This window comes from Lithobates pipiens, unplaced genomic scaffold (assembly GCF_037356315.1).
Source record: "Lithobates pipiens isolate NorthernLeopardFrog02 unplaced genomic scaffold, aLitPip1_a1.2 Scaffold_3, whole genome shotgun sequence".
Lineage (NCBI taxonomy): Eukaryota > Metazoa > Chordata > Amphibia > Anura > Ranidae > Lithobates > Lithobates pipiens.
In genome coordinates this window covers 152,203,090-152,347,268 of record NW_027507790.1, presented here as the reverse complement: position 1 = coordinate 152,347,268, position 144,179 = coordinate 152,203,090, and the positions used below count along the sequence as shown (strand labels likewise).

The following is a 144,179-nucleotide window of genomic DNA, read 5'->3' as shown; positions in this document are numbered from 1 at the left end:
ACACGCATTTCCTTTTTTTAATATGGGTACGGGGTTCCCCTTAATATGCGTACAAGACCCGAAGGGGCTGATAATGGGCAGGGAGGGCTACCCATGCCATTTTTCTCAATGATTTTCAACCATATTGCAGGAACCAGATATAACATTAAAACCGCAAGCAGTTTTCAATGATGTTATTTCAGTTTAATGTCATTTTGTGCAGGGACTGTTCTAAACACGGGAAACACGTGGCACTTCACAGGCATACTACAGACACCCCCCAGGCACCATATTTAAAGGAATATTTCACTTTTTTTCACTTTAATTGTCATTAAAATCAGTGCTCCCGCCAAAACGGCCATTTTTAAAAACATTTTAGGCATTGACCCATGTCCCCTGGGGCAGGAGCCAGGTCCCCAAACCCTTTTTAGGACAGTATCTTGCATATTAGCCGTTAAAATTAGCACTTTTAATTTTGAACGTTCGAGTCCCATAGACTTCAATGGGGTTCTAAAGTTCGTACGAACCGGGGGGTGTTCGGCTCATCCCTAATGGCGAGACTGAGGAATCGTATTTGTGGATGACATCGGGGGTCCTATACCAAAACATAAGATTTTTATTGCTGTTTCTCTTTGCGTGACACACTTAGAGGATTTAAAGGTAGAGGACCAAATCCTATCCCATGTCTGCAGGGAGATAGGTCTGTCCAACAACTGAGACCATCTACTCATATACAGATGTGTAAGTTCGTTTAAAGGAGTCGACTCGGAGGATTCGGTGAATAGAGGAAATTAAATTAAGTTGATGGGGACCTTGAGCGCAGAGGTGCTCAAAAGCTGTGGGAGTGTCAAGGATTAAAGTCGGAGACTTAGAGCTAAAGAAGTGTCTGACCTGTAGGTAGAAGTAAAACGAGTGTTTGGGGATGTCATATTTTTCTCGCAAGGTCTCAAAGGCATGGAGCCTACGTGAAACAGGGTGTACCAGGTTTCTGAGTTGGAAAAGAGGGGGGATCTAGCCACGGGGAAATCCTACCCATAGACAATCCATCAGGGATAGTAGGATTAAATTCGTGATGGGGGGGGCAGGCCGAGGAGAGGGAGTACTTTTTGCCACAAGTCCAAAGTGAAGGACATTGGGGCCGTACATTGACATCTAAGGTTAGGGTGTAGTGGGGATGGGGCGCCCCAGATCAGGGAGCATGGGTGAACCGGATACAGGACCCCCTTCTCAATAGCAGCCCACCGACTCATGGCATTAAGAGAGGACTAGGTAGCAATAATTCGTAAATGGGTAGCATGATAATATTTCACAATATCCGGAGCTCCCAACCCCCCCTCCCCCGACCCATAGGCGCAAACACCACTGAGCTGGCAAAGTGATGGGACCTGTCAGCCCATATAAATTTTAGGAAGCGTCGGCGGAGAAGTTTAAGCTGTGGGGTTGGGATGGCAACTGGCAGTGTCTCAAAGTGGTAGAGCAGTCTGGGCAAGACTGACATTTTAAGAACGTTGATCCTGCCCAGCAGGGATAAAGGGTATTTAGACCAGGTCAGTAGTGAATTATTTATATCCTGAAACAGAGCAGGAAAATTCGCACAGAACAGGTGGGAGTAAGAAGGAGTCAGAAAAACCCCCAGGTATTTGAGTGAATCACTGCACCATCCATAGGGATAAGATTCTTTCAGTCTAGAGAGTTGTGTGGTGGGGATGTTTATGGGGAGGGCCTCAGTCTTGGAGGTGTTAACCTTGTACCCAGAAGGATGTTAGTAGCTTGTGCAATGAGGGGAGGGAAATCTGTGGATTGGTAATAGTTAGCAAGATGTCGTCAGCAAAAAGTGATAATTTATACTCTCCCTGTCGCATCACCACGCCATGGATATCTGGATGAGAGCGTACGGCCTCGGCCAGGGGTTCCAGACATAAAATAAATATTAGCGGAGATAGAGGACACCCCTGCCGAGTACCATTCAACAGAGGGAAGCGAGGCGACAGAAAGGACGACATCTGTACCTGGGCAGTACAAAGCTTCAAGTGCCCTCAAAAAGGGGCCCCTAAACCCATATACTTTGAGCGTGGCGAACATATAAGGCCAGCTAAGCCTATCAAAGGCCTTTTGGGCGTCTAAGCTAAGTAGAAGTGCTGGTTTGTTGGTCCTATCCAGAAGGTCGACCAGGTTGATCGTGCGGCGGGTGTTGTCTCTGGCGTGTCTGCCAGGAACAAACCCCACCTGATCTCTGTGAATAAGTTTAGGGGCAAGAACCGATAGCCGGGAGGCAAGAATTTTCGTAAATAACTTGTAGTCAGAATTCAAAGGGCTATAGGCCTATAATTGTCTGGGATGGATGGATCCTTACCCGGCTTGGGGATCACTGAGATGAAGGAGTGTGAAAAATGTGGATGGGGAGGGGTGCCCTTTAGTAGAGTATCAAATAAAGTGAGCATGTGTGGTTTCAAAATGTCTAGATAGGTTTTATAGTAGAAACAGGGGAGACCATCAGGGCCAGGTGACTTATGCGATGGAAGTTCCCGCACTACATCAGAAAGCTCCTCTGCCGATACCGTCTTATTAAGGGCCTCTAAATCACTCAACGACAGTTTAGGGAGTTTAAGATTGGAGAAAAAAGCTTTAAATTTCTCTTGAGTAAAGTGAAAATGGTTTTCTGGGGAAAGACAGTTGTAGAGTTTATGGTAAAATTTGCCAAAGATGTTTGAAATTTCACGAGGGCAATAGGTCCTAGATCCGTCAGGCCGGGAGAGAAACTCAGGAAAAGAATTGAACGCGCGTGGACGTAGTTTGTTAACTAACATTTTATGAGGTTTATTGGAAAATTCGTAGAATTTCTGCCTCATCCAAAGCAGCGATTTGGCTGCCCGGTTGAGTTGCGCTGTTTTAATCTGTTCCCTAAGGAGAGTGACCCTCCGGAGCCTTTCCACCTTGGGGGCGCCCAGGAGCTTCCGCTCAGCCGAGAGAAGAGCAGAGGTTAGTGATCGGATAAGTTCGGACCTATCTCTCTTCAATCTAGAGCTCTCTGCAATACAGGCGCCTCTAAAAATGGCCTTATGGGCCTCCCACAGGGTGGAATAATCCAAGACCGACCCTGTGTTCAGTTGGAAAAATTCCGTAAGGCTCTTTGCAAGGGCAGAGCGGGAGCTTTCAGAATGTAAGAGGTGGCTGTTAAGCCTCCAGTGACAGGATCTAGGATAGGAGTGAGCAAGAGATCTAGGGTAATGGGGGCATGATCAGACCAGAGTCGACCACGTGTGAGATGAGAGGAGCAGAAATAAGAAAGTGATCGAGCCGCGAATACATTTTATGAACTGGAGAATAAAAGGTGAATTGCTGAACCATGGGGTGTTTGATCCTCCATGAGTCGAAAAGCCAATGGGACCTAATAAGCTGACAGAATGAGGTGGCTTGGGAAGCCATCCTCCTGGAGGGTGTGGATGAGAACAGAGTTTTTCTATCTCTGGAGGGAGACATGACCAAGTTAAAGTCCCCTCCGACTATCATAAAAGGCTGGGATGAGCAATGAGGGGAATCAAGCAGGCCACTAAGGAAGTCAAGCTGCCCAACATTGGGGGCATACAGGTTGACAAGAGTCAGGGAGGTGCTAAAGTGTTGACATTCTAAAACTAGGTACCTGCCATGGGGGTCTGCATGGGATTTTTTAACCTTAATGGAACACGACTTTCTGATCAAAATCGCAACACCCGCCCTGCCTGTGGGGTCAGAGGCTAGGAAGGAGGTAGGGAAATGTTTGGAGGCAAACTTAAGGGAGCCATCCACTTTAAAGTGAGTTTCTTGCAACATAATCACGTCCGCACCGGAGGACCTGAATTCCTTCAGGGCCAACCAGCGCTTACGTATGGATCCTAAGCCTTTTACATTATAAGACAGAATTTTTAAAGCCATAAGGGTGCGTTAAAAAGAAAAGCAATGGTAAGTACCTGGGTATTGTGGTACAGCCTATGGTAAATAACAGTAAACCGGGGCATCATTGGACAAAATGTGTCTTTGGCGTCAGTTATACCCCGGCGATGAGAAAAAAGTAGGAGTGCCCAAAGCCAGGATAGCCTGAGGCCTAACCAACCTATGTAGTGCATAAGAGAGTAATGAAACTGAGCTATAAAAGTGGACATAGTAGAACATAAAACATTAGTAAAATACATTAACAAAAACATCAGAAAAATAACAACAAAAATAAAAAGAACTGAAAAAAAGAAAAAAACATTTGCATGACCTGAGGGAGTCATGTGCCTCAGGGGACCCAGGGAGTGAACCCAGGTCAAGAGGGTCATGGCCGGACGAACACCAGGGGTGGTCAGACTGAAAAATGGAAGGGCCATCAACTCTCCTTATGAATTCGTAAATTAACAAATAACATTAACATCGTATAGTTCTTGTAGAAAAAAAACGGAGCCCCATGGGGTGGGGAAAAAGAGTCCCAGCTTGACGAGTCAAGGCAAAGGACAAACTGAATGTTACCATAGCAACAGGAACTTCTCCCTTCCAATACACAGGGGGAAGGGAAAAAATGAGGGATTATAAGCAGCAAACAAAACTAAACCACAAGGGAACTGGCGAGAGGGTTCAGGGAGGTTGTTTGGAGAACCGTGGACGCTGAGGTGTAGAGAGGTGCCTCCTGGATTTGCTTCGCACGGCCGTCCAGATGCGGCTTGGAGTGTTGGGTAGCGGGCGAATCTGGGCTTCGGCAGGATGCATGTCCTCCTCAGGAAGGAGAGGAAGGCCAAGGTTCTTTAAGAAGGATTTGCTTTCCGGAAGGTCCCGTAGGGTGTGCTGAGTTCTGTTTTTTGACACCATCAGACGAAAGGGGAACCCCCAGAAGTATGGAACCTTGTGATGTTGCAAGTAGGAGGTGATCGGCCGAAGGTTCCTACGTTTTGCCACAGTGATGGGAGAAAGATCACTGAAAATCTGCAATTTTACCCCTTGGTAGGTTATTTGAGGTTTGTTGCGTGTGGATTGGATCAGTGCCTCCTTGCTTCAAAGAAGTGAAACCGGACAACAACATCCCTGGGTCTGGCTCCAGCAGGAGGTTTGGGGGCCAGAGAGCAATGTGCTCTTTCAAGGCGCCAGTCTATGTCCACGCCCGTGGGGGCCAGGGTGTTAAAGAGGCCCAGGAGGTAAGGACGTAGATCAGAGTCACCCACAGTCTCCGGGATACCTCTAAAGTGTAAGTTCTGGCGTCTCTCTCTATTCTCCAGGTCCTCCTGTTGCAGCTGTAATTGGAAGACTGAGAGGGAGAGGTTATGATTGTCCTCTTCAACGGCTTGGACATAGCTAACCATCTCGTCAAATTTATTTTCGAGTGTGTCTGTACGCTCACCCAGCTGGTTAATCTCCTTTCTCAGTTCCACTGCAAGTTTATTTACCTCGGCCGAGACATTATTTGTGATCTGTTGAAGCAAAAGGTGTAGTTTGGCGTCCAACTTGGCATCTAAAATAGCAGGGGTAAGGATCCCCTGCACTGAAGGGGGACCCGGGTCAGGGGCCTGGGGAGCATTAGCTGGGGGGATGCCAGAGCCCTCAATCCCCAGAGTTGAATCCATAATGGCGAAGGGATCCGGCGGGGAATGAGAGGGTGCAAGTTGAGATCTTGTGACAAAACGATCCATAATAGGCCCTGTCTGCTGTTCAGGGATATGTTTGTAATGTTCCTGTTGCTGACCGATTTTTCCCATGGGGTGCTTTGGTACGGTAGAGATAAGAAAAGCTTACCCCCGGATCTGTTAGTAGCTAGTGTTGCTTAGCGGGGGTCGTGGAGAGTAGATAGACCCCTTAACTCATTTAAGAGCCAAGATGGTTAAAGTTGATTGTGGTCATATTGATTACTGGTGACGGGTGCAGTCAATGTCAGGAGGTTTTATTACCCCTTCACCCTATAAAGCTGTGGTAATGGCAGCTGCGAGAAACTGGGTGTAGCAGGGTGTAGCAAGATGGCCACCAGGATCCAATATAGGCCAGAGCCAGGGTCTCGCCTGGAGAGGGCTGCCAGAAACTATTGTTGCCTGGTGCAGTGGGATGTGGGTTTCAGTCCTTATAAACCCCCAGGGGTGTCCCAGTAAGGTATCCTCCTGACGTTGTGGAGGGGGAATTGGAGGGGAGAAAGCAGAGGAGAGTTCAAATAGCCCCACAGGGGACTCACCAGGCCGGAGGGATGCAGAGTAGGGGATCCCAGAAAGACTCCTGTGTGCAGAGATGCAGCGGATGCAGCGATTCAGCGGCCGAGTACGTCCCCTCTGGGTTGCCTGGATCTGCCGCCGGAGCGGCCCTCAGGTAGCTCCGCAGGAAAGGCCAGGGATTATGGAGGCCTAGTAGGCCGCAAGATGCCACCTGGCGAGGCGGCTAACAGTGGCCGGAATGGACCGAATCCCTCGGTCCATGGACAGTGGATGGCGGTCAAACACAGATAGATCTGTGGAGGAGCTCCCGGGGAGCAGGATGGTATAGGTTGTGGGCACCTAGGGCGATCTGGAGCGGAGGATGGCACCAGATTGTCGGAGGTCCGGCGGAGCTCTGCAGGAAAGTGTCCGTTCTCGGTTCTGGCCGGCCACGCCCCCCCCACCTAAGAGTATTAACTCAGACTATGTAAGACTGTTGCACTATGAAAGTATATTTATTGTATTTATTTATCTTCTACTACTGCCTGCAACAGCCTTGCTATTCTGCTAACAACCTGGGCATTTCCCTTTACCCTCCCTTTCCCCCACCCTTGTTCTAATGATATCTAGTACTTGATGCATCATTGCACAGCAGTTATGAATTCATAATTGTAATCTATGAGATAGGGTCACATGTTCTTAAGACCCTTTACTGTCATTACAATGCTATATTATCTTTATAATCCTCTGAATAAAAATTTGAAGTGAAAAAAAATGGCTAGTAAAGTAGGTAACTTTTTCTCAGTAAAAAAAGAATGTCTATTCTCCTAGAACTCTAGAAAAATACTGATGCATGCCAATTACTTTTTTTGTCTGCCACTGTCTTAATTTTAATGTAAGCAACAGTATAACCCAATTTTCTCTGCATTATATCTTCCTGACCTAAAACATATTTACATAAAATTACATACGTGTGCATGATGAAAAAATTTGTTTAGTTTCATTTTGATTCGTTAACCTAGTTATTTAATTTAGTTAAATTCAGTTGATTCATTCAGTTTGTTTTCTGAATTTGTATTCGAAATTCGTGTCTGGAATTTTCTTGGAATTTACGAATTTTTTCGATTTGAATCAATCAAATCGATACATTTTCGTATCGGTCAAAACTCAAATTTTGTATTATTTTCGATTCGAATGCAGCAAAGTGAACAAACAAGAGAAAAATCTTCATCAAATTATCATAATGACTCTTCAACCGCTTCCCTTCCCCCCCATTGTCATATGATGTCCGCAGATGGGATCTCCCATCCTGGGCAGGTATCATATGACGTCCTTAGCTTCCCGGCAGTATAAGGGGCGTGCACACATGCCATGTCACCGATGATCTGATGCTCTAGCCTGGCGGCCGTGATTGCTCGTTACAGGGCAGGACGGTGGATCTGTGTGTGTAAACACACAGATCCACGTCCTATCAGGGGAGAGGAGACAGATTGTGTGTTTATACTAAGTACGAACACCAATTGGTCTCATCCCCTAGTCAGTCCCCTCCCCCTACAGTTAGCATCACTCCCTAGGTAACACATTTAACCCCTTGATCACTTCCCTAGTGTTAACTCTTTCCCTGCCAGTGACATTTATACAGTAATCAGTGCATGTTTATAGCACCGATCACTGTATAACTGTCAGTGGTCCCAACATAGTGTCAAACGTGTCCGATATGTCCACCACAATGTCACAGTCACAATAAAAATTGCAGATCACCGCTATTACTGGTAATAAAAAATAATAATAATAAAAATGCCTATTTTGTAGGCACTATAACTTTTGCGCAAACCAATCAACATATGCTTATTGCAATTATTTTTTACTAAAAATATGTATAAGAATACATATCGGCTTAAACTGAGGAAAAAATTTAGTTTTTTTGTTTTCTAAATGGGATATTTATTATAGCAAAAAGTAAAAAATATTGTGTTTTTTTCAAACTTATCGCTCTACTTTTGTTTATAGCGCAAAAAATAAAAACTGCAGAGGTGATCAAAAACACCACCAAAAGAAAGCTCTATTTGTGGGGAAAAAGATTACAAAAATCTCATTTGGGTACAGTGTTGCATGATCGCCCAATTGTCATTCAAAATGTTACAGCACTGAAAACTAAAAATTGCTTCACTTTAAATCACTTTACCATGGTCCATCATAGTTCCACTGTAGGTCTCAAGGTCTGGGTTATTGAACAGATCCCTAAGGGTCCTTTCACACGGGGCGGATCAGTGCTGATCCGAATCTCGATAGGTTGTCTCCAATAAAGCTGGTCATACACCGTGCAATTTTGTTACTCAATTTCCTTTAGGTTTGCCTTCAGCTGTGTGGTACAGGGGCCTGTCTGATTGCACACACATTGAAGGTGTTTGGATTTGGCCTCATATTGTGCGGTTTTTGGTAGATCTGGAGGAGATCCATAGAGGAGAATTGTATGGTGTATGGCCAGCATAGGACCAAAAAATCTTAGCGCTGGAGTTTTGTGTTGTTGATTAATTTAATGTGTCTATTGTGGCAGGACGCAGGTAAAGTCACCTGGTTGTATCCAGGATGGGAAATATGTGTGCCCTAGATTCAGGCTTTATGCAGACTTGTATAATTAGAGGGGAAGAGTTAATGAGCCCAGCTGAAGTAAGTGGGCTCATTAAGACCTCTACAAAAAACCCCAGCATGCTTAGGGAGATGCTCCATCCTGGAACCAGTTTTGTGTTGTATAGACTGGGGAGTGTGACACTTGTTCTGTGCGGTGAGTTAACGCCTGTGTGGCAAACCTCTACAACAGAGACAGGGACTGGTGCTGCACAAGGCAGCACTCAGTTGTTAGATAGGGAATCTAAGTGTGTAATTAGAGGTCAAGCTGACCAAGGATTTATTTTCATGTTTTATTTTTGTTTGGCTGTTATATGTTTCACTGCATGTAGCATGAATAAACCACATCTTTTGTTTGTTTGCACCTACAACGCTGTCTGCTGTGCCTGATTTTGTGTTGTGAACCCATCCAGGGGGTCACACACACCCACTGCCAAGCTAACCCCTCACAGTTGGTGGAGAATTTTGGCAGTTTTTTTTTTATTTTTTTTAAAGGCCAGCATGGAGGAGATACTGAGACAGCTGGCTCTAGCAAATGCAAATCAGCAGCAGACAAATGCAAATCAGCAGCAGACAAATGCAACTTTGCAGCAGAGTCTGGAAGCTCAGCAGAAAGCTCACCTGCAGAGTTTGGAAGCTCAGCAACAAGCCCAGCAGCGATTTGAAGCCCGCTTCATAGACCTGTTGCAGAAGCAAGAGCAGAGTTTTCAACAGCAAATAGAGACATTGATACAGCAACGTCCGCAGACCAATGAAGCAAGTGGTTACAATAATATCGCATCCTTTGGTGTGAGCCGTTTACTGACAAAAATGACTGGAGAGGATGATCCGGAGGTGTTTTTGACCACATTTGAAAGGACTGCTGAAAGGGAAAAGTGGCCTAAGGAGCAATGGGCTGGACTGGTGGCCCCTCTGTTAACTGGGGAATCGCAGAAAGCTTATTATGACCTAGAGCCTGACCAAGCAAAAGACTATGTGGTACTAAAAACAGAAATATTGGCACGGCTGGGTGTCACCCTGGCTGTCCGGGCTCAGCGTGTGCATAATTGGACTTTTCAGGTTGGAAAACCCCCCAGATCTCAAATGTATGATCTCATTCACCTGAGCAGGAAGTGGCTGCAGCCAGAAATTTTGACCGCACCAAACATTGTGGAACGTGTGGTTATGGATCGTTTCCTGAGAGCTCTTCCTACTGCCATCCAAAAATGGGTAAGCCATGGAGACCCAGAAAATGCAGATAAACTTGTGGATCTGGTTGAGAGGTACTTGGCTACAGAGAACTTGACCACCTCTTCCAGGGACTCACGGACTTTCCATCCTAAGACCAGATCATCCCCAGTGGCGGGTAAGATGACTCCAAGGGGTGAGGGTGGAGAGAGTGAGAGGATGGGAGTTCTACCTAAGGTCTGGCGGGAGCAGCCCGGGAAGCCCAGGCTGCAAGAGGCAGCGAAAAAGATTATTTTCTACCGTTGCCGGCAAGAGGGACATATTGCAGCCAATTGCCCAGTTGTAGATGAGCCTATGCAATGTGACTTTATAAGGGAGAGACGTCAGTCGCTGTTTGCGACAGTTGCATGCACTGCCATTCGGGGACCTGAGAAACATTTATGTAAAATGTGTATTAATGGTAGAAATGTTGATGTGCTGCTGGATTCAGGTAGCCTGGTAACATTGATAAAAGCTGAATTAGTTACTACAGAGGTCTCTGGGAAGAACAAGGTGGCTGTTATTTATGTGCATGGGGACACCCGAGAGTATCCTGTAACTTCAGTGTTTTTTGAGACCCCCAAAGGTAACCTCTCTCATCAGGTGGGGTTAGTGTCTCACTTACCACATGATGCTATTGTGGGAAGGGATTTTCCAAAATTCTGGGAACTCTGGGATTGTCCTGAGCCCCCCACTGGTGCCCCTATAGACCAGGAAGATGACCAGAATTCCTCTGGGAGTGGTGAGGACTCTCCTGAATTTCCCTTGTCGGTATTGGCGGGGGAAACTCGAGAAACTGGGGAGGAGCCAACATCCTCAGATGAAAACATGCCGTCTGTGGAGTTTTCAGATCTTGAGGTTCACAGGGAAAATTTTGCCACAGAACAGTTAAAAGACCCCACCCTAATAAAGGCACGGGAAAATGTGGTGAAAATAGATGGCGAGTTAGTGAACCCAGATAAGACTTGCACTTATCCGTACTTCACTATGGAAAGGGACCTGCTGTATCGAGTGGCTCAAAGGGCAGAAGAAACCATTGAGCAACTTGTGGTGCCCAAACCTTACAGGAAGTTGGTGTTAGAATTGGCCCATGGGCACATTCTGGGAGGTCATCTGGGGACCGAAAAAACCAGAGAGAGGGTACTGCAGAGATTCTATTGGCCTGGGGTCATGAAGGAAACAGAAAATTATTGTTCCTCCTGCCCTGTGTGTCAGAAGTCGACACCTATGCCACATTTCCGTAACCCGCTGGTACCTCTTCCTATCATTGAGGTCCCCTTTGAGAGGATCGCAATGGATTTGGTAGGTCCGATAATGAAGTCTGCTAGGGGGTATCAGTACATTTTGGTGATATTGGACTATGCTACCCACTATCCGGAAGCAATTCCTCTTCGAAATACCTCGGCCAAAACCATAGCCAAAGAGCTATCTCTTGTTTTTAGCCGCGTGGGTATTTGTAAGGAACTGCTTACGGACCAAGGTACACCCTTTATGTCCCGGGTTATGAAAGAATTATGCAAGTTGTACAAAGTGACACAATTGCGTACATCTGTGTATCACCCCCAAACAGATGGGTTGGTTGAAAGATTCAACAAAACCCTAAAACAAATGTTAAAGAAGGTGGTGGATAGAGATGGAAAGAATTGGGACTGTCTAATACCCTATCTGATGTTTGCCATTAGGGAGGTACCCCAATCCTCTACGGGTTTCTCACCCTTCGAGTTGCTCTATGGGAGACACCCAAGAGGGCTGCTGGATATCGCCAAGGAAACTTGGGAAAATGAGAGTTCTCCACACAGGAGCGTGATTGAGCATGTCGCCCTGATGCAAGATAGAATTGCACAGGTTATGCCAATTGTAAAGGAACATTTAACCCAAGAGCAGTTAGCACAGCAGAGAGTGTACAACCGTGGGGCCAAGACCTGTACTTTTTCCCCGAGGGATAGGGTCTTGGTGCTAGTCCCTACGGTTGAAAGCAAATTTCTGGCCAAATGGCAAGGTCCATACGAAGTAATTGAAAAAATTAGTGAGGTGAACTACAGGGTTAGACAGCCAGGAAGGCGAAAGCCGGAGCAGATATATCACGTCAATCTGCTGAAAGCCTGGAGGGATAGGGAATCCCTAGTCGCAGAGACTTTGACAAGTACAGCCTGATTGCTTAGTTCCTGAGGTTGGAATAGCAGACACCTTATCGAAACCCCAACAACAGGAGGTTAAAGAGTTTGTACTTCGTAACAAAGAGATTTTCTCTGAGCTTCCGGGACAAACATCTGGCGTAGAGCATGACATTATCACCCCGCCAGGAGAAAGGGTAAAACTAAAACCATATAGAATACCAGAGGCCCGATGGGAGGCAATACGTGGGGAGGTTCAAAGGATGCTGGAATTGGGTGTGATAGAGGAGTCCCAGAGTGACTGGTCCAGTCCTATCGTACTAGTGCCCAAACCTGATGGGAGCTGGCGGTTTTGTAACGATTTTCGACGATTGAATAAAGTATAAAAATTTGACACCTACCCCATGCCGCGTATAGATGAGTTGATTGACCGGCTGGGAACAGCCCGATATATGACAACTCTTGATCTCACCAAAGGGTATTGGCAAATTCCCCTGGCCGAGTCGGCCAAGGAGAAAACTGCGTTTGTAACCCCAGATGGGGCATTCCAATATAAGAGAATGCCGTTTGGGTTACAGAATGCACCGGCAACGTTCCAGCGGAAAATGGATAAGATTCTGAGGCCCCATCATAAATATGCTGCAGCTTACCTGGATGATGTGATTATCCATAGCACAGACTGGGTCTCACATTTGCCAAAAGTACAAGCAGTCCTAGACTCTATCCGGGAAGCTGGGTTTACGGCCAATCCAAAGAAGTGTACCATTGGACAGGAGGAGGCCAAATATCTTGGGTACACTATTGGGAGGGGGGTGATAAAACCCCAAGTCAATAAAGTCGAGGCCATACAGAGTTGGCCACGTCCCAACAGCAAGAAACAGGTACGAGCCTCTCTGGGAATCGCTGGCTATTATCGACGATTCATTCCCCATTTTGCTTCTCAGGCTGTGCCCCTCACCAACCTGACAAAAAGGAAAGAGTCGGTCATGGTTAAATGGTCCCCAGAGGCTGAAGAAGCATTTCAGTCCTTAAAAACAGCCTTATGTAGCCAGCCAGTGTTGTACTCACCAGACTTCTCTAAGGACTTCGTGGTACAAACTGATGCATCAGACGTTGGGTTAGGAGCAGTGTTATCCCAGGTCTGGAACGGGGAAGAGCACCCAGTCATTTACCTCAGCAGGAAGTTGAAGTCCCATGAGGTAAATTACGCCACGATTGAGAAGGAATGTTCAGCAGTGAAGTGGGCTCTAGATTTCCTTCGGTACTATCTGCTAGGTAGGCACTTTGACCTGGTGACTGATCACGCTCCTTTAAAGTGGATGGCTCAAAACAAGGAGACCAATAGAAGGGTAAATAGGTGGTTCCTGGCCCTACAAGAATTTAACTTTACAGTTAAGCATCGCCCTGGTGTTAAAATGGGGAATGTGGATGCTTTGTCTCGGATACATGCATGTCTGACTGCTTGTGTTACAACCCCAAGGTTGAAACAAGAGGGGGGGGGTATGTGGCAGCACGCAGGTAAAGTCACCTGGTTGTATCCAGGATGGGAAATATGTGTGCCCTAGATTCAGGCTTTATGCAGACTTGTATAATTAGAGGGGAAGAGTTAATGAGCCCAGCTGAAGTAAGTGGGCTCATTAAGACCTCTACAAAAAACCCCAGCATGCTTAGGGAGATGCTCCATCCTGGAACCAGTTTTGTGTTGTATAGACTGGGGAGTGTGACACTTGTTCTGTGCGGTGAGTTAACGCCTGTGTGGCAAACCTCTACAACAGAGACAGGGACTGGTGCTGCACAAGGCAGCACTCAGTTGTTAGATAAGGAATCTAAGTGTGTAATTAGAGGTCAAGCTGACCAAGGATTTATTTTCATGTTTTATTTTTGTTTGGCTGTTATATGTTTCACTGCATGTAGCATGAATAAACCACATCTTTTGTTTGTTTGCACCTACAACGCTGTCTGCTGTGCCTGATTTTGTGTTGTGAACCCATCCGGGTCACACACACCCGCTGCCGAGCTAACCCCTCACACTATATATATATATATATATATATATATATATATATATATATATATATATATATATATATATATACATATATATATATATATATATATATATATATAATACACTTTTATATATATATATATTTTTTGTATGCTATGGGATTTACATTTTTTTCCAGAGATTTGCTTGTACTTACTTGTATACTAAAACTAAAAATTGGCCCGGGCAGGAAGGGGGTGAAAATGCCCTGTATCGAAGTGGATAAATCACCTTTGTCTTAACAAAAATAGCATTATTTTTAAATGGTACTCTAATAACATACGCAGTCATTTATTTCAGCAATATGTGTAGTCAGAATTCGAATTTGGGACGAAATGAACTGCACATGTCTAATCCCCATCAGAGTTGTTCCTCCTTTAGGTAAAGTTACTAGTACTTTAACTACCTTTAAAGTACCACAAATGCCTGCATACTGATCTGCAATCATGTTACAATAAAATGCAGAAAAATTCTTTGTGAACTTACATTTTTATGTTGTACTTCCTCCTTTTCTTTGACGATCTGGTGATGTAGTCAGTGGATTCCAGCTGTCCCCTGGTGAGGCTACTTCCCCAATGCCTCCCAGGATGATCTTGGGAGCAAAATATGAGAAATCTCTTGAGCTCTCATGTGAAAGTTTTTTTTTGGCTATGACAATAAGTACATCATCTTGGACCTACAAAGACTTCCAGGTGAAGGCATTTTCTGTTCTCTAATCTCAGTCTTTATAAGTAAAATTATATTATATTCTAGTTTGAAGTTTGCACTTAGTATGATCAGAACATATTTAAAGTTAAAGCGGAGTTCCACCCAATTTTGAGAGGTAATCTTAAACGAAAGACTACCTCTCCACCCCTCAGTTTTGGATATAAATTTTTTTTTTTACTTTCTAACTTAGCTTTTTTGGAAGTACTAAGAGTACTTTTGATCCAGCCGGGGTGTGGCCGAGGAAGTCACATCCCCTTCTGTGGTGGGCCCCTCATTGTCTTCTGGGACATGTGTGAATGGCCAGAAGACAAGCTGGTCATTCACAAAGCATTGCAGAACTCACGCATGTGCAGTCAGAAACTGGCTGTGAGGGCTTACCTAGGTTGGAGTCCATGGCACAGAGATGTAGGCTCACCCTTGCAAATAGACACAGCCCACGGTAACAAAGAGATAAGCTACCTGGGCTGTGAATCTGTGCACGTGGGCTTGACAGGAATTTGCCAAAGGATTGTCCAGGTAAAGCCATAGTCAGGGATTCCAGAAGTCAGAATAAACGATAAACAAGCCAGGGTCAGAAGCCGGGGTCAGTCTTGGAACACTGTAACTTGAACACAGGAACACTTAGGCAAAACAAGACATGCAGGAACACAGGAACCTTTGGCAATGATAGAGACAAGAGGCAATGAATGACAAAGCCCTTAGAGTGAGGCAGTGCTTTATATCCAGCTGATTGAATAAACTGCCTCAGCTGAACCAGGAGTAAAAGGTACTAATTGCAACAAGATCCAGAGTATGGTCCTAGTATTTTATGCAGAACTGTGCGAAGCTGGAAAGCAGGCTGAAAGGAACTGAGATGTGGCTCAGAGGCAAGGTAACAGGAGCACTAGACATGCAGTCATAGGTTCAACACCTCTTTGAACCACTTGGGGTGTGACCACGCCTGCCTGTCTGCATGGCACGGTAAGGACCATGACACTGGCAGTGAAGCCGCAAGGCTCCATTGCCAGTTTCCCTTACTGATCTGATGGATGGATTGGCCTCAGGGGGCTGACATTGTGGGCTCCCTGGACAGGTAAGTGTCTTCATTAAAAGCCAGCAGCTACAGTGTTTGCTGCTCCTGACTTTAAAAAAAAATTGGGCTGGAACACCTCTTTAAAGTCAAGACTGATATAAAATATTAAGTCATACAGCTAGGTACTTTGTAAAGCACAGTGGACAAATAATTAGTAGATCCCCTGCAGATTTTGTAAGTTTGCCCACTTACAAAAAAATGAAGGGTCTATAATTTTTATCATAGGTGTATTTTATAAGGATAGAGACAGAATATCAACCAAAATCCAGAAAAAAACATATAAAACAAATGCTTTACATTAAGCTGCAGTTCAGTGAGTAAAAAAAGTATTTGATCCCCAAGCAAAACATTTTTGGTCCACTCTTCTTTACAGATCTTCTCTAAATCCTTAAGGTTTCTTGGCTGTCTCTTGGCAACTTGAAGTTTCAGCTCCCTCCATAAATGTTCTATAGGATTGAGGTCTGGAGACTGACTCGGCCACTCCGTGACCTTAATGTGCTTCTTCTTGAGCCACTCATTTGTTTCCTTGGTGGTATGTTTTGGATCATTGTCATGCTGGAAGACCCATCCATGACTTATCTTCAGTGTTCTGGCTAAGGGAAAAAGCATCTCATCCAAGATTTTGCAATATATGGCCCCATCCATTCTTCTTAGCCCTTGGTACACACGGTCAGAGATTCCAACGACCAAATCCGTCTGAGTTATTCCAACGGAGTCATTCCGGACGAGGTCCGGAAGTGATGTTGCATACACACGGTCGGACCAAGTTGTCGGAATTTGTGGTTGCGTGGTGACGTAAGGTGTGTAACGGCGGGCCTACAAAAGGGAAGTTCAGCACCACGTCTCGCACCCTTTGGGCTCCTTCTGCTGATCTCGAGTCAATCGTGTGTTAGTAGAAGTTTGGTGAGAGACGAATCGCGCTTTTCAGATTTGTGATTCAGATTACTACTGCTCTTCAGCTTGTGCTTGTCTTTGCGTATCTGATAATCAGTGCGTGCAGTCAGTAAGTATTTGTTTCTCAAAGTGGACTATATCTTGGTATAGTACGCTTTGATTTGCATTTCTTATTGTCTGCTTGCTTCTGCTATTCAGTTCGTTCTTTCAGGCATTGCTGTTTATCGGTGCTTTCTGTTGTCCGTTCTGACGAGCCGACCGTTTTGAAACCATGTTTCGTCTACGTACTTGTCGTAGAGTTTGTGCTGTGCAGGGGCTTCGTGTTGGGGTTTTTACTTTGACACAAGCCCGGTCCATGAACAGGGAGGGGAGGCGTTTGTGGACCAAGAATTGGTTGCGCCAGCGTGACCAGTTCTCGCACATGCCTTTGCTCCGTGAGATTCGGGAGAATAATCCTGATGATTTCAGGAATTATCTCTGGATGACGGACCCCGTTTTTCACCGTCTGCTGGCTTTGCTGACCCCTTATATCAGCAGGCAGGATACCTGCATGCGGCAAGCCATCACTCTGGAGCAGAGGCTCATCGCCACGTTGCGCTACTTGGCGACAGGGAGAAGCCTTCAGGACCTCAAGTTCTCTACAGGCATCTCCCCCCAGGCTCTGGGGATCATTATTCCAGAGACCTGTTCTGCCATCATTCAGGTCCTGCAGAAGGACTATCTGAAGGTAAGTTTTATTCTTTAACATCACATTCTATGTATTTCATGATTGCTAATGTCTTGCATTTCTTTCCTCATTCCCTAATTACCATCATTGCAATATGCTATAATTCATATAGTCTGCCCCTTTGTCCTCAGGCATATTTGCCTCACTAACTTCCCCACCATGCTCTTCTTGGCCCATAAAACTATAGTCTAGTCACTTACCAATGTCTTTTGTCAGCTCCATAGTATTGCTTTCCCCTAAACACCCCCTAAAATTTCTACATATGTTATGTGTGTGCTTCAATTCATGCAGAGTGACTTTTTAAATTTTTTTTGGTTGTGCCAAACTCATTAGGAACCCCCCTCCCCCCAACTGCTAGCTCAGCTGATAGCAATCCTCTATCTGATGACTTTACCAAACCCAATAAAGCAAAATCTTTATGGGGGCATTCGTTAGGTAACAATAAGGCACTGCTAATAATGGGTGCCCTGCTGGTGGGTGCTGCTTCTTTCTTTCCTTGTATGGCTGTGGTTCCACTTTAAATAGGTTTCCTAAGATAAAATCACATTATTTTATTTGAGCTAAATTACAAAATTATTTCATTAAATGTTAAATGATGATTTGCTAGTTATGAAATATAGAGTTATGTGCAATCTCAAATTTCAGTATTACCATATGTGACTATGTTGTAAACATATGTAAGTGTGTAAAAGTGAGATAGGTTTTTGAACTATATCTTGAAACTTGTGAAATTAAAGGTGGTAAATGTACCAAATTAGGAAGCCATCTGGATAACTATAGTTTTCAATCGAAATAGGAACAGATGCGGCAGAGATAGCATGGAAAGTTGGAAACCATCTCAGGGTAGAGGAACAAAACCTGAAACATGAAGAAATGTAATATATCATTTTTAGACCAAATAGGTTAATGCACTAGCAACTATAAGTAAATGAGAACAAAGTTGTGTTGTAAAAATTTTCATTAGAATGTTTTAATGTCATTGGTATAGAAAACAAGAATAGGGAAAGGGGCCTATACATAGAACACTCCAACCATGGACTAGCCAAACATCCCCCAATGGAATAAAGGACTGTCTTGATACCCAGGAAATATAATTAAAATGTTTTTTATTTAAACAAGAGAAAATATATATAAAATTAAAAACATTTGTTGACACACAACATAGTTACAACACACAATCGTGTATTTAGATGGTATGATTAGTATCCAAGTTGGTCGTTTTTTCAACTAGTCAAAAACGACCAACTTGGATACTAATCATACCATCTAAATACACGATTGTGTAATTATATCTGTTATATTTCCTGGGTATCAAGACAGTCCCTTATTCCATTGGGGGATGATTGGCTAGTCCATGGTTGGAGTGTTCCATGTATAGGCCCCTTTCTCTATTCTTGTTTTCTATACCAAATTTATGAGGATGAGGATACCGTTTATATTTTTATTATTTTTCGTTAATTTAGGCACATTTATTTATTATCTTAACGTCATTGGTAATGAACAGTAAAGAAGAAGGTGATAATTTTAACCAGATATATTATATCTTCTCTTTTAGTGACAAATGAAGGGACAACAAGAAAACATTCTTGAAGGCAGGCTATATTGATGCGTAGGAAACAGGGGGAACAGAAAATCCAGACCCTTATTAGGCGAGTCTAAACCTTGGATGATGAGAGAGAGCCAATTAAATGTAATTTAAATAATGTGTGAATGAATAAACTACAAGTCCAGTCTACCACTATGGAAGATGGCTTGTAGTTCTCAATGGTTTATGAACACCCTAGTCCGCTCACACTTTCTTCAGCTTTCAAACAGAAATCTGTACAAAGGTACAGGCAAGAAAACTAAAGGAAATGCCCACAGGAGCAAACAGAAATGTTTTGCAGGTTTCTGTAGAAACAATTAATAAACATACTTTTTTCTGCAAAAACATGCATTTTTATTTTTTTCTAGAAAGGTGACCTTAGCATTTGAGTCCAACTGAACAAACAAACCGTATAACAAAAGATATTAACGAGAGCTAGATCTTCTCGGTCTTTGAAATCGCCAGTATGGTGGGATAGCACATTTCAGATATAAAGGGGGTTTCTATGAACCCAGAGTATAGGGATAAGACTCCAACACATGAATGAACACCATCTTTGTTTTCTGGAGATTACGCTTTTGTAGGAGATCAAAAATTGATAACTAAGTAAAGTAAAGAAATAACTTTCTAAAATAGACAATTAATAATGCAGACTTGTGAATCATAAACTCAGATCAAAAAAAATAAACATTTTTGAGTTGACATCCTAACTTTACAGAAAGATGAAGTTAAGATTCACCAAAAAAAGTGTTAAAGTAAAAATGACAGGAGACAGTTTTGATAATTCCTTTATTTAAAAAAAATATGTTTCCCACGATGTCTCTGCCTTGATGGGAGGCGTCGCTGCGACTGCCATCTTTTCGCTTTAACAGCTGTTATATAGGCAAGGGCAGGGCCACCTGATTATGTAAATAGTAAACCCCACCCCCTCTGATGTCACATGATGTCAGAAGGGGCAGGTCACTCAGTTATGTCACTGGGTGGACCCTCCCTTGTCTATGTAATAGCTGTCAAAGCGAAAAGATGATAGTCACAGGGAAGCCTCCCATGGAAGCAGAGTTTTCCCATTTTTTTCTAAATATTTTTCTGATCCATCAGAGCCATGATTGATAGTGGTTTTAAATCGCGGGACACTTTAAAAAAATAAGGAATTGTCAAAACTCGTTTGCTGTCATTTTGGCTTTTTTGACATTTTTTTGGTGAATGAGTAGGGGTACAATGTACCTGATACCCATTTGCATGGGGGGGCAGGATCTGTTAAGGGGCTTTCAGATTCTTATAAGCCCCCCACCCGCAGACACCCACAACCAATGGCCAGGGTTGAGGGGATGAGGCCCTTGTCCCCATCAACATGGGGACAAGGAGGTTTGGGGGGCCCCAAAGCACACTCCCTATGTTGAGGGCATGTGGCCCGGTATGGTTCAGGAGGGGGGTGTTCTCTCGCCCCCTTTTTCCTACGGCCTGCCAGGTTGCATGCTCGGATAAGGGTCTTGTATGGATTTTGGGGGGAACCATGCCATTTTTTTAAATGTTGGCATGAAGTTCCCCTTAAAATCCACACCAGACCTGAAGGGCCTGGTATGGACTGAGAGAGAACACACAACGTTGTTTTCAATGATTTTTTATGTATATTGTCGGGATCCAGCAATACATTACAGCCGTAAGCAATTTTGATTAAAATTTTTCCTTTAGAAATGTAATTTTGCTGCGATAATGTTATAAACATGGGGAAGATGCACTACTTTACAGGCAGACTAAGGGGGCCCCCCATGCACAATATTTAAACAAATATTTCATTTTTTATTGTTACATTTTAAGCATTATTAAAATCACTGCTCCTGAAAAAAACAGCAGTTTTTACAACTTTTTTTGCATTGATACATGTCCCCGGGGCAGGACCCAAGTCCCCATACACTTTTTATGGCAATGACTTGCACATAAGTCTTTAAAATGAGCACTGTTCGGGTCATCCCTATTTAGGAGGAAACACACACCACTCACCACCAACATTTAAAGGAGCACTTTCTACTGACAACTTTACTCAAAGCATTGCATAGTCCTGACCAATGTATTCTGATTGCTACAATGTGTACATTATGTTGTACAATACATAGTCATGTCTACTACACTCTATTCACTACATTTTCTTGGCCTCTAAACTATACACATTATGTTTTACATCACAAAGTCTTGACCACACTGTTCATTGCCTCAATTATCTTAAATAAATTATCTTATCTCAAAAGTTACTGATTTTGATAAAGTTTTTCCTTGAGTAAGTAATGTTAGAGTTGTTTTTTCGATTGAAAAAGCCCATGGCGTGCAAAACACACCCCAAAAACTTCCACCCGGTGCATAAAAAAAGTGCACACACATAAAGAGTGAAACACTAAAAAGTGCAGACGGGTGTCTGATGTCCTCCACTAGGAAGGACCATACCCTGATCCCCCGGGGCGTTAGGCTCCAGACAGGGACAAAGACAGTGAAATCTTCTGAACAAGTCATGGAGGATGTGGTTTAGCAACTGGTACTGGCTAATACACAAGCTCAGGCCCACCATCAGGACGCCCAGCAGGCCCTGGTACAAGCACAGGCTCGGCAGGAGAAGATCCTGGTGCAGACAGTCGCTGTACAACAGGAAACAAATCGCTTACTGAGTGAACAGATAGTGGGATTACAAAAGGCGGTGACCCAGCAGGCTGAAATGACGAAAGGTGACCCCGCTGTAAAGAGTGACCCCTGAAAGGCAGTGCAGCGGACCCTGCAAAATAAGACGGCCTTAGACAAAATGGAAGCATACCTAGCTATGTTTGAGCGGGGGGGTGCAGCAAGGGAAGGTCTGCCTGATAAAGACTGGGCAGATGTACTGGTTCCTTTCCTGACCGCAGACCCCCAACAAGCATACTGTGACTTGGCCCCTGAATCATCACGCGATTATAAGCTCCTGAAAGCAGAAATCCTAGCAAGGCTGGGAGTGACTGTCACTTTAAGGGCAAACCGAGTCCATGGCTGGCACTTTGACAAGGCTAACCCTACCACCTGATGCACTTGTTCCAAGATTGGCTGAAACCTGAGGAAAAGACACATACTCAGATTGTGGAAAGAGTCGCACTAGATCGTTTCCTGCATAGACTACCCAATGAGCTCCACCGATGGGTGGCTCAGTCCGAGCCTCAGTCCCTGGATGAGATGGCTACAGCTGTTGAGCGCTACAGTTGTGCGGAAAAGTTCCAGGAGAGTCTCTCTGTCACAAGAGAGCTGGCCCATTTCAAAGAAGTGTGTTCCAGCACCAGTGTGGCTCCCAGTGATCCTATAGTGGCTGCTCGGAAGGATAATACAACTACCAGGAGCACCCCAGGACCTAAACTTTCAGGGAACCGACAGGGGGAACCCATGAGGTTCACTGTTGGTCCTGCCATCAGCATGAGTGTGTGGTGCGGGTCAATGGACAAGAGGTGGTAGCACTCCTTGACTCTGGGAGTGTCATTACCCTGCTCTGATCAGACGGGTTGCCAAGAAAGCTGGTACCAAGGGAACAGGTTGGGGTCATCTATGTGCATAGTGATGTTAAAAACTATCCAGTGGCCTGTGTGACCCTGTGTACACCAGCAGGAACGGCTACACTAAAAGTTTGGGTAGTCCCGGGATTACCTCATGATTTACTAATCGGGCGAGACTGCTCCATGTTTTGGGACTTGTATGAGCAAAAGCTCAAAGGTTCGGGGGTTTCCCCCAAAAAGCAATAACCCACAGAGGTGGTGAATAATACGGTGTTGCAGGAGGTTGTTACTAAGGATCAGTACCAGGTTGCTGAACCTGCAGAAAGTGAGCCTGGTCCCCTGGAGGTGTTTGCGGGATTGGAAGAGGAAAGTACCTCCTCTGAGCCAGACATGTCAGATCTCGGAGGTTCCCGGGAAGATTTCCTTAGTGCTCAGATGAAGGACCCCACTTTGATCCCCGCCAGGGAACAGGCCACGGTCTTAAACGGTGAACCACAGCACCCTGGAGCAGACGTGAAGTTCCCCCATTTTGCTGTGAATCATGACTTGTTGTACCGAGTAACTAAGTTCAATCAAGAAGTGTTGAAACAACTGGTGGTACTCAAACCTTTTAGGTCTAGGGTGTTGCATTTGGCTCATAGTCATGTACTTGGGGGTCACCTTGGAGCGGCTAAAACTCAGGAACGTGTTTTACAGCGTTTTTTTGGCCCGGTGTATATCAAGAAACAAGGTATCAAGGTACATCACCACTCTTGACTTGACCAAGGGATACTAGCAGTTCCCGCTTTACCCAGAGGCTAAAGAAAAAACTGCATTTGCCAAAACCGAGGGCTTATGGCAGTATGCCGGAATGCCATTCGGGTTACATGGGGCCCCAGCCACTTTCCAGCGGGCCATGGACTTCGTCCTGAGACCTCATAAGGAATTCTCAGGAGCCTATCTTGATGACATTGTCATCTTTAGTCAGGACTGGGAGAGTCACTTACCGAAGGTCCAGTTGGTCCTGGATGCCCTCCGAAGGGCGGGGTTCACAGTGAACCCGGAAAAGAGCAAGGTTGGGTTGGAGGAGGCCTGCTACCTGGGGCATTTTGTAGGCAGGGGTGTGATTAAATGTCCCTGTCCACTCACAAAGAAACAAGTGCGTTCTTTCCTTGGCATTGTGGGCTATTATAGGAGGTTTGTCCCCAACTTTGGCAACGCAACTGTTGTTCAGTGGAGTGCAGAAGCAGAAGCAGCGTTCTGCCGGTTGAAGCAAGCTTTGTGCCAGTAACCAGTGTTGGTAGCTCCCGACTTTCAAAAGTCCTGGCACAAACAGATGCCTCAAAATTGGGTCTGGGTGCAGTACTGTCCCAGATGATTGGGGGGGATGAGCACCCTGTTGTGTACTTGAGCCAGAAGCTCACGCCAGCTGAAAGGAATTATTCCATTGTGGAAAGGGAGTGTCTCGCAATAAAATGGGCTTTGGAGATACTCCACTACTACTTACTGGGCCGAACCTTCAAGTTAGTTTCAGATCATGCGCCCCTTAAATGGATGGCCCAAAATAAAGATAAAAACTCCAGAATCACCTGGTGGTTCCTTGCACTACAAGACTTCAGGTTTGTAGTGGTACATAGACTGGGAAAGGTACATCAGAATGCGGATGCCCTTTCCCGGGTCTACTGCCACTGGATTCGTGGTGTCCAGACCCCTGGCCTGGAACAGAGGGGGGGATATATAGAGGGTCAGCCTGGGGCAGGGTAAAGAAGAGGTTAATCGAAGAAGGCAGGTACTTCCCCTTCAGACCTGCTTATTATCAGGTGTTTCTGAAAGTGTCAGTGTATAGCTGTTTGAGTAGGAGAGAGAGAGACACAGCAGCACGCTGTGTGGAAATGTCCATTTCTGGATGGTGTACCTGCTGGGCGAGCTTAACCACAAAAAGACTGTAAGCCCTTGTACACACGATTGGAGAATCAGTTGGAATGTGTCCTATCGGACCGTGTTGTCGGATAATCCGACTGTGTTGCCTGGAGACTTCTCTCAAACAGGAACAAACCTAGATGGATCAAAACTCAACTGGTCCCTGATGAATCAGCAAAATTGTTATCCAGCTGCTGCCAGCTTAAGTTCTTAAACACTTAAACGTATATGCTTATGTAGCACCACACTAGTTAGGTTGCTAGCAGTTGGGGCAAATTTTGTTTTTATTTTCTAGCTCCTCTGTAGCCAGTGGAGTGGAGCTTGATTTTTGTTGTTCTGGGTTCTGCCAGTTGCAGGCACAACTGCCTTCCACTGCTTTCTGGTAGGGTCCAGATTTTGGCAGTGGAAGAGGCAGACCCTCACTTGCATATTCACACAGCCTCAGCCAATGGCAGTGAGAATGGTCAGGAGGGGGCTGATGGGTGTATAAATAGGCTAGGGCCTGAAACAGCAGTGTCCTTGTCCTGTAGAAGAAACCCAGCCTAGGGCTGTGACCATCTGGGACTGATAGCTGCAATTTAGAAGAGGCAACCTAGGTCCCAGTTCCAACTAGAGCTAGGGGACCCTCGTCCATTGTTCCAAAGAGCAGACACAGAAAGTCCACAGGGAATCTGACCTGGATGCACTCAGGACTAAGGCTGGCTGGAACTGCTAGCAAGCATTCAAGTATCTAGGGCATAGTGAATAAAAGCCTGAAAGATCCCAGAGACTGTCCTTTCTAACTTTTGGGAGAGCGCATTCCAGTTTTCTGGCTCAGGTTTTACCTTCGCAATGGGGTCCCCTGACCTGAAGTTCACTAGTCACTAACTTCAAGGGAGTGGCTGCACTCTGAATAGGCAGTACAATTAGAGGTGTCCTCCATTATCATTTCATGCTAAGTTTGGAGTATCCAAAGTTAATTCAGCCTTAAACTGCAAAAAACACAGCCACAGTGTGTTGATGCTAGGTGTATTCACAGCCAATGGTGAGATGGCATATCATCTTATTTCAATGCGTTTCCCAGATAGTGTTACTCCACTTCATCAGGTAAAGATGGTGACATATTTGCAGCGCACCAGTTCCGTATCGATGCTATTCCCTTGGGTGATTATAGAAGCCTATACAGAAGTTAGTAAACACTACTATAGCGCCAGAAATTTGTTTTGTTTTTTTCATTTTGTTCTTATTATACAATTATGCTACTAAAAAAAATACTGTTTTCCCTTTAAACATTAATAAGCATTCATAGTAAGCATGAATTAAGTTTATTATTAACTTATAAATGAGTCTGGCTCTTGGATGCCCTACGTGAATGACAGATTCTTTTGGAAGCTGAAGCCAGTATAAAAACTGTGACCACAGAGGCAATATAAAATAAGAACAGATGATTAAAACCCAGCCTGGAGATATTCTAGTGAGCAGCAGCAGCCGGGGACAGCACCACACATTTGCTCTGAAACAACAGCATATTTGTGCAGTTTTCTCCAGAGCTCTATGCCATATCCATGACTCCTGTGTGCATCTTCAGCCCTTCAAGTGGCCACAGCCAGCGAACTTGAGAGAAGATTGGGTGAAGATGGAAGCCTTTACAGTGGTGACAATGGGCCATGGTTTCAACATTTACTACGGTTTTAAAGTAAGAAAAATGTTTTTAAATCTGTTTTTTTTTACATATCTATATATATATATATATATATATATATCTACAGTATATATTGAGAATACATGAATCGGAGCTGTACAGTTTGTAGCTGTATACCTGTATGCCTTTATAGATATATGAGTACATTTGTTGATTGAATATATCATGTAAAAGTAGTGGGCTAGTCATGAGTCTTCCATTTATAATAATACAAGAGGTGCCAAATATAGTCAACATATTTCCCAGGTGATTGCTGCATGAGCTGAAGGGTCTGAAGGTCATAGGCAAAGTTACACTGAGATGTGCATCTGTGTGTAAAATCCCCTGACTTAAGTAGTCCGTCATGCAAATCCTGGGTGATGTAGCTTGAAAGGTGATTTCTATGAAATACAAATTTCATTAAGGCTCTTGGAAGCTATCATGTTACACTTCTAAAGTATTGGTCAGCACACTTAGAAGCAATCTGTTTTGACCTCTCTTCCTCTTGAAGCAAAAACAGGTGGACTTTCACTGTGAGCATATAAACATATGACCTACATGTTTGAGTTTCATTTCACATTACTCTTTCAGAATTAACACTAAATATAAAATATAAAAGTCTACATAGGCACTTTGTAACTTTGCTAAAGGGATTGTATAGTGGCTTTGTATATTTTACTTTCTGCATTAGTAGCAGGAATAAAAATATATTTAGTGTTCGCTACCCCAACATTTCATATTCCTTATATACGCCTGTTGTACCATGTACTTGTATGAGAAAGAATCCTGTTCTGTTTGCATTGCTTCCTTTGTGTGAAATCCCTGGTGTTCCTGCCACCACCTCTGCTTTCCTATTAAAAACTGACCCCACTAAGCAGGAGAACACACAATAGTCAGTTCTCTAGTTGTGCTGGAAACTCAGCCTGCTCTCTTCCAACACTGTAAAAAAATATTATGCTGGGTCTACTCACAAAAATTGAGGCCACTATTTGCATCAGCCGTTTAGGTCTAACTCATTAGACTCTTCATGTTTTCAACTTTATTGTTTTAAATAAAGCTAACTACATTTTTTTCAGTTTATAGACTGTAGTGTTTTAAGTTAGGAATACATACCTTAACTTGTCTGGAACTATAGTTTAAAGTAAAGCCAACTCAATTTCTCCAATTTATAGACTGTAAAGCCAACTACATTTTTCCAGTTTCTAGACCATAGGTTTAAGCAAAGCCTACTCAATTATTTCAGTTTATTGACCATAAGTTTAAGTTAGGAATACATACATTAACTTATTGATTTATTTCAGGTACAATTTACACAGTGCTTTACATATACATTCACACCAGTCCTTGCACTAAAGGAGCTTACAATCTAAGATCCCTAACTCACATTCATACATACACATACTAGGACCATTTAGACAGGAGCCAATTACTCTACCAGCATTTCTTTTGAGTGTGGGAGGAAACCCATGCAGGCACAGGGAAAACATGCAAACTCCATGCAGATAATGTAGTGATTGGGATTTGAACCAGCAACCCCTTTTCCGCAAGGTTAAAGTGCTAACCACTAAACCACTATACCACTACACCAGTATGCGAGTACACCACTTGCCCGGAACCAAAGTTTTAAGTGATATTAACTTATTTGTTTATTGTAATTTATCCAATTTTTTTTAAGTTGTTAAAACATATTGTCCATATGTATTTGATATATGTTTGAAGGTTTTTATTTAATTGTAGTGGCAGGCTCCTGAAGAGCAGGTGCTATGTTTTCAAAGTTAAAGCTTTACCCATACTTTGGTTTGGGCCTATTTGACTAAGTTTGGCTTTGGTGTCAGTCTGACTAGACTGTGAGATGTTCAGCCTGGCCACAGGGGGCACTGTCTCTGGTGGCAGGCGTGGAACTATGGTCTGGTTAGGCGTTTGAATTACTCCCTCTCGGAGTCAGGTCAGTGGGATTGGCCCTCCCGCTGTGCCCTCTGGGAGAGGGTATTTAACCACTTCAATACAGGGCACTTTCGCCCCCTTCCTTCCCAGCCCAATTTTCAGCTTTCATCGCTCTAGCGCTTTCAGTGACAATTGCGCAGTCATGCTACACTGTACCCAAATGAAATTTTTATCATTTTGTTCGCACAAATAGAGCTTTATTTTGGTGGTATTTATTCACGACTCAGTTTTTTATTTTTTGCGATATAAGCGCAAAAAAGCAGAAATTTTGAAAAAAAACAATATTTTCTTTTTTCTATTTTAAAAGAAATCCAATAAAATCTAATTTTGTCATAAATTTAAGCCAAAATGTATTCTGCTACATGTTTTTGGTAAAAAAAATTCTGTTAAGTGTATAATAATTGGTTTGTGTGATCACGGACATATGTACGCAAATGATCATGTACATATGTGTGCAGGTGATCACGTATATACGTGTGCAGATAATCATTGGAACATGTGATTTTAGTGGGACATATGTGAGGGACATGTTTTTATTATTAGGGACATGTGTTTTTATTATTTGGGGACATGTATGTTTTGGGGACATGTATGTTTTGGGGACATATGTGGGGACTGTGTTTATACTGTGTGGTGTGCGTTGTGTATTACACTAGACTGGTGATCGGTGAGTAAAAAGCTGTAAAAAACAGCTCATACTCACTGATCATCAGCCGGCTGCAGCGATCTGCTCTCCTCTCCTCAGCCATGACTTCTGTGTGAGGAGAGGAGGAGCCGATTGCCTAGCAACCGGCTGTTTGTTTACATCACATGACGGCCGTGATTGGACACGGCCGTCATGTGATCAGGAGGACCAATCAGAGAGCCCTCCTGCCGATCTGAGATGCGCCGTGTCCGAGTGACACGGGCGCATCGGGATCGCGCCTCTGCGCGGGCACGCGCGCGCGCGATCCAGCTCCTTCTGATGGACGTTCCTGAACGTCCTATCAGAAGTAGATGGCTCCCCGTATATGTGCATTGGCCGGGTGGGAAGTGGTTAAGACACGGACGTCACGTGGTTCTGGGTTTCGGTTCAGTATGCTGTGCTGAGTATATGGTCCTGGTCCTCCTGATCAGCCCCCGGGAAGGCTATGACCTGGGGTGCGGTTCCACCTGATTTTGGTGCCTCGGGGCTGGCTAGCCCAAGGCAAAGGAACTAAGGAAGGATTCCGAGGTGGATGGGTGCTGTCCCCGGTCCGAGAGAGACCCAGTGTACTTCGAGCATTCCAGGGGAGGACTCTTTAGAAGAGCACTACGTGTGAGGTTGGTTTTCTTAACAAGAGCCTGGAAGGGCTGAAGTAGTAGAATCCGGTCTTGGGGGATATCGCCAAGTGGGCTGAAAGATCCAGGTATCCAACAAGTGTTCTACAGCTTAGTTTCCCTACGTGTTCTGCAACAACGTCAGTGATAAAGACTTTGTTCCTAAGTAAGCACCTTGTTGACTGCTAGGCCTTGTGAGAGAGGGACTGTCCAACCTGAGGGTTCATCCAGCTGCAAATGGCTATTCTCTGGATGCAGTCAAAGTAAGCAAGTTCCTTAACGTTTATAGACTTTGACATTGAGAGTTCCTGAACTTTCCTTTCCAACTATCTGATCCCAAGTTAAAAGACTGTTCAGCAGTTGACATTTGCAAATAAAATCCATTCAACTGGATCTATTGTCTGTCTCAAGTTGCTGGGCCATCTACCACGGAAAAACCCCTAGACGTGTCCTAGAACAAAAGGTAACGGTAAGCCCAAAAATAACCAGCAGCTCCTTTGGGGGTTAGTGCTACATAATATTAAAACAATAATATGTTTTTAAAAAAAATGAATAGTCTCATGAAACAGGCTTTCAAAACAAATTAACATTTATTATTTATAATAAAGAAGACTAGCGATAACCGGCAAATCCTGTTTAAACTGTGATCAGCTGTAACTGGACACAGCTGGTCACATGGTAAAGAGCCGTTCTGATTGGCACTTTACCCCGATTTGTGAACAGCTGTGTTCAAAGGACACAGCTATAGCGTAGGTGGGAGGGTGGTGGTTAAAGTGTGGATGGAAGGTGGTTAAAGTGGTTGTAAAGCTCAGACATGAAATATGAACAAAGCATATCCCAAAGCATTTCCCTCTATAGTGTGATTGTGTCTCAATTAAGAGCACTAAGTGTCATTTCTGTCTGTTGCTTTGTTCCTCTGCTATCAGTCACTTCTGACAAGTTTGCCTGACACCAAGAGAAAAAAGGTGACTGGGAGGGATCTCCAGCACACAGCCTGTGATTGACAGCCTCAGCTCTGTACCAAAACTAAATTTTTATGTTTTTTATCATTTTCTTCTCACAAATAGAGCTTTCATTTGGTGATATTTCATCACCAGCACTGATGAGGAGGCACTGATAGTCATTACTGATGGCCACTGATTGGCATCTGTGAAGGGCACCAACATGCGTTACTGATGGGCACAGATTGGCATTTTGATGGGCACTGATTGACACTTTAATGGGCACTGATTGGCATTTTGGTGGGCACTAATTGGCATTTGCTGGGCACTAATTGGCATTTTGGCTGGCACCTCTGATGGGGGCTGCGCTGATTATTAGGGGGCTTCTAGATACCAGTATTTCTCCTTCTGCACCCCCTCACATTCACCAGTCCAGGGGTGTGGGGATGAGGTGCTTGTCTTTAGCAATGTGGGGATAAAGTGCTTTGCCAGGAGGTGGCCCATGTTTAGGACATGTAGCCTGGTATGGTTCGGGGTGGGGGAGAGGGGGGAACTGAATGCTCACTGCCTCTCCTTTTCCTGGTTAATAAGGCTGCATGCCTATATAAGGTCTGGTATTGATTTTGGAGGGATCCCACATTACCCATGGCAAAAGTAAGCTGGTGTGGTTTGTGATCCCCTCTTGATGGACTCAAATACTGTAAACTAAAAACTCACAGGCCAGCAGCTGAATGTCAACAAACCAACTGGCTAGCCTCATTGACCAACAATTTTCTTCTGGCCATTCGTTCATATGAAGAAGGCCAGAGATCGGAACTGTCATTTAGCTTTTGTTTTACTTTACTTTCGCTTGAAATACATCCTACAGGTGCAGGTTGAAGGTACTGTATTTCTCAATCAAATTATTTTAAGGATTTTGGTATTTTTAAATGGCCATTAAAACCTTATTAAAACACACACTTTATTTTTTTCCATTGGTTCATGTTCTCTGTGTCCTTTTCTAGCTGTCTATGTCTTTGTTTTACAAGAGGCTAGCATATTTGACTTGAAAATGGCTAGAAAAAATACAAGATTATGCTTCCATATGGTCAGGGTTTGTATTTTTTTATTTTTCAAATGTTCAGAAAAAATCGACTTACACCATTCTCTGTTTGCTCATCACTTGCAGTTATGCTTTTGCCCTGTGAGCATTTTTCATTTAAGGCAAGCAAAACTCATCAAAAGCATGTTGACATACATTAATGTTTGCAGTCACATGTATTTAATGTGCATTGCAATGCAATTTGTAATGAATTGAGTCTTCAGCTGTCTTGCAAAGGTTATAATATGGCTCCTGTTATTTTTCTGTAACCTTGAGAAGGAAAGTGCTGTCCCCTGGTGAGCCTCTCTTAGTTGTGAACTGTTAAATTTTTCCATTTCAATTAAAAAAAGTCACTGAAAAATGCATTGGTGTGAATAAGAGCGTAAAGCCCGAATACAGCCAAAGGCAGTATTCGACAAGCCAGAGTGGGAGAGAGATAAGATCGCTGTTCAGTTCTTATTGTGGTGTCTCTATTGGGGAAATTTCCTTCTTCTTCCTGTTATAACAAGAAGGGATAGTAAATCACTCCAGTGGGGACAAAGACTTAAAAAAAAAAAAAAAAAAAACTTTTCCTTATCTGTCATAGGGACAGGTAGTAAGCTTAAATCTCTCCAACAGGATAAAGGCAGCAATAAAATATTGACAGAAGTATTTACTCTTCTCAAGTCGAATAATATTAATGGCTGTAGTCGCACTTTTAACCCATTTTACTATGTATATCTTTGGATTAAATTATATTTTTAAATATATGTGTGGAGTGCCATTATACAAGAGCACCGTAACAGTAAAAAAAAAAAAAAAAAAAAAAGGGAGAATAGTGTCAGACCTTTAAACCTGAACTGAAGTTTACCCAGGAAAATCAGGGACAGTTGGCAACTATACATAAACTATAGAATGCACCTTCTCTACGCACTGTTTAAGTAAATGTACTCCATTATACCTGTTAGTGCACTCAATTACCTTTATATGTTGTATTTAAAGCATGATGTAGACATGTACATGTACCCGTAGAATGAAATAATCAATAACTGCTATCTAAAATGAATTGCTTTCACAAGCTCAGACATATAATTTATCTTTTCCTCAAAGAAACGATCTCTATCAGATTGATTTATGCAGCAGCCAATCATGTTTGAGCAAACAACAGTTTAAGTATGCATCTTTAAGCCATGATAAGCCATGACTAACCATTTATTTATACTGCCAGATAATAAAAAAAAACACTTCACTGTGAAAGTGCTTTAAATTTTTTAACACAACTAAAAAGATGTAGATGATCAGTGATCAGTGCGAAATATTGTAATTAGGGAGGAGATATGGATTGGTCGCCGCGAAGGGACTGTAGAAGATTCAACAGGTTTGAAATTAATTATCCCAGTGAAATAATGCAGACATTTACCAGCATTTTTGTAAACATATTGCACTGCCTGGCCTTTGAACTTACATCAGCTGGCTTAAAATGGCCAATAAAGGGGCTTTAGGATAAACCAGGGCCTTCACTATAAAAGGGTGAGGTCGCAATAGCCATAATGACAATGTGCTTTATGTGTGATAAGGAAAGCATAGGAAGTGCTTAGGGAGAGATTAGTGTAGGGCTATTGGTCTGTTAAAGTTGTTAAAGTTGATGTAAACCCCACTGAATGCCAGAAGCAACATGCTATGTATCATGTAGGAAGCAAAATGCTATGTATCTTGGAGGTGGGATTTATCTTTTTCTTTCATTTGTTACATCTCATTGCTGCTGATATCCTGCAGCCTTTACAGCCTGTCTGTACATGCACTTCAGTGATAACAGGCTGCAATTGCTTTCTTTTTTTTCCAATGCCTTGTTTTAAACGACACAACAGAGGCACATGAGTGTGACCTGAACCTAAGCTGTATGCAGTTCACAGTGAATTAAATGGCCATATTTGCCAGTTTGCCTTCCTGCCTGCCTGACCCCTGGCTACTGCAGCAAGAATTCATTAATCTAGTGGAGTTCTTACTACTTTGACTAAATGAGAGCTTTTAGCTGCTTGCAAACTTGTTTTAAGTTCCAAGATAGCAGGCTTTCCAGGTGATGTCATGACCATATTTGGTCAGTGATGTCAGCCAGAATCTCTGTCCGGTTTGGCATTCAGCAGCCATCCATGGAATATCATTTGGGATGGCAGCAGTGCCTTGAGAGGATCATCACTGTGCAGGTTATCGTGTTTGCATTGGCGAATTATGAGAGCATCACACATCGTGACTGATGGATCTACATCTCTGAATAAAGTGATTAGCATTGAATTTACTTTGTGGGACACTTTTTTTGTTTTATTTAGTTTTTTTTTTTTAATTAAAAGACATTTCTCTGGTGTGGGTGTTGTCATTCACTATTTGCATTTTGGTAGCGGATCTATACTATGTACCCCGTAGTCATCATTTAGGGTGTAGGGCTGGATACTTGGTGCCGGCTAATTTTAAAGGGGGCTTTAAAATTCTGACAAGTCCTCCCGTAGACCCTCACACTCATTGGGTCAGATATGTGAAGATTAAATCTTTGTTCCCATTAGGGGAATGTCCTGACAAAGTACCCTTCCAATGCTGAAGGCAGTTGATCTGGCAAGTTTGAGGGAGGCATCTCACAGCTCCTCTCTTTCCTGGCCAGTTGGGCTTCATGCCTAGATGAAGGTCTGGTATGGATTTATGGGGTGACCCCATGCTGTTTATTTTGTTTATTTTTATTTTTTCATGGGGTCCTCAAAATCCATTTAGGTCAAATTCCCTTGGGAAAAAATGCTTGCTGGTCAGTGGGAGAAGTAATGCCCTAAAGTTGGTGTACGAAAGCATAGAAATATACCCCCTAACACTATTCCACAATGGCCAACCTTTCTTTGCCGCCCCCAATGGAGGCACAGGTGTCTGTGTAGGTGGATAGTGTGGGTGTTCACCTCTTTTCCTCTCATCAGCTCCTTCACTGCTTATTCTGCTACAGTACCAGACCAGGACCTTCTCACTAAAGAGGTACTGTTTCTCCTACCTCAATCCCTTTCCTCCGCTTATTTGGCAGCACTGACTTTTTCATATGCAAATCACACTGCAACTGGCCTTATATATGAGTTGTGGGCGTAATGTAACAGGGCAGATATGTCTACAGCAACAACCTCAGTGGGAGGGTATTCTGCATCATCTTCAAGATGATGCAGGAACAAAACATCTGTGCATGGGACCGTGGAATAAATTTGAAAATGAGGACAGTTCCTGAGCAATCCAAGACTGTGGGCAAAAATGTATTAGGCCATACAGTGTATGCTCTAAGAAGAACACTAAGAGTAGATATGTATAGGAAAAGTACTAATGCGCTACACCCGCCTACTATCTCAAATCAGTGAAAAAAAGATAGAAAATATATATAAAAAATATATAAATGAAAGGAAGCAGCCAGCACAAAATGTTGATCTCAACACCAAAAATAAAATCGAATAAAATGAGTGAATAAATGCGGCGCTACCTAGAAAGTGAAAAAGTAAAATACTATAAAATATTATGAATAGTAAAAATGAAATCTAGCTCATAGATGAAACCATAATATAGTATATGAAAGTGCTTTGAGTGCTTTAAAGGTGCATAGATAATACAAATAAATATAAATCCAAATACGTGTGTGTATATAAATGCAAAAAAATTCAAACTCGTGTATAAGTGCATAAACAATAATAGTACATTACAAATAGTCACTCAAGTGCAAGAGTGCATACTGACAAAAATAAATGTCCACTGGAACCATGCATAAATAATATCAAAGTCCATGCAAAAAAATATAAAAGTGATAATCTATTGGTGATAGTCCACTGCAAACTTCTGTGCAAACTTCAGTGCCCAGTGCGTGCACCAACTATTTTCCCCAGCCTCTCACCTCCAGTAATTGGCAAAAGAGCGTTTAGGATATATTCAGGTATACGTAGAATCCTTCACGATCCAGCCCCAATGGAGTACCGCTGTTTATATCGCTATATACCACTATGTATATATATTCAATTTTCTCCCCTTTTCTTCAAACACATCCGGTTGCCATTAGTAATATGCATAGAAGAAAACAAAGGGACTCCCATGTGTAGAAACGTATAACCAGCTTTTTAATAATGATATCCACACTTACATTAAAAATAGTGACAGCAATCCCGTAGCAGACTCGAACTTCCGGTCTCGGCCGCGACCGGAAGTAATTTGCGCTCCACCTAGCTCCTTCCCTGACGCGTTGCGTCACACCTCGTGACTTTTTCAAAGTCACGAGGTGTGACGCAACGCGTCAGGGAAGGAGCTAGGTGGAGCGCAAATTACTTCCGGTCGCGGCCGAGACCGGAAGTTCGAGTCTGCTACGGGATTGCTGTCACTATTTTTAATGTAAGTGTGGATATCATTATTAAAAAGCTGGTTATACGTTTCTACACATGGGAGTCCCTTTGTTTTCTTCTATGCATATTACTAATGGCAACCGGATGTGTTTGAAGAAAAGGGGAGAAAATTGAATATATATACATAGTGGTATATAGCGATATAAACAGCGGTACTCCATTGGGGCTGGATCGTGAAGGATTCTACGTATACCTGAATATATCCTAAACGCTCTTTTGCCAATTACTGGAGGTGAGAGGCTGGGGAAAATAGTTGGTGCACGCACTGGGCACTGAAGTTTGCACAGAAGTTTGCAGTGGACTATCACCAATAGATTATCACTTTTATATTTTTTTGCATGGACTTTGATATTATTTATGCATGGTTCCAGTGGACATTTATTTTTGTCAGTATGCACTCTTGCACTTGAGTGACTATTTGTAATGTACTATTATTGTTTATGCACTTATACACGAGTTTGAATTTTTTTGCATTTATATACACACACGTATTTGGATTTATATTTATTTGTATTATCTATGCACCTTTAAAGCACTCAAAGCACTTTCATATACTATATTATGGTTTCATCTATGAGCTAGATTTCATTTTTACTATTCATAATATTTTATAGTATTTTACTTTTTCACTTTCTAGGTAGCGCCGCATTTATTCACTCATTTTATTCAAGAGTAGATATGTGTAACTAATCCCTGCCCTATCCCAGCTGATCATTTTAGTCGCCTCTAAAAAAGGGGCTAAAATGGTGCAGGCAACCTAGCTCCCCAGAACCTCTCCTCATATCATGTACATAGAAAGAGAAAGAATGTAGAAAGGAGAGAAGAAGCAGAGGGAGGAGAAGGTGGAGATCAAGGTGGAGAAGGGGAAGCAGAAAATAGGATTTTTATAACAGCTTACCTGTAAAAATCCTTTTATTGGAGTACATCACGGAGCACAGAGCCATAGTAGTTACTATGTGGGTTATATGCCACCTTTAGGTGATGGACACTGGCACACCCTAAGACAGGAAGTCCACTCCCTATATAATCCCTCCCACTACTGGAAGTATCTCAGTTTTTGTTGCAAAGCAATATACGTGTATTAAAAGAGGGGAGGGACCTCTGTGTCCCGTTATGTACGAGAAAAGGATTTTACAGGTAAGCTGTTATAAAAATCCTATGTTCTTTATCAAACATCACGGGACACAGAGCCATGGTAGTTACTATGTGTGATATCCCAGAGCAATGCCAACTGAGGGGAGGAAGACACAACAAAAGTAGGACACCATGAGACCAGAGGACTTATACTGCTGCCTGCAGCACACTGCACCCAAAGGCGATATCCTCATGCCTTTTTACATCCACCTGATAGACTCTAGTAAATGTATGGACAGAAGACCAAGTTGCGGCCTTGCAGATTTGTGCCATGGAATATTGGTGGTGCACTGCCCACAAAGTACTAACAGCCCTAGTGGAGTGCTCTTTCATTTGAGAGGGTGGAATCCTCCTCTTCAAACCATAAGCTCGAAACAATTATTTGCCAAATGCATTTAGAAATAGTAGATTTCGATGCTGCCTGACGTTTTTAGGACCTTCAGGCAACGCAAACAAAACATCAGTTTTTCGAATCTGAGCAGTTGCCTTCAAGTAGACTTTGACTGCTCTCACCACATCAAGAGAATGTAATGACTTCTCTTCCGTAGAACAGGGTTCTGGAAAAAATTAAGGTAGAACAATATCCTGGTTTAATTAAATGCCTGACACTATCTTTGGTAGAAAGTTAGGAAGAGGATGCAACATTACCTTATCCTTGTGAATAATTAAATATGGCCCTTTACAAGAAAGAGCAGCCAAATCTGGTACCCTTCTTGCAGAAGATATAACTACCAGAATAAATAGTTTCCTTGTCAAAAGGACCAAGGGAATATGCTGTATCGGCTCAAAAGGCTGTTTCTGCAATGCCCACAGAACTAAATATAATTCCTAAGGGTTCAGGGATGACCTAACTGGAGGATTAAGTTGTGTAACCCCCTGAATAAAGCTACAAACCAATGAATGCGAAGCAAGTGGTCATTGAAATAATACCGAGACCTGGCCTTTGATAGTACTCAAAGCCAGCTTCCTTTCTAACCCCATCTGCAGAAAGTCAAGGATTCTACCTATGACATACCTCCTGGGGTGCCAACTCCTGGATTCACAACAGGAAAAATATGCCTTCCAGACTCTATAATATATGATTCTAGAGGCCGGCTTCCGTGCATTAATCAAGGTAGATACCACTGAACATGGCAGCCCACACCTCTTCAGAATGTGTGTCTCAATAGCCAACCATTAAATTTAGCATTTGTAAGGTGGGATGGAATACCAGACCTTGTGAGAGAAGGTCTGGATGTGGTGGTAGGGTGCATGGGTCCCCTACCGGCATCCTTATGATCTCTGCATACCAAGATCTTCTGGGCCACACCAGGGCCACAAGAATCACCGACTTCCCTTCCTGCTTGATCTAGTAAAGAAGTTGTGGAAGCAGCAGGATAGGAGGGAATGCATACATCAGTGAAAACTGATTCCACGGGAACACCAAGGCATCTGTTCCGCATGCTAGTGGATTCTTTGTACTTGATACAAAGTTGTCAATCTTCTTGTTGAACCTGGGAGCAAACAGATCTACATCTGGGATCCCCCATCTTTGGCAAATTGCGAGGAAAATATCGGGGTGAAGGGACTATTCTCTCTATTTTCTATTCCTGGAATGAAGACTGCTGATAGGCAAGGTACATTGTTTTCTACCCAAGTTAGGATATGATTCACCTCTCTCTGGGCCGCACGACTTCTCATGCCCCCTTGGTGATTGATATAGGTCACTGCTGTGGCATTGTCGGATTGGATCCTGACAGGATAACTCCGTAACCTGAATGTCCAGGCCCTCAGGGCTAAGAACGCTTCCCAAATCTCTAGAATGTTGATGGGCAAGGTCATTTCTGATCTGGACCATTTCCTTTGGATAGTTGCCTCTTCCAGGACTGCTCCCCAATCTGAAATACTGGCATCTGTTGTTACCACCTTCCAGGTAACTAGTAGGAACGATTTTCCCTTCTGCAGATTCTTGGTTATCAACCACCAACTGAGGCTCTGGCACACCCTTGAAGACAGACACATTGGGAAATCTAGAGCTCAGACCTTCTTTTTCCAAACTGATAGGATACTGTTTTGCAGCAGCCTCGAATGAAACTGAGCATAAGGAACGGCCTTGAATGAAGCCACCATCTTTCCCAACAATCTTATGCAAAGCCGAATAGAAGGATTCTTTTTTGCCTTGACCACCTTAATCAATTCCTTTATGGCGCTGATCTTCGCTTGAGGCAAGAATACCTTTTTCTGGGCTGTATCATTGATCAGATCTAAGTATTCTAATCTCTTTGATGATACTACCGACTGGTTTATCAAGATCAGATTGTCTAAGTAAGCTATAATTGTTATCACCTGGCCCCTTGATCTGGCTAGAGGAGGGGCCAGGACCTTTGTAAACACTCGAGGCGCAGTAGCTAGACAGAAAGGCAGAGCTACAAACTGAAAAATAAAATGTTCTACCTCGAAACTTAGATATTTCTGGTGAGCGGGAAAAGTAGGAACATGGAGATATGCATTGTTGATGTGGATTGACGCCAGAAGTTCTCCACCCTGTAGGATGGAGACCATTGATGCGAAAAGAACTAATATTAAGAAACCGGTTTAGATCTTTGAGATCTAGAATGGGTCTGACATTGCCATTTGGTTTTGGTACTGTGAAAAGTTTTGAACAAAACCCCAACTTCAATGGGGACCACCAAAATCACCTTTTGAGACAAAATATGGTCCAATGCTTGAAAGAGAGACTTCTTTTTCTCTGGATCCTTGGGAAAGTTTGATCTGAGAAAACGAAACGGGGATGCTAGTTTGTACCCTAGAGATATTGAGGAAGCCACCCAACTGTCTCGACACTCTTCCTGCCAGACCCTTGAGAACTGCAGAAGTCTTCCCCCCACTCGAACGAGCGGGGGCGCCCCTTCATAAGGAGGCTTTAGAATTTTGTTTTGTAGGTCTCCTCCCCCAGGACTTCTTTTGTCCCTGGGGTTGACTCTGTTTGAGGGTCCTGGGAAATGGAAGGGGACCTGTCACATTTTTTCCCACTCTGGGAGGATACGAGTAAAGCCGCTAACCTTCCTTCCAAACCTATCATGGCTGAGGATAAAACTTCTTCAGTAATATAGATAGGGGCTGCAGTGTTGGAAACAGTTGTAAAATGTGATGCCTCTGATCTCTCACTCTAACCAGCCACCCCAGAACTCTCAGGAGAGGATGCACTATAGAGATGAGTTCTGGGCCCTTTCTTGGGGTGTATCTACCTCCTCTTCTGACCATAGCCCGATGCACAAATGCAGAAGAATTTGCACCCACTACTTTAGAAAATAGTCCAGCAACTGCCACTGCCACTGCTATTAATGCTCAGCCTGATGCTTCAGTAAATGTGTCAAGGGAATGCCTGTGTCACCACTTACATGCCCCCTTCTGCTCTTGTGTCCCTCCTTTAGTTGCAATCTGACAAATGGAGCCTTTATATAATGTACTCCTGCTCTGAACGTTGCCACGTGCTAACGCCATGCCAAGCCACACCCCCTCCGTCCTCCCACTGTGCCCCCCTCTTTTAAAAAAAAGAGCATTTTCCCACGCGGGCTTCTGATCTGACCAGGATCAACGTGCATAGGGGGGTGGAGGCGATGAGGATATGAGAAGTCAGACCGCTGTACAGAGGCAGTGGATGAACGGATCAGCATCACCCGATCATTCTGGGCTCCCCCTACTTTCCTGTGGGAGAGGGGAAGAGCTTCTGCCCAGGTCGGGGATGTTTTTAGAAAAAAATCCCCCCCAACATCTTACCGGAGGCCTGGGACTACTTCACCGGAGGGAGTCTGCAGCTTCTGCGGATACAGAGTGATCTATGGAAAGCATGACAAGGTACGTCCTCTATACAGCCCCCAGTGGTGATTTTAGGCATGACAACATTTAATTTTTAAAGGAGACAGTCCATAAGAAAATTTTTAATTCCTTAGGAATCTCCACTTACCTTTTCCGCCACATGGATTCTGTGGTAAAACCAACAGACCCAATCTTCACCCCTCACATTGTGCTCTGTCAGAAAGCCTTCAGGGACCAGGGCGCCTTTGTATCAGGGGATCCACACCCCTGGACCCGTAAAGCCCCCTCCAGGAAAACGTTATGGCTGAAAAAACCAAAGCACTGGATCCCAGGGTCCAGCTCTCTAAAAAGAGAAGCGTTAGGGACTAAACCTCGTTTCTTCCACCACGAGACCTGGGTACCATTCAATTCGGCCTAAAAAGACACTTTGAATGGATCCGGTTGCATAGCTTGCCCCAACATGGAATATTCCAGTGGAGCTCAGTATAGCACATCTTTACTCGTGAGCAACACCTAAGACACTGGCGAAAAAAACTGATGAACTCCCAGTAGTGGGAGGGGTTATATAGGGCGTGTACTTTCTGTCTTAGGGTCTGCCAGTGTCCATCACCTAAAGGTGGCCTATAACCCACATAGTAACTACAATGGCCCTGTGTCCCATGATGTACGATAAAGAAAAGAGGAAAGAGAAGTAGAAGAAGGTGGTGGAGGAGGAGGAGGTGAAAGAGGTCACAACAGAAATGCTTAGCACCTACTAACTTTATGTGGCAGCACCTCTGCCTATCCTTTTAGGCTTGCCTGTAATTTTTATTAATTTTTTTTTATTCTTTTATTAGGGTCCTCACTTGGAAATATTCAGACAACCTATAGCCTTAGGATTCTACATTTAACTTTTACTGTAGTCTGTGCTTCCTTCAGCTGTCAAACCCCTCTCCCCCATTTGCTACTTCCTGCTTGTATCTGGCCTCTTTTGTGTGCAACCCAAGCACCACATCAATACAATCAATAAAAATTCTGAAAAAATATATGTAGCACCATCTACCTTAGGTAGGTAAGTGCTAGAGTAGTGGTTTTGTTTTGTACTACCAGCACAGGTAAATGTGAGCAGGCCTATGCTGTGAACTAGGCCTCTTTGTTTTTGATCTGGGGACAGGGGAGTGGTTTAGTGTAGCAGCAGGTGACTGGCATGTGCTTCAGCTCTTGGGCGCCTCCTCTGGTTTTCAGAAGGTTCTGGAAAAGAGGCAGGGCAGAGAGCTGGAGTGACATGGGGAGAGGGAGCCCTGACCAATCCCCAACTAGGATTGGCAGGGGACAGGCCTCCTATATATACCCATGATCAGTCTGCTGTTGGATGAGTTGTTGGGGGAAGAACTGGATGATGGAGTGTTAGGCTGTTATTAGGCTGTCATGATGTGAGGAAACAAACCCCCTTACTGGGGGGTGACCTTGGGCCTGGAGCTCGGGGGCTGAGAGGGAGCCTCTCTCTACACCGTCATTGAGAAGTGTCCTGGAACAGGAGCAGGAAGAGGACAGTTGGGAGCACTGCCAGAAAAGTCAATCAGGAGGGATCCATGCCAGGGTTGGTGAGTGAGAAGCACAGTGTGAAGCTCTGGGAGATACATGCCAGGATTTGGATGTGGAGCCAGAGGGAGAGACTGTGGTGTTGTTTTGGAGTCAAGTCGTTGCAGCCATAAGTGCAGGCAGGATTTGCATTGGATGTGCAGGGATCAGCAGTCCACTAAGTGTCAGTTAGCACATCTATTCTTCTCAACTAAAACAGTTGCTACCACAAAGGGGACTGCAGACCCCTGCCTGTAAAGGGCTACTAGAAAAATGTTAGGACTTAATTCAGAGTGAGGCCTAGCCATATGCTAACAGTGACAGGAACCTAGATTTGGACAGTGAAGTGAAGCATGTGATCTCAAGTAGTGTGCTGGAGGAGATATGCAGAGGAAGAGACTGTCAAATTTAGACTCAACCAACATTTATTTCATTGAGAAGTATTCATAATTTGGGCATCCCATGTCCCTTTCCCCATCCATGTTTAATCCCCTAATAAAAACAACAAAAGCAAGCAAGAGACTGTTCTTTGTCTGGAAAAAGTGTGCCTAAAATGGACGTCTCACCAGCAGGGTGAAATGTGTGGATGTTAGAACACGTAGTGTTCCCATGGGGGCACCACTACATTCATGGCAGGAAAGTTACACAGGATTGTATGGCTGGGGTTGCAGCACAAAGAATTTGGAGAAAGTGAAATTCCAGACTTGGTGGTCATTGTGTAGCTTTTATTTTTGCTGTCCTCTGGCAAAGGCCCCCTTCCAGATGGCTGGCTCTAGCCCCGCCCTCTCTCTCTCCACTTTTTTAATCTTTTTGCCATTGCCAGTTCTCCACCTGAGAACAAAATGAGGGATATGCATGGATCTACATGCAATAAGGCAAAAAGAGAGTGCTTAAACAATTCCATCTTTTCCAGGCATGGCTGGTTTAAAGGAAACGATAGATAGATAGATAGATAGATAGATAGATAGATAGATAGATAGATAGATAGATAGATACATACATACATATTATAGAGAAGGGTCAAGAAGAGATAAAGAACAAATGTTTAGGGTAGACCTAACACCCTTTTTGTATTTTGCATTTTAAAGGGGAAGATCCTTGTCACCTCAACATTGGAGAAATGTGTCTAAAGCCCCATACACACTATCAGATTATCTGCTGAGTTTTTCCTTCAGATTTACCAAAACCATATAATATGAGGACAAACCTTAGGAGTTTCAATGTGTATGCAATCAGGCAGGCCCTTCTACTACATGGTTTTGGTAAATCTGAAGGAAAAACTCAGCAGATAATCTGATAGTGTGTATGGGGCTTTACAAAGAAGGAAGGTTTTGCCCCCCTCCCCTTGCAAGAAAGGTACCCAATGTGGAAGTTATGTGTCCTGGTATGGTTCAAGGCAGGGCTTTTTTTTCAGGGAGAACTTTGTGGAACTCAGTTCCACCACCTCTGGCTCAGACCCTTTGGTGCCTGCTCACCACAATCACTTGAAGTCTGGTTTCTGTGTTTACATGTGACAGTTCTGTACTCTGCATGTAATGTAATCCAAGTATTGAATTACATCACTCCTGCGCATGTGCACGGGAGCAGCCGCTTACAGGACCGGCCCTGAAGTTCCGCCAGCGCAAGCTTGAGCTTCAGAGCGCATGCGCCGGTGATGTTATCGGCTGCATGCACGCTGAATATCTCCTAAACAAGTTTAGGAGATATTCACAGTACCTACAGGTAAGCCTTATTATAGGCTTACTTGTAGGTACAAATTAGCCTTGAAAAAGGACAGAACAAAAAAACATTTGACTCCCATATTCTTTAATGGAATTAGGAGTTATGTTCTGTGTTTGTAGAATGTTAGAATATTATTCCAAATTCATAATTCGGCACTTATAGGTGTTATAATATATTTATGGCAAGCTTGCAAAACATATTTGGTTTTATGATTAATCATAATAGATAGTATGTGTGAATGACCTTGATCAAGTGTTCAGTGAAACATATCCTCATCGAAAGCTGAGTTAGTAATACGTTTCTGAATGTAGCCAATTTGAGTATGACATATATGGTATCTTGGTACAGAATGTCATGAGAAGACAAAATAGACATGTGTCTACGTAGTTAAAGAAATGATACATTGTGGATTATATCTTGTTAAAATACGTTTAGAGTAGTCTCAGTCATGTTAATACATATTAGTACATAGTTACTTAATGTAAAGTTGCTAATATGTGTTCATATTATGTAAATGTATGATTATATGACATTACATGAACAGCACATGATGTCAAGTATGGAGTGTTACATGTGAGCTTGTCAATCAAGCTCCATATGACTCTCTGAGTTAGTTTTGGATCGCACTTTGCAGAAGTTAGCAGACATGAATGTGTGCCATACAAGGTACTAAGTTTGTGAGGTTATGACGTTCGCATGTAATATTTAAGCCTATGTTTTCAGAGCTCTCGGAAACACTCACAGGGCACTCATTGACTGACACATACACGTACCCTCATACTCTCACAGACACGTACACACCCTGACATATTCACACAGAGACTGATGACTTGGGACAGCTGAATTCTGCCAGAAGTCTAAGAACGTCATTTCCTGTTGCTTCTTGAAGGACACATAGGACAGCAAGACAGCAGCCATTGAAGCACACGCTTTCATAAGCTTATTACAGCTTTTTCATTATTCTATTTTCATATATTTTACCTACACTGAACTGAACTATTATACTTTTTACATTGTATTTATGATGCCAACTGTGTGACAAATAAATTCACACTTTCTTTTAAGTCAGTTTGACTATCAATGCTATTGATTCGGAAACGCCTCTGAGATACAGAATATTAGATAATAATAATAGTCTTCATAGAATGTCCAGCAAACAGAACTTTGCTCGGTTCACTCATCACTAATTTGAATATACTGTATGTCATACCTGCCTAAATATGTCAGGCAAGCATTGAATCATTTTTAAGTTTTGCTGTAAAATTCTATTTGTGAATTCTTTCTTTTTCATGATTTTTTTTGTGAGAAATGGGTTCCCTTTCAGCATCTACATTATTTGCTTTGATAACAGATGCTTTTGTTGCTTGCAGGACTGATCGACAGCCCCATGCTGCTCTGTTTAATTGGCTTCACAGAAATGCAAGTTTCTGCATTTAGAAGACACTGTTTCACAAGTAAATGAAAGCATTTGAATTGGTTATGCTCAGTTTCTCCACACTGAATTTGTAGCTATTCAGCAAGGGCTGTCAACACATATTACTCATTTTTACACAAACATTTTTTCAAGTATTACTGTGTGATGCAAGAGTAATGATTATGTGAGACTTCATCAACACACATTTTTCTAAAAAGAAACTATTATTTAGTGCCACCTGCACACTTTCGCCACGTGACTTGGGTGTAAGTGCAAGGAGTCAGTCACTTCCCTCAGTGTCCCACACACCTGTTACAGGTTACAAGTTGGAGTAACCCCTCTAACACCACTACAAAATGTAATATATTGTAGGATATCTTAAAGGAAACCTGTGCTTTTCCCATGATTTGTTGGTTTGTTCGATTGACCCCCCCCCCCCTCCCCCTTTTCACCAGCAGCAGATACTTAGCCTTCTATAGTTCCTCAAATGCTCTGCTCAGCCACTGGGAGAAAATAAAACATTCGTAGGTACTGCCAGGTATGGATGAGCATCTGATTCATTTTATTTGATAGTGCTGGTTCTTGGCGATTGACTTAGTGCTGTCACATAAATGATCCATACATAAGTGGTCCATTTAGTGAACTTGGTGTAGAGTTAGTCAGGTTAAGGTCATCACAGAGGACAAGAGAGCACTCTTTCATTTGGAGTAAAAGAAATATAACCTCCAAATATAGAAAGGCTTCTTCACAGTAAGAGCTGTGAAAATGTGGAATAGACTTAATCAAGAACTGGTTCTAGCCAGCTTAGTATTTTGTTTTAAAATGGTCTGGATTTGTGTCTTTTTCAACCAGACTAACTATGTAACATGAGGCTGGGAGAGCTCTCAGCCCTACCTAAGCTCCAAGTGATGTAAATTGAAGCTTGAACAAACTTGTCTTCATTTACTTCCAGAATAGAGGAGAAGAAAGGTATGTATGTGCCACTGGGGGAGAAGAAAGGTCATCAACCTCTTGCCATCCACATAATGCATATATTTGGCAGCAAAGAGGTCGAGCTTTCATGCCAACACACCGCACATATATGTGCCAATAGGCTTCATCCATCCGCCAATTATCTTCATCCAGATTTACCTCCAGCAGTTCTGTGAATTACCTGATACTACCAGATACAGGTTAACAAGTGACTCACTTTCTTACCATAATACAGCATTAGGTGCTTGAACAGCCAAAAGCTAGTGCAGAGAAAAGAACTCCTTTACCCTGTGTGAACTTCATCTCAGACATACCTGCAGTTTACAGGGGAGGTATCCAATAAGGGAATGGGGTAAAAGTTAACAAATTAAGGATTAGCATCAGCAGATGAGAGGCAAGCTATACATTAAACCTGTCCCTTTTCTTTTAATTGGAAGAACATAGGTTCATTTTTAACTCACTATCACTTTTGCTTTCAAGTACTTCAGTAGGTTCCACCTCAACAATCACAAGGTTGGCCACAATTATGTGTTAAAAGAAACCTATCGCAGGAGAAACAGGGAGGCCATTGCTGATCACACTAATCTAGTTGCCTAGCTGTCAGACTGACCTAAGGGGTTTAATACTTTGAAAAACGTACAATGAGAAAACACACAGCCATAGGCATGCGTACAGGCCTGGGCACACCCTAATCACCCTAATCACATGTCGCATGTGCATTATCACTCTGTGTGCCAGCTGGAAGATAGGAAAGAATTCCCTCTTACCGGCTCTGCCATAGGGGAAGGGCTTACGCAATTCTTTTTCACTGTGCCGGCAGGGAAATCAATGTGCCTATATATGGCCAGAGAAAAGACTTCTAACTTTTCTCTGGCCTACCTGATCTGTATACTTGTTCCACATCTGTCATTTTAAAAGTATTAAAAGCTTGTAAGTCAACATATGGCCTCCATATTTTCCTCAGTACAAGTTTCCCTTTATACCATTTCTATGGTCAAAATATAAACTCATATGTTCATTTCCACATGGTATTTCTATCCTACTCCTATTAATCTGAATGATCTTGAAGTTTGTCAACCTACTTTGTGAAGATCTTCATACATTTACTTCCTTGAAATCTGTGACACGTATTCACTATGACACATTTCACAAAGCCTGCCTTCTGAACCACAGAGGTGCTGAGTGGAGGAGTTTTGGTAAGAAACTACAGGAATCGCTGCTTGCAGGCAGCAAAGTACTATGGGATATGAAGTCCTTAAAGACTGAAATAATCCGCAGAGGAAAGGTACACTTGTAGGTAATTCAAGTGATGGCAGACAGGTAGCAAATAGATATGTGTGATTTGTTTCAGTGGTGACGAGTGGTATTTTATTATTTTGTTTGGGGGGGAGGGGCGGCAAACAGTATTTCATGTATTCGGATGAATCACAAATTTCAATTAATCTGAAAAGTACGAAAAAAATAAAGCTATTAATTGGTTGCTAGGACTGTCCAGCATCACCTGCTGGTTACCTCAAATGGTTAAAGTGGTTGTAAACCCTTACAACCAACTTTGACCTACAGGTAAGCCTAGATTAAGGCTTACCTGTAGGTCCAAGAAATATCTCCTAAACCTACACGGTTTAGGAGATATTTGGCGAAAGACAGGCACCGCTGTCTACGGCGCATGCGCCGTAGACAGCGGCGATCAGGCGCACTGAGCACGCCGCGGTCAACGGCGATATGCCGCGAGTGGTGGCCCCCGTGCGCATGCGCGGGAGTGATGGCTTCGCCGAATGACAGCGGCGGAGCAGCGAGACTGACCGAGAAGATGGATGCGCCGGACTACAGGGGACAGCGGTGACTTCGCTGGCTCCTGTGTCAGGTAAGTGACACATAATGGACTACTATGCGATGCATAGTAGTCCATTATGCTTTACCTTTGCAGGGAATGAAAGAGGAAGTAAACTCATCAGGGTTTACTTCCTCTTTAACTGAAGCGAACTGCCTCTAGTGCTATGTTGCCTCCCACTCTCCACTCTGCTGTGAAGATGAGAACAGCAGAGGCTGGGGGAAAGATCTGTGAAGCAGGGTCATGTTTGCGACCTATCTGCTGGCTGCCCATGATTGACGGCTTGCTGGCCCACTAAGTCATATCGCACCCACATCGGTCACTGTGCTTAGAAGATATGGAGTGGCTTCTGGAGAGTTGTCAGTAATGTCATTTCTGTGCTCCTTATTTTTCTTCTGAGGGCCTGCTAGAGAGAAACCTGTACCTGTGGAACTGCAGTGCAAGGCTCTCCCTGCTCCCACCTCATTCATTGTAGCAATTTCTGCAGCTTTCATGCCTTTTCATGCTCTGCTCACATCTTCCTATGCTACTGTTGTTTGGTGATCTGCAGCTTTTCTATCTCTCATCCTGTTTGATTTTTCCCCACCAGTCTTCAGTTCATCATTTTTCAACTTTTTGAAGAATATGTTGCTTAATTGCAGTTGGTTGTTGCAATAAAGCAACACATAATCAGAGGGGCTCTACAGTTATGTACTGAAATAAGAAACTAAATGACTTATATAATTATAACATCCCATAATAATTTTACTTTATCTAACGCTAAACCCTTTCTTTTAGAATTGGACATAAAATGCAACTACCATCAGGTTTGTACTGAACTCTGAGTGTTATATGTGCTGGGTATATTCACTCTGAACCGAAAGTAACAGAAAATAAAAATACTATACACTATAAAAGGTAGAATACAGTGGAAATCTTGCAGTAAGGATGCATATTCTGGTGAAAATTGTCTGTAGCACCCTCTAGTCTGCTACTAGAATAGTGCAGGCAATCAGTTTGATTCATGGTAAAGTGAGTCTGAATCTGGGTCAGTATATACTACAGGTCAGGCTGGATGACTCAGAGGCAGGTCTTTGGTCCATCCCCCAGATCCGGAAGTTTGGAGAAACTTCCAGAAGTTGGTGGGTGGAGGCCAGGAGAGTTTATCTGCATACTTGAGGGAGCCTGACCAATTCTCAGGCGTACTGTCCTGGCAGGGTGGCTAGGTCAGCCCTTAAATATGGATGAGTCATGCTAGTAGGGGAAGATGGAGGGATGTCGGTGGCCTAGGAGGGATCCCCTAGGTCTGGGGGGTCTTTATCTCCAGGCTGGGCTCTGGCTGGGTTTAGGAAGATTCTTTCAGCAACACAGTTTGACTAGGAATCTTGCCTGGGAGCAGTGGGAGCAAGTAGGACATAGTGAGTGCATCAGCACACCTAGGAACTTACAAGGTTAAAGACTGTCACATCTAGCAAGGTTTCTAAAAGGAAAGCGCAGTGCTTAACTCTTTATTACCTTGCCCTGGGAGATCTTCAGTGCAGCAGCCAGGAGGGCTGGAAGTGCCTGCAAGCACTGGAACTGGGAGCAATTCTACATTAGGAGAGGATACACTCATGCATGCAGTTTTGCCTCATACATTTTTGTGCTATTTAAAAAGAGGGGCTAGGAGCTTCTAGTCAGTAATATACTTTTGCTACTGATCCACAAAAGAATGTGTGTGTACAGGAAGTAAAGCAGCCCAGGATCTTTTGTACAGAGGAAGTTGCCCCCCTTTTTTGTTTTTTTGTTTAATGTTGGGCACCACATAAATCCCTTCACCCCATCCAAGTTGTTACCCCTAATAAAACATCAAAACAAAGCCAACGGACTGACCTCTTGTGTTTGAATGCAAGCAAGGAATGTGCATTGCTTGGTTGTGCAAGAGTAGGGAAGTCAGTTACCAGCAGCCCTTGTGGGGGTAGTGGTACATGTCTAAGTGGGAATTTCCCTCACTTTCATGAGAGATTTCCTCCTACTTCCTGCTATGTCCCCACAATAGGAAATAAATGAAAATCTCCCCTGTAGACAGACAGCAAAAAGTGGTATGTTGTAAAGTGGTTCTAAACCTCAGACATGAAATGTGAACAAAGCATATCCCTCTATAGCAGGGGTAGGCAACCTTAGAGAGATGGAGATCTACTTGAACAATACTGATGAAGTCAAAGATTTCCAGGCACAGCGTCCTGTTGTTAGGACCGGTTCACACTAGAATGTGGTGCCAGAAAGTCACGTTTCATGCGTGCTTCCTGCACCGTGTTCAAATTGCACTGCCTTTGTGATCTATTGCGGGTGATATACATTGTTAACTCCAAATGTAGATGTCGCAAACACAGTGGGAAAAAAGTATTACGAGAGAGTGCAGGGTTTGAGAGTGCATTACGCTCAGAATGCAGGGTACAAGCACGCGTTATGCTCAGAATGCAAGGTTCAATCGCGTGTTACGCTCAGAATACAGCTTTCAGGAGTGTGTCACGCTCAGAATGCAGGGTTCAGTAGTGTGCTGCACTCAGATAGCTCAGGTAGCCAGTGATCGACGGGTTGATCTCTGCTCTATAGTGTGTATAATCCAGAGCATGGAAGTGAATTTCTGTCTGCTGCTTCCTCTGTTATTAGCCTGAATCACTTCTGACATGTTTTCCTGGCATAAAGAGAAAAAAAAGGGTGAGGGGGAGGGATCTCCAGCACACAGTTTGTGATTGGCAGCCTCAGTTCTGTTCCTATGTCCTGTGTGAAGGGGGTGTGTCTCTTATTTCCAATCAACTCTCACAGCTCTCCTTACTGAGCTCTGCAGAGTGTAACTTCAGCTCTCAGCCCCCTTCTTTCTGACAGCTCAGACAAGATTTATAAAATTCTGGACTTTGAAGGGATATAGTTACATAGTTACATAGTTAATCAGGTTGAAAAAATACACAAGTCCATCTAGTTTAACCACAAAAAAAATAATAATAATAATATCATACAATCCCATATACCCAATTTTATACCCACAGTTGATCCAGAGGAAGGCAAAAAACCCCAGCAGAGCACGATCCAATTTGCTAAAGCAGAGTAAACAATTCCTTCCTGATCCCCGAGAAGCAATCGGATTTTCTCCAGAACAACTTTACCTATAAATGTTAGTTAGTTACCCAGTTATATTATGTACACTTAGGAAATAATCCAGGCCTTTCTTAAAGCAATCTACTGAGCTGGCCAGAACCACCTTTGCAGGGAGTCTATTCCACATTTTCACAGCTCTTACTGTGCAGAAACCTTTCCGTATTTGGAGACGAAATCTCTTTTGGGTGTTCCGAGATTGCAACTAGGACTTGCTACTATACTTACCTTGGGTTTATGTGCTTTGGTTACCCTACCACTAATGCCCTTAATATTACCCTCTGGAATATGTTCCACACTGACTATCTCTATCTCTGGACCCTCACCCCCATCACCTAGTTTAAAAACCCCTTAACTTTTTAGCCATCCTTATTCCCAGCTGACCTGCACACTCCTCATTTAGGTGCCCCTTCTATAGTATCGGTTATCGACTGAGAAGTCGTCCCAGTCCTCCAGGAACCCAAACCCCTCCTTACTACACCAGCTCTTCAGCCACTTGTTTTAGTTCCCTAATCTCCCTCTGCCTTTCTGGTGTGGCTCGATGTACTGGTAGTATTCTTTTCCTAAATTTAGCTTCCAAGTCCCTAAAATCCTTCTTTAGGACACTACATCTGCCTCTGACTTTGTCATTGGTGCCAACGTGCACCATGACAGCTAAGTTTTCCCCAGCCCCTCCCAGTAATCTGCCCACCAGATCCGTGATGTGCCGAACCCAAGCACCCGGTAGACAACATACAGTTTGGCGCTTCAGGTCTTTGTTACAGATTGCCCTCTCTGTCCTTCTAAGAATTGAGTCCCCTCCCACCAGAATCTGTCTGTCCTCCCCCCCCCCCCCCCACTCTCACTGGAGGAGTTCTTCCCCTAGCAGCTAGGAGAATCCCTCAGCTCCAGCTGTGCTGGTCCCTGACTGAGATCACCAATGTCACTCAATGAAGCGTACTTATTGGGATGCTCCAGCCCTGGATCGGCCTCCCTGGCACTTGTCCCTCTAACCTTCCTGATTGTCACCCATCCACCCATCTACTCTTTGCTAGTGCCTGCACCTCTTTGTCTCCACCCACCTCTGTGCTGGCCCCTGCCAGCACCTGCCGTGTACATTCCCGGCTCTCCTTTAGTGTTGAGGGTCCTTTCAGTGCTGACAGTTGCTTCCCCAGATTCAGAAGATTCAGAACCTGGGCTTCCAGGGAAGCAATGTGCTTACATTTTGCACAGCAGTATTCGCCCTAGATCAGATGATCAAGGAACGCATACATGCCGCAAGATGTACACCGAGTCGCCTCTCCACACTCGCCGGGCATTGTATCTATTAATTTAATGAGGATTAGAGATTATACCCAGTCCAAATTACCTAACAACTAGCTTCCTGACACTAATACTCAACAAGACAGTACACAGGTACTCAAGGCAATACACATGTACTTACAGACCAGCGGGCACCCACAATACACAAATACTAATGATCCACACACTCAGGTACTCACAATACATAGATACTATGACCCCTGTTATAACCTCCTGTTTTAAACTCTGGTTTTAACTCACCACTTAGACCAGTTCCACTAACTCTGGTTTTTAACTCACCACTTTGACCAGTTCCTCTTAGAGTTCCCGCAGACTCAAGATGAGCAGGCTCACAATGAGTTCTACACAAAGTTATATAGGCCTCAAGCACCTGTGCCCAATTAAAAAAAAAAAAAAACTGTTTAAAAAGTGTCAGAAAAGGGTATTAAAAAGGTACAAGGAAAAGCCCCAAAAAGAACCTAAAAATGCAACCCAGCAGTCACCAGCATTCAAAAACCAATACTTGTTCACACTCCACTCAAGGCTCCACTGTTTAGCTTCCAACCAGCAGTATAGAAAAGAAAATACTGCAGATAAACAGGTACAACCTATATTAGGATGATTTGTTTCATTTCTGTGTATCACCTGGGAACAGTCAATACACTGGGTATATGGAAGGATTTACAACCACTTTACCTAAGGTAGGTGACCGCGGTATTGTGTCAATCTCGCCGCTTCTACGAGCCCCGTCGCGGGAGCCAGCGTGCTCAGCCCGGCCGGTCAGGAAAAGGGATGGGGACGAGCGAACGACCCCCCCCCCCCCCCTGAGCCAGGCCACGTTTTTTTCGGCGTAGGGGATTCCCCTTAAAATCCCTACTGGACCTAAGGACCTGGTATGCCCCCGTGAAGGCATGCAGGCTTCATGAGTGAGGCAACATTATCGTGCTCTCTCGCTCTCACTACTATAGGAAAATGAAATTTTCCTATTGCAGCCAGCGCGAGAACCAGCACAACGGGATCGTGCTGGTTAGAGAAGTCTGTCGCTGGAAACCAGCGCGACAGTATCCCGCTGGAAACACAATATCGGCGGCACCTACTGTAACCCCTATTTTATTGGAAATGAAAAAAGATTTTGGTTTAAAATATACTTTGAGAAATAGAGCCTGTGTTATATACCATGCTTATAATATTGCTTGAATAGGAAATATATGGTACCAAATTCACAATACCTTGCTAATCAGCATTCTGTAACATATCAGTGTCTCCAAGTTATTACCTTCAAAACAGGAAAGAAAAAAAGCTTAATTCTTTCTATAGAGAACACAATTCTAACTTTGTCAAATTTTAATCAAGATGCTCATTGACAAGGGCTCAGTTCAAAAGGCTAATGTGCAGTTGGAAAAAAGAAGTTATAATCATTTCAGACCAGTTGTATAAAGATAATTGTTGATCGTTATCTTACATTATTTAGCAATGCTACCTGTGTCAACCTGTGTACTTTTTACAAATATACACTAAATGCAGATTTATTCCACAAATTACAGAGTATGACCTATTGGATATACTGTTGTGTAGCTTTTATGTCCATTTTTAAAACAGATTGTTTAACTGAGTAGTTATAAATCGAAAAACCAAATTTTTTTTAAAACCCCCCTTAGCCTTCCACTGGCTGATCTTCAGCTTGTGTTTTGCCAGCATCAGTAATACCATGCTGTCATAATGACAGCCAGGAGTAGCTGTGGCAATACAGCAGGCTTAGGCTCACACTTGTTTTTTCTTGTAAAAGCGATCCACGTTAGATCCCAACCAGCTGCTATCAGGCATTCAGGAGACAATACTTTGTTTCCTTTTTTTGTTCATCAAATGGGAGTTTTCAATAAGACTAATGAGCTGCAACCACAAACAAAGCACTAATCAACTGTGACTGTAAGTTACATCCCTTGTTCTGATATTTTTGTTTTTGATTTTGGCTGCCCTGAGGCTTTAAGTGCAACAATCCATAGCAAACAAGTAAATAGAATTGTAAATGACAGCCCAATGGAAATTGTAAGTGCAAGCTCAATGCACCTCCAAAATGCAAATGCTCTGCAATGCACTACAGCTCCTAACAACACATGATTTAATTTGAATCGTGATGTGAAAAACTGCAAACAACATATTTTTTCAAGTCTTTTGCAGACCATTAATTTCAAGGGCTCAGTCACACCACTACACAGTGGCCATTATTGGTATCAGTGGGAGGAATAGTGCCCCATCATTGCTTTCAGTGGCAAGACTAGTGTCCCATTATTGGTATCAGTGGGAGAAATAGTGCCTCATCATTGGTGTCTGTGGGAGGAATAGTGCCTCATCGTCGGTATCAGTGGGAGGAATAGTGCCCCATCATTGGTATTAGTGGGAGGAATAGTGTCTCATCATTGGTATCAGTGAGAGGAACAGTGTCCCATCATTGGTATCAGTGGGAGAAATTGTGCCCCATCATTGGTGTCAGTGGGAGGAATAGTGCCCCATCATCGGTATCAGTGGGAGGAATAGTGCTCCATCAGTGGTATCAGTGGGAGGAATAGTGCCCCATCAGTAGTATCAGTGGGAGGAAAATGCCCCAAGGACCAGATAAAGTTGAGTAAAGGGTAGGAATACTTGAAGTATCTAATTTCATGGTGTGAGTGCTGCCTGTCTGCTAACAATCTCTTTCCACAACTTCCTGGAGTCACTGCATGCTAAGGACTACATACCCCATGGTACCTTGCTGCCTGCAAGCAGTGATTCCTACACTGACTCTGTCTCCTCTCAACACCACTGTAGATCAGAAGGCAGGGCTCTGTGAATTGTGTGACACAGCATTGCCTACTCACAGGCCATAGTGACTCTGTGTCACAGAATAAAAGGAAGCAAGGGCGTAACTACAAGGGGTGCAATTTTGACCCGGTCCCAATGCTCCAGGGGTTCCGCGTGCCCCCCCTCTATACCTAGATAGGAGGGGCAGCATGAAGAGGAACCAATGCCCTCCATGTTCCTCCTGCAGCCGTTGAATGCCTGCTTCTCCCACAGGCATTCAGGGGCTGCAAGAGGAACATGGAGGGCTTTTGTTCCGCTATCCGACCACCAGTCCTGTCTGGTCGCCCCACTCCTCTGCGGGCCCTGTGTTGTCTCCTGTCTCCCCCCTCCTCCCCCTTCCCTCTACCGGCAGCTGCTGTGGGGGATGGGTCAGGATAAAGAGAGAGGTGAAGGGGCCAATACATATGTAATTTACCAGCCCCTTCTTATCTGAAATGACACCGATCACTGACTCTGTTCATTCATAACTTAAGTGTAGTAAACTGTGATTACTATGCTTCATTTTATGAATGGGCAGGAAGCTCTGTGCAGAGTTATTCTGTTCCATTCATTCTGTGCAGTTGAGGTGCAGAGATGGAGATGCAGGGTTGTGTCCTCAATCTTCTTTCTCTGTCTCAAAGGTAAAAAAAAAATATAAATAATAATATTTAAAAAAATAAAATGATAATAAAATAAGAAAAAAAAAACTACTGACACTACTAAAATAATTTTTTCATTGGTCTTATACAATATTCTAATTTTCTCATACTGAATTTTGGGTTGTCACTGGCTGTAAGCCATAATCATCAAAATTAAAAGAAAGAAATGCTTTAAATGTATCACTCTGTGTGTAACACATCTATATAAATTATGAGTTTCACTTTTTGAATTAAATTACTGAAATAAATTATTTTTTGGATTATATTCTAATTCTAATTTTATGAGATGCACTTGTAATCAATAAGTGTATCTCTTGTCAAAACCTTTTTCTTTTTTTTTTTGTTATATCAATAAAGTTGATTTTTTTTTAAAGTGTAAAAAATATATTTAAATTAAATAAATGAAAAATAAATTAATTGTTCCTCAGACATGTACAATTATTAAATCTTGACTTATTGGGTATCATTTCAACCTCATGTTTTATATGTTCCAAAAAAATAGGTATTATATGGTGTTTGTGAGAACTAAATTGCATTTAAATGTATTTTTCCCTGAAGACTTGCATTTAATAAACAGCTGCGTGAATATCGTGTGACACAAAAATTGCAACAATGACCAATTTCTTTTCCAGGGTCTCTGCTTTCAGAAAATATATCATGTTTGGGCATTTTAAATAATTTTCTAGCAAGAACATTTTTTTTTGATTTTAACATGTGTGTAAGAAATGTCAAAATTTTCCTCAGCAGGGAAGGGTTAACACATTTAAAAATTTGAATTTTTTGTCAGAAAAAAACATACATATTTGAATTTTTTGGCAGTTAGAAAAAAAAGAATTAAATCTTGACTTTTTGGGTATCTATTTATTCATCTCAATCTCAAGTTTTATATTTAATCAAAAAATAGAGATTACATGGTGTTTGTGTGCACTAAAATGTAAGTGTATTTTTTCACTGAAAATTTGCATTTAACCACCTCAATACAGTGCACTTACACCAACTTCCTGCCCAGACCAATTTTCAGCTTTCAGCGCTCTTACAGTTTGAATGACAATTACTCAGTCATGCAACATTGTACCCATATGAAACTTCCGTCCTTTTTTTCACACAAATAGAGCTTTCTTTTGGTGGTATTTCATCACTAGTGGGTTTTTTATTTTTTGTGCTATAAATTAAAAAAAGACCGTACAATTTGTGAAAAAAAAATGCTTTTTTCTTTGTTTCTGTCATAAAAATTTGCTAATTAGTCACTTTTCTTCATAAATTTTGGCCAAAATTTAATCTGCTATATATCTTTGGTAAAAATAACCCACATTAGTGTATATTATTTGGTCTTTGTGAAAGTTATAGAGTCTACAAACTATGGTGCCAGTCACTGAAAATTGACCACATCTGACCAGGCCTTCAGTACATCAGGTGTATCTCATTTCTTGAGACACTAACAAGTCAGGAAAGTACAAATAACCCCCAAATTACCCCTTTTTAGAAAGTAGACATTCCAAGGTATTAAGTAAGCAGCATGGTGAGTTTTTTTAAGTTGTCATTTTTTTCCCACAATCCTTTGCAAAATGAAGATTTTTTTTTTAAAATTGTCATATTATCAGGTTATTTCTCACACACAGCATATGCATACAACAAATTACACCCCAAAATATATTCTGCTACTCTTCCCGAGTATGGCAATACCACATGTGTGAGACTTTTACACAGCCTGATCACATGCAAAGGTCCAACATTGAAGTAGCACTTTAAGGCTTTCTAAAGCCCCGTACACACGAGAGGACTTATGTCCGACAGACTTCCGAAGGAGTTCTGCCGGAGTTCCGACAGAGTTCTGATGGACTTTTCGACTGAGCGGACTTGGCCACACACAATCACACTAAACTCCGACGGATTCGAACGTGATGACGTACGACTGGACTCGAATAAGGAAGTTCATAGCCAGTAGCCAATAGCTGCCCTAGCGTCGGTTTTAGTCCGTCGGAATAGCCTACACACGAGCAAATTTTTCGAAGGGACCAGGTCCAGCGGAGTTCCGTCGGGAAAATTTGAAGCATGTTCCGTATTCTAAAGTCCGTCAGACTTTGGTAAATCAAAAGTCCGTTGCAGCCCACACACGATCGAATAGTCTGACGGAATCAGTCCGTCGGACTTTGGATGTTGAAAAGTCCGCTCGTGTGTACGCGGCATAAGAGCATAAATGACACATCTCATTTCACAACCACCTATTACAATTTTGAAGGCCCTAGAGCACCAGGACAATGAAATTGCCCACAAAATTACCACATTTTGGAAAGCAAGCAGCCCAACGTATAATCTATGAAGCAGAATGAGTCTTTTGAACAGCTAATTTTTTTCCAGAAGTTTTTGGAAAACGTGGAAAAAAATGAAAATGCATTTGTTTTTTACACAAAGTTGTCAATTTATAAGATATTTTCAACATATAGCATGTATATAGCAAAAATGACACCCCAAAACACATTTTGCTACTCTTCCAGAGTATGGCTTCCCGAGTGAGACTTTTACACAGCCTGGCCACATACAGAGGACCAACATTGAAGTAGTACCTTCAGACGTTCTAGGAGCATAAATTACACATTTAATTTCATTCCTACCCATCACACTTTGGAAGGTCCTTGAGCACCAGCCCAGTGGAATTACCCACAAAATGACCCCATTTTGCAAAATAAACACCCCAACGTATATTCTATGAGGTATGGGCTGCAGATAGGTACTTAGGTACTCTGATGGGCTGGTGACAGGTAATCGGGTAACTTGATGAGCTACACACAGGTATTCGGGTATTCTGATGGGCGGTGACAGGTACTTGGTTACTCTGATTGGCTGGTGACAGGATTCAAGTACTCGGATGGGCTGGTGACAGGTACTCGGTTACTCTGATGGGCTGGTGACAGTTACTTGGGCACTCCGATGGGCTGGTGACAAGATAGCATCAGTGTAGTGACGGTTGAACACCAACTATTTGATTGCGCTTCTGCCAGTTTAACGCCATTTACTTCTGTGTGCATTACTGCTAGTTTAACGCCATATAGTTCTGTGTGTGTTACTCCCAGTTTAACGTCATTTACTTCTGTGTGTGTTACTGTCAGTTTAACACCATATAGTTTTGTGTGCATCACTGTCAGTTTAATGTCATATAGTTTTGTGTGCATTAATGCCAGTTTAACGCCATATAGTTATGTGTGCGTTACTGACAGTTTAACGTCATTTAGTTTGGTGTGAGTTACTGCTAGTTTAACGCCATATATTTCTGTTTGCATTGTTGCCATTTTAATGCCATATAGTTCTGCATGCGTTACTACCAGTTTAATGCCATATAGTTTTGTGCGTTACTGCCAGTTTAACGCCATATAGTTCTGTGTGTGTTACTCCCAGTTTAACGCCATTTACTTGTGTGTGTGTGTTACTGTCAGTTTAACACCATATAGTTTTGTGTTCATTACTGTCAGTTTAATGTCATATAGTTTTGTGTGCGTTAATGCCAGTTTAACGCCATATAGTTCTGTGTGCGTTACTGACAGTTTAACGTCATTTAGTTTGGTGTGAGTTACTGCTAGTTTAACGCCATATATTTCTGTTTGCGTTGTTGCCATTTTAACGCCATATAGTTCTGCATGCGTTACTACCAGTTTAACGCCATATAGTTTTGTGCGTTACTGCCAGTTTAACGCCATATAGTTTTGTGTGCATTACTGTCAGTTTAACACCATATAGTTTTGTGTGCATTACTGTCAGTTTAATGTCATATAGTTTTGTGTGCGTTAATGCCAATTTAGCGCCATATAGTTCTGTAATCGTTACTGACAGTTTAACGTAATTTCGTTTTGTGTGAGTTACTGCTAGTTTAACGCAATATATTTCTGTTTGCGTTGTTGCCAGTTTAATGCCATATAGTTCTGCATGCGTTACTACCAGTTTAATGCCATATAGTTTTGTACATTACTGCCAGTTTAACACCATATAGTTCTGTGTGCGTTACTGCCAGTTTAACACCATATAGTTCTGTGTGCATTACTGTCAGTTTAACGCCATTTACTTCTGTGTGCGTTACTGCCAGTTTAACGCCATTTACTTCTATGTGCGTTACTGCCAGTTTAACGCCATTTACTTCTGTGCGCGTTACTGCTAGTTTAACGCCTTATAGTTCTGTGTGTGTTACTGCCAGTTTAACGCCATATAGTTTTGTGTACGTTACTGCCAGTTCAATGCCATATAGTTTTGTGCATCACTGTATGTTTGACACATTATATCTCAGTATATTATAGTGTATCTGTAGAGTGTGTCTGTGTGAGTACTCAAATTAAAGTCCACCAAACACCTCTTTACATTGATTAAAGTGCATCTACGTACAGATTTAATTTGCTTATAATGTCCAATAATGTCTGGGAGGACAACAAGGAGAGGCAGACATTACCCTGGCACTGTAAGGCGGCCGGCAACAAAATGTGTCCACAGTCAAAGGTGGATGTGGTGGTCAGGGCATTATTTCCTCTGTTTAGTGAGTTTCCCCGTGCTATCCAGCCACAGCATGCAGAGGAGGTGGTGGACTGGCTTACTAAACCTTCCACATCCTCCTCATCCTCTGTCACGCAAGCAGAGACAAGTGTGTAGTCCTCTGCAGTTGCCAGAGTGGATAAACCTGCCTCCTTGTCCACATCTATTCCTGCCATAGCCCCAACATCAGCCATTGAGGAGTCAGCTGAATTATTTGACCACAGCGTCAGCCACTTTCTCCTTGATGATGCCCAGCCATTACTGGATTCAGATGTTGGTTCTGAGGTTGAGGATGACAGGAACATGAGGGAGGAACACTGTGGGTAGACAAATGGGCAATCATGTTCCCCAAGCCACAGCATATTGCCAAGTTGTCTCCAGTGGTAATGATGAAGATAGAGGAGATGGAGATTATGATGATGATGATGAGGTCACTGATGCGACTTGGGTGCCAGATAAAGCAGAGGAGGAAACTGAAGGTGAGGCAAAACTGAAGGTCAGGTGGCACAACCCCAAGGAGGCCAACATCAAGAAAGAGTAGAGAGCAGCCACCCTATTCCATCACATTGTGCATCTTTTATCTCCCCAAAGGTCAGCTTTCTGGGTCTTTTTCAGCACATTTGCAGCAGAATGCACTGTTGCTATCTACAAACTGTGTCTCAGGCACATCAAACGTGGCAAAAACACCAACCAGTTGGGTACCACATACTTAACAAGGCATTTAATGTCCAACCACTCAGCCTGTTGGTAAGAGCACCTAAAAGCCATGCAAAAGGGACAAAAATCTGTCCCTCCTCCTTACCCACTTCAGTCTGCTCCTGCGATACCGAATCATTACCTCTCAGCAGCCTCCACTGACAGGGCTGATGGTATAGCACAGGGTGTCCCAGGTCCTAGCAACACATCTGTCAGCAGCACACCTCCAGCTGTCGAATGTAGCCGGCAAATTTCTCTGCTCCATCTGCTGCAGCGGGAAAAAAATAAGTCCCTGCCACCCACATGCCCAGTGTCTAAATGTAAGCTTGTCAAAGCTGTTGGCTCTCCTCCAGCTTCTGACTTTCAGCCTGGTGGATTCTGCCCCCTCTGCGAATTTGCACAATGCGCTTTACCACAATGGCAGGTTCCCAGTTGCTATTACTTTTCACGTAAGGCCGTTCCATCTCTCTACCATCATGTGAAAGGGAATGTTTTGGCATCGTTGGGCAAGGAAGTCAGCCCTAAAATCCACCTTACTGCTGACACGTGGTCCAGCAATCATGGGTAGGGATGATATATTTTGTGCACAGCACAATGGGTAGCAATGTTTGCAACTAGAAAGGATGCAGGACAGATCTCAGTGCTGCAGTTTGTTGTGCCTCATGTCTCCATACAGCTGGTAGTGATGATGCCAGACCTCCTCCTCCTTATCCTCCTCTGCCACCTCCATGCCCTGCAGAATTGTCCTATGAACATCAGGTATCCCCTAAGCATTCAAAGGGCTATTCCTAGAGTCAGGCTAAAAGGTGCCATGCAGTGCTTCAGCTGGTGTGTTTATGGGACAGAAACCACACTGGAGCAGAGATTCTTGCAGCTTTGCAGGTACAGACCCAGTGGTGGTTCACACCACACCAGCTGTAGCCAGGAATGCTGGTGTGTGCAATAATGGCTGAAAACTCCTGTCCGTCCTTAGACAGGGAATGTTGACACATGTGCCATGCCCAATTTGGTGGTGCAGCATTTCCTTAATATGTACCAAGCATTGCAAGATATGCTAAAGCTGGCCAGAATAGTCTGTAGCCATTTCAAGCGGTCATACATAGCCAGTGTTCAGTTGGCTGAAATTCAGCGGGAAATGTGCCTGCCCATAAACCGCCTTGTGAACTCAACTTTATCAATGCTGCAGCAGCTATACATGCAGCAGAGGGCCATCAACAAGTACCTGTGCGAATATGGCACAACGACAGGCTTAGGCCACCTCTGCTTTTTTTCCTCATGCCAATGGCTGATCATTAAGGATGCATGCATTATATTGTCACCATTTGAGGAGGCCACAAGGATGGTGAGCCATGACACTGCATGCATCAGTGACACAATCCCTGTTGTGTTCCTGCTGGAGCAGACTCTGTGTGGCATTATGGACAAGGCACTGGAGGCAGAGCAGCAGGCGGAAGAGGAGGACTTCCTTTCCTCTTAATGTCCACTTCATCAGGTCACCAGCATTCCTATGGTACAGAACAAACAGGAGGAGAGACAGGAGGAGGATGAGGAGGAGGATTCTGGCAGGAGGAAGTTCCAGGTGCTGTCATCCTGAGTGACCCCGAGGAGTCTGCTTCTCAAGCCTTGGCAAATTTGAGGCGCATGGGCAACCTCATGCTTCAAAGCCTGCAAAATTACCCAAGAATATGTTTCATAAAGGAGAAGGATGATACTGGTTGGCAACCCTCCTTGACCACCATTATAAGGGGAAGGTCTCAGAACTTATCCCATCCATGGAGGGTAAGTTACAGAAAGCCTCAGCTCCTCTATTGCTCAGATATTGTTATTGGTCATTCAAGGTCTCATTATATTTCATTCTCATATATTTCATTCATCAGAGAAAGACCAAGAGGGCTGAAACCATCTAGTCAGTGACATCAGAAGGCATCCATTCTTCAACTGGAACTTCGACTGGGAAGAGTTAGAGCAAAGAAAATCATGCATGCCATCTGAATCCAAACCAGTAAGTATACGGATAATAGAGTCCAAACACATTGGAGCTGGAGGGGAGATTTTCAGCAGTCTAAGAGACTCGTTTTAACAGATTTATCAGCCCTGTCTATGAATTTGTGATCACTATAAAATCACATGGCGTAGTCTGAATAATTTCTGTTTATTAATGGAGATGATTATTGTTTGTCTTCTGACTACAAGAGGGAGCTAGGGTGGAAGGAGCCTGCTTGGTGAAATCTGCTGCACCTCAGGGTGGGGTTCACCATACTTTGTTACTATTCTCTGTATCAATTAAAAACAGTGATGAATTTTTTTTTCTCTTTCTAGATTTGTGAGGAACTATCAAATAACAGCAAGCAATTGAATACATTTATCAACTACCTGGACCTGGAGGCTCCAGTATCATCAAAGAAGCAGGAGTATTTCACAGGCTTTTCATACATGAGCGACAGTTTGATGATGTCACCAATGGACTTATTTTCACCTCCACCATCATCGCCAAAGACCCAGGAGGCTCATAAACAACTGGAAGAGCCAGAGAAGAAGCTTCATTTAATTGACTGTAGTGACGAGAGTGAGCATCAGAAGGTGGAACCAATGGACTGGTCTCCACTATTACCACTGAACAACCAGGGACCAGTACCAACTCCAATGGAGAACCATTATAAGGAGGCTCTTCAACAATTGGCAGAGCAAATGGTCTTTTTTCAGCCACTGCCAGCAGTCAGACAGGAGAATCTCTTCACTCCCTGACCAATAGATTATGAGGAGGCTCACAAGAACCTAAAAGAGCCAGAAAAGCAGAATTATATCTATGAATTTGGCTACTAGAGCGTTAGTCAGATTCAGCAGCCACATGGCTTTTTCCCATCAGCAGACAGCCTGGAGAATCTCTTCACACAGTGGCCAATGTACTGTAGCACCCTCTACTAATAGGTAGGTCCTATTAATGGGGTTTTATTAGTTAGACTGTCAGGACGGGTAAATTTAGGCAGGCCTATGCTGCAAGCTAGGCCTGTCTGTTTTGATCTGGGGGCTGGGAGTGGTTAGAGTAGCAGTGGGTGTGACCACCTGTGCTCTAGTTATGATGCGCCTCCCCTGCTTTCAGGGAGAATGTTCTGGAAGAGGGGCAGGGCCTAGAATTGGAGTGGCAGCAAGCTCATGTGGGAGCCCTGGCCAATCCCCAACTGATATTGGCAGGGGGTGGGCCTCCTATATAAGCTGAGGTAACATGCCACTGGGGAGAGTTATCAGCTGGGTGAATGGAATACTAGACAGCAGCAGGAGGACACCCCCATCTGGGGGGGTGCGCCGATCACAGGAGAAGGACCGGGGAGAACTGTGAGGCAACTTCACCTTTACACGGTCATTGGCGATGTCCTTATCATCACACGGTCATTGATAAGGAACTCCTGGAGCAGAGGGGCAGGTGAAGGTGTCGGAACGTATGGTCTTGTCAAGTTCTCCATCAAGGACTCAGGGCAGAGAAAGGTCGGCGAGTGTACCACAGTGGAGGGCTGGATGTGCCAAGAAGTCTGTGTGGGAACTTCGCTTCTACACGGTCAGTAGTGAAGTCCTCATCGTTTACACGGTCAATGATGAGGAGTCCTGGATCAGAGGAGAGACTGTGGGGATGTGGACCATCCAACATGTGCTTTTAAACTACTAGGCCTCCGGGGAGAGGTGCTGCAGGCCTCTGGCCTAGTAGTAGCGGGCAACCAGAGCCAACTTAAGGGACTATTCAGAGTGGGTCCTTCTTGCTTACAGAAGAAGATGTGACATTACTTTACTTCAGGATAAGTTTTGTGCAGGAGGAGTTCTGGAGACTCTTACACAGTCAAGAGTGATGTCCTCATCCTTACACGGTAATGGGTGAGGAAGTCCTGGAAGCAATAGTCTGAGGGAGTTAAGCAGAGGAGGAGTAACGGTCTGCATGGTGATGCAGGAGAAACACTATAGCAACTAAATATGCACATCATCTCTTCTGGCTCTAATTATGTTCTAATGTGTGAAATCTTTAAAATATGATGGCGAAATGAACTAGCCTATGGGAATCCCATATACCCCTTTCCCCAACCAAGTTATCCGCCCAATTAAACAAAAAATAAATAAACCAGCAAAAGACTGTTCATTGTCTCTGCAAGTGATATAAGGGAGTCTGGCAGCTACTACGCTACAGTACCATGAAGTGGCTCATAAAAACCTAAAAGCCAGAGGAGCAGAATTATTTCAATGACTTTTGCTACAAGCGTTAGTCCGATTCTGCAGCCACCACAGGACTTATTCCCTCTGCATACATCCAGGAGAATCTCTTTACACCAAGGCCAATGTATAATGAAGAGGCTCATCAGACCCTAAAAGGACCAGAGGAGCAGAATAATTTAAATGACTTTTACTTTAAGAGCAGCAAGAGTCAGATGCTGCAGCCACAGGACTTTTTCCCATCAGCAGACAACCAGGAGAATCTCTTCATACCCTGGCCAATGTACCATGAAGAAGCTCATATCAATGTCATAGAGCCAGAGGCGCAGCAATACTTATGTGACATATTTCTAACATCAGAGAGACAGAGGAGGCTCATGACAACATCATAGAGCCAAATGTTCCGTTTTTTCCAACTGCCTACATCTAGTGCACAGCACCCCTTCAGGCTTTATTGAAGGAACATCATAGTTATTTCCAGAAGAAGCTGAATATAATTTGACAAAGCACATGCTGTTGAGAAGGGGTGTAAGAAGAACAACAGCAATCTGCTTATATATATATATATATACTGTGAACTATGTACTGTGTGCATTATACCTATCTATCCAGCAGGTGGCATTGTAGTGTGTATTCTATGGTACAAGGTAATACCAGGATGTACAGTCTATATCTAAATGTGTACTTGTATCCTCCTTGTTCCTGTAATATATTTCTAATACTGTAAAACATAATCTAACATCATCCATGAAAGTAAAGCTATCCTCTGCATACATCAAGCTACCTGTGCCTAATTGCAATACTCTGCATAATACCCCCTAACTCAGTGTGCCCCCCTCCTTTTATCAGTGTGCTCCCCCACGTCAGTGTTCTCTCCCTGAAGGTCTAAAGGTCCCTGGTTCAATCTCAGGTTTCAGCGACTGCATATGCACCTTTGTAGTATTATATTGGATCCACCATGAACATTTTTTCATTTTCCACATTTTTTTCCAAAATGTTTTTGTTTATAAAGCAAAAAAATTAAAAACCCAGGGATGAATAAATACCACCAAAAAGGTAAATCTGTCTAAAAAAAACGATAAAAATTTCATTTGGGTATAGTGTTGCATGCCTGAGCAATTGTCATTTAGAGTATGACAGCGCAGAAACATGGCCTGTGCAGGAAGGGGGTGAAACAGTCCGGTCTTGAGGTGGTTAAGGTATCAATCAATATACTTTATATCTAATTCATGATTATTCTGTAACGTGAGTTTGAATATATGAGTGTTCTGGGGGCTTTAGGCTGTAAGCTCCTTTGGGGCAGTCATTGATGTAAATAGTTTAATGTAAGCACTCCAAGGAGATGTGGAATTATTAGTGATCTATACACATAAAAAAATTAAAAAAATTATTCAAAAAGAATGATCACGCACAATTACAAAGCATCTTAAGTCATACCTACTAAGGCTAAATAGCCAAAAATGCCCAAAAAAAGAATTTACAGGCAAAATACATATTCCTTTTCTATTAGATAACAATATACTGTTATGGTTAATATACAGTCATGTTGTACAAATATAAATAGAAGTAACTTCATGCTATTTAGCTTTCATTGCTGGTAAGAGATTTCCATTTGCTATTTTAAAAAACAGAACAGTAATGTAAATTATCATTAGCTCTTTATTGTCTTTGATGGTTTAAAATCAGGACTCATTTTACTGTGCTTCAGCATTATGTAGTCTTTGATGATAGCATATAGTTTACAATGTGAAATATGCATTGAAAGTATGTACATGTATATCTATATATATATATAAACAAGAACGACTAATTATCCTACCACATGAATATGAAATGGGTGCATTTAATGCCCTCAGATGTGCAGGAGGTGAGCAAAGAGGACATTTATGCTTAAAGTGGTTCTTACATAGTTACAAAGTTAGCAGTGTTGCTAACCAACCTGATCAAAATTTACTGACAAAACACAAAAAATTTACTGGCACAGCCAAGCTTTTATTGGCATTTCTAAAAGTTACAAAATTACACTTTTAAATGTAAATGTCAGCCTTTAGGCTACAAACAAGTACAATATGCAATTAGTGATGTGATTTATCCTGGAATCACACTAGTGCGATGTGGGAACCAGCATAATTCCAGTGCCGCTTCCCGCATCGCTCCTCTACCTAAGGCAGTTCACACTGCCTTGTGTGAACCGCTGTGAGTGTCATTAACAAAGTTAATGACACCCCCAGTTTATTTCACAGATTGCAGTGCGAACCGCAAACTCGCGCAGGATCAGATCGCATAGGTGAGAACACACCTGCACTATTTTCTGTGCAAATCCAATGTGAGTCCATGCAACTGTATGGCTGAACTCGCATTGCTCAGAGATCGCATGGGATTGGCCCCTCAGTGCAGGTGCGAATCACATGCAATCTCTGAGTTTGCGCTAGTGTGAACCCAGGCTTTGGGTAGATATTAGGGCAATGATGGGCAGGCAATTGACTCTCTCTGTGACACCGACAGCAGTGTGCAGCAGCACAGGTGATGATGACACCTCGCCGACACCACACGTCCCCTCCTGAGTCACAGCAACAGTCTCTCTCCGTGCCAGGTGGTCCTTTCAGTCTACTCCAGTCCAAACAGCACTGACAGTCCTGCTTCCAGCTTGCCTTGTTTCCATCCCGCACATGAGGCTCCTGCCACTTCGTTCTGCTCCCCTGCACCATGACATCACATGAAACACTCAGGCACCGCCCCCATAGCTATGACTAAGCACTACATTGAAGTGTGAAACGCGTTAGCTCCTGTCTGTTCCTGCTGTGGCTTGTATTTTTGTTCACGAGAATTTTTGAATAAAAGACAAAAAAATGTTTTTTGAGTGCAGCTGTCCAGATCTTCTTCCTGTTTTTGATTGCTATATGCTTTGTCGGCACCTGCGTTTCCAATCTGGATGAGAAGGTTTTCTACTGTCACTTGACCTACCTGGAGCAGTGATATCTTTCTCTCTAAGCATATAGAAAGAGTGCCAGTTTATGAGTTAATCATATCCTATTGTATTGCATAGTGGTGATATACTAATACGCTTCAAGCACATGCAGTACTTGAGTGGGAGGTGCCCTGATAGGGTTATATGCTGAGAGAGCAGTAATGAGCTCACATGTGTGCTGATGCTTGTTCATAGTCCATTCACTGATGAAAAGTGACACCAAGAGCATGGCAGGCATAAATGAACAAAAAGACTGGCTGAACAAAATTTATAATTTTCCTGGTTAAAAAGCTCATGTGTGAACACATATATCACAAGTATTTACATTTTTTGTCTTGAATTTCTTTTAAAACACTAACACAATTTATATTATAGCTTATTTTTCATTAATATTTCATGTGAAGATTTTCAGAAAATATTCTGGATTTCATATGCTCATATGTTTGGGAAAAAAACATGTTTCAGCAGCTGTTATGCTAAACATAGATCTGAATGAGTGAATGAGCAGGGGCACAGTGCTTCAACCTCTGTTAGCAAAGGCTGTCAAGTCACATGTTAAGTACTGAATTCACAGTATGCCAGAAAAGAAAAAAATCCTAGCAGACCTTGCAAACACAATGTAAGGTATACATCCTGTAATACATGTTTATTATAACACATTTTTTTTAAATAAAATAAAATGTAAATAAAATATAAAAAAAAGTATACATTGACCATCACAGGATTTGCAGTTGTGTTCAGACACTCCTGTGATTTACAAACCAATGTCACACTGTAAAGCCAGGAATATCACTTTACAATTTCTTCATTCACCTTTGTTATTAGGGTGATCTAGCCATCCTTCCTTTCCTTTCTTATCCTTCTGTAACACCCTCTAGTTAGTATGCTAGAGAGATAGCATTTTTAGTTAGTGTAGGTAAATTGTCGGGCTTGGCTGCATGTTTTTCTTCTGGGTCAGGGTTGATTGACTTAGGCAGAGCTGGTAACTCTCAAGCAGCTTCACCAAGACCTTCCACTTCTTTCCAGAATGCTCTAGCATCTTCTGGAAAGGAAGGAGGAGAGGAAAAGTGGAGCTGCCTGGGGTATTCTGAGGAGCCCTGACCATCCCCCCAACTTGGATTGGCAGGTGGCAGGCTCCTTAAATACTCAGGGTCAGCCCAGCTGGGGAGGAGTTGTTGGAGTTGGAATCTGGAGATGGAGTGCTAGGCTGTCATGGCCTTGGAGGGAGCTCCCCAGTCTGAGGGGTGACCTTGGGCCTGGGCTTGGGTGCGGACGGGACTCTCTGAAAACACGTGGAGGGTTCTTGGACAGGAGGCATGGGAGCAAGGAGAGGACAGCAGGAAAGCACTACCGGGCAAGTATCCAGGAGGGACTACAAGTTGCAGCCTGCAGCCAGAAGGGCTGACAAGTGTCATACAGTCAGGAGGTCTGGGGGGTACACCAGAGAGGACTGGGAGCAAGCAGTCTGGGATGGGTGCAGAGCCAGTAGAGTGGACTGTGATGGCATGGGCAGTGGAGAGAGAAGCAGCTGCAGCCATGAGCACTGGCAGGGCCAGAAGATGTGGTACTGGGCTCAATAGCCACGTGGACAACTAGCCCTGGGACTACCTACTTTTTGCTACACCATAGGGGCCCTGCCTGCAAAGGGCATTCACTTTAGGCCCGGCTGAGTCAGTGTCAGGCCTGCATATCAGTTCTAGCTGGTCCTGGAAAGTGAGTTCTGTAGAAACAAGTAAAGTGCTGTAGAGAGAGAGAGAGAGAGATCAAGAGCTGTGCTGGAGCTGGAAGTAAAGCAGTTGTATATACCGGAGGCAGAGGTGTATATAGTTGATCCACATATTTTTTCTGCAGTCAGTTGGGCATCTCATGAAAGACTGGTTTTCTGCCTGAGGGTGAATGAGAACTGTGTGCCTGGCTGGGTAGGGTGGCGGGCAAACCACAATACTCCTTATGGTCCTTGCTTCCTTTCATTCCCTCCGTTTCATCTTTGTTTCACATATATATATATATATATATATATATATATATATATATATATATATATAGTTACTTGGTTTATTAATTATTTTATAAGGTTATATCTCTGAAATTGAGTTAGTAGTTAGTATATCTAGTATATCTAGTATGCATACCTCTTCATTAAACTGTTGATTATCAATGTACTCATAAGTGTGTATTTCATTATTAGGACTTGAATGGATTTGTTTTATCTGGTATGATATTAGATATTGCACATTTTCCAGATCTACACCTGCATGATGATAATGATTAAACAGCACTATCATAATGATTATAAACAATTTGTCAAGCACACAAGTGGCATTTTTCTCAAGCAAATAGCAATATAAGCAATTAGTACAATTCCTATCTAAATCACTAATTGCTTTTAATGCTTCTGAAGGGGCTGTAAATGGATTTACTAATACTTGCTAAAATTATGTATTTGTGTTTTTTTTTTCTTTTTAGGCATCTCAATCATTAGACCTTACAGGACAATTTGCATAGTGAATAGGTTGATTCCCTAGCAGTTTACATATTTTAACCAAATTATTTTTCTGATTGCATATCTTTTCATTATTTGGATAGAAAGCTTCAGTAATTGTATAATGTTGTCTACTATATGTGTGTACAGAAACCTCAAGTGCACTTCTGTCTCTTTCTCTTCTATCAACAATCTACTTGGTTATCAATTCACCACCTGCTCTAATTGGCTGCAAAGTCATTGAATGAGGGGGAGGGGGGCATGCCAGAAATTGCATTTTGGGTTATAATACAAAAAAAATGTGCAATGTTTTAGTTTTATTTTGGTTCAGAATATTTTAAACGTTATACATGAGAATTCTTTAAAGAAAACACCAACAACTCATAGAACAAAATCATGGCATAATCAGGATACATTCAAACATAATTTCTGTGTCATCATATAAGTATCATTTCTACTTTTTTTTCTCCTTATGGCAATGAGATGCTAGATTGCTAAGCTGTAGTGAATGACTACTGACTAAAGTGATTGTAAACCCTCTTTTTTTTAAAATAACAAACATGTCATACTTACATCCACTGTGCAGCTTGTTTTGCACGGTGTGGCCCAATCCTCGACTTCTGGGGTCCACTGGCAGCTCTTGCAGCTCCTCCCTGCATCAGCTGACCCCTAAGTGAAGTGCTCTCCCGGGGGGTATACCTTGCGGGTGCGCTCCCGAGTCCAGCATTTGCGTCCATAGACACAAATGTCGGACTCGGCCCCGCCCCCCGGCGCCCCACATCATTGCATTTGATTGACAGCGGTGGGAGCCAATGGCTGCGCTGCTATCAATCTATCCAATCAAGAGTCAGGACCCTGTGGAGAGAGGGGGAGTGTGTCTCTGCCGACGGAAATTCAGGGCTCGAGTAAGTAAAACGGGGGTGTGCAGGGGGGGGGGGGGGTCACTGCCAGGTGTTTTTTTCACCTTAATGCATCCCTTTAATTAAAAATGTTCACTAAATACACAGCATGCTTTAACCACTTCAGCTTCGGAAGGTTGTGTGATGTTATACCCAAACAAAATTGACCTCCTTTTTTTCCCACAAATTTCTTTTGGTGGTATTTGATCACCTCTGCGGTGAGCTATAAACCAAAAAAACGGACAATTTGCTATAATAAATATCTCCAAAAAATATATATATATAAAAACTAATTTCTTCCTCATTTTAGGCCGATATGTATTCTTCTACATATGTTTGGTATAAAAAAAAAAAATCGCAGTAAGTGTATATATTTATTTATTTCAGTTACTTATATAGCGCCCTCAATTTACGCAGCGCTATACATATACATTGTAAATTCACATTGGTCCCTCCCCTCAAAGAGCTTATAATCTAAGGTCCCTAACTCACATTCATACATACAATTGATTGGTTTGTACAAAAGTTATAGCGTCTACAAAATAGAGGATAGATTTACAGCATTTTTGTTCTGAATTTTTTTTTTTTATTAGTAATGGCGACAATTTCTATCGGGACTGCAACATTGCAGTGGACAGATCAGACACATTCCACATTTTGTGGAAAGATGTGCAGCTTGAGAAAAGAGCATGCACTGTGCACTTCTTTCCAGTGCGCATGCACCAAAAACGTGTCGCAAGCACGTCTGTCATCACGCACTCTTCTTCGGACTTCAGAAGCGCTCCAAACCTCGGTTTGGATCCCACCCGAGCTCCAAAGTTTCCTGCTGGCCAGGACACCAGTTTCCATCAGACAAGCGGGACGTGGCTGTCATACACAGCATGGGCAATCGATAATGCGGTTCACTGGACCTCATAGTGCCTGTACACAAATACGTCAAATGTGAGTTTTTATTGCACCCTTTATCATTAAATACTGCAGTCCATACTTTAGAGGTGCCTGTGTCTTTCTCTCTTTTTTTCTTTGGTAAATTCAAGCCCATTGCGTTTTTGTGTATATAAAATGTTCAAAAGAATCACTGGGATTTCATGAAGAGATTAACTATTTAGCAACAATTTTTTTTTAAGGAAAAGTGATTGGTAAATGTTTTCTGAGGCTAAAATGCTCAATGTGTGCAGAAAGTTCTGAATTGTGTTACACAAGCAATTTTCAACATTGGCTCACAGAATAAGTGTATTTTTTAGACGATTTTGACAAAAGGCAATGCAAACATTTCATAGATACTGTACATTGCAGTTGACATATACCTTGCTATGTATGTTTAATTTTTGTAAACAGATATAATTCAATCATATTGGCAATCATTGGTCAACATATTATTATATTCATTTTTTTAAGGCTCCTTAAATATCTGCTTCATAAAAAAAAATAAAAAAATCTAGAAATGTAGGCATTGGATTGCATTTCATTAACACTTGGTTGAGAAATGCACTTTGCTAGCCTATGTGTGTTAGTGTGTATGTGTAAGGAAAATAATACTTGTCACATCAAGATAAATGAAGGAATTTAAAAGGCTTGATCACTTGAATGGCATCAGCAGCTTTCACTGAAGACGATTTGTCACCTTCTGACCTCTGGCTTGAGATTTGTCATTTCAGTACAAGCCAGAAGAGCAGAAAAAAAATCGAACAAATCCCATTTTAATAAAAATTGGTTCCATGTAGCCACTGCTATTTTAAAACGTTTTCACTTTGCAAAGCCGATAAATGTGTTATTGAACATGTTATTTGTGACTATAAGGGCTATTACTGTACCAGAAACAGTTATTAGCAGAGGTCGTGTTTTTTGATGTGGTGGATTTTAAGGAGGATCATTATTATTCAAAAATATTCTCAATAACCTCATGAGCAAAATGGCTGTTGGGACATGAGAAAATGGAGCAGTATCTCTATATGACTACAGTGAACGTAAAATGTCGAAATTATTTCCTTTTATCTCCTACTAAGATTTTCTATTGTGAGCCAGCTCAATTTCTTAGCCTGTCACATCCCTGTCAGTTTCAATAAAATGACTTACCTGAATTATGCAGATACAGATTAGTCATGTCCTGATCCATTCATTGTTCTCAAACAGAGCAGATGATTTTTTCAGCCCACTCTTTCCTTACAATATGTGATTTCAACACCTCTAAGGTCAAGACCTCTTGACCTTGGGGCTTGACTTCTGTAAAAGCCATTTGAGAAATCGCTCAGGTCATTACAATAGCTGCTTTGACTTTGGATCTTTTGCCTTATTTATACACACGTTTCAGAATTGTTGTCAAATATATAGAATTCTGATATTTAATTATTTATTGCCGTCATAGCTTAGAAGTGATACTCTTATAATATTCTCCACTCATATAAGGTTAAAACTGAACCTATAAGGATTGCAATTACCCATCATAGTGGAAGCTTCCTTTCAGTGCTGGAGAATCCTATTCTAATGTTTGAGCCATATGCTATGCTCTCTGATGGTGCAGAATGGTTGCATTGGAATTGTTGTCTTTAACCAGCAGTTTTCTTGATTAAAGTGATTGTAAAAATATTTTATTTTAATAACACAATGTTATGCTTACCTGCTTTGTGCAATGGTTTTTGCACAGAGCAGCCCCAATCCTCCTCATCTTGGGTTCCCCACTGGTGCTCTGGGCTCCTCCTCTTCTCCATGTGCCACTATAGAAAGCCGTGTGTAGACAGATAGAACTTAACACTGCCCCGACCGGGAAGGTTGGTTTTTGTTAATTGTGTTTCCCAGTTATTTTCTTGGTGGGCTTTCCTGGGTCAAACCCATTGGTTCTGTGTATTATAAAAGGGATAGTGGTCCATATCTAAGGGGCTCAGGCAACTCACACACTGAGAAGCTGTTGGTACCATTGCCAGACTCCATTTCTGTTGGCCTGCTGAATATGCCAAGTCCAGAATGACAATTAGGGCACATCTGCTCTTAGGACTCAGGTACTACTGGAAGGAGCTGCTGGGGCTTGCAGTCCACCCTGAAGGTGCCAATCCTGAATATACTAGCATGGACTCTGCCAAAGATGGACTGTTTCCTGTGCGGGTATGCTGGGGCAGCCACAAGCCTGAGTTAGGGACTAAGGATGTTAGGAAAAGACTGCACTTTATGTTAAACTGTTGTGTTAGCTTATTCTTCAGTAAAGTTTTTGAAACTTTGTTTTTGCCTGGTCTGAAATTACTAAAGGGATGTAATACAAGTAACCAGCACATATAGTCTACAGTGCAGGTCACTAAGCACATTGAGGTATGAAGATAACTGTACAAATGTTAATACAGTATGAAGATATAGTGGTTACCAAGAGTAATGATGCCATCTGTCATTAAGCGTGTACATGAGGCAGATGGTATAGGTTCTACCAGGAGAAGTTGTTTTCAGCACTCTCTTTTTGAGCAGATTCATCTACCATCATAACGGGAGCATTTCAGCACTGCAGAGGTCCCCAACCTGTACACAGGCACAGAAGAGGAAGCGTTACGTGAAGTGCGTGCATGGAGTCAGCTTTAGGGACACAGTGGGGCTCCATACCGTTAATGGGAGAGAGATAGTGGTGATACGCCGGACAGGTGAAGAGGGCAAAGGGCTTTGCGTGTCCCTCCTAAATGCATCAGTGACAAGGTTACACCTATTCAAAGTGCCTAACATGGTCCAGAAGAACTCACCCTGGGGTAAGCCACCTATATGACCCACACTTTGGTGCACAAAATATGAATATAGTCCATGCAGGGTGAAATGTTGACTCTTCTGACATAGACACCCCAAAGACACATGAAAAGATGAGAGATGCCTTCACCACAGCAAACACTGCCGTTTACCAGATTGCAATGGTCCCTAATTATAGGGGACCACAACGTGCAGGTGGCTATTATCCCAGCACGGGATCTCTGTGCTGTACACTGAACCCCTCAGCAATGGCGGTGATGGTCCTCACACAGGTCGAATCAGGCACGATAATAAGCAGGCAAAAAGTAAAAAATAATGCGTTTTTTTCAAAATTGTTGCTCTTTTTTTTGTTTATAGCGCAAAAAATAAAAACCGCAGGGGTGATCAAATATCACCAAAAGAAAGCTCTATTTGTGGGAAAAAAAGGACGTCAATTTTGTTTGGGAGCCATGTCGCATGACCGCACAATTGTCAGTTAAAGTGACGCAGTGCCAAATTGCAAAAAGTGGTCTGGTCTTAAGCCAGCAAAATGGTCCGGTCTGAAAGTGGTTAAAGTGGATGTAAACCCAATTCATGAAATTTGAGCTGGGCACATATATCTGCATTGTTTTGCTATCTCTCTTCAAAACACTATGTCCCGTAGCTGTCTCCTGCTCTGTTCTTCTGTTATCAGCATGAGTACTCCCTCACATATGATAAAAGCAGCTTGAGTTTTTTGTTGGGGTTTCTTTTAAATAAATTAACACTGAGCTGAGAGATTCAACAAACAGAACTGAATGTCTCTACCTATGGGGAGAGGGGGTGTGTGCCTTTGTGCCTTTCCTCCAATTAGCTGTCTTGGCTGTATGCCAGGCTTCCCGTAGTGCTAACCAGGAAGAGAAAATCTCCTAATATGATGTGCACTTTCTAAACAGTATATAAAGCTGAAGACAGCAGCTATACATGTAAAACGTATATAGGGAGATTTGTTTAATCTGTGTATCATCTGAGGCTGTTCATTTCACTGGGTATATGTGAGCGTTTACATCCACTTTAACTGCTTGCTGCCAGCCCACCATCAAATGATGGCGTGATGGTGTGGCTCTCATTCTGGGAGGACATCATATGATGGCACAACAGAACGGTCACTATGGCGTGCCTGCTGGGGCACGCAGCACGGCGATCATGGCCACACGGTGTTGATACTACATGTGTTAGGATTAAGTTCACCTGCTGGTGGCACTATCCTCTTCTGGGCTGTTTGCTGCAGCTCCAGTGTTCACCAGCAGGTTCCCAGAAGCCAGCAGGCTGTGGTATTCAGGGAAATTAGTGTTCAGCTGCTGGGGAGTTACTTAAGGTTGTGCCTCCCTTCCCCGGTGCATCACAATTGTGGTCCCTTCCTTGCTGCCTGTTGTTCCTGCTTAGCCTGATCCAGTCTGTACCCCTCTGCCTTGCTCCTGCCTCCCTCTGCTCAGTACCCAGTCAGGATCCCCCTACCTTGTATCCCTGCTTTCCCTGTACCCCTATCTGTATTTTGTATATAGTTGTACTTAGTCTTTAGTTGTGTTGGTTAGTGATTTTTGTCAGTGGGGTTGTTGTGGATGGGGCTTGTTTTTGCTGTGTTCACTGTTTGCTGTGTTCATTGATTGCTGTGTATGTTTATTGGTGTGTGTTCACGCTAAATAAATATCACTTTAATGATATATACTTTGTTTGGTCTCAGTTCCCTTGTGTAGCTTTGTGTCTGGTCTCCTTAGCCGCTGATCCCTGACATAATCGTGATGCCCACCAAAGACCAGACTGGCTACACTTGGGAACTGGGAGCCAGTTGCTTTGTATTTTTGCTTTTCCTTTGTCAAGATGCTTAAGCCCCATACACACTATCAGATTTTCTGCAGATTTTTGTCTTCAGATTTACCAAAACCATGTAGTGCAAGGGCCTGCCTGATTGCATACAAATTGAAACTCCTAAAGTTTGACCTCATATTATATGGTTTTGGTAAATCTGAAGACAACAATCTGCAGAAAATCTGATAGTGTGTATGAGGCTTTAGAATAAAGGTTATTTGCCATGTGCAACTTGCAGCAGAGAATAAGGATTTTTGTCATTCACTTTGGCAGGATATCACTGAGGAGGAGCTGCTGGGAAGGAGCTTCTGACAGCACATGCTTTTGCTGTTGAGGGCAGAATTTCACTTAGGAAAGTATAGTTAGGGAAGTAAAACCGTTGATTCAGGTATGTTCTGAGCTACTATTTCAGTTTACCTCTGAGGGCCATGATGTTTTCACCTCTCCATTTACTATGTACCAGCCTGTTATTTTGGGATGGTTGCTGAAACATTGTGCAGGCTCTTTTTTTCCAGCAGTATCAATGCCCATCAGTCCCAACCATCAGTGCCCATCAGCATCACCGATCAGTGCCCATCAGTGCTGTCTATCCGTGCTGCCTATCAGTGCCCACCAGTGCCGCCTATTAGTGCCCACCAGTACCACCTATCAGTGCCCACTAGAGCCACATATCAGTGCCCACTAGAGCCACATATCAGTGCCCACCAGAGCCGCATATCAGTGCCACCTATCAGTGTCCATCAGTGTGGCATATTAGTGCCTTGTCATCAGTGCCACCTAATAAGTGCCCATAAGTGCCACCTCATCAGTGCCCATAAGTGGAGCCTCATCAGCACACATCAATGAAGGAGAAAAATTACTTATTTACAAAATTTACTGACAGAAAATAAGAAAAACATTTTTTTTTCTAAATTGTCGGTCTTTTTTTTTTTTTTTTTTATAAAAATCCCAGCAGTGATTAAATGCCACCAAAAGAAAGCTCTATTTGTGTGAAGAAAAAGATAATACATTTAATTTGGTTACAGTGTTGTATGACTGTGCAATTGTCATTCAAAGTGTGACAGTGCTGAAATCTAAAAAATGGCCTGGACAGGAAGGGGGTGAAAGTGCCCACTATTGAGGTGGTTAAGTTCCTAAGCCTGCAAATGTACAAGATATGTATTTGTAGCTCAGTCTATTGTGGGCTATGTATTTTCTCTGCCAAAAATAAGTTTGCACTGAGAACAATCATGTGATAAAAACAACAGTCTTACCTAGAGTCATGCACCTGAGCCTGTTATATCAGGATTGACATGTTTTTTTTTTTTTTTTAACTCAGATTAAAGTGACCCTAAAGTGAATAGGAGGGAAAGAGAGATGGGGAGATGGAAAAGTAGGAGAGAAATGGAGTAAGGGTAGGGAGGAAGCGGAGGGAGGAAGGGGAGAAGTGGTGGGGGAAGAAGGAAGGGTGAAAGGGGAGGGGATGAGGGGGGGAGGGGGTGAGAGAGGGGGGTGAGAGAGGGGGGGTAAGAGAGAGAGAAGAGATGAGAGAGAAGGGGGTGAGAGAGTAGTGTGGGTGAGAGAGAGAGTGAGGGGGTGAGAGAAAAAGGAGGTGAGAGAGAATGGGGGAGAGAGAATGGCGTGAAAGAGAGGGGTTGAGAGAGAGTGGGGGGGTGAGAGAGAGAAAGGAGGTGAGAGAGAGTGGGGGTGAGAGGATGGCGTGAGAGAGAGGGGGTGAAAAAGATAGGGGGCGAGAGAATGGGATGTGGTGAGAGAGAGAGGGAGGGAGGAGAAATGAGGGGTGAAAGAAGAGGGGGGAGGAAGAGAGAGAGGGTAGAGAAGGGGTGAGAAAGAGAGGAGGGGGATTAGTATGTCTGCTACTCACAATTATGGCCTCAGAATAGTCAGTCCGCCCTTTACAGTACCCTAGAAAAAAAAATCCTTTGTCTGTAATTTCCACTAAAAAATAGCAGGGCATATCCTTGTATGTGAGGATCCCTGGCACTTCTGTGCACATAAATCTTTAGTTTGAATCAGAGGGACCGCTGCTCTTGATTACTAGTCTCAGGAGATTTGGAGTGGGAATTGATGATGTCCCCACAGTGCTGCTCACTGTCCTCCTTGGTGGAGGCCCTGACATGAGGAAATAAGGCCCTGCCTGTACCAATAAGGTCACCTCCACATAGATGCACAGACAATACTGCTTACTCATTTTTAGTACACTGTCTACATTTTTTTTTTATAGACACCATAGTGGCAGGCAATGCAGAGTGACCGCAAGATTAAGAGCTGCCTGCTGGAGGGCATCCTTGTCCTCAACAATACCATATGACTAACATATCAAGATATACATATGTATATATACAGTATATATATCAGTAATTCAAAACTAGAGGTTGCAGTATAAATAAAGTTTATTCATTAAACCAAGAAAGACAGATACATACTAATACAGCACATATACAGTATAGTAAGATTTAGCTTCAGCATCAATCAATTCTATAATTTTAGTAAATTCAGAGTAATTGTGTTATTATAGATTATACAATACAAATCTTTGAAACCTTTTCGTCTGATGGACATTTGAATAAACTTTATATGTATTGCAACCCCTGGTTTTGGATTCAGTGCTGGGACAAGGTCATGTAGAGCCCAGGGCCCAGGGAGAACATGACAAATCCCCCCCCCCCCCGATGTATGAGCATTATGTGTCAGCAAAAATCCCCTCCTCCCCCAAAAAAATCCTCTCGTTCCACATATGCTCCCAGCACAATCCCTTCCCCTCCAAAAATTCCCCTTACCCCTAGCACAAATCATCTACCCCTCAAATGTCCCTTCCTAGCACAAATTCCCCTCCCTCAAAAACCCACCCTAGCACAAATACACCCCCCCACAAATTTCCCCTCCTAGCACAAATGCCCCCCAGTCATCCCTTCTAGCTCAAATCCCCCTCCCCAAAAAATTCTCCTCCTAGCACAAATACCCCCCCCCCCCCCACAGCAAATGACATTTTTTAGCACAAATACAAAATCCCCCTTCCTAACACAAATCCTCTCCCCCCCATATTCCCTCTCAATACAACCCCCCCCCCCCAAATCATCACTCCTAGCACATCTCCCCAATTTTTCCCTCCTAGAACAATTATAACCTCCTGCCGTCCCCCCAAATCCCCCCTCCCAACACAAATCTCCCCCCCCAATCTGCTTGTGGTACCCCTGCACCTCACATAATACCACAGTGCCCAGGGCAGCTGTACCTCACGCCCACCCCTTGTCCCAGCCCTGTTTAGATTCCTGCTACATATTGAGCCTTGAAGGAAGGGCATGGGGTAACTATGCATCCACTACAAAAGTTTCAGGTGCTGTCTACCCTTCTTTGAACATATATACTGTATATACTGTATGGATTTATAGATAGGCAGATAGATAGATAGATAGATAGATAGATAGATAGATAGATAGATAGATAGATAGATAGATAGATAGATAGATAGATAGATAGATAGACACCCAAAGCATGTCAAGTATATGGAGCAAATGGGGCTGGCAAAATGACACTAACAAAACAAACACCAATATTGATTTGTGTTACTGATTGAATAAAATATATGGTTGAATGTTTTTATGATCTATAGCAGAGGTCCCCAAACTAACGTAGTGCCTTTGCTAGCCTTTATTTGCCCCTTGGGGCACTTTTCAGCCCAATGATATTAGGCATTATCCCTCTCATTGACACCAACAATGGGGAATTATTCCTGTCACTGACACTAATGATGCGTCAGTATTTCTCCCACTACTATCAATGATGGCAAACTGTTCCTCTCGCTAACATCATCAATGGGGCACTGTTTCTTCTACTGATATTAATGGTGGGGTACTATTCTTCTCACTAATACCAATGATGGGGTACTATTCTTCCTACTGACCACAAACCTGGAGGCCATGTTTATTCTCACTCCCTCAAAATAACTCAACACACAGCCAATAATGTCTAAACCGCTGGCAACAAAAGTGAGTGCACCCATAAGTTAAAATTTCCAAATTGGGCTCAAAGTGTCAAGCTTTTGTGTGGCCACCATTATTTTCCAGCACTGCCTTAACCCTCTTGGGCATGGAGTTCACCAGAGCTTCACAGGTTGCCACTGGAGTCCTCTTCCACTCCTCTATGACTATATGTTAAAGACCTTGCGCTCTTCCACCATCCAATTAAGGATGCCCCACAGATGCTCAATAGGGTTTAGGTCTGGAGACATGCTTGGCCAGTACATCACCCTTTTCCCTCAGCTTCTTTAGCAAGATAGTGGTCGTCTTGGAGGTGTGTTTCGGATCGTTATCATGTTGGAAGACTGCCCTGCAGCCTAGTCTCTGAAGGGAGAGGATCATGCTCTGCTTGAGTATGTTAAAGTACATGTTGGCATTCATGGTTCCCTCAATGAACTGTAGCTTCCCAGTGCCGACAGCACTCATGCAGCCCCAGACCACGACACTCCCACCACCATGCTTGACTGTAGGCAAGACACACTTGTCTTTGTACTCCTCAGCTGGTTTCTGTCACACACTCTCAACACCATCTGAACCAATTAAGTTTATCTTGGTCTCATCAGTCCACAGAACAGGGTTCCAGTAATCCATGTCCTTGGTCTGCTTGTCTTTAGCAAACTGTAATTTCTTCAATGTTGTCACATGAAAAGATATAATATAATGTTCACAAAAATGTGAGGGGTGTACTCACTTTTGTGAGATACTGTATATATATATATATATATATATATATATATATATATATATATATATATATATATATATATATATATATATATAATATATATATATAATTTTTTATTTTATTTTTTTCTTCCTTTATGAAAAAGCTGCACATTCTGGAATTTAAAGTCCCAGCCCTTTGTGATTAGTTAAATGCATATGTGATTTTGGGGACACCACATCTAGAGACTATACAAGTGTATAAGTGCTGCTCCCCATATATGAGCAAGTGGTATAACTAATCTGCGAGGGTGGTTGGACAAGAGCCAATACCTGGTGAGAAGGTTTCTATGCCATGGTGTTAGAAGAAATAATTTAAGTAGCCTAGGGATGATTTAACCTATTTAACCCATGACAAAATTATTTTAATAGAATATATATAACCACTTGCCGACCGCCCCATAGAAGATTTACTGCTACAGGGTGGCTGCGCTGTGCAGAATCATGTATATATATATGAGGTTCTGCACTTCCGGGTTTTGGGCATGAGTGCTCCTGCTTTGATTTTATACAGCGAGAGTTGATCAGCGGGTCCCGCAGACACCTAATCTCCGCCGGCACCCGCTGATCATTCGTTACAAGGCAGACTGTCATTCTGTCAGTACAGAAGACATGGATCCTGTGTTTCTGTAAAGCAGAAACTCAGATCCATGTCTTCCAGTAGTAAAAGCACCTCCCCCACAGTAGTAAAACACTAAGCCAGGCACACAGTTAACCCTTTTATCGCCCCTTCCCTGTTAGTGTCATTAGTACAGTGATAGTGCATATGTTTAGCACTGATCACTGTAATAATGTGACCGGTCCTCAAAAAAGTGTCAAAAGTGTCAGTTAGGTGTCCGATTTGTCGGCCTCAATATCACAGTCCCACTTTAAGTTGCTGAGCGCAACCATTACTGGTAAAAAAATAAATAAAAAATTCCATATTTTGTAGAAGCTATAACTCTTCCACAAACCAATCAATATACGCTTATTAAGGATTTTTTAACAAAAATATGTGTATAAATATGTTTTTTTTTATTTTTTTATTGGATATGTTAGTAGAAAGTGAAAAATATTGTTTTTTATTTTTAAAAATTGTCAGCCTTTTTTTATTTGTAGCACTAATATATCAAAATATAGAATAATTATACCCAAACCAAACTGCAGTTCAGGAGTAACATTAAATTTCAAAAACATAGCGTGTGCTCTTCAGGAGCTGGCGCTACATATTTATAGCGCAAATGAAGTGATGAAATACTTTCTACCTAGTCCCAGCCCTGTGTGATCAGTTGTATTTGTGATTTTGGCGAAACCTCAACTACAGCCTATACATGTGATTTAGGTCTTCTCCCCATATAGGAACTGCAAGTGGTATAACTAATGTGCTGGAGTGATTGGACAAGAGCCAATACCTGGAGAGAAGGTTTCTATGTCAAGGTGTTCTAATGCCGCCAACACACGACCAGCCTTTTTGGCGGAGTAGGTCCGACGGTCTTCCCCACGGACTTTCATTGGAGTTCCGACGGACTTTCCAAACAAACGGACTTGGCCACACACAAGCACACCAAAGTCCGACGGATTTGAGCGTGATGACGCATGACTGGACTAGAATAAGGAAGTTCATAGCCAGTAGCCAATAGCTGCCCTAGCGTCGGTTTTCGTCCATCGGACTAGCATACAGACAAACGGATTTTTCGACTAGACTTGAGTCCATCGGAAAGATTTGAAACGTATTTTATTTCTAGGTCCGTCTGACTTTTGGGGGAAAAAAAGTCCGCTGGAGCCCATACATAATATCTGACGGATTCATTCCGTCAACCTAGTCCTGACGAAAAGTCCGGTCGTGTGTACACGGCATAAGAAATAATCCAAGAAGCCTAGGGATGATTTAACTCTTGACAAACTGAATTATTTTACTAAAATAAACATGTTTTATTTTTGCGTCATATAATTTATTAACCACTTTCAGACCGGACCATTTTGCTGGTAAATGACCAGAGGTCTTTTTACACTTTGGCACTGCGCTGCTTTAACTGGTAATTGCGCGGTCATGCAATGTTGTACCCAAACAAAATTTGCGTCCTTTTCTTCCCACAAATAGAGCTTTCTTTTGATGGTATTTGATTGCCTCTGCGATTTTTATTTTTTGCGATATAAACGTAAAAAGACCGCAAATTTTGAAAAAAAATGATATTTTCTACTTTTTGTTATTAGAAAAATCCAATAAACTCAATTTTAGTCATACATTTAGGACAAAATGTATTCAGCCACATGTCTTTGGTAAAAAAAAAGTCAATAATTGTATATTTATTGGTTTGCGCAAAAGTTGTCACATCTACAAACTAAGGTACGTTTTCTGGAATTTACGCAGCTTTTAGTTTACGACTGCCTATCTCATTTCTTGAGGTGCTAAAATGACAGGGCAGTACAAAACCCCCCCAAATGACCCCATTTTGGAAAGTAGACCCCCTAAGGAAATTGATAAGAGGCATGTTGAGCCCATTGAATATTTTATTTTTTTGCCTCAAGCGATTGAATAATGACAAAAAAAAAATTTTTTTTTTTTTTTTACACAAAGTTGTCACTAAATGATATATTGCTCACACATGCTATGGGCGTATGTGAAATGACACCCCAAAATAAATTCTGCTGCTTCTCCTGAGTACGGGGATACCACATATGTGGGACTTTTTGGGAGCCTAGCCGCGTACAGGGCCCCGAAAACCAAGCACCGCCTTCAGGCTTTCTAAGGGCGTCAATTTTTGATTTCACGCCTCACTACCTATTACAGTTTTGAAGGCCATAAAATGCCAAGATGGCACAAAACCCCCACAAATGACCCCATTTTAGAAAGTAGACACCCCAAGCTATTTGCTGAGAGGCATGTTGAGTCCATGGAATATTTTATATTTTGCCACAAGTTGCGGGAAAATTACAAACTTTTTTTTTTTTTTTTTTTTTTTCACAAAGTTGTCACTTAATGATATATTGCTCATGCATGCCATGGGCATATGTGAAATGACACCCCAAAATAAATTCTGCTGCTTCTCCTGAGTACGGGGATACCACATATGTGGGACTTTTTGGGAGCCTAGCCGCGTACGGGGCCCCGAAAACCAAGCACCGCCTTCAGGCTTTCTAAGGGCGTAATTTTTTGAGTTCACTTCTCACTACCTATTACAGTTTTGAAGGCCATAAAATGCCAAGATGGCACAAAACCCCCACAAATGACCCCATTTTAGAAAGTAGACACCCCAAGCTATTTGCTGAGAGGCATGTTGAGTCCATGGAATATTTTATATTTTGCCACAAGTTGCGGGAAAATTACAAACTTTTTTTTTTTTTCACAAAGTTGTCACTAAATGATATATTGCTCACGCATGCCATGGGCATATGTGAAATGACACCCCAAAATAAATTCTGCTGCTTCTCCTGAGTACGGGGATACCACATATGTGGGACTTTTTGGGAGCCTAGCCGCGTACGGGGCCCCAAAAACCAAGCACCGCCTTCAGGCTTTCTAAGGGCGTTACAGTTTTGAAGGCCATAAAATGCCAAGATGGCACAAACCCCCCCCCCCCCCAAATGACCCCATTTTAGAAAGTAGACACCCCTAAATTTAGGGGTACACTAGTGAGACTAGGTAATAAATGGCGGGTGCCCTGAAACTATAAAAAAATAACTAACCAACCAGCGTCACCTGTAACAGTTATATGGTGATCACTGGTGAAAGGGTTAACTAGGGGGCAATCAGGGGGCTTTATGCGGTAGTATATGGGGGTCCCTGGCGCTATAAAAAGCTGCGGCGAACCTAAATACCTACCTGCCTAACTAGCGTCACCTGTGACACTAATACAGCGATCAGAAAAACGATCGCTTATTAGGCTGGGTTCACACTGGAGCGATGCGGGAACGCCACGAATGCGCGGCGGGTTCCCGCATCGCATGCCTCCCGGCGGCAGTTCACACTGCCCTATGCGAACTGCTGGGAGTGTCAGTGAAATGTTAATGACACCCCCAGATCAGTTCGCATATCGCAGTGCGATCTGCAAACTTGGATCGCATGGTGTGAACACCCATGCGATCCGATTCTGCTGCGGACCAAAAAAAGGGTCCCGTGCGAGTTTGCGGCGGGTGCGACACGAATTCAGCCATACTATCTGTATAGCTGAACTCGAATCGCACAGAGATCGGATGTGATTTGCACTGCAGTGCGGTGCGAATCACATCCGTTCTCATAAACCGCTGCAATGTGAACCCAGCCTTAGTGACACTGGCGACGGGGGGTGATCACGGGGTTAAACCTTTATTGGGGGGGTTAGGGGGGTACCTTAGAACTAAAGGGGGCTAACCCTAACTGCCCTAACAGTTATTAGTCACAAATGACACCTGCCGGGTGATCAGGGGGTTAAACCTTTATTAGGTAATAAATGGCGGGTGCCCTGAAACTATAAAAAAATAACTAACCAACCAGCGTCACCTGTAACAGTTATATGGTGATCACTGGTGAAAGGGTTAACTAGGGGGCAATCAGGGGGCTTTATGCGGTAGTATATGGGGGTCCCTAGCGCTATAAAAAGCTGCGGCGAACCTAAATACCTACCTGCCTAACTAGCGTCACCTGTGACACTAATACGGCGATCAGAAAAATGATCGCTTATTAGGCTGGGTTCACACTGGAGCGATGCGGAAACGCCGCGAATCCGCGGCGGGTTCCCGCATCGCATGCCTCCCGGCGGCAGTTCACACTGCCCTATGCGAACTGCTGGGAGTGTCAGTGAAATGTTACTGACACCCCCAGATCAGTTCGCATATCGCAGTGCGATCTGCAAACTCGGATCGCATGGTGTGAACACCCATGCGATCCGATTCTGCTGCGGGCCAAAAAAAGGGTCCCGTGCGAATTTGCGGCGGGTGCGGCGGGTGTGGCGGGTGCGGCGGGTGCGGCGAATGGCTGAACTCGAATCGCACAGAGATCGGATGTGATTTGCACTGCAGTGCGGTGCGAATCACATTCGTTCTCATAAACCGCTGCAATGTGAACCCAGCCTTAGTGACACTGGCGACGGGGGGTGATCACGGGGTTAAACCTTTATTGGGGGGGTTAGGGGGGTACATTAGAACTAAAGGGGGCTAACCCTAACTGCCCTAACAGTTATTACAGTCACAAATGACACCAATGCAAAAAAAAAAAAAAAAAAAAAAAAAATGACATTGGTGTCACTGTGACTGGGGGGCAGGGGTAATTGGGGGGGTGATCGGGGGGTAAAGGGGGGGTGTGAGTGTGCCTGGCATGTTCTACTGTGTGTGGGATGTGTTGGTGCAACTCACTGATCCGCTCTCCTCCGTGTCGGAACGAAAAATACCGACACGGAGGAGAGAATACATCACTTCCTCTCCTGTGTTTACATTACAGGAGAGGAAGTGATGTCACCGGGGATTTCCATTCGTCGGGAGCGATCGCGAGGGGGTGGCCATGAATGAATGGCCGTCCCCTCGTCCGGGATCGCTCCCGAACGAAAACCGACCGCCGCAGGCACCGGGCGGGGGCCCGATCGGGCCCCCGACCCGCGGGAGGCAAAGGACGTACATATATGTGCTTATGCCTGCCCGTGCCATTCTGATGACGTACATCGGCGTGAGGCGGTCGGCAAGTGGTTAATATACAGGATTTATAAATAAATAAATATATAAATAAATCACATTTTAAATTGTAAAAATGTACTTTAAAATACTTTTTATGTGGTCTACCAAATACAATTAAATCCACTAATTGTAAAATCATTTGCTGCTTAAATTGGAATATAGATGTTAATAAGAAAATACATAAAATAAAACATCATGAAAGCATGCCTAAATATAAGTAATCCGTATAGTTTAATAAGAGATTGAAAATGAGTTGTTTGTAAGAGTATTTGGTAAATAAAAGTCTTCTGAAGGGAAACACAAAATAGGAATGTTCCCATGTAAATTCACTAGACCACGTAGTCGTATTTGCTAATAAAACTCTCCCCGAGGGATAAAACCCCCAGATACATTTAACTTCAGAGTTCCTTTCCAGTGCACGTGAATGCTTTTCTCAGCAAGTGGAAGCCATGGGAACTCACTGAGTCAACCTTTAACTGAGTTTATACACATGTTTTGTTTCCTCTTCAACTACTAAATACAAATATAAAGCAAAATGTGAATGAATGTTAGGCCAGTTGAAGTTTCCATTTCTTATTTCATAGATCAATAGGGCTCTTTAAGGAATAACCAGTTAGAAATAAACTTTGTACAGCCCTAATAGTTTACCGACTAAATAGGATGGGCTTAACCACTTAAGCCCCAGAAGATTTACCCCCCCCTTCATGACCAGTCTATTTATTGTGATCTGACAATTGTGCCCCCCTTTGACGCTGTACCCAAATAAAATTGATGTATTTTTTCCCCCCACAAATAGAGACTTGATCACCTCTGCGGTTTTTATTTTTTGCGCTATAAACAGAAAAAGAGCGACAATTTTGAAAAAAAAAATATATTTTTTTACTTTCTGCCTTTCTGCTATAAACACACCCAATAAAAAAAAAGTAAAAAATCGAATTCATTCATCAATTTAGGCCAATATATATTCTGCTACATATTTTTAGTACAAAAATCCCAATAAGTGTATATTGATTGGTTTGTGCAAAAGTTATAGTGTCTATAAACTATGGGATATATTTATGGATTTTTTTTTACTAGTAATTGCAGCGATAAGCAATTTTTAGTGGGACTGCGACATTGCGGCAGACAGATCTGACACTAAGTGACACTTTTTGGGGACCAGTGACACCAGTACAGTGATCAGTGCTGAAAAAAAAAATGCACTCATTGTATAAATGACACTGGCCGGGAAGGGGTTAACATCAGGTACGATCAAAGAGTTAAATATGCTTCTAGGAAGAGCTTTCTAACTGTGTGGGGGATGGCTTAACTGTAGGAAAACAGAGATCCATGTTTCTGCTTAACCACTTTCAGACCGGACCATTTTGCTGGTAAATGACCAGAAGTCTTTTTACACTTTGGCACTGCGCTGCTTTAACTGGTAATTGCGCGGTCATGCAATGTTGTACCCAAACAAAATTTGCGTCCTTTTCTTCCCACAAATAGAGCTTTCTTTTGATGGTATTTGATTGCCTCTGCGATTTTTATTTTTTGCGATATAAACGTAAAAAGACCGCAAATTTTGAAAAAAAATGATATTTTCTACTTTTTGTTATTAGAAAAATCCAATAAACTCAATTTTAGTCATACATTTAGGCCAAAATGTATTCAGCCACATGTCTTTGGTAAAAAAAAAGTCAATAATTGTATATTTATTGGTTTGCGCAAAAGTTGTCACATCTACAAACTAAGGTAAGTTTTCTGGAATTTACGCAGCTTTTAGTTTACGACTGCCTATCTCATTTCTTGAGGTGCTAAAATGGCAGGGCAGTACAAAACCCCCCCAAATGACCCCATTTTGGAAAGTAGACCCCCTAAGGAAATTGATAAGAGGCATGTTGAGCCCATTGAATATTTTATTTTTTTGCCTCAAGCGATTGAATAATGACAAAAAAAAAAATTTTTTTTTTTTTTTACACAAAGTTGTCACTAAATGATATATTGCTCACACATGCTATGGGCGTATGTGAAATGACACCCCAAAATAAATTCTGCTGCTTCTCCTGAGTATGGGGATACCACATATGTGGGACTTTTTGGGAGCCTAGCCGCGTACGGGGCCCCGAAAACCAAGCACCGCCTTCAGGCTTTCTAAGGGCGTAAATTTTTGAGTTCACTTCTCACTACCTATTACAGTTTTGAAGGCCATAAAATGCCAAGATGGCACAAAACCCCCACAAATGACCCCATTTTAGAAAGTAGACACCCCAAGCTATTTGCTGAGAGGCATGTTGAGTTCATGGAATATTTTATATTTTGCCACAAGTTGCGGGAAAATTACAAACTTTTTTTTTTTTTTTTTTTTTCACAAAGTTGTCACTAAATGATATATTGCTCATGCATGCCATGGGCATATGTGAAATGACACCCCAAAATAAATTCTGCTGCTTCTCCTGAGTACGGGGATACCACATATGTGGGACTTTTTGGGAGCCTAGCCGCGTACGGGGCCCCGAAAACCAAGCACCGCCTTCAGGCTTTCTAAGGGCGTAAATTTTTGAGTTCACTTCTCACTACCTATTACAGTTTTGAAGGCCATAAAATGCCAAGATGGCACAAAACCCCCACAAATGACCCCATTTTAGAAAGTAGACACCCCAAGCTATTTGCTGAGAGGCATGTTGAGTCCATGGAATATTTTATATTTTGCCACAAGTTGCGGGAAAATTACAAACTTTTTTTTTTTTTTTCACAAAGTTGTCACTAAATGATATATTGCTCACGCATGCCATGGGCATATGTGAAATGACACCCCAAAATAAATTCTGCTGCTTCTCCTGAGTACGGGGATACCACATATGTGGGACTTTTTGGGAGCCTAGCCGCGTACGGGGCCCCGAAAACCAAGCACCGCCTTCAGGCTTTCTAAGGGCGTTACAGTTTTGAAGGCCATAAAATGCCAAGATGGCACAAACCCCCCCCAAATGACCCTATTTTGGAAAGTAGACACCCCTAAATTTAGGGGTACACTAGTGAGACTAGGTAATAAATGGCGGGTGCCCTGAAACTATAAAAAAATAACTAACCAACCAGCGTCACCTGTAACAGTTATATGGTGATCACTGGTGAAAGGGTTAACAAGGGGGCAATCAGGGGGCTTTATGCGGTAGTATATGGGGGTCCCTGGCGCTATAAAAAGCTGCAGCGAACCTAAATACCTACCTGCCTAACTAGCGTCACCTGTGACACTAATACAGCGATCAGAAAAACGATCGCTTATTAGGCTGGGTTCACACTGGAGCGATGCGGGAACGCCACGAATGCGCGGCGGGTTCCCGCATCGCATGCCTCCCGGCGGCAGTTCACACTGCCCTATGCGAACTGCTGGGAGTGTCAGTGAAATGTTACTGACACCCCCAGATCAGTTCGCATATCGCAGTGCGATCTGCAAACTCGGATCGCATGGTGTGAACACCCATGCGATCCGATTCTGCTGCGGGCCAAAAAAAGGGTCCCGTGCGAATTTGCGGCGGGTGCGGCGGGTGTGGCGGGTGCGGCGGGTGCGGCGAATGGCTGAACTCGAATCGCACAGAGATCGGATGTGATTTGCACTGCAGTGCGGTGCGAATCACATCCGTTCTTATAAACCGCTGCAATGTGAACCCAGCCTTAGTGACACTGGCGACGGGGGGTGATCACGGGGTTAAACCTTTATTGGGGGGGTTAGGGGGGTACCTTAGAACTAAAGGGGGCTAACCCTAACTGCCCTAACAGTTATTAGTCACAAATGACACCCGCCGGGTGATCAGGGGGTTAAACCTTTATTAGGTAATAAATGGCGGGTGCCCTGAAACTATAAAAAATAACTAACCAACCAGCGTCACCTGTAACAGTTATATGGTGATCACTGGTGAAAGGGTTAACTAGGGGGCAATCAGCGGGCTTTATGCGGTAGTATATGGGGGTCCCTGGCGCTATAAAAAGCTGCGGCGAACCTAAATACCTACCTGCCTAACTAGCGTCACCTGTGACACTAATACGGCGATCAGAAAAATGATCGCTTATTAGGCTGGGTTCACACTGGAGCGATGCGGAAACGCCGCAAATCCGCGGCGGGTTCCCGCATCGCATGCCTCCCGGCGGCAGTTCACACTGCCCTATGCGAACTGCTGGGAGTGTCAGTGAAATGTTACTGACACCCCCAGATCAGTTCGCATATCGCAGTGCGATCTGCAAACTCGGATCGCATGGTGTGAACACCCATGCGATCCGATTCTGCTGCGGGCCAAAAAAAGGGTCCCGTGCGAATTTGCGGCGGGTGCGGCGGGTGTGGCGGGTGCGGCGGGTGCGGCGAATGGCTGAACTCGAATCGCACAGAGATCGGATGTGATTTGCACTGCAGTGCGGTGCGAATCACATTCGTTCTCATAAACCGCTGCAATGTGAACCCAGCCTTAGTGACACTGGCGACGGGGGGTGATCACGGGGTTAAACCTTTATTGGGGGGGTTAGGGGGGTACATTAGAACTAAAGGGGGCTAACTCTAACTGCCCTAACAGTTATTACAGTCACAAATGACACCAATGCAAAAAAAAAAAAAAAAAATGACATTGGTGTCACTGTGACTGGGGGGCAGGGGTAATTGGGGGGGTGATCGGGGGGTAAAGGGGGGGTGTGAGTGTGCCTGGCATGTTCTACTGTGTGTGTAGAGTGTTGGTGCAACTCACCGATCCGCTCTCCTCCGTGTCGGAACGAAAAATACCGACACGGAGGAGAGAATACATCACTTCCTCTCCTGTGTTTACATTACAGGAGAGGAAGTGATGTCACGGGGGATTTCTATTCGTCGGGAGCGATCGCGAGGGGGTGGCCATGAATGAATGGCCGCCCCCTCGTCCCGGATCACTCCCGGACGAAAACCGACCGCCGCAGGCACCGGGCGGGGGCCCGATCGGGCCCCCGACCCGCGGGAGGCAAGGGACGTACATGTAAGCCCTTATGCCTGCCCGTGCCATTCTGCCGACGTACATCGGCGTGCGGCGGTCGGCAACTGGTTAAAAAACACAACATCTCCATCTTTGTCTCTGACAGAACGGCAGTCTGCCTTGTTTGCATAGGGTGGTCCTTAAGTGGTTAATATGCAAATATAAAACAAAATACATACAAGATAGTGCAGTGGTATAAAAAATAAATAGTTAAAAAAATGTACAAATGGTAAACATAAGTCCATTAAAGTGGTTATAAAGTCAGAATTTTTTTATTTTTTTATCTTGATGCATTCTATGCATTAAGATAAAAAAACCTTCTGTGTGCAGCAGTCCACTTCAGCCACCCTAATACTTACCTGAGGGCCATCTAGATCCAGCGATGTTGCCCGAGAGACTCGGCTGTCCAGGACTCCCCTCCTCATTGGCCAAGACAGCAGCGCAGAACCATTGGCTCCCGCTGCTGTCAAAATCAATGAGCCAAAGAGGAGAGAAAAGGGATGGGGCCGGGCCATGGCTCTGTGTCAGAATGGACACAGGGATCTGTGGCTCGGCTCGGGTGCCCCTATAGAAATTCCTTGCTGTGGGGGCACTCCACAGGAGGAAGGGGCCAGGTGTGCCAAAGAGGGACCCGAGAAGAGGAGGATCCAGGTTTCTCTGTGAAAAACCAACTTCACAGAGCAGGTAAGTATAACACGTTTGATATTTAAAAAAACAAAAATAAAAAACGAGACTTTAGTATCACTTATGTGAATCTAAATTTTCACCAAGCAAAATCTTTATTCTACCATGGAGATCATCTTTTGGAAGTTTCTCACTCCTTACTTACTCCTTGGAAATAAGTAAATGATCATAAACTCCTATACAGTCTCTACATCACTTTTGCAATGCATGTAGTTTTAGGTGCGAAGAAACTCTTTTAGTAAATCAGACCATTTATCTGCCTGCATACTATAGGCACTGAGCTGTATAGCAACTCCAACTTGATGTTGGAAGAGTAATGAATTATCCCAGGAGCAACAGCAGCTAAATAGAGAGAGCTGAAAAAGTGGCATATACGTTCCTATATAAATAACTACCCTGTGTTATTTTAACCTGTGCCTGCCATCCATTTACTAAAACCTAGTGGCGTAACAACCCTCCTGTTTCCATTTATCTCCATCTATTGATGTCCCTATTGGTGTCTGTACAAGCAATCAATATCTCTGCCACTTTGGATGCTAAAGGAAATGTTAAGTGAAGGTATGGGAGGTTGTGTGATGTTGTGAATGTCAGCTTTCTCTTCAGCTAACTTTCACAATCACATATTGGCACTAAATCTCATAAATCTTGTGAGTGACCCCAATGAACTCCGCAGTTTAGATCTCACTAAAAATCGTCTTGCCTCTGGTTAGTTTATAGGCATTTCTAGTGACAAGTAAAATGTTCAACTCATGCAGAAAGCAGATAAATAGCCTGCCCTTACACAAAGCAAAGCAAAACAGCTGAATGATACTTACTTTAATTCTCATTTAGAAAGTTTAATTACTTAACTGGAAGCTTTAAGTATTTACAGTTGAACAGAAGAGAGAGAGAAATTACCTATCATTTCTGTATAAAATGTAAAGCATAGCGTAGGAAATAATGGTGTCTATGGAAACGGATTGCAAATTGTTACTCATATCAATGAAATTATGTTTCTTCTACTCTAGTTAAAGCATTAGAGAGGTAAAGCAATACTGTGCTCTGGTTACTTTGGTTAACGTTTTTTTTTTTTTATACACTTGACCTCTGAAAGATTTACCCCCCCTTCATGATCAGGCCATTTTTTTGCTTTTTGGCACTGCGTTACATTAACGCTCATGCGTTAACGGTCATGCAACGCTGTACACAAGCAAAATTGATATAATTTTTTCCCCCACAAATAGAGCTTTTTTTTGTGATATTTTGTTCACCTCCTTTTTACCTTCTGCTATAAAACATTACCAATAAATAATAATAATAATAATAATAATAATAATAATAATAATAATAAATAATAATAAAAAAATAATAATATTTTAAATTTAGGCCAATATGTATTTTGCTACATATTTTTGGTAAAAAAAAAATCCCAAGCATACGTTGAGTGGTTTATGCAAATGTGGTAGTGTACACAATTTATAGTGTGTGTATATATATTTTTTTACTGAGACGGTGTGGGAGTGTGATAGTAATGTGAAGCAGTCTAATGCCGCGTGCACACAACTGGACTTTTCGACGGACTAGGTCTGACGAAATGAATCCGTTGGATATTACGATCGTGTATGGGCTCCAGCAGACTTTTTTTTACCAAAAGTCAGCCGGACCTAGAAATAAAACATGTTTCAAATCTTTCCGATGGACTCGAGTCCAGTCGGAAAATCCGTTTGTCTGTATGCTAGTCCGACGGAGGAAAACCAACGCTAGGGCAGCTACTGGCTACTGGCTATGAACTTCTTTATTCTAGTCCGGTCGTACATCATCACGTTCAAATCTGTCGGACTTTGGTGTGTGGCCAAGTCCATTCGCTCGGAAAGGCCATCAGAACTCCGCTGATAGTCCGCCGGGAAGACCGTCGGACCTAGTCCGTCGAAAAGTCCGGTCGTGTGTACGATTCATAACACTAACTGACTCTATGTGGAAACCAGTGACACTAATACAGTGATCAGTGCTAAAAATATGCACTGACACTGGTTGGGAAGGGATTAACATTAAGGGCGATCAAAGGTTTAAATGTGTGCCTAATGTGTGTTTACTGTAAGGTACTTTTACTAAGGAATGTGCCGGTTTTTATTTCCCTGCTTTGCTGGGAAACAAACACCAGCACATCTTCACTGACAGGACAGAGCTTTGTATTATGTACACTGAAAGAGCTCTGTCCTGTCTTCCTCCTCAATGATCAGCGGATGCCGGCCAGAGGCTCCTCTCTAATTAGGTGGTCGCCTAAGGCCTCGCACTCACAGGGGCCTTGGGGCCACCTAATTTGCCTAATTCCCTCTGTAGCAGAGCTCCCTGCTCTACCGCACTGGATGCTATGTTTTTCATTCGACGCCCGTGTCCTCGGCCGGCTCCTCGGGTTCCTTTCTCCTGCTTAAGGCAGCACCGCTCAGCTCTGTGTTCTCCCCAGCCTGAGTCCCGCCCCCCCCCAAGTTAGCTGCATACATTGCTTTCTGCCATGCTACGGAGGTGCTCTGCACACTTCTCCCTCGTAAGGGAAGTTTAAGTATACATGTGCAGCAGCCCTATGAGAGCCGGAGGACACTGCAGGCTTGTCTGCCAGCCCCCACCTCCTCTCCCATCATACACAGATATCTCTCGCCTGAGAGATATGCTGATCGCCCAGACTGTGCTGCTGCTGGAGGGAGCCCAGGAACCCATGGATGAGTACCCTGCAGCTTGGTTATGGTGAATGAGATGACCCCATTTCCCCCACACACGATCCCATACCCCACTCCTCCTCCCCTGGGGACAGGCCCCCCCCCAGAGGCCCTCATCATCTCCCCTGGGGGCACCCATCATCTCTTCTGGGGACGTGGTCCTCCCATCATCTCCCCTGAGGACAGGGCCACCCATCATCTCCCGTGGGGACGGGGACGCTCATCATCTCCCCTGGGGATGGGGCCGCCCATCATCTCCCTTGGGGACGGGGCCACCCATCATCTCCCCTGGGGACTGGGCAGCCCATCATCTCCCCTGGGGACGGGGCCACCCATCATCTCCCCTGGGGACTGGGCAGCCCATCATCTCCCCTGGGGACGGGGCCGCCCATCATCTCCCCTGGGGACGGGCCGTCCATCATCTCCCCTGGGGACGGGGCCGTCCATCATCTCCCCTGGGGACACTGCCATCCATCATCTCCCCTGGGGACACTGCCATCCATCATCTCCCCTGGGGACGGCCACCCATCATCTCCCCTGGGGACGGGGCCACTCATCATCTCCCCTGGGGTCAGCACGACCCATCATCTGCCCTGTGGACGGGGCCGCCCATCATCTGCCCTGTGGATGGGGCCGCCCATCATCTGCCCTGGGGACGGGCCGTCCATCATCTCCCCTGAGGACGGGGTGACCCATCATCTCCCCTGGGGATGGGGCCACCCATCATCTTCCCTGGGAACAGGGCCATGCATCATCTCCCCTGGGAATGGGGCCACCCATCATCTCCCATGGGGACGGGAGCCCCATCTCCCTTGAGGACAAGGCCCCCATCATCTCCCCTGGGGACAGGGCCCCCATTATCTCCCCTGGCGACAGGAACCCCTTCTTCCCTGAGGACAGGGCCCCCGCCATCTTCCCGGGGACAGGAACCCCATCACCCTTGTGGACAGGGACCCATTCTCCCTTGGGGACAAGGCCCAATCATCTTCCCTGGCAACTGGGAACCTGTCAGGTCACCTTGAGGCGAGGTGACAGATGCACGCCGTAGAGATCAGGAGTGCACCGCAAGGTTGTGGACCCTACGGCTGACTGCTGCGGACGGGAGACAGATCCCACTGGGGTTAGAGTGTAAGATTCCCTGGGGCGTGGAGTCTAAGAGCCAGCAGGTGTTCACCAGCGCCTCTAGTGGTGAGGATGGACTTGGCTGCAACTGGCTCCAGGTCGTGACCCCCAGCTCACACCCACAGTAGGCAACAGGAGGATAGGGATAGTGAGGGACAAAGCCAAGGTCAGGGCCACAAGCAGACAGGAATAGTCAGGGACACGCCAAAAGGTCAGGATCACAGGCAAACAGGAATAGTCAAGGATACGCCAAAGTCGGTAACGGAACAACAGAAGAGCACACGGCAGGTAACAGGAAGCTAACACACAAAGGTTGATCAGCAGGGTTGGCCTGCAGTGCACAGGTTAATATAGAGTTCTCTGATAGGAGCTAGGGTGGAGTCATGCCAGAGGATGGATTACAAAAGCAGTCAGGTGAGAGTCGGCTGGTCTCTAGAGATGAACACATGGAAACAGGTAAGCAGACAAACACTATTGCAAAACCATGACCCCTTCTTCTCTGGGGACAGGGCCCCCGCTATTTTCCCTGGGGATGGATACTGCATCTTTTCTGGAGATGGGAACCCCATCTCCCCTGTGGTCAGGGACTGCTTCTCACTTGGGAACAGGGCTCCCACCATCTTTCCTGGGGACGGGAACCCCATGTCCCCTTCTCACTTAAGGACAGGAGCCCCCTTCTCACTTTGGGACAGGTCCCCCATCATCTCCCCTGGCAACAGGGACCCATTCTTCCCTGGGGACAGGGCCCCCACCATCTTTCCAGGGGATGGGAACTTCATCTCCCCTGTGGACAGTGACCCCTTCTCACTTGGGGACAGGGCCCCCATTATCTCCCCTGGTAACAGAGACCCCTTCATCTCCCCTGGGGACAGGTCTCCCATCATCTACCCTGACAGCAGGGACCCCTTTCTTCTCTGGAGACAGGGACCCCACCATCTTCCCTGGGGATGGGGACACCATCTTTCATCGGACGGGAACTCCATCTCCCCCCGCGGATAGGGACACCTTTTCACGTGGGGACAGGGAACCCCTTCTCCCTTGGGGACAAGACCCTCATCGTCTCCCTTGGGAACAGGGCCCCTAGCATCTCCCCCAGCAACAGGGACCCCTTATTATCTGGGGAAAGGGCCCTTACCATCTTCCCTGTGGATGGGAACCCCATCTCTCCTGGCGAAAGTGATCCCTTCTCACTTATCACTTGGGGACAGGCACCCCTTCTGACTTGGGGACAAGGACCCCTTCTCCCCTGGGGACAGATACCCCATCTCCCTTGAGGACAGGGCCCCCATAATATCTCCCCTGGCAATGGGGACCCCTTTATCTCCTCTGGAGACAGGGCCCCCACCATCTTCCCTGGGGATGGGGACGCTATCTTTCCTGGGGATGGGAAACCCCATCTTCCCTGTGGACAGGGACCCCTTCTCCCTTGGGGACAGGGCCCCCATCATCTCCCCCGGGGACAGGGACCCCTTCTCACCTGGGGACAGGGACCCCATCTTCCCTGGGCACCAGGACCCCATGTCCAGACCATGCTGGCTGGCAGGGCTGGTGTCAGCCATCCTAGGGTGCCATGATGGGAGAGGAGGCAGTAAAATCCAAAGAAGAGATGAATTCCTTTATATGAAGCTGTCTCCCCGTTCCTATCCTGCTTTCTTCCACTGTCCCCCGTATGCTCTCCAGCCCCTGTGTGACCCCCCTCAGGATCTGTGACGATGGAGAATGGGGAATGGGCTGGTAAATGTGCCATTTTCCGGACCCTTTTTTTTTCTGAATGGAGAGTCAGTGATCTGTACCAATCACTGAGTGTCCATTCATAACTGTGGCATAGTAAACTGTGTTTTCTGTACTTCAGTTTAGGAATTGACAGGAAGTTCTGTACAGAGCTATTGTATTCCTGTCCATTCATTCTGTGCAGCTGAGGTTGCAGAGATGGAGATTGAGGGCTGCGTCATCAGTCTCCTTCTCTGTCTCAAATGTGGAACATGAAAGATCTGTTTAGATCCTTGATATCTCACCAAAGCCCCCCAATGGGATTTCTGAAAAAACTGTAAAACATAATTAAAAAAAAAATAGTAAAAAAAAAATACTGATACCAGTGGTGGAACTACAGGGCTCACATTTTAATACTTGTGACCGGGCCCTGGAGTTCCACCACCGGGCTTGGAGGGAAGGGTTCTGCCCGGGAGTCAGGGGGGCTCTTCATGGTTTCTTGCACCGGGGGCCCTGAAGGTTCTAGATACGCAAACTGATGGAGAGCACACAGAGTGATCACCTCCTGCTTATATGGAGATCCTAAACAGTCAGGTCTGCTCAGCCCTCTGCCAGTGTCCCAGTGTGCCTGCCTGTGATTGACAGCCCGGGTCCCCCTGATCACCCCCCTCTACCCCACCCTCATCCCTGGCCACCCAGGGCTCTGCTGAAAGGGTCAGAAAGTCCCAGCTCAGTCCAGTGTTGATCCTCAGCCATGGGGAGCAAGGCGGTTTTCATTCTGCAATGGTACTGATCATGACTCTCTCACAGTTATCTCCCACCAGGAGCTCTTCCCCCTAAAGGGAGTTCCGGGGGTCCTACTGCTGCCTGACGGAGATGATGAGACTTCTGAGGTGGTGAAATTTGCACAGCCCCTTCTCTTCTATGAGGCTGAGTTCAAGGAGCTCTATGTGAGTACAGCACTGATAGAGACAGAGCAGTGACACCAGCACTAAGAGAGACAGAGCACTGACACCCACTAAGATAGAGGACATTGGCTCCAGCACTGAGATAGAGAGCATTCACACCACCACCGAGATAGGACACAGACTCCAGCACCAAGGCAGAGTGCACTGAGAAAGAGTGCCATGCCACCAGCACTGAGATAGAGAACACTGAAAAAAACACTGAGATAGAGAACACTGACACCAGCACTGAGAGCATGCCAGCACTGACACCAACACTGAGATAGAGGACACGGAGATAGAGCACCCTGACACTAGCTCCAAGACACACTGTACTGAGATAGAGTGCCCCAACACCAGCACTGAGAGCACACGGACGCCAGTGTTGAAAAAGTGCACTGACGCCAGCGTTGAGAGGACACTGACAACAGCACTTTAAGGTTCTTAATATATGCAGTTTATACAGTTAATTTTTATCGCTTTATTTTTTCCATTACAGGCATGAGTGGGGCCTCATGTCAAAGGCCGCGTACACACGGGCAGATTGTATGGCCTACTTAGTCCGTCATGCAATCCGACGGACAGTCCGTCATACTTTCGAATGAACGGACTTGACCACACACGGATAGCCAAACAGTCCGTTGAAAGCTTGCGCGATGACGTATACAGCACGTACGACGGGACTAGAAATAGGAAGTCCAATACACAGCAATGCAACCTTCCGCCGTGTAAATCCTTTCTGAGCATGCGCCATTCTTAGTCCGTCCAACTAGCCTACTCACGAGCGGATTGTCCGCTGAAACCAAAGTATGACGGACAATATTACGGAAATTCCGAAATACTTAGTCCGCCAGACTGCACGCTGAAAAAGTCCGCTGAAGCCCACACACGAGCGGACTGTCCGCTGAAATGTGTTTCGACGGACTAAGTTGGCCAGACAGTCCGCCCGTGTGTACGCGGCTTAAGTTTTGCCTAAGGCCTCACAAATCCTAGAGCCGCCTCTGGTGTCGGCGGTCATCCATTGACCTGCACCCACAGACCAGCTTGTGCTGTGTCTATAGCACAGCGCAGAGGTGCACACCCCCTACTCGGAAGTGCTGGATCACGTACTAGGTCATACAAATAGAGCCTTCTTTTGGTGGTATTTAATCACCACTGGGTTTTTTTTTTTTTTTTTGCTAAACAAACAAAAAAAAGTGATGGGCAATGATCCGGTGGCACTGATATGCAGCACTAATGGGCACTGATAGGCAGCACTGATGGATTCTGATAGGCAGCATGGGTGGGCACTGATAGCACGGATGGGCACTGATAGGTAGCACAATGGGAACTGATTGGCACTGATGGTGCTGCACTGATAAGCAGAGCCCTGATTATCTGTGTACATGTCCCCTGTGACACTTGCCAGTTACTGCCTCACCTCTGCTCACGCTGTGAAAGCGTGTAAGGAAAGGAATGCCAATACCAGCAAGTGGTTTGCATATGATCAGCTGTGAATTAATACAGCTGAACACATGGTAAAGGGCCGCTGTGATTGGCCCTTCACGCAATCTGTGATCAGATGTGTTTAAAGGACATATCGATCACAGAGTGTGCCAGATGCATGCCCCAAGGGCATGCGGGGGAAGGGGGTGGTTCATCCATGCACACCCTCCCTTGATTAACAGAGCTGCTCTGTGGCCATCTTTTGGGTCTGAAGTGGTTAAAGCATGACGAGTTCTGCATTTAAAAAAATGAAGGAATAAAGTGACATAAAATGATCTTCTTATTTACAAAAAATAACCTGCAAACAATTTTTCATGAAATGATTTACTGTGTTTTTCTGCCTCCCAAACCTCTCATTCTTCACTTTGCCTCTGTTTGGAATGAGCATCGCATACATGTTGTGGTCATGTGCACTGCCCAGTGACACTATACAACCCATAATCTATAGTCCATTAGTCCATTTCTGGAGCAAGCAACAGAGGGTGGATACATTTCTACATATAGTTTGACTATGGCGAAAGAACACCACCATCTAAGCCCTTGTACACGCGGTCGGAGATTCCGACGGAATGTTTCCTATCGGACCGTTTTGTCGGATATTCCGACTGCGTGTGGTCTGCATCGGACTGTTTCCGTCTGAATATCCGACGGACCAAGTTTTCCAACTTGCCGGTAAAATTTTCCGACAAAATCCTATCAGACATACCCGATCATGTGTAGCCTACTCCGATGGACAAAGTGCCACGCATGCTCAGATCAAATTCCTAGACCAAAGCTATTGGCTACTAGCCTGAAAGTAGTCCCGTCGTAACGAAATAATGTCATCACGTTATGTACAATCGGATTTTCCGACAACTTAGTCCAACCGTGTGTATGCAACATCACTTCCGGACCTCTTCCGGAATTAATCCGTCGGAATTACTCCGACGGATTTGGTTGTCGGAATCTCCGACCGTGTGTACAAGGGCTTACAGAAAGTTGGATTAAAGCAGCAAGGAATGAAAAAAAGAAATAAATAAAAAAGAATATGGAGATTTGAAGGAGGCTGAGAGCAATAGAAGATTGTTTTTTTTTTTTTATTTAAAAAAACTCACTACATTAGATCTTTTTTTTTTTTTTTTAATAAAACCAGTTCAGTGTCACTTTAACTCAAATGGAAACAAGAAAATTTCTCTGTCCCAGAAAAAAAAACTCTTTGTTATTTTTATTTATATTACAGGTAAGATGTCTAACTTAACAAAGTATGTTTTTATTATCCTCTGCATTTACGCCTTTTAGAGAAAGAATGAGAACATCTACACGTCAGTAGTGCCAGATGTTTCTCCAAATTAGTCTGTGGTTCCTTACATGGCAATGTACCTGTTATGCATTTTTGACCTTGCAATCAAACTGGAATTAAACTGGCTCAACAACTGCCCTCGGTGACCTGTTATTGACTGCATGAACTTCTTGACTAGGGTCATTTGGGGCCCAGAATAAGAGGTCAAAAACTGGTCAGCGCTCTGCAGCCTCAGTATGAAAGGGTTTATGGCTGTGATTTATGCAATTTGTACAGACAGGTTAAAGAGACCTTAAAACATACAGCAGTGTTCAGCCTGAACTCTTTGCTCCATTCACTGGAAAAATAAATTTTGTCTGTCCCGCTAATACCCTTGAGGATAGCTTAAAATATTTAATCTTTTGTGTTTTATTTGTAACTCATTTTACAAACCAACTGCAAGATGGACCGATTTTGTTTTAAACTTTCAGTTACAATACACATCACCGAAAGGAGAGTTAGCGCCTTGAAAATGTACTAAATACAAAAAAATACAAAATCACTAACACATATGAAAAGCCCAAAGTCACTTACCTGTTATTGCTTGCTTTGCTTGTTATTGCTTTGTTTTTTTTTTTGTTTCTTTGTTTTTTTTTTTGTTTCTTTGTTTTTTTTTTTAGGTAGTCTATTTTAATGAATACAAATCATGTCCTACAATTGATTGGTCCTGCTAAAAGACATCGAAGCCTGTCTCAAACTTTTTTTTTCCCCTTTTAGGTTTCAGGGGAAAAAATACCCATTGCATACAATGCAATTCTGTTTAAGGCTGGGTTGACACTGGTGCGAACACAGACATTACATGTGATTTGCACCGTATTGCTGAGCAAAACACATGCAATGTCTGTGCGATGCAAATTCAGCCAAACTGTATGGCTAAAATCGCATCTAATTCACCCATTTTCTGGTCTGCATAGGAATCGGATTGCATTGAGTTCACACCCATGCGATCCAATTCCTGTGCCATTTGACGGTTATCGCTGCGGTCTGCCAACCGACCAGGGGGTGTCATTAACTTTCTATTGACACTTGCTGCAGTTTGTAGAGGGTAGAGTCAATGGTGTGTGCAGCCCATTACATTAGGGTGTGCACCCCAAAGCTCAAACACACATGTGTGCATGTGTATATATATATATATATATATATATATATATATATATATATATATATATATATATATATATATGGCCTTGGCACACTGATATCCCTGCCAGCACAGTGAAGGAGAGGTGCATAAACACTTCTCTTATGGCAGAACCAGTAAGAGGGAGCTCTTCCCCATCTCCCCGCTGCTACACAGAGTGATAATGCTAAAGCACACTAGGTGATTAGGATGTGCCCAGGCACACCTGGCACACCATGTGCACATGCCTATGGGCAGAGTGCACTGTCTGTGAGTGATATATGATGCAGGATTGCACACAGGAACCACGTTGGTTCCCGCATTGCATATGTGTGAAACGTGAATAAAGCAACCGTATCCTACCATCTTCTTTTTAGTAAGATCTTGCTATCAGATTTTAATATATAATATTATAGCATTGTTGCAGGCCCAATGAAATGGGCTCTAAATGCACCTTTATTATTTATACAGCGGAACCTCGGATTGTGAGTAGCACGGTTAACAAACATTTTGCAATTTGAGCTATTATTTTTTTTTAAATCCTGACTCGGTTTGTGAGTGTTGTCTCAAGCAGGATTCAAGCCTCTGTGGTGTGCAGTACCTAATTTTGCCTGAGGTGTAGGGGAGCCAGTGACACTCGGAGCCGTTCAGAGCCGCTCAAAAAAACTAACAACACAGCCTTTCTGAGGGTTTTCGAGTGCATCCAGGCAGACTCTGTGTATTTCCGAGTCTCTCCGGAACCCCCCCACCTCTGGCCACATGCGGTATTGCATTCAATAGAAGCCAATGTGGAACAAATTATCTTCGTTTCCATTGACTTCTATGGAGAAACTCGCTTTGATATGCAAGTGCTTTGGATTACAAGCATTCTCCTGGAACGGATCATGCTCGTAATCCAAGGTCCCACTGTATTTGTAAATGTTTGGTTCTGATAATGAATCAAAAGCCTTCCTTGGGCTTCAGGAGAAAAAATGGCCTTTGCATACAATGGCAATTTTTTCTACCCCCTTTCCTTTCGTAAGATTTTGCTGTTGATTATTAATAGATAATTTGCTTAGCATAGTTGCAGTTCGCTATAAAAGAGGATCTAAATGCTTCTTAATTATTTATGGTTCCAGCAGACCAAAAGTATAATTTTAGTTTAAAAAAGTCACATGACTGGAGCCCAAGAACAGTTTTTTTGTTTTTGTTTTGTTTTTAACTATAAAAAGGTATAGTTTTTTTTTTAAAAAGGTGACTTTTGTAAAAAAAAAAAATTATAGCAAATAAAAAAATGAATGCTATAATAATATACAATTGCTCCCCAAGCCATGTTGTAATTGAAGGTTACAGAGTCAGAATCAGAATAATTTATTATAAAAATCGTAAAATGAAATGCAAATACAGCCTCCTTACATAAAGGACATTGTACACTGTACCTCACATGGACATTATCTTCATAAAAACAATGCATATATACATCGCATAAAAAATATATACTGCATATTTTATTTAACCCTAAAAAGCCTCTATCATTTATAAAAATGTACAGACTGCAGGAAGAAGCTGTTTTGCAGCTTGGAAGCATGAGGAGAAATTCCCCCTAAATTGCCTGCCAGAGGGCAACACTGTAAAATAGGTTTCACAGGTTGGGAACCACCCTTCAGGATATTATTAGTTCTCTGGGGCACCTCCCTTAAGTTCTTCAGTACTTAGTAAATATGCCCCCTAAATAATCACCTGTGCTGTGTGTGCTTGTGTGATTGGCTCACTGATTTTCCCAGAATATACAAGTCAAATTTTAGGCATCCTCTGCAATAGGAATGCCAATTTTATTGAGCTACTCCCCAAGAATTAAATACTTATAAAGGGATGCAGACCCTGCAGCTTTTCCCATTAGAACACTGAGCGTGCACCAGCTGATGATAATGAACTAGACCCTCCCATATACAGTGGTGTGAAAAAGTGTTTGCCCCCTTCCTCATTTCCTGTTCCTTTGCATGTTTGTCACACTTAAGTGTTTCGGAACATCAAACCAATTTAAACAATAGTCAAGGACAACACAAGTAAACACAAAATGCAATTTGTAAATGAAGGTGTTTATTATTAAAGGTGAAAAAAAATCCAAACCATCATGGCCCTGTGTGAAAAAGTGATTGCCCCCTAAACCTAATAACTGGTTGGGCCACCCTTAGCAGCAACAACTGCAACCAAGCGTTTGCGATAACGTGCAATGAGGCTTTTACAGCGTCCTGGAGGAATTTTGGCCCACTCATCTTTGCAGAATTGTCCTAATTCAGTTACATTAGAGGGTTTTCGAGCATGAACGGCCTTTTTAAGGTCATACCACAACATCTCAATAGGATTCAGGTCAGGACTTTGGCTAGGCCACTCCAAAGTCTTCATTTTGTTTTTCTTCAGCCATTCGGTGGTGGACTTGCTGGTGTGTTTAGGATCATTGTCCTGCTGCAGAACCCAAGTTCGTTTCAGCTTGAGTACACGAACAGATGGTCGGACATTCTCCTTCAGGATCTCTTGGTAGACAGCAGAATTCATAGTTCCTTTTATCACGGCAAGTCTTCCAGGTCCTGAAGCAGCAAAACAGCCCCAGACCATCACACTACCACCACCATATTTTACTGTTGGTATAATGTTCTTTTTATGAAATGCAGTGTTCCTTCTACGCCAGATATACTTGGACACACACCTTCCAAAGAGTTCCACTTTTGTCTCATCAGTCCACAGAATGTTGTCCCAAAAGTCTTGGGGATCATCAAGATGTGTTGTGGAGAAATTGAGACGAGCTTTGATGTTCTTTTTGCTCAGCAGTGGTTTTCTCCTTGGAACTCTGCCATGCAGGCCATTTTTGCCCAGTCTTTTCCTGATGGTGGAGGCGTGAACGCTGACTTTAACTGAGGCAAGTGAGGCCTGCAGTTCCTTGGACGTTGTTGTGGGGTCTTTTGTGACCTCTTGGATGAGTCCTCGCTGCGCTCTTGGGGTAATTTTGGGCGGCCGGCCACTCCTGGGAAAGTTCACCACTGTTCCATGTCTTCGCCATTTGTGGATAATGGCTCTCACTGTGGTTCGCTGGATTCCCAAAGCTTTGGAAATGGCTTTATAACCCTTTCCAGACTGATAGATCTCAATTACTTTCTTTCTCAATTGTTCCTGAATTTCTTTGGGTCTCGGCATGATGTGTAGCTTTTAAGGATCTTCTGGTGGACCTTACTGTGTCAAGCAGCTCCTATTTAAGTGATGCCTTGATTGTGAACAGGTGTGGCAATAATCAGGCCTGGGTGTGGCTATAGAAATTGAACTCAGGTGTGGACAACCACAGTTATAGTATGTTTTAACAAGGGGGGCAATCACTTTTTCACACAGGGCCATGATGGTTTGGATTTTTTTTCACCTTTAATAATAAACACCTTCATTTACAAATTGCATTTTGTGTTTACTTGTGTTGTCCTTGACTATTGTTTAAATTGGTTTGATGTTCCGAAACACTTAAGTGTGACAAACATGCAAAGGAACAGGAAATGAGGAAGGGGGCAAACACTTTTTCACACCACTGTAGAATCAGTCTACACAGGACATGATCAGACACACAGCAAACATCAAAGCAACACAAGGTAGGAATTTGCTGCAAAGTTTGTTAAAACTCCTGCAGTGTACATCGATCCCCAAAGGGTAATTTTACTGTTACTGTGTAGCGGATGTTTACTGTGTAGCGGATGACATTTTGACAAGTGTCATTCATGTGTAAATTTAGTTTTTGCCTCGGAACAGTAGTGGGGTTCTGAGGGTTAATTATGTAGGTTAACTTTGACATCAGATTGGCTGGGCTGTGTTAGAAGTTCTGCTTGGTCATGTGTACAGTGAGGTGCACATGACAAGCCAGAACCAGGACTGGTTGGACGGTTTAGGTATCAGCTTTCTCGGAACCAATCAGTGGGTGTGCCGGGCCCCCGCTTAGGAATCTGGGAAGGGGTACTTAAGATGTTTAGGTCACATGCTCAGTAGGAGTTAGTGAGGCCCATGTGGTCTGTTCTTGTTTCCAGGACCCGGGTAGCCCCGCGAGGGGTCCAGGTCACGGGGTGTTCGACATCCCGCAACATGCTTCTGTCAGTTACCCCCAATAGACCCGCCTTGGCTGGGGTAGGGATCTGTCTGTTCCCGAGTCTCGGAACCGCTGGTCCGAGGCGCAGTAACTGAGGGAGAATTCAAGGTGTCCAGGTCTGCTCTCAGCTTGGAGGGGCACCACAGCTCGTGAAAGTGACCGGGGGAGGACTCTTCGGGGGGGGGCCGACAAGTGGCATCCTGAGAAGTGCCTGGTTACTGAGTTGGGAAGGACATTGACGAATTCACATTTTTTCCAGTACTATCAAGGAGACAGAGAACGTTCCAGGTACTGAGGAAAAAGGTTCATGTTCACTTTCAGTTACAACTGTCCACGTTCAGAGATTTTACAAGTTCTGAATCAACGTACTGATTGGCATTATCTCTGGCTAGAGATCTGTTCAGCCTTGAAGTGCCCAGCTTTGTTATGTCTGCAGTTCAAGGTGCCTGAGTTCTTCACCCTTGCCCTCTGTTCCTATACGAGACTGTGTTGTTGGATGTTACCCCGGCAAAATAAAACCTTTCAAAAGGACTTTTATTGGTGTCAGCATCCAAGTTGTTGGGTATCAATTCTGGGGACCCCTAGACGTGTAAGAACGAGCAAAGCGGAGGTAACGGGTAAGCCCAATAAGTCAAGGCCACCCTACAAAGGGTTATGGCCGCTACAACTCTTTAAATTATACTGTTGCTGTATATTATGAAATGTCAGGAATTTATTTATACTGGCTTGTAAAGTTACTAAAAGACTAAAGGAAAGAGCTGCATTGTGTCAGATCGATGGCTGCCTAGAGACTTCCAGGTAATGTAAACAACGAGACTCACTATGCATTTAACTGGAATATAACTTTGTGTGGAGGTAATGGTGCAATGCTGTTTTGGAGGGACCTATCCTCCTTCCTCACAATCAGTAAATACAGAACAAATGATACAGACACATTACAAGATCAGTTTAACAATACGAGCACCCTCACCCAATCAGGGAACAAATTACATTATGCATAATCATTTAGCACTTATTGACAGGTACATAGATCATTGCCTTGGAAGAGGTAAATAAAGTAGAGAAAATGTTTCCAATGCAGCTTTTAGGGCTGGTAGGATGGAGGAGTGTGGTGCAGATGGAACAATTAAACTTTACAAGTGTCAGGAAATGCCTTACAGAAGGAATCTTGCTGCTGGTGAATGTCTGCGTGTGCGCATGTGGGAGATCACAAGTGCATGGGTTTTGGAGCCAGATGTCCTATTTAAACTGGGCTTGTAAACAGAGTCAGTGCTGTCCTATCTGCAGCTTCCTGTGACCCCTGCTACGAGATCCTGTTCCTGCATTCTGATCTGGCTTGCCTTTGACTATTCCTGCCTGCTGTCTGTACATGATCCTGGCTTGTCTCTGACTTTGATCCTGCCTGCTCCTCTTGTTACCTCTCTGTCCACCTGTTGTCAACAAAGCTTGTACCCGACCTGCCTCTGCTGCTGCAGCTGTCCGGTTTCTCTAACCTGTATGTGCCTGTGCCTATCTGTGCTCCAAATCTCTCAGGACTGATCCACTGCCTGCTATGCTGACCCAGCTCCTCTACTGCCTGCTGTGCTGACCCAGCTTCTCTATTGCCACTGTACTGACCCAGCTCCTCTAATGCTTGCTGTGCTGACATCTCATCCCACCGGTCCTCATTCCTGTGGCATCATGAGTTCAGAGCAACTCTCCTGACTACCTACTTGCCAGGCACTCATACCATTTTGTACTCTCAGGTCCCCTGTCTTTCATCAGGGGTCGTGAGTCAGATACGCAAGGGAGGCCTTCCTCTGCATTACCGGGTTCATCCATAAGGTACATGGAAATGTGACAGTATCAGACAGCCATGTCTGAGCCCGAGCAAAAAACCTCCCCTATGAAAGAACTCTGTAGACACCTGGCAGGTCTAAAACAAGCTGTCAAATGTCTACAAGAAGGGTACACCCAGCTTGAAGGATAGGTCCAAGCCCTGTCAACCCCTGCTAATCCTCAAGGGGCAACTGCTGCCAGTACATCTTCCTCACCTGCTGAGGTCATGCTCCCACTGGAACCAAGGGTACCTATGCCCTACAGATTCACTGAAGAACCAGCAAGTACAGATCGTTACGCAACGCTTGCAAATTTTTTTTTACCTTACAGCCCCGTACCTTCTCCCTGGAAGTAATCAAAGTGGGGTTTGTGCTTTTCCTGCTTCAGGGTGAGCCCCAAGAGCCCCCACTGCACATCGTCTCCTGGAACAAAAGGCTTAGTCATTAACAGACCTTACCACCTTCTTTGATGCCATGTCACAGTTGTACGAAGACCCTCAGTTAACTGCTACCTCTGAAACAGCACTACATTCTCTCCAGCAAGGCCACTGAGTGGCTGAAGATTATGTAGCCAAATTCCGGATTTGGAGTTCTGACACAAATTGGAATGCCGCTGCCCTCCGCTACCAATTCCGCATAGGCCTGTCCGATCCCCTAAAGGATGAGCTAGCACGGGTAGGAGTACCCCAGACTCTCGAAACTTTTATCATTCTCTATAGAGATCGATCAACGCTTGAGAGAATGTCAATCTGAGAGATCTTCTGGACAATATTGTCCAACCTGGATGTTACCTAAAGTGCCCAGTTTCTCCAGTCAGGCTGCTCCAACTGCGTTTCTGACATGTCTGAGCCCATGCAGTTGAGCTTGCTTTGCTGACAGCTCAATCTATGCATGTTGTCAAGAAGGTCAGTCCAGTCATCCGACTGCTCCTGAAGGTTCGGGCCGCAAAGCCCCTGTTGTGAGTGTCTGTTGGCGCACGCGGGTGCGCGCTAACGCAGGCGGGCGCACATGGGTAAAAAAAGACCATACAATATGCCCCTGTGTAGATTATCAGGAGTTGAAAAAAATGACAGTGAAAAAACGCTATCCGCTGCCTCTGGTACCCAAGTTATTTCAAAGGCTAGGAGCCGCGATTATCTTCATCAAGCTGGATCCCACCTGTCTACTCTATCAGGGGATGCGAGTCAGATACGTAAGGCCCCTTTCACACTGGGGTGTTTTTCAGGCGGAATAGCGCCTGTGTAGCGCCTGAAAAAACCAGCCCCTTTCACTCACACTGGAGAGGGGACTTTTTTAACCCTTTTTCGGCCTCTAGCAGGGGCTAAAACCGCCCCGCTAGTGGCCGCATACCGCCGCCAAAACGATGGTAAAGTGCCGCTAAAAATAGCGGCGGTAAAGACGCCTGCACTGCCCCAGTGTGAAAGGGGCCTTAGGGAGGCCTTCCTCTGCATTACCGGGCTCATCCATAAGGTACGTGGAAACGTGACAAGTCTAAAAGATTACATTCCCTGCATTTCATAAAATACAGCAACAGTATAATTTTAAGAAAAACTGTACCAATTGACATAAAAAAGTGGTCCCTGAGCCCCAGTCAAGTAAGTTTGCCTAAGCTTAAATTATGCTGTCAGTCTGCTGCAGGCAGGAGAAAGCATTTCCCCAGTCTCCTCTATCCCAATGATCAGACTGCCATGCTTCAGGGGTAAGTCACAAGGTGAGAGGTTGAAGCAGGGAGCTGATCTGCATCAGGCGCTTTTCTATGGAAAGAAAAACCAAAGAAAAGTATTGCTGCAAGAGTACGGTGATCTCTCTGATGTAATATACTGTATACTTGTTGTGCACATTGCTTAGCATGCATAGATTAATGCTTTAAGATGATTCCTTGAAAGTACAAAAAGGGAGAGTACAGAAGAGCAGAATGTTCAGTTGAGGGATGACGGATGGGAGGTGAGTGACAGGGCCACCCACCGATCTTATTTCAGGCAGTTCATCAGGAAACAGCCAAAATTCCTACAATCTATGTCCAGCTTTAGCTGAAGTTGCTTAATAGGAGTTACTGCTCTGTAATTAAACAGGCTTTAAAATAATATTATGCAATATTTCATATTAACACATATATGTATATATTAATGAATAATATAATAATAAATAATAAAAGTACATTTATATATTAGGAAGCACAGTGGCTAAGTGATTAGCCATTCTGCCTAGCAATACTGGGATAGTTGGCTTGAATCCCAACTACAGCACCACTTGCCTTAGGCCTCTTTCACATGGCCAATCCGTTCAGGTCCACCTGTCAGTTTTTCAGGCAGACCTGAACAGATGCTCCATAGAGGTCTATGGAGCGTCAGATGTCACCGGTGACATGTCTGCTGACATCCGACCCGCTCCTATCCGAAAAAGTGTGACGGAGGAAAAACCCACTTTTCCATCTGTCACATCGGACCGGGGGACGACGGACTCTGCAGTCCGTCGTCATCCGATCTCCCATAGGGGAGAGCGGCGCTCTAACAGGTCCGTCCCTGCGCAGTGTGCAGAGACGGACCTATCCTCTGCCTGCTCAACGGGGATCGACAGAGCTATTCCCACTGAGCAAGCAGATATCCACCCTTAAGTTTGCATGTTCTCCCTGTGCCTGTATGGGTTTCCTCTGGTTTCCTGCCACACTCCAAAGACATGCTGATAGGTAGATATTTGAATGTGAGTTAGGGACCTTAGATTGTAAGCTCCTTGTGGGAAGGGACTGATGTGAATGTGTAAATTGCTGTGTAAATTGACAGTGCTATTTAATTACCTGTATATATATATATATATATATATATATATATTTTTTTTTTTTTTTTATTATTATTATTATTATTCTTTTTTTTCTGACCGTAATACATAAAGAAGCTATGGTATATCCCAAAGGAAGTTAAAGTGAAGCCCAGTAGTAGAATATGTTGTACCCTATGGAGATGATCATTTTGGAGGGGCTGGCTTCCTTTGTGCTAGAATTTTAAAATGAATGTTGTGTCACAACTCACAAGCATTTAAATATTATTTTTTTTGTAAATTAGGACTGATTTATTATTTGTATACTTTGTTTTGCACAAATTAAAATGTTATACTGTGGTACTTTTTCTTTTTGCTATAAATAAAGCTGTTCATTCACTTATCTCAAGAATCTTAATAGGTACTTAACATTGATTATGCCCAGCTGATAAGGGAATGCACTGGCTTGTATCTGCTCTTGTATAGGTCACAAATAAACAGTGGTAAGCAAAGGTGAACTGTTGTATATATTGTTTCCCAACTTGTCAGCTTTTCTAATCCCTCTCATTGAAGTGAAATGTACAGCTCTGTCCAGTGACATAGTGCAGGCCCATCCACTTCAAAGCACCTCCAGCCAGGTGTTTCCTAAGCATGTGTTTTAAATTAGTCTGCTTGACATAGCACATGTCATATACCAGTACCCACAAGATAAAGACACTTATGTTATAATCAGAGCAAAAGATAAGGATAATTTACTTGTCCAAGCCAGTCCCTAAGGGCCACATATAGACTAGGATTTTGGGGCAACTGCAATCATTTTTCACACTTACTTGATTTATGTGATTTATATTTGTGCACCTCCTTAGGGGAAGCATGTATTCCTCAAAATGTGTCCTTATCTCTGCAATTGACCTGCTTCTGTCACCCTTCTTTGTTGCTGTCTGTTTTTATTGTATCCAGGTCTTTTTCCATGCTGCAGCTTTTCTCCGACAAACTCTGCAATGTTCTATCCGATTGTCAACACCGATTCCTGAAAAAGACACTTCTAGGAGTCATATTGCCCAGTCATATACTATTTCATACAAATTACATAATCATCCTGGCTGTACACCTTTACTGCTCATTTATAAATACATCGCTTTCTGAAGAGCAATCAAGTTTTCAAAGGGCTGGCTTGTGACACGTGGTGGGGAGATACAATGTCAATTTCTCACCACCTGTTTAAACCCCTAAAAATCTACACCACCGGTTGCTGTTCAGTTCAATGGGTGTCGTTTGGTATAGCTGGCCAAATTAAACTGAGGGGGATACTTTTTGCAGCACATTCCACATAGAGTTGTCATCTCATCCCTTTAAACCCAAACACCTTTGAATTACACATGTTCTGAGGCTAAATATAAGGCACCAAGTGAATTTAATTACCATCTTAATCAGCCACAGAACCTGTGTAATTCATATGTGTTTGGGTTTAAAGGGAAGAGGTGGCAATTCTAATGCCACAACATGTGTACACCCAGGTTAGCTGCAGCAAATGTGTTTTTACTGCCTGCAAACTATACATTTAAACCTAGCCTATATCTTACACCAAACTCTTCTGGCTGTCGATTATTACCTTCATATAATGTATGTATTATTTTATTCTTCATGCACATTTCAAGAGATGGGCGAAGGTGCATTTTGTTGCCCCCACTCCCCCCACCTTCTGCCACCCCCTCCCCTCCACAATGCAATTCCTCATGTCCTCTGCTCTGACCATTTCCATGTCCTCTGTTTTGACCCTCCCGAGGTGGATGGTAGAGCAGTTAATGGTGCCAGCAGGGCAGTGGATGGTGTCAGTAAATCAGTGGACATATCAGTATGAATGAAATAATGAATGAAATACTTGTATAGCGCACAATGCGAACTGAATCGCCTCTAGGCGCTGTGGCGAGCTTTGATAATCTGCTAAAAGCGGAAGGTCTTGAGTTTTTTCCTAAAAGCCAGGTGATTTTCTTCCAGGCGGATGTTGATTGGTAGAACATTCCATAGCCGAGGCCCTTGGACAGCGAATCTCCGATCCCCCTTGGATTTATACCGGGCTTTGGGCACGAGGAGGAGGTTTTTGTTGGCTGATTGAAGACTGCGGTTTGGTGTGTAATGATTTATTTTCTCCATTAGGTATTGCGGAGCTTCTCTATGCACGCATTTGTGGGTGAGGCAAAGGGTCTTGAACGTGATCCGATTCTTTACGGTTAGCCAATGTAAGCTCCTCAGTGAAGGAGAGATGGATTCCCAGGGTTTTTTTCCTGTTATCAGCCTTGCCGCCGTGTTTTGGATCAGTTGTAATCGCGCAAGCTGATATTGTGGTAATCCTATGTAAAGCGAGTTTGCGTAGAGCAGAGGACAGCATCAGTATGGCAGTGGACTTTCTCAGTAGAGCAGAGGACGGGATAGGTAGAGCAGTGGATGTCGGCAGTGGACAGTGGCAGTAGGTTTTTTTATTTTTTATATTTTTTACTATTTTTTTTACAGCCCTATTGTGGACTTTGGTGAAATATCAGGAGTCTAAATAGACTGCTGATGCCTCACTTTTAAAACAGATAAATGAGGTTGAGGACACACCCTTAGCTGCACAGAATGAATGCACAGGGAGAGCTCTGCACTGTCTCACTGTTCATTTACAAACTAAAACATAGTAAACACACTTTACTATACTTCAGTTAAGAATAAAAGTCTAAGCAGCTTTTTGCTGGTGCCAGTCCTTTATATATTCCCTCAAGATGTTATATGTTTTTGTAATATTTAATTTTTCCTTAAACATTATAACAAGCAGGAATGTTTGTCTTTTGTACTCTGTAATGTTTTCTGTGGTGCTCTGCTGTCTGCTAACAATGTATGTTTCTTCCATGGCTCTTCCAATGACCATTAGGTGAAGGGAGCACACTGTCAATCCTGATAATTGGGCACATTGACCACCGAAGTAAGGGAGCACACTAACTAACTAGAGTAAAAAAGCACATTGTTCACCAGATTAAGGAGAACACACTACCCACCAACATAAAGGAACATACTGACCGGCAGCACAAGTTGGCATACTGGGATCCAGCGTAAGGGAGCACACTGACTGCCAGTGTAAAGGTTCTTGAATGTGTATGAAAGAGTGCCTGGTGCAAAAGCTCATCTCATTTTGAGTACTTTTTGAAGCACTTAATAGTTAAGAGCATCAGATACAGCATTTCGGGGGGGGGGGGGGGGGATACCCCCTTCTTTAGGGCCTGAGTAATTGTTGTTAATTAAATCACAAAATAATACATAAAGGGATCTGTGGTAAGGTTTAAGACCACCGTGTAAGGGGCATACTGACCATCAAAGTAAGGGGGCACACTGACCACCAGTATAAGAAAGTACACTGGTCTCCAGTGTAAAAGGGGCACACTGTTCACCAGAGTAAGGGAAGCACAGTGACCACCATGTAAGGGTTATACTGACCACCAGAGTAAGGGGGTACACTGACCACCAGCATAAGAAAACACACTGGCCACCAGGGTAAAGGGGGAATACTGACCACCAGCGTATGGGAAGCACACTGACCACCAGTGTAAAGGAACACACTGACCACCAGAGTAAGGGGGCACACCAACAACAAATGTAAAGAAACACATTACCATCAGAATATGAGGGAACACTCTCCACTGGAGTAGGGGTGCACATTGACCACCATGCGAGGGGTATATAGACTACCAAAGTAAGGGGGCTCACTGACCACCATGATAAGGGGCACACTGACCACCAGGGAATATGGATCACCAGAGTAGGAGGGCCACAGTGATCAGCAGAGTAAAGGGGTCACACTGTCCACTGGGGTAAGTGGGTAAACTGACCACCACCTTAAGGGGGCATATTTAGTGATTCTGATGTGAAATGTGAGTATGTGTTGCTCTAAATATACATTTTAACCACTTCAATACCAAACCCCTTCCTGCCCAGGCAAATTTTCAGCTTTCAGTGCTGTCACATGTTAAATGGCAATTGAGATATCATACAATGCTATACACAAATAACATTTTCATTATATTTTTCACACAAATAGAGCTTTGTTTTTTTTCTAAATAAATTAAAAATGACTAGTGAAAAAAGTGTTTTTCTTCGTTTCTGTTATGAAAGTTTGCAAATAAATAATCGTTCTTCATGAATTTAGGCCAAAATGTATACTGCTACATTTCCTTGATGAAAATAAATCAGTGTATATTATTTAATCTGTGTTAAAATTATAGAGTCTGCAAATTATGAATGGAAGCTACCCATTGTGTACAATTGGCATGTGATCTGCTGTGATTGGTTACAGTGATCACATAGTACCAGCATTGATCTGTTAAACAGTGTGCAGTGGACACAGAGAGTGACATATTGTGCTATAGTGTGGCCCTGGGAGGATGTCATACGATGTCAACCCAGAATGGGAGAGCTCCTGCCCAGCCGTCATTTGTCTACAGGCCTGGCGGGAAGCAGTTATGAATTATACTGTATGTAAATTTTTAGGATTTCTAAGTGGTAAAACAGAACTCCAGTAAACTCCAGACACTGCCTGAGAGGAGGTGAGTATTGCAGCTAAAGCTCCTTTTTTACTTAGTGCTGGATTACACATTGGAAAAAATAACTGGAGTTCTCCTTTAAAGTTTCTTATCCTGCTAAAAGCACAGGCTCTTCCTTCCCTAGAATACAGTTTCACTTTTGCGTGGAATTCTGGGGAACAGATTACCCCTACTCAGCCATTTCACGACATCAGTGATTTGATTTTTTTTATCTTGTAAGTACCATATTATTATTAAGCAAACAATTTAGGGTCATTATTCAAATGCATTTGATAGCATCTCTGATTTAGTATCACATTTATAAGTAACCATGAACATAACTTAGCATGCATATTTAAATGCAACACGATTGTACTTAATAAATAATGCAAAGATCATAACTTTGAAGTACCACAGATTGGAATAAACGGGGTATGTATTCAGTTGTGGTCATGGTAGCATAGTCACCTTCTATGCACATTATTTTCGAAGCGTTTTAAAATGAAAGTTACAAGGAGCATTGCAAATGAGACACTGTATAGAATTTATTGTGCTTAAACTGAAATGTCTTCTCTGAGGAATTAGTGGTTTCTACTGTCATTTTTACAGAACATTGCTATACCATTAAACACTTATATAATTATGAAGAATATATAACACATTTTGGATACCTTCTCTATTAATAATCTGCCAGTGTATGGGCTGCTTTGGCGTTTTGAAACCAAGTGTTATAAATGATGCAGTGATTCATGACCGTATCACTGTCTATATATGCCTTTCAAAACCCTGAAAAATATTAAGAGGTTGGCAACAATTCAGCCTGTTCATATCTCAGATTTGATCATTACCATGGATGTCCACCTCTGTTCCAGATGGGACCATCAACTGCTAAAATTTAGACATTTTAGATAGACCCATTTACAAATGCAGGGGTAGTTTAACAGCTTCAGGCCCGGAAGATTTTACCCCCTTCCTGACCAGAGCACATTTTGCGATTTGGCACTGTGTCGTTTTAACTGACAATTGCGTGGTTGTGCGACGTTGCACACAAACAAAATTTTTCCCACAAATAGAGCTTTCTTTTGATGGTATTTGATCACCTTTGCTGTTTTAATTTTTTGAGCTATAAACAAAAAAAAAAGAGCGACAATTTTGAAAAAAAGCTATATTTTTTACTTTTTGCTATAATAAATATCCCTGAAAAATATATAAAAAAAATTTTTCCCTCAGTTTAGGCCAATATGTATTATTCTATATATTTTTGGTAAAAAAAAAAAATGCAATAAGCGTATATTGATTGGTTTGCGCAGAAGTTATAGCGTCTACAAAATAGGGGATAGTTTTATGACATTTTTATTATTATTATTTTTTATTAGTAATGGAGGCGATTTGTGATGTTTATCATGACTGTGACATTATGGCGGACACATCGGACACTTTTGACAGTATTTTGGAACCATTTTCATTTATACAGGGAACAGTGCTATAAAAATGCATGATTACTGTGTAAATGACACTGGCAGGGAAGGGGTTAAACACTAGGGGCGATTAAGGGGTTAAGTGTGTCCTAGGGAGTGATTCTAACTGTGGGGGGGTGGGCTACAGGGATGGGCTACCATCTGGCTACCCGATGACAGGGATCAGTGATATCTGTCATGTCACAAGGCAGAATGGGAAAATGCCTTGTTTACATCTCCCCATTCTGTGTCAGATTCAGGGGGAAGGAGGAACAGCCAAGAATGGTCACCCCATAGTAAGTCTATGGGTGATGTCTCCGTCCAGGCTTTGCAGCCATTATCACTGCTTTCTCCTTTCTTTTGAAGCCGGCTGATGTTCAGATCAAGTGACCAGACTGGACCACCCTTTGATTAAGTAAGTATAAGCAGACATGTGCACTGTTGAAAAATGTGTTCATGTTCGTTTCATTCATTTTTCGGGTCATTCGTTATGATCGAAATTCATTATTTCGAATAAATTCTTAACTTTGGAAAAAATCTAAAATAATAACTAACTAACTGATAATAACTAATTATTAAATTATAGGTATTGGAATTTCCTTTCAAATTAGGCTGTTTATGAATGTAACGAATACGAATTTATCCAAAGTTACGAATTATATGAAAACAAATGTCACTTCTAAATGAATGGAATGTAACCAATTAATAATAATAAATCATAATACTAATAAAATGGTATTATTATTATTAGCTATTATTATTAATTAGTTATGTTCCATTCGTTTAGATGTGGCATTCGTTATGATGGGTAATTTGTAACTTCTGATAAATTCGTATTCATTACGTTCACCAAATTTGAAAGGAAATTCCAATACCTATAATTTAATAGTTAGTAATAGTTATTAATAATTAGCTAGTTATTATTTCTGATTTTCAGAGGTTCGTTCGTACAAATTTTAGAACTTTTGGAAAAATGTATTAAATGAGTTTCCGTTAATTCAAATATTTCCTAAATTTGTTGAATTTAGCCTACCAACAAATTAGCAACAAAATGAATTGCACATGTCTAAGTATAAGCATCTTTGCTTTACAGAGTAGTTGGTATAGTTCTTATAATAGGGTTGAGAGCAGGTTTAAGTTTAGCTCTTCCACTTAAGGTATAAAGCACCAACATATTTTGTGCTGTACGTTAAATAATATAAGAGTGGCAAATTATGGACAAAAAAGGTACATAATGCCGTAGAAGAAGATAACCCTTCTTATATGGGTTTACATTCTAAGAAGTGCAGAAACCTTAGATATAACAGGGGAACATTGCAATGGGTGCTGGTGATATGAGTTAGCTTAAATAGTGATGAATGGCTGGAGTACAGTAGTAAAGTTTTGAAGAACTGGAAATAAAAGATGATTGGGCTAGTCTAATAGGATGAGATAAAAAATTACAGGAATTGACGGCTGCACTAGAAAAATCATTGCATTTAGTCTATGATGACATTTTCGTGAGTAAATGGAAGAGTGGAGATAAAAGAGTGGAACAGTTAATGGAAGAGTGGTGGTTTAAAAAGAACAGAATTTGAGTGATGAAAGCAAGGCAAAGCAAAATAACTTTATTCTGATTTTGACTGGAATCTAGTGAAAAGACTGACGGAGGGAGAGAGCAGAGGAGGAGTGGAGGATGTAATAGGTAAGCCTTGTTACAGTATTCATGTTAGATTAGCTTTAAGAGATAATGAGGACATGGCAATGAGCATTGGTCTATTAAGTTAGGAAGGGATATATTTTAGATAATTTAGGGAAGCAGTAGGATTTGGAGATGATTAAAATGTTAGCGGTGATGATTATGGCAGAATTAACAGTGACATGAAGACAGTGAATTTGTGAGGTAAATACATAGTATGACACTGTAATTTACAGAAAGAGAGATATAAAATAGTATTTCCATTGGTAAAGAAGAATATATAATTAGCTTAGTTTTACCAGATCTGAGTTTTAGGTACCTCTTCCATAATGATGGGGCAACAGGAGAAATCAAGAGTATTTAGACCCCTGGTGCCCAACCTGCGGCCTCAGCAATGTGTAGTAGGAAAATTGATAAGGGTAATAGCACTCATCTCTACTAGTCTCATGTACCATGTTCCTAGTTTCATAGTATCTTCTGCAGCATATCCCCAGCCAAATATGTAGCATGTTCACACTCTCTGACCCTCATTTTCTCTATTAGGTCTGCAGTTTTTGACAGTCCTCTTAAGCATTACATATATTGAATATTATGTGTGGCCCTTTCAGGAGCTGTGTTTGAGGCCCTCTTTAGTAGGTGTCATCTGCATACAGGTGGTATTGGACACCAAAGAAAGGGATCAGTTTGCCACGGTGGGTGGTTTAAAGTGTGGAAAGTAGTGTGCCAAACACTGAGCACCTGGAGAAACCAATAAAGAGGGGTGCTAGAAAATGAAAGATGAAACGACATTAACTGCTTCTGCCCGCCCACCATCAAATGACGACAGGGCGGTGCAGCTCTTGTTCATGCGACGTCGTCCCAGAACGGCCGCTCTCGTGCACCCGCGGGGACATGGTGCAGCCCCGATCTGTGTAAATAGTCGCATCCGCGGCTCTTTAACCATGTGATCGGCTGTGTCCAATCACAGCTGGTCACATGTAAACAAGGAAGTGCCAGTAATCGGCTCTCCTTGCCTCACACTGACAGAGAGTGAGGAGGGGAGAGCTGATCAGCAGCATCTCCTCACAGGGGGACATGTAGGAATATAATCAGGGCACTGATCATCAGTGCCCTGATTATAATAAATAAATACAGTGTCACCATACAGTGCACACCAATGCCAGCATACAGTGCCCACCAGTGGCAGCAATCAGTGCCCGCCACTGCCCACAAGTGCCCATAAGTGGCACCAATCAGTGCCCATTAGCCATGCTAGTCAATACTGGCAATCAGTGCCACCTATCAGTGCTGCCCATCAATGCGCATCACTGCTGTCCATCAATGCCCATCAGTGCCGCCCATCAATGCCCATCAGTGCCCATATGTACAGCCTATGCATGCCGCCTATCTGTGCCCACCAGTGCCGCTTATCAGTGCCCACCACTGCCGTCTATCAGTGCCGCCTATTAATGCCCATCGGTGCCGCCTCATCAGCGCACATCAGTGAAGGCGAAAAATTACTTACAAAATGTATTGGCAGAAAAAAAGTAAAAAACATTTTTTTTTCAAAATGTTTGCCCTTTTTTTTGTAAGAAAATGATAAAAAATTTGGGTACAGTGTAGCATGACCGCGCAATTGTCATTCAAAGTGCAACAGCGCTGAAAGCTGAAAATGTCTTGGGCAGGAAGGGGGTGTAAGTCCCCTGGTAGCCAAGTGGTTAAAGAAGGCCTTGAATGTTTGGATTAATAAGTAAGAAAACCAGGGGGTGGCAATGCTCTAAATGCCAAGTGAGTTTAAAATTTGTCATTACAAATATTTTTTCAGTACAATTATCAGTACAACAAGAAAGAACAAAAACATGATCTTAATAGTGGTGGCTAGGGCTTCCTGGTCCCTTCAGAGTACACATTTTCTCCATGTGACTAAGGGAAATAGTTTCAAATAGAACCATGAATAGTGCTCAGTGGAGAACAGTGAATATGCCTTTTTCCCAGTACTCTATTGCTTACACCCGTCTTTTTTCTTTTTCTATTTTTTTCCTTATCACCCAGTTTTTCCTCTTTGCTATTTTCCCCCTCTTTCATGTCTAATGCCGCGTACACACGACAGTCAGAATAAACTTTGGCGGTCTTTCCAATGGAGTTCCGACGGAGTTCCGCTGAAACGGACTTGCCTACACATGATCCCACCAATAGCTGCCCTTGCGTCATTTTTGGTCCGTCATGCTCTATTTCTAGGTCCGTCAGAGCTTTTGAAAAAAAAAAGTCAGATGAAGCCCACACATGATTGGAATATCCAATGAACTGATTCCGTCTGACTTTTTCTGCTGGAAAGTCCGACCGTGTATACACGGCATTACACTTCCTAATCCCCTCCCTCATGAAGCACCAAAACTAGATGAATGCATATCCTATGAAAGATAGTAGTGTGCTTCAGTGCACTAGTGTGACAAAGCTTCCAGCCTAGCACTAGAAGCGGAACAGTACACGCTCTTGCTTTGCTTTAAATTTCAATCTCGGCTGCTGTCCCAAACACGAGTAAGTGGTAATGGCAACTCTTATGTTACATTAAACATTTTTACCTTATCCGTGTGAATTTCGCTGTCTGTGTCCTAGAAAATGAATGAATGAGTCTTGCTTGCTCAAGTCAGGATAAGTGATTGTAAAATGTAATGTATTTCTGTAAAATATAATTCCAGGTGTTGCAATAATTTTATGAGGTCTATGAATTTAACACTTTCTCATTTTCTATCTCAGCCATAGTTGTGCTATGAGAAGCTTTAAATGCTGAAATAGCGATAGTTCATCGCCATTATGCAATTGGAGCTGAATGCTGTTATATTCATTTGCTGTTTGCTTTTCTCACTGTGTCCTGGACTGAGGCATGCCCATGGCAAGTTCAAAGTTGATGTACTATGTCTTGCCTACACAATGCCAAAAGGCTGTTAAAAGTGTTTTTTTTTTCTTTAGACAACCTAATACAAAAAGTATTCCACAGAATTCTAGCTTTCAGTTCATTTGGATTTTTAGCATTCAACTATGCCAGACACATTTGTAGAAATGTCTTATTACTTTAATCTCTTTGTCTCTGATAATTTTACCCCTATTATTCCTCAACAAAATTTTTGCTGGATTTGCAACCAATGACAAGTTTTAATGTGCAATCTCCTTCCACTCTGATTCTTCATATTTATCAACTTAGATTAGATATCTATTGCAAAACCTTTTCAAAATATATTACATTTTAAGATTTATGCCGCGTACACACGAGCGGACTGTATGGCGTACTTAGTCTGGCGTACTTTCCGCCAGACTGTCCGTCGGACTTTCCGATCGGGCTACTTGTCCACACACGGCACTTTTTGAGCGGACTAATACGGCGTACTAAGTCCACCGTACTATACGCCCTACTTTTGAAATGAACGGACTCGCCCACACACGCGGAGGAAAGTCCGCTCATTTCGAGCGCGTCTCCAGGTAGGCGGGGCCCGCGAAGGAGACGTCGCTGGCCCCGCCGCCTGGTATGGACTTAAAGGGGAACCCCAACGCTGAAAAAAATCGGCGTGGGGGTCCCCCCCAAGTCCACAGCAGACCCTTGTCCGAGCACGCTACCCGGCCGGCCAGGAAAGGGGGGCGAGCGAGCGAGCACCCCCCCCTCCTGAGCCGTACCAGGCCGCGTGCCCTCAACATGGGGGGTGCCTTGGGGAAAGGGGGGCCGCGTGGCCCCCCCACCCCAAAGCACCTTGTCCCCATGTTGATGAGGACAAGGGCCTCTTCCCGACAACCCTGGCCGTTGGTTGTCGGGGTCTGCGAGCGGGGGGCTTATCGGAATCCGGGAGCCCCCTTTAATAAGGGGGCCCCCGGATACCGGCCCCCCACCCTATGTGAATGAGTATGGGGTACAATGTACCCCTACCCATTCACCTGTAAAAAAAAGTACAAAAAAAACCACAACACACGAGATAAAATACTTTATTGCACAGCTTCAGGAGTCTTCCGTCTTCGGGGGTCTTCTCGCCGGACTCCTCCGCTATCTTCTTGTAGCTCTTTTGCTAGCGGAGGAGTCCGGCTTTCTTCCTCGCCGCCGGCCTCTTCTCCCGACTTCGGGGGTCTTGTCCCCCTCTTCGGTTCTTCTGCCGGGCCACCGCGCCTTCTTATAGCTTTTTTACAGGCGGTGGCCCGGTCTTCTGTCGCTGCCGCCTTCCGTTCTTCTTCTTCTTCTCCTTCTTCTCCAGGAGATGTTGACTCGACGTTCTCTCCGGCCACAATGCCAGGGACGCGCTGCGCGGCCACTTATATAGGGACAAGGGGCGGTGTCACATGGCTTTATGTCACATGGGTTGGTCACATGGGTTGATGTCACATGGGGACTGTGACATTGTAAGGGGGCGGGGTCACCATGTGACACCAACCCATGTGTCATAAACCCATGTGACACTGCCCCTTGTCCCTATATAAGTGGCCGCGCAGTGCGTCCCTGGCATTGTGGCCGGAGAGAGCGTTGAGTCAACATCTCCTGGAGAAGAAGAAGAAGAAGAAGAAGAAGAAGAACGGAAGGCGGCGGCGACAGAAGACCGGGCCACCGCCTGTAAAAGAGCTATAAGAAGGTGCGGTGGCCCGGCAGAAGAACCGAAGAGGGGGACAAGACCCCCGAAGACGGGAGAAGAGGCCTGCAGCGAGGAAGAAAGCCAGACTCCTCCGCTAGCAAAAGAGCTACAAGAAGATAGCGGAGGAGTCCGGCGACAAGACCCCCGAAGTCGGGAGAAGAGGCCGGCGGCGAGGAAGAAAGCCGGACTCCTACGCTAGCAAAAGAGCTACAAGAAGATAGCGGAGGAGTCCGGCGAGAAGACCCCCGAAGACGGAAGACCCCCGGAGCTGTGCAATAAAGTATTTTATCTCATGTGTTGTGTTTTTTTTTTGTACTTTTTTTTTTACAGGTGAATGGGTAGGGGTACATTGTACCCCATACTCATTCACATAGGGTGGGGGGCCGGTATCCGGGGGCCCCCTTATTAAAGGGGGCTCCCGGATTCTGATAAGCCCCCCGCCCGCAGACCCCGACAACCAACGGCCAGGGTTGTCGGGAAGAGGCCCTTGTCCTCATCAACATGGAAACAAGGTGCTTTGGGGTGGGGGGGCCACGCGGCCCCCCTTCCCCAAGGCACCCCCCCATGTTGAGGGCACGCGGCCTGGTACGGCTCAAGAGGGGGGCTGCTCGCTCGCCCCCCTTTCCTGGCCGGCCGGGTAGCGTGCTCGGACAAGGGTCTGTTGTGGACTTGGGGGGGACCCCCACGCCGATTTTTTGCGGCGTTGTGGTTCCCCTTTAAGTCCATACCAGGCGGCGGGGCCAGCGACGTCTTCTTCGCAGGCCCCGCCTACCTGGAGACCCGCTCGAAATGAGCGGACTTTTCTCCGAGCGGGAAAAGTCCGCTCATTTCAAAAGTACGGCGGACTGGCATACACACGGCCGGATTGTCCGCCGAAATGCGAGTACGACAGACAGAATTTTGAAAAAAACGAAATTCTTAGTACGCCGGACTGCAAAAAGTCCGCTGAAGCCCACACACGAGCGGATTGTCCGCTGAAATGTGTTTCAACGGACTAAGTACGCCATACAGTCCGCTCGTGTGTACGCGGCATTAAACAAATATTTGTATACAAGACATACATAAAGATATTGCATTTGCTTTTGAGAAGTACTGGCTACTTTAGTCCTTGGAAACAGACAAAAATTAGTAGCTCATAGCTGAAAAATAGAGTATATGATCAGTGCTAACCAAAACAGAGGATTATGGAAAAAAATTGTTGTAGCCATGATGATTCATTAGTTTTACTCTCTTATGCCGTGTACACACGATCGGAATTCTCGTCGGAAAAAGCTCTGATGGTTTTCCCGATGGAATTCGGCTCAAGCTATCTTGCATACACACGGTCACATCAAATTCCGATTGTTTATAACGCGGTGACATACAACACGTACGACGGGACTAGAAAAAGGAAGTTCAATAGCCAGTAGCCAATAGCTTCTGTCTCGTAGTTGAATCTGAGCATGCGTGATTTTTGGCATGTCAGAATTGCATACACACGATCGGAATTACCGATAGAAAGTTTTTGAAAAAATTGAGAAAATTGAGAGCGTGCTATAAATTTTTGGCTGGCGGAAATTTGGACAGCTAAATTCCGATGGAGTATACACACGGTCGCATTTTTCGATGAAAAGCGCTCATCAGTCTTTTTCTGGCTGGAATTCCGATCGTGTGTAAGTGGCATTAGAGGGTAGAAATGTTACTACACATCACCATCTCCATTAATACATTACAACCATTTTGAAGGAAGTTTTGCTCCTTAAAGAATGACCTATAACTGGGGATACCAACTTCCCTCCCTGGTGTAAGAGACTGGTGCCATAAGGGTTGTTGGCTATCTTCAACACTGTCAAAAAAGGCACTTCGAGCAAATATGGCAATCATGTTGTATGTGTGTGTAAATAAAAAAATAAAATAAATATATATATATACGCACTATATTGTCAAAAATATTGGGATGTCTTTACTCACACATGAATTTTAATGGCATCCCAGTCTTAGTCCGTAGGGTTCAATATTGAGTTGGCTCACCCTTTGCAGCTATAACAGCTTCAACTCTTCAGGGAAGGCTGTCCATGAGGTTTAGGAGTGTGTCTATGGGAATGTTTGACCATTTTTCCAGAAGCGCATTTGCAAGGTCGGGCACTGATGTTGGATGAGAAGGAATGGCTTGCAGTCTCTACTCTAATTCATCCAAAAAGTGTTCTATCGGGTTGAGGCTAAGACTCTGTGCAGGTCAGTCAAGGTGCTCCACTCCAAACTTGCTCACCCATGTCTCTATGGACCTTGCTTTGTGCATTGGTGCGCAGTCATTTTGGAACAGGAAGGGGCCATCCTCAAACTGTTCCCACAAATTTGGGAGCATGAAATTGTCCAAAATATCCTGGTATGCTGACGCCTTAAGAGTTCCCTTCACTGGAACTAAGGAGTCAAGCCCAAACCCTTAAAAAACAACCCCACACCACCATCCCCCCTCAACCAAATGATTTGGACCAGTGCATAAAGCAAGTTCCATAAAGACATGGATGAGTAAGTTTGGGGTTGAGGAACATGACTGACCTGCACAGAGTCCTGACCTCAACCAGATATAACACCTTGGCGATGAATTAGAGTGGAGACTGCAAGCCAGGTCTTCTTATCCAACATCAGTGCCTGACCTCACAAGTGCACTTCTGGGAGAACGGTCAAACATTCCCATAGACACACTCCGAAACCTTGTGGACAGCCTTCCTAGAAGAGTTGAAGCTGTTATAGCGGCAAAGGGTGGGCCCACTCAATATTGAACCTTACGGACTAAGACTGGGATGCCATTAAAGTTCATGTGCGTGTAAAGGCAAGCATCCCAATACTTTTACTTATATATAGGTGTGTGTCTATATATATATATATATATATATATATATATATATATATATATATATATATATATATATATATTAAACCTCTTCAGAGAAGCCTATCCTGCCTCCATCTGCCGCATTTTCTACATTAGCTCATTCCCCACAGCTATTACCCTTTTGTATAACTTGACCCTCCCTCCTAGATTGTAAGCTCTGAGGAGCAGGGCCCTCTGATTTCCCCCCTGTATTGAATTGTACTGTCTGCCCTAATGTTATAAAGCGCTACACAAACTGTCGGCTCTATATAAATCCTGTATAATAATGATAGATAGATAGATAGATAGATAGATAGATAGATAGATAGATAGATAGATAGATAGATAGATAGATAGATAGATAGATAGATAGATAGATAGATTTGTTTTCCTTTTGTATTGATAGCGTACCACTTACACGTATACAATGTAACAATTAAAAAAATGTGTTCCTTTTAACCATTAGAAAATGACATTCCAGATAAAAATCTACTAAAATTCTGACTGCAAGCTTAACAAACTTTTTGGTGTATTGAGCAATCTTTTAATCAAGGATTTCCAAGGTTCTAAAAGAAAAAAATATTTAAAAAGCTTTGCAGAAACCTGGCAGTGTGTGTTCTTTACCTGTTTGGTTTACTTCATATTCTTAATGTTATGATGGGTTAACTTTATGCCTATAAGAATTGCAGATTTTTAGAGTCTTGATGCATTGTAAAGAGTTAAATGCGAAAGTTGCTATCAGTTATACCTTCTGACATTGTCATCCTAAACAACACAGTAAAACAGAAAAAAAAAAGGTTTAAAACTTTCTAAAATTTATAAAGAAATGTATCATCTGTCATATGTTTTACAGCATAATGCCAACAGACAACAAGCAGCCACGAAGTGAATCAGCACCAATGACTCTTCAAAGTCCATGTGGGTAGACAGGCACATGGGTAGGAATTGAAGTCTCAGCCTTTGTATATTTAACACAATCCTTGTGAATGACATCTTCTTGGAAAACATCCAGAAACCTTGATCACAGGATGAACTTTTCTTGACTTTGTGAAACATTAACATCCAGTGCACCCAGGGACATGGGTATGCATATAAATCTGCGCCACAAGTCTGTCTGTGTATTTCTTTTAAAGACTGGCTTTAAATACTCCCTGACAACATAAGTGAATACATTTATTTTTAACTCCGCTAGACACAGTGGGATTTTTACTTTATAATACACTTTAAACAATGTTTGTTTCTTTGATTAATTAAGTTGTTGCAGCTTTAATATTACTTTTTTCCTGGATGACATGAAATAAGTAAGGTCAATGTGAATGGCTGATTATTATACATGCAAAACAACATTTAAAAGCTTTAACTGGCATCTAACAAAGTGACCTGCAACATCTACTCATGTAAATAATATCTGTCCACATCTAATGATCATTAATTCTATGTAGGCTTGATAAAAGTTCATATAGGACACATAAAGTATGGCCTTTCTTAGTATTGATATGTTTATTGCATAAAGAGAATTTGCCATCGTAAAACTCCTTGGAAACTAGATCTGCATATTTAGTATGCAGTCACAAAAAATACAGAATATTTTATTTTTTTACAAAATCTGAGGCAGTAACCTCCTTCCAACCCAAAGCATTAATTTCATAAATTGGCTGGAAATTATGGCACAAGACAACAATATAGATAGTGTATAATTGCAGTTCTGAGCAAAAAATCTCACAGCCTATTGGCCTCACAACTTACCAAGTTCCGCCACATCTTTTAAAAGCATTTGCACTTTTGTATCAAATTTCTGTGTCACTTTGTATCACTTTTTGTGTCAAATTTAGGGATGAGCCGAACACCCTTCAGTCCGGTTCACAGCAGACCATGCGAACAGGCAAAAAATGTGTTCGAACACGCAAACTCCATTAACCACTTCAGCCCCGGACGATTTTACCCCCTTCCTTACCAGAGCACTTTTTGCGATTCGGCACTGCGTCGCTTTAACTGACAATTGCGCGGTCATGCGACGTTGCACCTAAACAAAATTGACATCATTTTTTTCCCCACAAATAGAGCTTTCTTTTGGTGGTATTTGATCACCTCTGCATTTTTTATTTTTTGCGCTATAAACAAAAGAATAGCGACAATTTTGAATTCAATTCTATTTTTGCTATAATAAATATCCAATTTAAAAAAACAAAAACAAATTTTTCCCTCAGTTTAGGCCGATACGTATTCTTCTACATATTTTTGGTAAAAAAAAAATCACAATAAGCTTATATTGATTGGTTTGCGCAAACGTTATAGCGTCTACAAAATAGGGGATATATTTATGGCATTTTTTTTTTTTTTACTAGTAATGGCGGCGATCTGCGATTTTTTTCATGACTGTGACATTGTGACGGACATTTCGAACACTTTTTGACACATTTTTGGGACCATTCACAATTACACAGCGATTGGTGCTATAAAATTGCACTGATTACTGTGTATATGTGACTGGCAGGGAAGGGGTTAACACCAGGGGGCGCTGCAGGGGTTAATATGTTCCCTATGGGAGTGATTCTAACTGTGGGGGGAGGGGACTCACAAGGGGAGGAGACCGATCGGTGTTTCTCTGTACTGAGAACACACCATTGGTCTCCTCTCCACTGATAGGACTGGGATTTGTGTGTTTACATACACAGATCCACGGTCCTGCTGGGTGCCCGGCAGACATCCCCCCAGGCGGCCGGGAATGGGAGGATGTCATATGACGCCCACCCAGGATGGAAGATCCCATCTGCGGGCGTCATATGACTATGGGTGGGTAGGGAAGTGGTTAAAGTCTATGGGACACGAACGTGCAAAATCAAAAGTGCTAATTTTAAAGGTTTATATGCAAGTTATTGACATAAAAGCTGTTTGGGGACCTGAGTCCTGCCCCAGAGGGGACATGTATCAATGCAAAAAAAGTTTTAAAAATGTCAGTTTTTTCCAGGAGCAGTGATTTTAATAATGCTTAAAGTGAAACAATAAAAGTGAAATATTCATTTAAATTTCATACCTGGGGGGTGTCTATAGAATGCCTGTAAAATGGCACATGTTTTCCGTGTTTAGAACAAAGAGAGCAAAATGAAATTTCTAAAGGAAAAAAGTCATTTAAACTACTTGCGGTTATAATGAATTGTTGGTCCTGGCAATACACATAAAAGTCATTGAAAAAAACATCATGGGATTCCCTTCGGGTCTGGTATGAATATTAAGGGGAACCCCGAACCAAAAATTGCTTGGGGGTCCCCCTCAAAATCCATACCAGACCCTGATATTAAGAGTAACCCCGCGCCAGAATAAAAAAAAAATGGCATGGTGGCCCCCCTTAAAATCCATACCAGACCCTCAGGCCTGGTATGCATTTTAAGGGAAACCCCACATTAATTTTTTTTTAAAAAATAGTGCGGGGTCTCCCAAAAATCCATACCAGACCCTTATCAGAACACACAACCTGGCGGGCCGCAGGAAGAGAGGGGGAGATGAGAGAGCGCCCCCCCTCCTGAACCGTACCAGGCCACATGCCCACAACATGGGGAGGGTGTTTTGGGGTAGCCCCCCAAAACCACCTTGTCCCCTTGTTGATGCCTCATCCCCACAACCCTTGTTCTGTGGTTGTGGGGGTCTGTGGGCTGGGGCTTATCGTAATCTGGAACCCCCTTTAACAAAGGGACCCCCAGATTCCGGCCTCCCCCTGTGTGAAATGGTAACGGGGTACAAATGTACCCCTACCATTTCACAAAAAAGGTTGTAGGGGATGAGGCCCTTGCCCCATCAACATGGGGACAAGGTGCTTTGGAGGGCTACCCCAAAGCACCCTCCCCATGTTGAGGGCATGTGGCCTGCTATGGTTCAGGAGGGGGGCGCTCTCTCACCCCCTGTCTTTTCCTGCAGCCTGCCAGGTTGCGTGCTTGGATAAGGGTCTGGTATGTATTTTTGGGGGGAAAGTCAGGTATAAATTTTAAGGGGGACCCCACGCCATTTTTTCAAAAAGATTGGAGCGGGATTCCCCTTAATATCCATACCAGACCTGAAGGGGCCTGGTATGGAATTTGGAGGGACCCCCACGCAATTTTTATTTTTAATTTTGGTCCGGGGTTCCCCTTAATATTCATACCCGACCCGAAGGGTATCCCATGTCGTTTTTTTCAATGACTTTTATGTGTATTGCTGGGACCGACAATTCATTATAGCCGCAAATACTTTTAAATGACTTTTTTCCTTTAGAAATGTAATTTTTCTCTCAAACTGTTCTAAACACGGGAAACATGCATCACTATACAAGCATACTATAAACACCCCCGGGTATGAAATTTAAATTAATATTTCACTTTTATTGTTTCACTTTAAGCATTATTAAAATCACTGCTCACCACGGCAGTTTTTAAAACTTTTTTTGCATTGATACATGTCCCCTGGGGCAGGACCCAGGTCCCCAAACACTTTTTATGACAATACCATGCATATAAGCCTTTAAAATTAGCACTTTTGATTTCTCCCATAGACTTTTAGAGTGTGTTCCGCGGATTTCGAATTTGCAGCGAATACCCCAAATTGTTCGATATTCGGCAAACAGGCGAACACCCGATGCTCCAGTCGAACTTTTTTTTTACCTTTTTAGATGTTCCTCAGGAGAAGGTGTCATGGCTGACGGCAACGTTTTTTGCACAATGTCAGAGTGAGCATGTCTCAAGTCTGTTGTGATTAACATACAATGTAAGAAGCCAAGACCCTAAACCTTTAACCCTTTTTTTGGACACCGATTTAGTTGATTTACTAAAGCTGGAGAGTGCAACATCTGGTGCAACTCTACACAGAAACCAATCAGCGTATAGCTTTTTTTGTCAAAGCTTAAAGCGGGAGTCCGCCGGGACTCCGCGTTTTTTTTTTTTTAAAAGCCAGCAGCTACAAATACTGCAGCTGCTGACTTTTAAAATAGTGACACTTACCTGTCCAGCGCGCCCGCGGTGTCGGCACCCGAAGCCGATCTCTAGATCGTCTCTCGGGTGCTGCCGCTGCCATCTTGGGTATGGGAATCAGGAAATGGAGCCTTTCGGCTCCATTTCTCGGTTCCCTACTGCGCATGCGCGAGTCAAGCTGCGCAATAAGGATGGTCCCCGCTGCCTCTGGGATCTGTGTGTTTCCCAGCAGGCAGCGGGGCACTTGCGGAAAGGGGCGTAATCTACGCCCCTTTCCGCAGAGAGCTATCCCGGAAGTGGGTGCAGATACCTGTACTGTACAGGTATCTGCACCCCCCTCCCCCCTGAAAGGTGCCAATTGTGGCGCCGGAGGGGGGGAGGGTTCCGATGAGCGGAAGGTCCACTTTAGGGTGGACCTCCGCTTTAATTGAACAAGATTTTGCACTCTCCAGTTTTGGCAAATCAACAAGACATATTACAAATGATAATGAAGATCTGTCTGCACAGTAACAACAGGGTAATAAATAGTGAACCCAGCTGCCCAGCCCACTCATAACAATAGAGAACTATTTAGGATGTTTCCTTCCCACAATGTCCAGAATAGAGCATCTAAAAAAGGTAAGCTGCAATTTTTAAATATTATTCTTAAAATGCATGTTACCCTAAATATTATTTTTTCTAGATGTGTGTTTACATGTGTACTTCATAGATTCCAATCTCTATCATTTTCATATACTCCTTCCATCTGAAGTATCTGGTTGATCCTGTTAGTCACCTTTCTTCCTTTGTCTAAACTGAGAACACAAACCACAGAAGCTTATTTGTGCTTGCACAGTCTGTTTTCATCCTTTGGCTGGTCAGAAACAGGACACTGTGCCGACACACAGCATACCTTTATTGGATAGTTTGTTCAACCACCACATCCACTGATCCCAATCACAGTCAGCCTCTGGCACATACACCCTCTCAGTCACAGCCTGCCTCCAGAACACCTTCCCTGCTCAAACACAGCCTGCATTTTGCCTAAAGCTGAACAGAATACAGGCACACTGTGGGGTTGACTTACTAAAAATGGAGCATGCAAAATCTGGTGCAGAAACCAATCAGCTTCCAAGTTTTATTGTCAAAGCTTAATTGAACAAGCTGAAGTTAGAAGATCGGCTACCATGCACCAGATTCAAAATGCACCAGTTTTAGTAAATCTCCCTCAATGTGTCTACACAGTGTCCTGTAACCCCACACCCCACTATCAGGAAGAGGAGATTCATGGTCATGAAATAACCTTTTAACCTTGTAAAAAAGATAAGAAAGATCAAGCAGAAGCAGTAATGATACCTGTAGGCCCCTTTCACATGGACCGCTGTTCTTCCGCAGTTTAGCATGTTTATTTTTTTCTGTGAAATTCAAGACTTCAGGCACAGCGATCAGCTGCATTTGTACAGTGCAATTACCTGCGTTTATGTGCGTTTCTGTGCAGTTGCGTTCAGCTGCAGTTATCTAATATAATCGTTCCCATAACAACCCTTTTTTTATTTTATTTTTTGGTCCCTTGAATCCCTTCTCACGCTGCTATTCGCAGTGGACACAAAAGACTGTGATTACCTGCGGTTATGTGCATATAGCTGCGCTACATCGCACCTGACGCATTCAATTCTATTTTTTCTATTCGCACCGAACCGCATGTAACAAAATCGCAGCTAAACGCAGTGTGTGAATGGTTCCATAGGAAAGCGTTGTGTGCTTTTAGCTGCGGTAGAAAACTAGAAAATCCGCAGCTAAAAGCACCATTCTATCTGTCCGTGTGAAAGGGGCCATATAGTTATATTAGAAAATGTCTATAACATTGTATGTTCACAACTACTATACAATATGCTATGTGAATGGGGAAATGTAACAAATATAAAGTAGTTGTTATTCTAATCTGGCTGCAACGTGGAAACTTGTGTGATAAAATATGGAGGATGCCCCTTTGCCAGTACATTCTGAGCCATTGTGATTCCTTATTGGTAGACTTGTTCCATTTCACTGTCTCAAGACATTGAAAAGAAAAAACTAGCTAGATACCTGGCATTTTCAAATGGACGTCATCACAGACAGTCACTTTTTTTTCTCAGTGCAGGTTCCTTTAACGGCTGAAATTTCTTGCAGCTCATCATGCTCCAGCTCTTCATTTCACTTCACACTGCTAACCAAAAAGGGGTTCTGACTATGTACTTGTGCTTGCTGTGCAAATTTGTAAGTGGCTACCTAGAATGGGTGCATCCTATGTATTAATTATTATAATACTCTTACATATATTCAGTAGGCTGTTTAAATTATATTTTATATTTTGTTTTATCTGTTGATATGAAAACTTTTTATTTTGCAAGTGAACATTTAAAGCAACCCTGTGCCTGTCTTATCTGAGAGTCATAACACAAAGGAAAGATAAACTCTCCAAGATAGTCACTAAGGCCACGTACACACGGGCGGACTGTTCGCCCAACTTTGTCCGCTGAACAGTGTTTGGGCGGACAGTCCGCTCGTGTGTGGGCTTTCAGCGGACAGTTTCAGCGGACAGTTGGACGGACAAGGTTTTTCGGAATTTCCGAAAAACTGTCCGCTGAAACCTTGTTTCAGCGAACAGCCCGCTCGTGTGTAGGCTTGTTCGTCAAACAAAGTTGCGCGCATGCTCAGAAAGGATTTTCACGCCGAAAGCTATAATGCAGTGTATAGGACGTCGTATTTTTCGTCCCGTCGTACGTGCTGTTCACGTCATCGCGCACGGTTTCAGCAAACTGTTCGTTCGTCGTGTGTGGGCATGTCCGTCCATGCTAATTTTGAGCGGATTGTTTGCTGAAACTGTTGGACGGACAAAGTTGGGCGAACAGTCCGCGCGTGTGTACGCGGCCTAAGTGGCACACTTCAATTGAGTAAAACACACAATGCTTTATTTGGAAATGTATTCAATTAAAATGGCAAATCCAATCCCTTCACCAACACTTGTTAAAATAAAAAGACAAGTGTTGGTGAAGGGATTGGATTTGCCATTTTAATTGAATAATTTTCAAATAAAGCAATGTGTATTTTAGTCAATTGAAGTGTGCCACTTAGTTATTATCTTTAAGAGTTTATATTTTCTTTGTGTTATGTCTGTTTGAGTCACATGGTCTGCACCTGATATAATCTAAGTATCATATGTGAGCATTGATTTACCCAGGACTCATGCTAGGTAATGGTGGTCCAAGCAGGTATTTGCACTTTTACACTATGTGCGGTTGATCCAGGGTACAAAATCTATTGTATTTATTTGAGAGTCAGCCTGTAAAAGAAGAGTAATGTTTAACTCCTTAATCTGGGCACAACAAGAAAAACTTTTTTGTAGTGGAGTCCCTCCACTGCAAGACTTAAAGCGGAGGTCCACCCTAAAGTGGACCTTCCGCTCATTGGAATCCTCCCCCCCTCCGGCGCCACAATTGGCACCTTTCAGGGGGGAGGGGGGTGCAGATACCTGTACAGTACAGGTATCTGCACCCACTTCCGGCATAGCTATCTGCGGAAAGGGGCGTAGATTACGCCCCTTTCCGAAAGTCCCCCGCTGCCTGCTGGGAAACACACGGATCCCAGAGGCAGCGGGACCATCCTTATTACGCAGCGCGACTCGCGCTTGCGCAGTAGGGAACTGGGAAATGAAGCCGAAAGGCTCCACTTCCTGATTCCCATACCCAAGATGGCGGCGGCAGCACCCGAGAGACGATCGAGAGATCGGCTTCGGGTGCCGACATCGCGGGCGCGCTGGGCGGGTAAGTGTCCTTATTTTAAAAGTCAGCAGCTGCAGTATTTGTAGCTGCTGGCTTTTAAAAAAAAAAAAACGGCGGGACTCCCGCTTTAAACATTACATAAGTCTGGGGGGTTGCAGAAGAGGCTACATTACTTGACAAGCAACAATGCTCCAGCAGAACCTTGTGCTCTCCTCTCTCCCTGAAATTCTGGTCATCGGCATCATCATGTACACTGTAAAGCTTTTAACCCTGCATTGTATGTGGTGGGGACGGGTGTGCTATCATGGCCAGAAGCAGCTTACAGAGGGGTCTGCAGGGGACTAGTCACAAAAGTCAAAGGAACCTGCAAAAACAAAGAGTCCATTGGAGCTGGGCTCCCCACACTGTAATGCTGTGTACACACGGCCGGACTTTTCAACAGCAAAGGTCCGAGGGAACGAATCCATCAGACAATTTGACAGTGTGTGGGCTTCATCCGACCTTTGCTGTCGAAAAAAAACAGGCAGACTTTAGATTTAGAACATGTTTCAAATCTTTCCGACGGACTTGAGTTCGGTGGACGAAAACCGACGCTAGGGCAGCTATTGGCTACTGGCTATGATCTACTCTGGTCATGTCATCACGTTCAAATCCTTCCGACTTTGGTGTGATTGTGTGTGTCCAAGTCCGTTCATTCGGAAAGTCCGTCGGAACCCCACTGAAAAGTCAGTCGGGAAGACCGTCGGACCTAGTCTGCCGGAAGGTCCAGTCGTGTGTACACGGCATTAGGGTATTTTTTGGTTGTTCCCAGAGTTGGGCTTTACCTTTTCACTGGGTGGTGTGTTAAATCAGTGTTTTCTGGACATCACTGCTATCCAACAATTCCAGTTCTGCCAGATGGTATGTCCCCTGCTAGCCATTTTGGGTCCTCCTACTGGCTACTACATTACTAAAGGATGCAAAGATATTGCCCTCTGTGTATCATATTCTTTATTGCATCTCAGTGCTGCTAAACTCCTGTAGTCCCTTTGCACTCACTACCTGTCTACTTTGAACCATGCCTCCATAATGTATGTTGAAACGGACACTTGTAATATCTTTTGGAAGTTTGTATTACGTGGGGACAATGTAGTTGCACATAAAAAGAAGGAAAACAGTTTGGGACTTTAAATGAGGCGGTGACCTGGTAAGGTCCAGTGCCTCCATCCCTGTCTAAATTAAAAAAGAAAAAAAAAAGGAAAATGAAGTGGGACTTTGAATGAAGCACCCAGGTGTAAAAACAGTCAAATATATTATACATGTCAGTAATAAGGTAAAAATGGTAGTCATGATTCATTCAAAAATCAAATACTATATATATATATATATACACATATACATATATATATGTGTGTGTGTGTATATATATATATATATATATATATATATATATATATATATATATATATATATATAATAAAACAAAATGCCACATGATTGCAGACAGTTCATATTACGTAGTACACACAATATTTGAGAAACATCCTATGAGACACATGATGATTTGAAACACGGCATATATATCTGCTACGTGTTTCATAGATTGATCCAATCTTCTGGAGCATGGACGTGTATAAATTTGTGATGTAATATAGTAAAAAAGATTCCTATATGGTCTGACCCTATCAAGGGAAGGAGAAAATAAATATAAGAAATTGAACTATAGAGACCCAGCTCTCTAAAATAATTACAAACATAGCTGCATGATGAGAATGTGGCGCTGAGAATCAGAAACCCTCTAGGGGAACACTACCGGGAGCTGAGGTGGTGTGGGCGGCCTACTCTGTAGTTGCACAATTGAAAAACAGGAACGTTTTTTTTTTTTTTAATAACAAGCATGTCATATTTACGGGCCCTGTTTGATGTTTTTTCCTCTTCTCCGGTACCTTGCTGGAGCCACTGGCTCCTTCCTCCTGCCAAGTGCCCCCTTGCTGTAGGGGCACCCAGGCAGGCTCATTCCCAAGACGCTGCTATGCATGTCCATTCAGACACAAAGCAGTGGCTCGGCCCCACCCCATCTCTTTTTTTATTGGCTCAATGGCAGTGACAGACAGCAGTGGGAGCCAATGAGCAGGGAGAGCCCTCGGAGAGCCATGACTCTCGTACACATCGCTGGATCGTGATGAGGCTCCGGTAAGTAAAAGAGGGGTGGCTTCTGCACACATGCCTGAAGGTAAAAAAGCCTTTAAAGCCACTTTAAAAATACTGACAATGACTTCTGAATTTATATTGCCATGTTAAAGCTTAAATGAGATTTTAGTGATTGCGTTTATATATACTTTAAGGCTCTTTTTCAAAGGAATATATTTCGAACCACAGATATTATTTTACAATAAATTGTCTTTTCCTAAGTGCATTTTAAATATTTAACATCTGTTATGTCATGTCCGTACAGAAGCCTTGGATGTTTTTATCTTCCCTGCACAGCTTTAGAGTTCATTGCACAGCCACTACTCTGATGGGACAATTCACACATCCATGGAAAATAAGGCATTTTGCACTAAAGTCAGCTAGTGTGAAAAAAATTGTCTTCTATCAGACTTACTTTCCATTTTTAGGAGTCGCTTTCCCTGAAAGTGAATTGACAAGTTGTCAATGAACAATAGCATGTGCCCTTGCCAGGCTTTTCACAGGTTAGGATGCCTTTGGGCAAATGGGGCTACATCTACAGTTTCCAATCTAGCATATGGAGCAGTGAAACAGTTACAAGAGGGTGAGAGACATACTTGCCAGGATCTTTGTTTTCTGGTTCTCTTGACAGTTCATTCAGTTTGAGCAGTTGTTAAACGATTCAATCCCTTATTTTTAAAGGAAAATTGCAGATAATAATATTGAATCTTGAAGTTTTAAAATAATTTTGAAGCTTTCTTTCTCTTTACTCTGCTTGAGATAAATTGAAAGCTGGATCATTGAAGGGAAAGAGATAGAGAGAGAACAATGTTATTTTTTGCATACTCACCTATGTAAAGGTGAAATTATGGAGATATATGTAAAAAAGGGCACTGAAGGATTAGTCAGCCATACGTGTTATTCCACACAAAGTGCCATCTGTATGTAACTTGTATTCTGGAGGTGCCATGTTTGGGTAGCTTAGAGAAACAAAATGCATTCTATATTGTTTCCCTCGCTGCCTTTGTAGCGTGTAGGGCTGTGGGAAAAGAAAATTGCTGACCCCACATGTCACATGACCAGCAGACCTGGATTCTCAATATCTAAAATCAACAATATTATTCAGGTAATGTTTTTTACATGGGCAGTATTGTTAGAATATAATTTTTTTTCCTGAAAGATCCACTTAAAAATGCAATATTAAGTGTATAAAAGTGTAAATAAACAAATGCACAAACCACTGTAGTGTATATTCAATGAGTAGCTGCCAACATGAAATAGGTGTTCCCACACAGTAACAATATAAAAAGCAAATAATGTGGCGCTTCCTCAATACAATAAATACATTAAAGTGCATAAACTAAAACAGATAAATAAATATACACATAAACAATATAATGCAAATAATCAAATGAAGTGTCTGTATACACAATTCCAATAAAATACAAAAAGTGCTCCGTGCAAAACAACTTCTGCGTAAACAATTCCAGTACAATGTTAAAGTTCTCTGCGCAAAGGACTCCAGTGAAAAAATAAATATTCTCATAGTGATGTCACCATCCAAAGTGCACACCTAAGTAATGTTCAAAATTTCTTTCAAAGTGAAGAACATCCACCATTCGTGATCATGGTGTGCCCCAGCATCTCACCTCAGGGAAAGACCCCTACAGGTGTAGTCGCACTTCTAGTGTCACTCTCAGAATCCATATAAAAGTATTTCATTAAAAAGCATCAACTTACTTTTAAAGTTCCACTGTTCAGCTTCACAAATATCAGGTACTTCCGGTCTTGGTCACGGTCGGAAGTGACGTCAAACGGCGCCTCTCGACTCGTTGCGTCACTGCTCACGTGACTTCATCAAGGGAGTCAAGGGAGCAGTGACGCCACACATCAGGAGGAGCCGGGTGATGTCACTTCCGGTCGCAGCCGAGATCGTAAGTACCTGATATTTGTGACGCTGAATAGTGGAATTTTAAATGTAAGTTGATACTTTTTAATGAAATAATTTTATTGGGATTATGCACATGGAAATTCATTTCTGTTGTATGTGAGCTTACTACGGATGAGTGTGGAGGTGATGAGATATTAAGTATCCATTAGAATCCCTTGTATATACTGAGAAGCTGATGGTTGCTGAGTTTTTCAAGGAGAAGAAGTCGGCGCCTGCCGACACCTAAAGAGTGACACTAGAAGTGCGACTAGACCTGTAGGGGTCTTTCCCTGAGGTGAGAGGCTGGGGCACACTGTGATCGTGAATGGTGGAAGCTCTTCACTTTGAAAGAAATTTTGAACATTACTTATGTGTACATTTTGGATGGTAACATCACCATATGAACATTTATTTTTGCACTGAAGTCCTTTGAACGGAGCACTTTAACCGCTTCCTGCCCGCCCTATAGCCGAATGACGGCCTTAGGGCGGGCGGCTTCCCGTGCCTGGCCGTCCCTGGACGGCCTGGTGTTTACTTCCGCAATGCGCGCCGCCGCGGGCGCGCATCGCGGAAGTTCTGTGTTTGCCGTGTCCCCCGGGGACAGGCAAACACAGATCGCTGTAAACGGCCAATCACAGCGGCCGTTTACAGCGTGATCGGCGTGTCCAATGGGAGATGATCTCATATGTAAACATATGAGATCATCTCTCAGCGCCGCTCTCCCTCCTCACACAGACAGCGTGTGAGAGGGGAGAGAAGAACGGCTGCAGCAGCCGTCAGTGTAAAAAAGAAAAAAAAAAAAAAAAAAGTAAAAAAAAAGTTTAATAAAAAGTGCCATCCTCCCCCAGAGCCATCCTCCCCCAGTGCCACCCCCCCCCAGTGCCATGCCCCCCCCAGTGCCATCCTGCCCCAGTGCCATCCTGCCCCAGTGCCATCCGCCCCAGTGCCATCCGCCCCAGTGCCATCCTGCCCCAGTGCCATCCGCCCCAGTGCCATCCTGCCCCAGTGCCATCCTGCCCCAGTGCCATCCGCCCCAGTGCCATCCGCCCCAGTGCCATCCACCCCAGTGCAATCCACCCCACCCCAGTGCCACCTGCCCGCAGTGCTATCTGTCCCCAGTGCCACCTGTTGTCAGTGCCATTTGTCCCCAGTGCCATCTGTCATCAGTGCCACGTATAAGTGGCATCTGTCATCAGTGCCACGTGTTATTAGTGCCACATAGTGCCATCTGTCATCAGTGCCACGTATTAGTGCCATCTGTCATCAGTGCCACGTATCAGTGCCATTTGTCATCAGTGCCACCTGTCAGTGTCACGTGCCATCTGTTGTCAGTGTCACGTGTCATCAATGCCACTTATCAGTGCCATCTGTCATCAGTGTCACGTGTCATTGGTGCCACGTATTAGTGCCATCTGTCACCGGTGGCACGTATTAGTGCCACGTATTAGTGCCACGTGTCATCAGTGCCACATATTAGTGCCACGTGTCATCAGTGCCACGTATTAGTGCCACGTGTCATCAGTGCCACGTATTAGTGCCACGTGTCATCAGTGCCACATATTAGTGTCATCTGTCATCAGTGCCACGTGTCATCAGTGCCACGTATAAGTGTCATCATTGCCACGTATCAGTGCCATCTGTCATCAGTGTCACGTGTCATTGTCCTGGTATTTCAAAAGTGTAATAAGTAGTCAACAAGTTAGATGTGTAATTTATGCTTCTAGAACACGTGATGGCGCTCCCTGCATGTTGGGCCTCTCTATGTGGCCAGGCTGCGAAAAAGTCCCACACATGTGGTATTGTAATACTCAGGAGGAGTAGCAGAATTTTTTGGGGGGTGTCATTTGTGGTATACACATGCCACGTGAGAGAAATAACCTATTACAATGACAATTTTGTGGAGAAAAATAAAGAAAATGAAAAATCTTCATTTTGCAAAGAATTGTGGGAAAAAAATGACAACATCAAAAAGCTCACCATGCCTCTTACTAAATACCTTGGAATGTCTACTTTCCAAAAAGGGGTCATTTGGGGGGTATTTGTACTTTCCTGACTTGTTTGGGTCACAAGAAGCGAGATAGGCCACCAGTACATCAGATGTGATCAATTTTGTGCGATTCGCACCACAGCTTGTAGACTCTCTAACTTTCACAAAGACCAAATAATATCCACTAATTTGGGTTATTTTTACCAAAGATATGTAGCAGTATAAATTGTGGCCAAAATTTATGAAGAAAAATTAATAATTTGCATAATTCTGTCACAGAAACAAAGAAATATGCGTTTTTTTTCAAAATTTTCGGTCTTTTTTCATTTATAGCGCAAAAAATAAAAACCCCAGAGGTGATCAAATACCACCAAAAGAAAGCTCTATTTGTGGGAAAAAAAGGACACAAAATTCATTTGGGTACAGTGTTGCATGACTGAGTAATTGTCATTCAAAGTGTGAGAGCACCGAAAGCTGAAAATTGGTCTGGGCAGGAAGGGTGTTTAAGTGCCCAGTAAGCAAGTGGTTAACATTGTACTGGAATTGTTTACACAAACGTTTTTTGCACGGAGCACTTTTTGTACTTTATTGGAATTGTGTACCCAGACACTTCATTAGATTATTTGCAATATATTGTTTATGCATATATTTATTTATCTTTTTAGTTTATGCACTTTAATGTATTTATTGTATTGAGGAAGCACCACATTATTTGCTTTTTATATTAAGTGTATACAACTTATTGTTTTAAAGTGTAACTCAACTATTGTGGGCAAAATAAATGAAAAACAATTATATAGTGTAGATAATTGCTACACAAGCCATATTGTAATTACATTTTTTTTTTTTTATTTACCTTTCCTATTCAATCTACAATGCTGTACTTTTCTGTAAAATTCAATGCAATGTGGCAACCTGGAGGAATTGTACACAGTTGGTGGAAATGTAATTAGAGAAACAAAAGAGAAGCACCTCTAAGTGCAAACTATTATGACAATAACAATATATGTTTAAAGTCCATGGATGTGTGCACTTGGGCAACTCTTCAAATGAGCAGAAACAGACACTCTATTAGACACAGGAGAAACAAAAGAGAAGCACCTCTAAGTGCAAACCATTATGACAAGTTTAATAAAGTATAAAAATAGCAAGTGGCAACTTACAAGCAAAGGTAAGTATAGGGCTCATCAGAATAAAACAGTCTGAGACACGGAGTAGGATCGCACGTCGAGGGGCCACCTGGCTCATCCATTCCAGCGCCATCTTGGAAGTATGCAACTGGCTTCCTCCCTTCCTCCACAGCTTTGCAGCAGACCCTGGTGCCCCCTCGGTGGGAACTCTGTGTCCCTGACTGTTTTATTCTCATGAGCTCTATACTTACCTTTGCTTGTAAGTTACCATTTTTATAATTTATTAAACTTCTCATAATGGTTTGCACTTAGAGGCGCTTCTCTTTTGTTTCTCCTGTGTCTAATAGAGAGTCTGCTTCTGCTCATTTGAAGAGCTGTCCAAGTGCACACATCTATGGACTTTTAACATTTATTTATGGACTTTTTATTATTTATTTATTTATAACTTTTTTAAATTAGGTTATTTGACCTGTTAGCACCTACATTCCTATTATTTTGGTGGAAATGTAAGGTCCTGTTTGTGTGATTGGCTCACTGTTTCCCCAAATACTGCACCAAGATACAAGTCAGACTTTAGGCATCTTATGCAACAAAAATGTCATTTTTAGTGAGATACACCCAAAGGATTAATCACTTTTAGTAGAATTCAGACAATGCACCCATCCTCATTAGAACACTGCAAATGCTTCATCTGAATAATAATGAAAAAGTCACTCCTATTCAGAT

General features: G+C 43.3%; 1 long non-coding RNA gene across 1 annotated transcript; it reads left to right on the top strand.

The window, feature by feature from the left end:
- The first annotated feature begins 25,885 nt into the window (after window positions 1–25,885).
- On the top strand, window positions 25,886–128,814 carry LOC143940003 (uncharacterized). The gene is made up of 2 exons (XR_013263794.1): window positions 25,886–26,156; window positions 128,435–128,814. It is a non-coding gene; the product is annotated as an uncharacterized LOC143940003 (long non-coding RNA).
- The last annotated feature ends 15,365 nt before the right edge of the window (window positions 128,815–144,179 follow it).